Genomic DNA, 144,179 nt, shown 5'->3' with positions numbered 1-144,179 from the left:
TAGTAACTGGAGAGAATTAGTGACATACCTTTAATTGGTCACTGTTCGTTGCTTCAACCCATAGTTTACAGCAATATGGAAGTTTATGTTAAAGATATATTTAAAAAATTTGTACACATGGGATAAAAGAAAGGTATTGTCACAGTAGATTTGAGGAACAATAGACATTTTGCAAATATTATGGACTGTGGCAATTTATAAGAAAGTTCAATGCCACTATTGTATATATCACTTGGAACAGACAACTAGCAGCTGGTTTAATCATTTTCAAATATTTTTCTAAACACAGAATGCTGCCTTCCTTGGAAATTCTAAAGTTTGCTAATGGTAAAAAATGGAAGATGTGATAAAGTTACTACATTCATCAGTCATCCACCCCAAAACATTTGCAACTGATTATATTTTTCAGAGTTGGCACAGAGTCACGAGGCTCCCTATAAGCAACTTTATGTTCTGTGCCAAGTAGAAGAAAACTAAGAGGCAATTCGGAAGAATGTGCTCAGAAAAATACACTTCCATGTAATGAAAAAGAATGGAGGGCAGTAGAGTGTTGGGTTTTTGACTAGTAATAAGGTTTCCAAAGGAGACCGCAAGATTACAGCATTAAGACTGCAATAAAATGGCTTATGTGTGCACGAGTTAGTGTTTTACTGTCTGCTGGGTACCATTAAGACACATTTATCTTGTGCCCTGTCCTGTTCTGAATGGTGTGTTTATAAGGAAAATAAGGAGCCAGAACCCTATCCAATGAGAAATCGGCATTTAATGCCAAGGTTGCCCACAGAGTAGCTGTTATGTTCCAGATTCCTTCTCATTTCTACGGTGATTTTCATGGGAAAGTCTGATCTTCAAGAAGTCCAATACCCTGCACTTTGGGAGCCATCCCTCCCTTGTTACTACTATTCCAGAACCAGAATTCAAAGCATAGGCTCTACCTATCATCCTTTCATAGCACAAAGTATCCTTTATAAGCCATTGGGCACAATCCTAACCAACTTTCCAGCACTGGCATAGCTGTGTCAGTGGGGCATGTGCTGCACCCTGCAGTCAGGGGGCAGTCATGAAGGCCTTCTCAAGGTAAGGCAATGTTTTCCCTTATCTCGAAGTTGCATGGCTCTTATGTCAGTGCTGGAAAGTTGGTTAGGATCGCAGCCTTTAGCATATATGTTGCATTGATAACTCATTTCCCTGCTAAAAAGGCTGCATTAAACATTGATTTTTCAGTCAAACCTGTAGAACACTGTATATATGCACAATGATATGTAGTATGTGACTACGATAAGTACCTATTTGCAAATATATGTATGATATAGGTCAGGGAAGTGGAATGGGCTGTAACTCCCCAATAAGAATTTATAATTCTCTACTGTTCTTCCACTCTTGTCATTTTAGCAAAGGATGGTTTCCTGACACTCCAACTTCACCATAGGGCGTCAGCACAACACGGGAAGCAGCAGTTACCGGTTATAAGTCTTCGCTCGATTGGCGTAGAGCGTGACGCCAGGGGCTGCTTCCGACAGTGGGAGAGATCATTGCATCTCATTGGGCAGCTACCGCCTGCCTTAAGCTGGGCAGTCCCCAGCCAGTAAGGTGTTGCCTCGCCACGGTCCGTTAACCTCACGGGGTGCGTGGGGTTTAGGGTGAAAACCGACAAGTGGATCGACAACTCTGCACCATGCAATAAAAAACTGAAAACTCCTGCCCTAAAGCTGGGCACCTGGAATGACACCTGGCTTCTCTGATGACCTGCAAGAAATAGACGACGCACGCAAAACAGCTGTCATCGACATGGAGCTGAGCAGACTGCAGATGGACATCGTTGCCCTTCAAGAGTCTAGGCTGCCAGATTCCGAATCTGTCAAGGAGAGAAATTTCTCATTTTTCTGGCAGGGAAAACCACCAAACGAAACCAGGGAACATGGTGTTGGCTTTGCGGTCAGAAATACCCTGCTGAAATCCATCATCCCACCTACTGTGGGAAGTGAAAGAATTTTGTCCCTGCAGCTCCAGTCATCAGCAGGACCTGTCACTCTCATCAGTGCTTATGCACCGACTCTGTCGTCTCCAGCAGAAGCCAAAGACAAATTCTATGATGACCTGGCCACCACTATCAAGAAGATCCCTGTAAAAGAGCCATTGTTCATCCTTGCCGATTTCAATGCTAGAGTTGGTGCTGATAACAGTTCGTGGCCCACTTGCTTAAGTCAGTTCGGCACTGGGAAGATGAACGAAAATGGCCAACACCTGCTAGAGTTTTGCTGTCTTCATGGTCTCTGTGTCAGCAACACATTCTTCAACACAAAGCCCCAACATAGAGTCTCCTGGAGACACCCAAGATCAAAGCACTGGCACCAGCTTGACCTGATTCTCACCAGACGCTCCAGCCTTCCCAGCATCAAGATCACGCGCAGCTATCAGGGTGCTGCTTGCGACACCGACCATTCCCTGGTGTGCAGCAGAGTGAAACTGCAAACAAAGCGACTGTACAACACGAAAAAGGAAGGAAGACGTCGCATTGATACCAGCAAGACCCGGGATCAGAGTAAAGTGGAGGAGTTTGCACGAGCACTTGAGGAATCTCTTCCAGGCCCGGTCGATGCAAACGCATCCAACAGATGGGAACATTTCAAGAATGCCGTTTACAACAACGCCTTGTCCATATTTGGCAAGAAGACCAACAAGACGGCAGACTGGTTTGAAGCCCACTCTGAGGAGTTGACACCAGTCATTGAGGAAAAGAGGAGAGCTCAAGCAGCATACAAGGCCTGTCCCAGTGAGCGCAACCTGCAGGTCCTCCGAGCTGCTCGAAGCAAAGTCCAGCAGACTGCCAGGAGATGTGCTAACGACTACTGGCTCCAGCTCTGCTCCCAGATACAGATAACAGCTGACATGGGCAACATCAAGGGGATGTATGATGGTAACAAGCAGGCCCTAGGTCCAACACAGAAGAAAATTGCCCCTCTGAAGTCTGCCACAGGCGAGGTCATCCAGGATCGGACGCAGCAGATGGAACGCTGGGTGCAGCACTACTCTGAGCTATATTCCAGAGAAAATGTAGTCACTGAAGAAGCGCTGAACAACATTGAGTGCCTGCCTGTGCTGGAGGAGCTTGACAGTGAACTAACCCTAGAAGAACTTCACGTGGCCCTGGACTCCCTTGCCTTTGGCAAGGCACCTGGAAAAGACAGCATCTCTGCTGAAGTCCTAAAGTGCTGCAAAGAGATCATCGTCACTGAGCTGCATGAAATCCTCTGTCTCTGCTGGAGAGAAGGTGGAGTACCTCAAGACATGAGAGATGCAAACATCATCACGCTGTACAAGAACAAAGGCGACAGGGGTGATTGCAATGACTACCGTGGCATCTCTCTCCTTAGCGTTGTAGGAAAGTTATTTGCCCGAGTTGCACTAAAGAGGCTCCAGGTACTTGCAGAGAGCGTTTATCCAGAATCATAGTGCGGATTCCGAGCCAACAGGTCCACCACTGATATGGTATTCTCCCTTAGACAACTGCAGGAGAAATGCAGGGAACAGCGACAGCCACTCTTTATAGCCTTCATAGATCTCACGAAGGCCTTTGACCTGGTCAGCAGGGACGGCCTCTTCAAGATTCTCCCCAAGATTGGATGTCCACCCAGGCTCCTCAGCATCATCCGATCCTTCCACAAGGACATGAAGGGCACTGTTGTCTTTGATGGCTCCACATCAGACCCCTTTGACATCCGAAGCGGCGTGAAGCAGGGCTGTGTTCTTGCACCAACCTTGTTTGGGATTTTCTTCGCTGTTCTGCTGAAGCATGCCTTTGGAACCGCAACAGAAGGCATCTATCTCCGGACCAGATCAGACGGAAAGCTCTTCAACCTCTCCAGACTGACAGCAAAGTCCAGAGTTCAGCTGAAATGTCTGCGTGAATTCCTCTTTGCCGACGATGTAGCTGTCACTACCCACTCTGCCAAAGATCTCCAGCAGCTCATGGATCGTTTTAGCAAGGCCTGCCAAGATTTTGGACTGACGATCAGCCTGAAGAAAACACAGGTCATGGTTCAGGATGTGGACTCACCTCCCTGCATTACAATCTCTGCGCATGAACTGGAGGTTGTCCATGACTTTGTGTACCTTGACTCAACGATTTCTGACACTCTCTCGATACCGAACTAAACAAACGCATCGGTAAAGCAGCTACCACGTTTTCCAGACTCACAAAGAGAGTCTGGTCCAACAAGAAGCTGATGGAACATACCAAGATCCAGGTCTACAGAGCTTTCGTCCACAGTGTCTACAGTACACTTCTATACTGCAGCGAGTCATGGACTCTTCGCTCACAACAGGAGAGGAAACTGAACGCTTTCCACATGCGCTGCCTCCGACGCATTCTCGGCATCACCTGGCAGGACAAAGTTCCAAACAACACAGTCCTGGAACATGCTGGAATCCCTAGCATGTATGCACTGCTGAAACAGAGACGCCTGCGTTGGCTTGGTCATGTCGTGAGAATGGATGATGGCTGGATCCCAAAGGATCTCCTCTATGGAGAACTTGTGCAAGGAAAGCGCCCTACAGGTAGACCACAGCTGCGATACAAGGACATCTGCAAGAGGGATCTGAAGGCCTTAGGAGTGGACCTCAACAGGTGGGAAACCCTGGCCTCTGAGCGGCCCGCTTGGAGGCAGGCTGTGCAGCATGGCCTTTCCCAGTTTGAAGAGACACTTGGCCAACAGTCTGAGGCAAAGAAGGAAGGCCCATAGCCAGGGAGACAGACCAGGGACAGACTGCACTTGCTCCCGTTGTGGAAGGGATTGTCACTCCCGAATTGGCCTTTTCAGCCACACTAGACGATGTTCCAAAACCACCTTTCAGAGCGCGATACCATAGTCTCTCGAGACTGAAGGTTGCCAACAACAACTGTTCTTCTGACTTAGACACACAGCCCAATCCTATGCATGTCTACTCAGAAGCAAGTTCCATTAGAGTCACTGGGGCTTACTCCCAGGAACGTGTGGATAGGATTGGGCTGTAAGTTAGGCTCACTGGCAACAGAACTTCTGCTCAAAATTCTGCGAAAACACTGACACAATTGTAGGCTTGATTGACTCAGTATAAATTCTATAGCAAAGGAGATATACTATTTTTTTTAAGCATTTGTGCACCACTTTCTTATAAAATGAAGATGAAAACAAAGTAGCAAGGAACAATCATACAAATAGTAAAGAAAGGAAACAAAAAGACAACTACATGGAGATAAATACACAGTGGTACATAAATTGTAAGTTGACTTCTGTTGACTAGAGTTTAGCCATTTTTTAAAATACAGCTATAGGCAAAGGTCAAGCTGCCTTGCCTTCCAGATCTGGCAATTGTTTTTGCATTCTATCTATTCTACATCATCCAATTCTGCTGTAAGGCAATTATCCCCAGTCATATGCAGATCTGTGGTTAACATCAGTTTGCCATATTTTATCTGCTACCTTCAAAACAGACCTGTTGCTGACATGACCTTAGATTCACATAACCTGCATTTGACTGTAGCTCAGGGAAAACCACCTGAACCTCATAATGTAGGAGTCATTTTTTCTGCTAGGAATTGTTGCAAGTTTGCCTGAATGAATTTGTATTGCTTTTGAACCAAGAAGTTGAATAACTTGAAAAAATGGATCTGTGTGATCCTAAGAATATACAAACCTATGTGATGTGTATAGCAGGGGTGCCCAAACCCCAGCCCTGGGACCACTTGCAGCCCTCGAGGCCTCTCAATGCGACCCTCGGGGAGCCCCTAGTCTCCAATGAGCCTCTGGCTCTCCAGAGATTTGTTGGAGCCCACACTGGCCCAACAGCAACTGAGGGCATGAGGGCAACCGTGGTCTGCTGCTTGGTGGTCTCACGGACCGCCCAGCTGCTGCACGGTAAGTGGGGGCAGGGAAGAGGTGCACTGGGGAGGGGGAGGCAGGCGGAGGGTGGAGAGAGGGCGGGGAGGAGGCGTGACGGGGAGGCAGGAGGAAGGGAAAGGGCAGGTGGGAGGCAGTGGGGAGGCAGAGAGGCGGGTTCGTTAGAGCTCCGCTACACCAGATCCTGTCCATTTGTGTAGGACTCAGCGCCCTACATGAACTCCTTTACCTTACTGGCCTTTTGGCCAGCGGTAAAGTGAGTAGCCCCATTGCAGGGCTACTTTACCCCTACCCACTGCAGGTAAGGGCTACTTCCCTTACCTGGGAGAAGGGAACAAAAGTCCCCTTCTCCCAAGGTGCTGCCTGCAGTAGCTTGAGGCACGCAGGATCTGGCGGCAGCCATTTTCGGTGACACTGAAGCTGCACGCCTGGGGCAGCTCAGGATTGGGCTGCCCCAGATTTGAAACAGGAAGCAGCAGAGAGAGCCCTTGGCCTGCAGCTCATGTGAGAGTTCAAACAATCAGCCCCCATGCTGACAGCAGTTGTGTTGGAACAGCACAGACTCCAGCAAGTCTCTCGTTTGCCAGAGGCTCACTGGGGACTGGGGGCTCCACACTGGCTGGATTGGGGGTCCCTGAGGACCGCAAATGGCCCCTGGGCTGTGGTTTGGACACCCCTGGGCTAGAGTATTGGAGAAGCTCTAACCTACTGTTTTGCCAGATTCCCAGTTCAAGCTCTGCCTGGAGAATTAATGCCACTTTTAGCTAATTAGCTCCCCTTTTTTTTTAACCAACAATGACTCAATGCCTTGCAGTCCTGCTGGACCCCACAACCAGGATAGCTTGCCTGTTCAATCTGCAGAGGTCCTCTCTCCTGCCAGCAGCCTCCTGCTACTACAGCAGCCCCTTGGTCCTCCACAGGTCTAAGGCGTGGCAGCCAAACACCAATCTTAGTGTCTCCAACAGTTTCTGCTCCAGCAGTCTCCAAAGTCCAGTCACACATCAGTCCACCAGCAATTCCATTAGTTCCTCAGTCCATGTCTCCCCTTCCTCAAGCTTTTCTTCTTCTGCTACCCACACCCAACTTGCCTTTCAACAGGTGCTTTTATGCCTGAGGGCCCTATTGCCTTCAAGTGGCTGCAGCTGTGCAGCACACTCCCTGTTGAATGCCCAGGCCTTCACCCTGTAAGGGGCCACTGCTGACACCACATCCTCTTGCCAGATCTTTCGTGATTCCAATATACTTACACCCTCCTTTCCTTTACACTTCATTCTGTTTGAATTCAGGGAGGAGAATGGGAACAATGGAGGCAGCAGATGGTGTACTGCTAGATAAGGAGGGGAGCTGACATTCGTTGGCAACCTTCAGTCTCGAAAGACTATGGTATCGCGCTCTGAAAGGTGGTTCTGGAACAGCCTCTGTTGTTGGCATCCTTCAGTCTCGGAGACTATGGTATCGCGCTCTGAATGGTGGTTCTGGAACAGTGTCCTCTCCAGTGCGCGAAGCCTGGTTAAAGTAGGTCTGGAGGATAGGCTGTTACCCATGGAGCAAATCCCCCCTCTCCACGTCGCTGAAATGGTCCAATGGAAAGGCAGAGGCCAATACGGTTGGTTCCAGCGACGTCACAGGAGTTGCCAGAACGTGACTGTGTTCAGCCATGAACTGCCTCAGGGACTCCGGCTCCGGATTTTGCCTCGAGGTTGACTCCTGAAGCCTTTTCCATAACTGGATGTAGCAACGAGGCAGTGGAGGTTTGGGATCAGAGTTTTCCTGATCAGCCTCTAGTGTGGAACTGTAGAAGAACTGTAGAGGAACAGCCTCTAGTGTAGGCTGTAGAGGAACAGCCTCTAGTGTGGCTGAAAAGGCCAATTCGGGAGTGACAATCCCTTCCACACTGGGAGCAAGTGTAGTCTGTCCCTGGTTTGTCTCCCTGGCTATGGGCCTTCCTTCTTTGCCTCTTTGCCTCAGACTGTTGGCCAAGTGTCTCTTCAAACTGTGAAAGGCCATGCTGCACAGCCTGCCTCCAAGCGGGCTGCTCAGAGGCCAGGTTTTCCACTTGTTGAGGTCCACTCCTAAGGCCTTCAGATCCCTCTTGCAGATGTCCTTGTATCACAGCTGTGGTCTACCTGTAGTGCGCTTTCCTTGCACGAGTTCTCCATAGAGGAGATCCTTTGGGATCCGGCCATCATCCATTCTCACGACATGACCAAGCCAACGCAGGCGTCTCTGTTTCAGCAGTGCATACATGCTAGGGATTCCAGCATGTTCCAGGACTGTGTTGTTTGGAACTTTGTCCTGCCAGGTGATGCTGAGAATGCGTCGGAGGCAGCGCATGTGGAAAGCGTTCAGTTTCCTCTCCTGTTGTGAGCGAAGAGTCCATGACTCGCTGCAGTACAGAAGTGTACTCAGGACGCAAGCTCTGTAGACCTGGATCTTGGTATGTTCCGTCAGTTTCTTGTTGGACCAGACTCTCTTTGTGAGTCTGGAAAACGTGGTAGCTGCTTTACCGATGCGTTTGTTTAGCTCAGTATCGAGAGAAAGAGTGTTGGAGATTGTTGAGCCAAGGTATACAAAGTCATGGACAACCTCCAGTTCATGCGCAGAGATTGTAATGCAGGGAGGTGAGTCCACATCCTGAACCATGACCTGTGTTTTCTTCAGGCTGATCGTCAGTCCAAAATCTTGGCAGGCCTTGCTAAAACGATCCATGAGCTGCTGGAGATCTTTGGCAGAGTGGGTAGTGACAGCTGCATCGTCGGCAAAGAGGAATTCACGCAGACATTTCAGCTGAACTCTGGACTTTGCTGTCAGTCTGGAGAGGTTGAAGAGCTTTCCGTCTGATCTGGTCCGGAGATAGATGCCTTCTGTTGCGGTTCCAAAGGCATGCTTCAGCAGAACAGCGAAGAAAATCCCAAACAAGGTTGGTGCAAGAACACAGCCCTGCTTCACGCCGCTTCGGATGTCAAAGGGGTCTGATGTGGAGCCATCAAAGACAACAGTGCCCTTCATGTCCTTGTGGAAGGATCTGATGATGCTCAGGAGCCTGGGTGGACATCCGATCTTGGGGAGAATCTTGATGAGGCCGTCCCTGCTGACCAGGTCAAAGGCCTTCGTGAGATCTATGAAGGCTATAAAGAGTGGCTGTCGCTGTTCCCTGCATTTCTCCTGCAGTTGTCTAAGGGAGAATACCATATCAGTGGTGGACCTGTTGGCTCGGAATCCGCACTGTGATTCTGGATAAATGCTCTCTGCAAGTACCTGGAGCCTCTTTAGTGCAACTCGGGCAAATAACTTTCGGGAGCTGACATAAGGTGTGTCATTCCAGGCACTGGGAAGTCTTGTTCTGGCCCTGCCTGGGAGGTTGAAGTTTGGGCAGCCCCCCCCCCCCCATTATGTATAATACTGATTTCCTGTATAGATGCTGCCTGATAGATATTACTTCTCCTCCTGGACTTTTTACTGAAAGGTACTCATCTGAATGCCTTTGTGTAATTTGAAATGCATCTGAAACATTTTTAATTGGTTCAAACCCAACTTAAGGCCTCCCTTGTACAGCCTTCTACAAAGGAAACTAATCAGTGACTAGTGTGACTGCGCTTTGACTGTTTCCATGGAAGTCAAGAAACTGATGAGTGTTTGTGTCAAACTACTTTTAGCACAGGTTTTGGCAGCTTCTTTTTCTTCTTAAAACAGAGCATTGGGTGCAGTGAAACCACAGCCAGGGAGCTCCATTCAAAACTTTGACCCTGTTATAGTTCTGATTGAGATCATGCTCCCCCCATGCACTATTTCCAGAAGAAAGGAAGCCTCCGCTGAAGGCAATTGAAGCATTTTTCCCTGCAGAATCAGCATGTTGGAAGAGCATTACATCCCCATGCACTCTTTTTACTTAAATAGAACCTTCCATTGAAAGCCAGCAGAAGGTTTTATAAAGCTAAAAATAATGTGAGTGTATGGGGGGGCAAGCACAGTTGTGGGGCAGTACAAAGCTTCCCTACCCTACTAAAGCTTCAAGATGGTTTCACTAGCTCCCCTCCATCCCCAATGAGACATCATTATTCATTTAGGCATCTGCCTATTAAGGCTCTTAATAATGTTGAACCTGTGCTGATCCTATAATTTGCTATATATATTTTAAATCTATGGTCAAAGCATATCCAACAGACACCAAAGTCAGAGAGATATTAACCTGAAACATGAAATTACAGCTGCAGTGGTATACACTTGTTCATGAGTAAGTCCCACTAGACTAGATAGGACTACTAAGTAAACCTGCACAAGACTGGACTACACATCAAGTACAGGGGTCAAGTACTATGGATCCCTAGCTCTTTAATAATCTATAATAAAAATAACACATGGAATAGTGAAGAAAGAAGCTATTAACCTTCTCTGAATCATGTGTGAGTGAACTGGTTGTTTATGTTGTTTAAAGAAACCTTACATTTCTGTTGATAGTGTGGAGGCTGAGCTTTCCTTATCACACATACTTCAACACCATATACATCTTTCTCTTTTCACAACACTTTAAACCCATTTTGCCAAGTTATTACCACTTAACATGCCACTTAAATTTCTGTATTGAGTAACTGTTCAATGCTAACAGTTACTCAATACAGAAATTTAAGTGGCATGTTTTTTAAAATATCTGCTCTCCATATCAACTGGTACAGTAAATACATTCTGAATTTGGTGAAAGAGAGAGAGATTGAACTCCTTAGGTCTTACTAATTTTCCTTTGGGCTATTGTGTTTGGCTGTGTGGTATAAGCATTCTGCAGCAGTGCAACTTCTATGTAGCTACATGAGTGAACAGCAGTGATAATCTGCACAAGGTAATTTACACCCTTGGAGAGGGGCTGCTGATCCGAGGCAGAAGCATGTGTTGCATGCAGAAGCTCTCAGCTTCAATCCCCAGCAGCCCCAGGTAGGACTTGGAAAGACCCCTGTCTGAAATCCTAGAGAACCACTGCCAGTCAGAGTGGGTAATACTGACTTAGATGGGAGACTGGAGTTGTGAAGGGGCAAGGCGATGTCATAGACTATGAGCCCAATTCTAACATTCCCAGCGCTGATGCAGACACACCAATGGGGAGCAACCTACATTTTGCAGTGGGGGGGGGGGAAGAAGTCACTGAGGCTCCTCAAAGCTAAGGGAACTTTTGTAATCTTGCCTCAAGGTAAGTCTCTGCTTCCCCAATGGGTCTCTTTGGATTGATACCCACTTGGTATAAGCCCAAGGAGAATGAGGGAAGGGGGATAGGATCCTGCTGTGTGCTGGTGCTGCTGGGATCCACCCCACTCACACCCAAACTACTCCAGTTTCTTCCTGAAACTGCCCTGATCCACCCCTGTGCTGCCCATGACCTGCCCCCTGCTACCACCTTACGTATTCCAGTTTGGCCTGGGTGGGCCACTGGCAGGCACAATGAGCCCCTGGCTGTTTACACTGGCAGCTCCAGAGGGCTTGATGGCGGCATACTTTTAGCGCAGCCATAACAGGATTTATGGTAGTGGATTGCAAGGCCCAGGGTAAGATTAGGCCATAAGAGTCATAATAAAGCAACAAATGGTAGCTAGTTCTCAAATGGGCCCAAACATAATGCACCCAGAAATACTGTTTCTGTCTGCTACCCAAAAGCAAAAAGAGAGGAAATCAGATGAGTGCGTCTTCTTTCTTAGGGCATGTGCTGCTGCTTTTATTGGCTCATATGAAACCACAGTTTTCCAAGGATTGTGAGGCATGAAGGAATAATGCTCTTGTCCCAATCAAATGCAAGCTAAATGAACACAATTGGGCCAAATATGTTGAGCCTAATGGGTGGCCCTCTGAGTCCTTGATAACTAATGCTAATAAAAAGCTGTTTAACAGCATGTAGACATACATGCCTCTACCAGGTGTCCCACTGGACTCAGTAGCACCTCTAATGTTACACAGATACCAAAGTACATATGTAACACTTGCTCCCAGGCCAGCATCAGAGACCTTGACCAGACCTCTAAGTGGAGGAGCCTTCACAACCTGACCTACTGGGCTTTTATAGAGGTATTTGAATGGGGTTGAGGAGGCTCTGTGTGAAGCACCATATCCAGGATCATGGCATATAAAGCTCTTAATCTTACATGAATTACATAAACCTTTTAAAAACTACTCAAGACGTTTGAGAAAGAAAATAAATATATAGATGATGTTATTTTTAAAAGCCTCCTTTGATAAGTAGGACCGTGTTGAATTTTTTGGATTTATTAAAACAATTTACGAAATAAAATGTATTCCTGCCCATATGATTAATGTGACTTGCCAGCTCTTTCCTGCTTAAGTTATTTATATTCCATGAAAGGGAGTAGAGGAAAGTGGTCCCCCCCCCCAAACAACCCCTTTATGAATGCCATGAACAAGTGGAAAAAATGCTTTGCTTTTCAGCCAGAAGAAGCCATGACATCAATATAATGTGCTGTGACTTGGGCTACAACTATTTTTTTTACTTTCTCTCTCTCTTGCTTTCTTAATCATGCTCTTATTAGGGTTTAAGTTCTGTTTAAGCAACAGTATGCACTCACTTCTGCCTGTTCAAACAAACTCATATCCCTTAATATTTTTTCACACTTTGTTCAGATCTATGGATGTACACACCCCATGAGAACACCTGAGTTATATCCCATCAGGCCATGAGCACATGCGACATCTACATTTTTGACATCTGTTTGCATAGAGACCGTTCATGACTGTAAATACCTTGCAAGGGTAAAATCCAACACGCATGCATTGGGTAGTCTAAGACAACGGTCAGCTGTCACACTCGTGAATCTCCCTGTTCTTGTAAGTTCATGTATAAAAAACTAAGGGCCTAGATAGGATTGGGCCCAAATGCTTATTTCCAAGGAAGCTTTTTGTGGACTACAATCCTCTTTATCAGGTATATGAACTGACATCCTCAACAGCCAGCGTTAGAATGTGAACTGTGTCATAATCAGTGATGTCACGAACATGCTCTAATTCAGGAATGTCAAATTTGTTTCATACAGTGAGCCAAAGTTAGCATTCATGGTGCCTGCTGAGGGCTGGAAGTGACATCATTAAGCAGAAAGTGACATCATTAAGCAGATGAAGGCCAAAAATAAGCATGGTGTTCTCACATAGAAACTCATTAGCTGCAAATGAGAGAAGAAAAAATTGTGCATATTTCCAAGATATGTAAGAGCCCAATTATAACTGGGCTTGATAACAGGGCCAGATAAATTGCTTCTGGGGGCCGCATTTGGCTCACAAGTCTTATGTTTGCCACTCATGCTCTAATTTGTTCCAGTGACCATTATCTCCCTTCTCCCTGGAACATTTAAAAAAACTCACCATGTGAAATGTATCAGCAAGTTGTGAGTTTCCCCATCAGTATCAGTCACTGAAATGTAACTGGAAATAATAAAATAAAAATAACAAAAAAAAAAAATCTCATACCTGTGTGGCACATGCAACAAGAGAAGACTGCAAAGATAACTGGGTGTGTATCAATGATGCATTTTCAGAAGTAGGCGTGCTCCTATGTCTCAGAAAATCACTCATTGGCAGACTCCCAGAACTCCCCCAAGTTTCTGGTTTGGTGCCATAACACATAGCTGAAGATTCAGAAAATCTCTCAGGAAAAACTAAGGATCTTTTCACCTGTCTCTCCTGTGGAGCCTCCTCCAATGAAATGGAGTAAATAAGTCTCTGCTCCTCTGCCTGAGGGGCATGATCCAGACTTACCTTCTCCCTTCCTTTCACTCATAAGTCCCCTTTCCTTCCACCTCCTTCCTTTGCCCCCTCCACATCCATCTGCGTCTGGGGACAGGGAAGACTGATGCTTATGCTCAGAAGCAAATTTGTCTCCTGCTAAGTCTGATGCTTCTTCTCAAATCATTTTCTTTGAAAAACACTCCCCCCCCCCATTCTTTTGGACTACATCCCTGTATTATTTCTAATGCAAATTTTATGCTTGTGTGAAACCCGCTGTACAATACCCTGGACAGCTGATGCCAGTCCATGCAGCCCATCCACATCTTGATGAACCAGTGGTCCAACTCAGTAGAAAGCAGCTTCATTTGTTCATTATTAATTGGCTTAAGGAAATGCTGATGAAAGACTCAGGCTGCAATCCTAACCACACTTTCCTGAGAATAAGCTCCATTGAACAAAATGGAACTTGCTTCTGAGCAGACCTGGTTAGGATTGTGCCCTCAGATGTGAAAAAATAACCACTGTTGGTATTTTGTGAACTGAAGCACTTGTGCCCAGTTTTGGGAGCCTTTCCATGTAGTCAGTGTAAGCAAGAAAACTTCAGCCATTTTTGATTGTCTGAGGCCCAATCATATTCAATTTTACAGCAGCAATGCAGCCCCAAGGTAAGAGAACAAACATTCCCTTATCTTGACAAGGCTTGCATGACTGCCCCCCCCCCCCACTGCACACATCCCTTTGGCATGGCTGCCTCTGTGCAAGAAAATGGATTGGATTGGGCCCCAAAGATGCTATTGTTTGCTCCTGCATTAAAATGTATTAAGGCATGTGTTGATTTAGGTTAAAGGATCAACAACTTGCTACAGCAGCAGCAAAATGTGTTGAATCACAAAATAGCATAAGCATAATTCGCACCCTATTCTTTAATTTTGGTCAGGGAACAACCCAGTAGAAAATTACTTAGAGGAGCAATTGCAAATCAAATTATTTTTCCATTGGTGAGTAATAGACGGGAAATGTGAAATGTCATTACAAGGTCGATGACCCATCTAGTAAAAGCTCCTGTATGAATGGTGCAGATGAACAACACTGAAATACTAAAGAAAATTATCTAAAGCTATTGAGGCCCTCTGGAGACCTATCATGGTGGGAAGTTAATAATAATGTCCAATTATTCTGGCAACAACCAAACAAGTTCCTTGAAAATTATCTCATTTGCTGTGAATCCAAACCTGTGTTTTTTTTGTTGTTTTTTCTTTAAAATATCCATCATTCATTCCAGGTAACAAAATAAACTAAACTAATCAATCTCTGAGGAACAAGCCATAAATCAAAAGACCATGGTGAGAAGTTGGCAATTTTTCATGTATTCCAAAAGTAATATTTTAAAGCTGACATGCTGACAGGGTGGTCCAGGCCAAGGAAGTTATCGCATTTGTGATAGATGAACAACTTTTTCTCTGTACGTTGCATTTTGCTCATCATTTATTTCCAATAATGTCCCTGGTTGTTTCATTTTGATTACCAGCACTGATTTTATTTAGTAAGTAGTAGGTGAAATGACCTGATTTTATTTAGTGAGTAGTAGCTGACTGGTTGTCAACCTCATTAAAAAGGTACTGTTTCATTCACTATTACAGGAGGAGCATGGGCTGCCAACCAATTACTTCATGTTGACCCATTCCAACCCTTCATAATATCTAACAGTTACATTTCCTGAGAGAATTGGCTAGTAGGTATCTTTGGGATTTCAGGTGGAATCTGAAGCAAATGAGTCAGGGTTTTATAAACATATATGCATAGTGGGGTGAGTTAAACAGTACAGCAACTGACTAGTAGTTTAAAACCTCATCTATCTATCCCAATAAAGAAGTCACCAAGGTTTGCGAGCCCATTTCAAACAATTTAACAACACAACCAAATGAAAACCAAATAAAAACCAAGAGACACAGAGAGCAGAAGCCAGCAAACAATAGAGTAACTAAGGGTGCAATCCTAACAGTGGTTTAGGCCATAAAGCACATTTGCGCCTCCTCGGGAGTTGGCTGGGCTGGTGCAGGGATGTGCACCAGCCTGCGAAGGCTGCATCCAGCCTCTGCACCGACTTGGGGAGGAAGGGTTGTGTTGGCCAAGCCTGGCCGACAAAGGGGTTGGGATGGGTGGGAAGGAGGCATTCTGGGGTAGAGGGAGGGTGGTCCCAGGGACAGGTGGGAGGCAGGACTGGGCCCTGGCAGTTATGTCAGATCCCAACCCAGTTCCCTGAACACCGTGGAGTGACTTGAAGCCACTCTGTTCTCCTCAGTCTTATGCCACCTCCAGAGGTGGTGCAAATCCAAGGAGACCTATTGGGGCTGTGGTGGCTTACCCAGGGGTAAGGGGAAGAATTTTTGCTTGCCTCCAGCTGAGCCACTTCTGGCCCCAATCTTGAGCTGGATACAGAGCAGGCTTCCTGACTTGCCTGTTCCAGCACAATACACAGTCAAAGGAAAGTCAGATAACTTAAAAGTGGACCATGTAGGGGCCAGCCAAGTTTCAAGGGAGGGGGAATTCCATAGCCAGGGAACCACCACTGAAAAAGCACTGTCCATGTCGGTAGACACAGATAATGAATGCAGTGTGTGAACAGGCTCATGCATTTTTTTTTGCAAACTGACTTTAGCCATCTGGTTAGTCACTGCACTGGTGTTGGGGGGGGGGGTTGGCATTCAGCCAAAGAGATTTGCCAAAGAGATTTAGCCAGATCTTTGGTTCATTTACTCAAACAGATTTCAGCAGGAGTTTGAGAATATTTTGTTTCTTTTTCTTGGGAATCACATCCATGACTCAAGATTGTGAAAGTATATTGTCTGGAGCAGTGTTTCTCAAACTGTGGGCTGGGACCCACTAGGTGGGTCACGAGCCAATTTCAGATAGATTCCCATTTCAATATTTATTTTTAATATATTAGACGATGCTACCATGGTATGTGACTGCATTCACAGGCTTCCTTTTTCCTTGTAGCAGCCAAGCTGCATCTCCACTCCTGCCGATCCCTATCTATTACTCCATGGAGACCTGTAGCATTCCTCTATCCCAGTATTTCTTAAACTGTAGGTTGGGACCCACTAGGTGGGTTGCGAGCCAATTTCAGGTGGGTCCCCACTCATTTCAATATTTTATTTTTAATATATTAGACTTGATGCTACCATAGTATGTGACTGCGTTTGGGGCAATGTTACAGACCTGAACTTTTAATAAGTTATGAGGTATATTCTTTTAATATTAATAGTAAATGGGACTTAATCCTGGGTAGGATTGCAGCCTAGGATGATTAAAAATGTCCTGCTTGATGATGTCACTTCTGGTGTGTCCTGACAGATTCTAATTCTAAAAAGTGGGTCCCAATGCAAAATGTGCGAGAACCACTGGTCTGGAGGGTAATGCAAGGATCGGAATAGGAAGAGTTCTGCCGGCTCAGTTCAAAGGTCCCTTGAACCCAGCACCCTGCTTCCCATAATGACTCACTGGCATTCCTGGGCAGGGGAGAGAGATGCTGAGTGTTGCAGCCTTCTAAACGCCAGTGTAGAGGGGCCACTTTACACCAGCATTCTGGAGGCTGCAACACTTAGTGTTTGGGCTCACCTCCAGGAACACCAGTGCAGTGGCTAACCAGATGCCTTTCAGAAACCCAGAATCAGGACATGTTGGCTAATAGTCCTCTCCTGCTGTTGCTTCACAGCAACTGGTGCTCAGAGGCATAGTGACACAGAAGTAGAATACAGGTTGAAATTAATTTGCCTGGGTTCTGTTCCAAGCACTCACATGGATGGCAAAAAAACACACTATAGCAAATCAATTTGAAAAACAAAGTTTCTTTGCTCTGGTGATTTAAAAACACCCTTGCTGATCTTTGTGATGTAAGATAAGAGTCATTAAGAAGACAATCCATCAGTACTCCTCCAAGAGCTTCACTCCTCAAATGCACTCCTCAAATGCACTCCACAGCCCTTCAAATGCAAAGTAATCACCTTTCTATCACTGCTCAGGGGGAAGAGAGGGGTCCACTGGAGAGAGAAGGACTGAAGGATTGTCAGCCAGCTGCCCCCCTCTCATTAAGGAGGCTATTGTTAAAGGTTGGCATTCTTTGGTTGGCATCCTTCAGTCTTGGAAGACTATGGTGTCGCGCTCTGAATGGTGGTTCTGGAACAGAGTGTCCTCTCCAGTGTGCGAACCCTGGGTAAAGTAGATATGGAGGATAGACTGTTACCCATGCAGCAAATCCCCCCTCTCCACATCGCTGAAATTGTCCAATGGAAAGGCAGAGGCCAATACGGTTGGTTCCAGCGGCGTCGCAGGAGTTGCCAGAACGTGACTATGTTCAGCCATGAACTGCCTCAGGGACTCTGGCTCCTGATTTTGCCTCGAGGTTGACTCCTGAAGCCTTTTCCATAACTGGATGTAGCCACAAGGCAGTGGAGGTTTGGGATCAGAGTTTTCCTTCTCTCAGATGAGCTGCCTTCCCAGGCTAACAAGTCCCATCTACCCGGTGGCTGTTTAGTTGCCTCTTACGACAAGTACAGCCAAACTGAGGGCCTATTCTTATCCCCAGCCCCCAGGGGAACTGGGGACTGTTAAAGGACTGTCCAGTTTTTTAAACTGATTTTAAAGGGGTACATTTTCCCCTTCTCCAGGGATCAGCTCATTCCTTTTCATTTGCAGGGCCATTCTTGTTGAGTCAAATCCCTGTATAAATAGGCTGGACCTGTATAGCCATCATGACTACTAGAAACTGTGGAAATTATCTCATTGAGAGAGAAAATGCAGATATATTAAGCTCATGGAAGTTTACACCTTTGGAAATACTTATCAAAACCCTTCTGCTATTACACTTTCTTGTCTTGTTTCCTGGACCTCCTGGGACCACAGATACTCCATGTGAGCCTGCGTACCTCCCCAAGGAGCCCACATATTCAGGAAAGAAGATCTTCAAGGAGAAGCAGCAAACCATTTACATTTAATTCTCTTACCGTGGACTTTGACAGTACATTAGACTGACAGTGCGTTAGCGCATTAGGCTAACAGCACGTCCCTTGCGCCAGCCTTGGAGGGTTGCAAACATACCATTAAGCATGTTTGTGCCTCCTCACGAGCAAGCCGTGCCAGTGCACAGGGGTGCGCTGGCACACAGAGGCTGAATCCAGCTTCCATGGCAGCTTGTGAGGTGAGCCTTGCATCAGCCCAGCTGGGCCGATGCAAGGCTCTGGGGTGGGCAGGGAGGAGGTGGGAGGGAGGTGTTCCTGGGTGGGGGGCTGGTAGTGGGGGCAGGCAGGTGGGAAGCAGGAGGAGGGCTGGGACCCAGCAGTTATGCTGGATCCCAACCCCTATTCCTGGGGAACTTGGAGCAACTTCAAGCTGCTCCACTCTCCTCGAACGTGTGCCACTTCAGGAGGTAGCACAAGTCCGAGGAGACCCATAGAGACCAGGGTGGTTTACCCAGAGGTAAGGGGAAATGTTTCCCCTTACCTCTGGCTGACACACTTTGGGCACCTGTTCTGCGCTGGATACAGCACAAGCCGCCTGGCTTGCCTGTTCCAGCACAAGATAGGATTGCGCCCTGAGTTACATTAAGGAATAACAGCCTGTACCCGAGACTTGCGTCTGTTGCCTGGTCTTGGCAAGGACAGATGTTTTTACCACGGTTCAAGGATGTGGACCTACCCGCTTGGGATGAGGGGTTGGCAGGAAACTCACATAAATGAATATATTAGAGATGGAACTTATTTATTTATTATTTATTGGATTTATATTCCGCCTTTCTCCCCAAAGGGCACCCAAGGTGGCTAACTTATATGAATGCATGATGGTCTTACAATAGCTCAAGACCTTGCATAAAGCAAGGCCAGCCTTTCCTTTACTGCTGCTGCTTCTTCATAGACATGAAACAGCAAGCAGTGGAGGGAGCCCTTGGCCTTGGCCTGCAGCTTGCACAAGAGGTTGAACAGTTGGCCCTCACACTGAGGGCAGTTGCACTGGATCAGCGCGGGCTCCAGCAAGCCTCCGGCAGGCCAGAAGCTCATTGGAGACTGGGGGCTCCCCATGGGCTGGACTGGGGGTCCAAGAGGCCCGCAAATGGCCCCCGGGGTGGGGTTTAGGCTGGTCCATACGGTCTAAGCATCTCTGAAATAAACAGAACATGTTGCTCAATACTACAGTAACAAACATCATAAGGATTTCTGTTTGTTTAAATGAATGGAGGTATTTCTGGCTTCTACTTGCAGCAAATTAAGCACAGACAGACTGCCCAATCTGAAGCCCAGCTCAGCTGCAGTATTTGAATTTTAGCCAATTTGATGCGGTGGAAATCAACCAAATCAGTTTAAATCCAAGTGCGCAGTACATAGCTGAGATGTGAAACTGACTGTAAGTGTTCAAGCACATAAGGAGAGACTGGTTACGCTATTCCTTTGAGATCAGAACTACACCATTTCCCACCTCTTCCAGCTTTCACTATTGGTGGTCTTCTGAATATTCTACAGATGTTTCTCCTGTTCTCCTTATTCTTGCATGGGTATTTTTTTTCCAAGTGATTATTAAGAGCAGCTGTGTCCATGTGTATAGCTCCTGCCTCACTGCCCTCTAGTGATAGACACTACATTGTGTGTTATAGATGGAATCTTGATGCAGAAAAACGTCACACTCTCAATGCTAACTTATATTTTCAATCCATTTTATTGTACATATTAAGGATGTGAGAACCAATACAGAAATGTATTCAGGATATACAAATTAGTTCCAATTCTACTGTTTTCTGCCCCGAGAATTACAGATTTAATAATCTGATTTTATTTGGTATTTTGTCTGAAGTTCTAGTTACCACTACAATCAAGACCAAAAAAAGAAGATATTTTTCAGATAGCAATACCTAGCTCAAAATGATTATTCATTTTAAATTTTCTTGTCTTTTACTTAACAAGCGCTCAAACACGTTGAGCAATTCAGAATATTAGTTCACTATAGCATCTAACATTAAAACAATAGCATGTTACACTGGTCTCAAAATGCTTGCTGAAATAATATTTTCAATGCCTTCTAACTGCACAATCCTAGGTATGTCTACTCAGATATGATTTCAATCATACTAATACTAATGATGAATACTAATGATTTTGATTGTACTTACTCCCAGGTAAGTGCACATAGGATTGCTACCTAAATGTATATAATGATGATGTGAGGTTGGAGTATGTTATGTAACTGTAGTGTCATAAAAACACTCTGTATGCATTTATGTTATTTGCACGTTTGAAGTTTTGAGGAAGACGATCTGGAGCAAGTATTTGCCTATTGATCTAAACAGGCAGAAGGCATGTGAAGACCTTCCAAAAAACTGATAGTGAATTTATTTTAACTAACCAACCATTTTAGCCATACCTTTAAGCAAGGGCTTATTGAACATGCATATAACCACAAATGGAAGAGGAAAACAGTGATAAGGTAGGTGAAAGGCAGAGTAAATAGTCTCTGATTTGGGGAGAATAATCCAGCACACCCATTTAATTCCTGGTTATCCCCTTGCTTCCTCTTTCACATAAGGAATTCAGCCAGGATGCTCCACAGCGACCATTTGATAATGGTAAAATGCAGGGCCCGTTTGGGATGGGTTAAACTTATTTTGTGAGTTTATGCAGGCATTGTTTTAAGCATTTTGCATGGGCAATTTTGTCTGTCCTTATATTATGATTGAGGTAAAATGTTGTTACCCCCTGATTGCACCTTTTAAGCTCCACTAACTTTGGAGTCAGCTTGTGAAGCCTTGCCAGTACTGAGATGTAAACACAGCAGTTACATGCAACTGTGAAGGATATAACATTATGAGACTGTCAAAGCCCAATCCTATCCCCTGCCATGCTATAGAATGTAGATGCAAGAGAAAAGGGGCAGGGTGGTTTTAAAAAGAGGGGATAAGATCTGGCATGCACAACTGCTACCAGATCAGACCCCTCCCTCCCCCTCCCTGCCCTGGTTCCTCCCCCTCCCTGCCCACAGCCTGCCCCACCACTGACTTACTGGCACCAGGTGATCCAGGAGGGCTGCTGTTGCTTGGCCAGCCCTACTACCCACTGTTGCACAGGTAGTGTGGAACAATGTGTTGCATTTTGTAATGCTGCAAGTCAGGCTGCTGGAACACAAGCTCTGGCGGTGCAGCCCACTGATAGGATTGGGCCATCAAATGCAGTTTGATTTTGTTTGCCAGTATTAGTTTGCTTGAGAAAACCAACCAAACGTCAGACTTTTGGAATCCTATCCAAGTCTGGTGTAAGTGCATTCATCGTTCCAACATTGTGAAAAGATTCTCCCAGAGACAGTTGATAAAGTGTGAAATATTATATTACCTTTAAGTTAAAATGCGGGATGTCAAATTTTTCTTCCACCCTGCGTTTTTGTCAAAAGCTAGAGCAGCTTTCACAGTGGGAAAGCTATCAGTTTGCTGTCAAAATGACAGATTTTGACCAAAGGTCAGTGTTGACATGTCAGTTGTGCTTGGGGGTGGGATATAGTAATTTTCACCATGTTAAGTCTGTATCTGTAAAGGTCAGAACAGATGAAAATTTGTCCTGGCTCAGTGAAACAGCCATTCTCATGTCATGGATAGCCCTGTTCAGCTCTATGCAGAGTCTTATATTTGCTCTTATTGACAGTACTATAACTATATTGGACATGATGACCTACCAACAAGTAAAAAAAAAAGATGCATGTAACTAAGGGTGGCATCCAGTGCCAATACCAGAAGTCTTAATTGTTGAAGATCCATGTTTGATTACAAGCACCAATAGATTGTGAAAGGGGCTCTGTTAACAGATTTGCAGACCAATCTTAAGCATGCCAACTCAGAAATAAGTCTGAAACTGGGTTCAATGGGACTTCCTCCCAGGTAAGCAAGTATAAGATTAAAGCTTTATGGCCCAATCCTATACTATTGTATATACTATACTATACTAGTGGAAGTTGCCTTCCACTGCCATAAATGCAGTGGCACTGCTACAAATTGTGTGCTGCTGCCAAGCATGTGCGGATCCAGGGGGAGGGCCATGGGGGCGGGCCCCCCAAAGCTGTCCTGCCAGTGGGGAAGGGCAGAGGCAGAGGGTAAGTGTGTATCCAGGTTTGCTTTTTTTAAATTAAATTGGCAGCCCAGCGCTTCTTCCAGGCTTTTTCTATGAGCCACCTACTGTTTGAGAGGAAGGGCGGAGTGGCTCTCACTCCACCCTTAGCTACAACCCCCTGCTCTGTTGTGGCTGCTCCCCCTTTGCACTCCTGTACGTACTTACCTCTGAGTAAGACCCATTGAACACAATGGGACTTACTTCTGAGTAGACCTGCTCAGTGACCTAGGCTCTTTGTCATCCCCTTGTTTTCAAGATCCTTGGCAGGAGTTACCCCCCATCAACCAATACTTACTTTGGTAAACCTTTATTGGCATATTGGAAGTCCACAAACAATAATAAATATAACATAACAAATAGATACACTTGACCAGGTATTAGCGTCTGACCTTTGCCATCAACCAATATATCCCCCCATCAGCCAATATTTTTTTTAAAGCAGCAGAGTTGATTTGCAACTCTGGTGCTTTAAACGTCCTGGTGCAGAGAGAGAGAGGTCCCTGCACTGAGCCCCATTGTGTTCAATGTTACTTCTAAGCCCCATTGTGTTCAATGGCTCTTACTCCCAGGTAAATACAGGAGTGCAGCCTAAAAGTCAACTCCCTCCTCTAAGGGCATTGTCCTCCCTCCCACAGGCTGCAAAGGGGGGGGGGCACAGCGCATTAGCTGGCTGGAAAGGAGCCTGCCCCAGCAAAGCCTTGACCAGGCTTCTGAAAGGGAGAAAGGTCCCTGGTACAGTGGAAATGAACGACTACAGCCTTTCTATGGCCAAAACTGAGTCCTGCTGCTCTTTAGGATGGAGACACGGGCTTCCATCCTCTCCACACTTTCCTGGGGGTAAGCCCCATAGACTATAATGGGACTTACTTCTGAGTATGCCTGCAGATGATTGGCCTTTCTTAGGCTGCAGTCATGTCCACATTTACCTGGGAGTAAGCCCCATTGACTGTAATGAACTTACTTCTGAGTAGACATGCATAGGGTTGGGTGTCTCTCAGATAGCAGTCTGTCCTGTGTCTCCCCCCCCCCCCCATTGGCAAGAACTGCAATTAGCCAGCTGGAGCTATTAGGGGACACACAGAAACATAGCAGAACCAACTAAAAAGTCAGAGAATGGGCAAACATTCCTTTTCAGTTGACTCTCACATTGGATGTTAAGCATCCTCCAAAAGGGGATGGATGGGGAAAAAATAAAGGATGTTTCATGGTGAAACTTCAGGGAGTGGGGTAGACATGCCAAGGTTTGGGTTCTCTTAGACTGCAAGGCTATCCACATGTTGAAAAAGCAGAAATCTGGCTATTTGGAAGTGTTTGTTACTGATTAGCTAAATCTTTGTTTTGAGTCTGATTTAAATATGAAATGAGGGCAGGGTCATTTTCTGGGCATAGTCACATAGGAGAAATCTGAGTTGATGTCAAATGCAAAACTAGAGATATAGGGAACTGCATCCCAGAAGAGAAGGTGATGTTTTATGACTGGCTTGCAGGATTGGATGCAGTGAACATAGTACCTGAAAAAATCCTATGCAAGTGTGCCATTCTGAGCATTCAAAATTTCATATTATAATGACGCTAAATAATATGTCCAACTCTATGACCCAAACACCTTTAACTTGTATGTAAATTTAAGGGCACCTGCTGGAATGGGGAGCAAAGTCAGGAGAAAAGGGAGTGCCCACTGGGTGGGGCATCCAACATAGCAGTCAGACTGGGAGCCCAGGTCTATCCACACAGCATATCTTGGCCATGGAGGCCACACTTTAGTTGGTACAAATCAAAGGAGGCATGGCAAATCACTCTGGAGGGGATAGCATCTGCTCCGGGTTCTACTCTCATCTCCAACATGACCCCGGCCCTTCCCCTTTCTGCCCTGCCCCCCTCCCTGTCTTGCCCAATCTGCTGACTTACCAAAGTCAAGGGGCCTTCTCCTTCTGCTGTCATGCACAGGGTTCTCCCTGCCATCTGTGGCAGCTGCAAGAAGTGACTTCATGCACTTCTGGAAGGCATTTTGTTATGCCATGAAGTGTCTACTACCAGAATGCTAGTTCCAGCTGCAATACTGGCCAATAGGATTGGGCTGTGCAAGCCCAATTCTATCCCCCACCACACTATAGCATGCAAGCATGTTAATGGAGATCATGCTCCAGGTTATGGTGGGGGGAGGCCCTACAGAAGGCCAACAAGTAGAAATATTTTTACTAACCCCTCAGGATGCTTTTGGTGGCCTATGGGTCTCCTCAGACCTATACCAGCTGGTGTAAGTCCAAAGAGAAAAGGAGGCAGGGTGTATGTTGGAGGTGGAAGGGAGAAGCAGCTGATGAAGATGCTATGGTGACTCACTCTGCACCCTTTTCTATTTAAAGAATACTGGACTCTTTTCTGGGACTATAAAATACTTTTTAAAAATCTCAGTTGGAGAATTGCTTTAAAAGATAGTATATTGTCATAGAAATTCTGAGGAAGTTTCACTTTTTGCAGCTAGGGGCTATAAAGAGGTTCCCAAACTTATGCTGTTCACAGTGCCCTCTGTGTCAAAGTAATTTTTTTTTCACAGAGCCCCTACAGTTCCATTGCCAAAGGGCCTACAGTCTTACAGCTCAATCCTACACTCCCCATCCCACTGATGCAGCTGCAAAAAAAGGCTACCACTGCATCCTATGGTGAGGGGCAATTGCAGAGGTCTCCTCCCAGTAAGGGAACAATTCCTCACCAGGAATAAATCTCTGTGGTATGAGTGTGGGGAGGTCTACTTGACCTGTGCTAGCTAAACAGCTGGCACAGGTTTGTGTGGACCAGCACAGTAGAATTGGGTCCAGGAAGGGAGTTAGGATTCCACAGCTGCTGCAGCCACCAAACCCTCCCCTCCCCGCTCATTACAGCAAGGGAATCTTGTGTATTGTAGGATTGTGCCAAAAATTTATAACGAATCATGGATGACAGATCCATAATTTGGATCTGATTTGGGCACCGCTAAAGAGAATAGCCCCATTGCAGGGCTGCCTCCCTTACCCGGGGGAAGGGGACAAACGTCCCCTACTCCCGAAGTGCCTCCTGCGGTAGCGCGGGAGGCACTGGATTCGGCGGCAGCCCTTGTGGTGCCACCGAGCGGGGGCTCCCCGGGCAGCTCAGGATTGGGCTGCCCCTTAGGACTGGGCAGTAAGTTCTTTCAAACCGATAAGAAAGAGATTTTTGCAAGGTCCCTTGTTACTGAATACATATTTGAACAATACAGCCAAAACATTTAAACATGGCAGATTTTTCTTTCCCCCCCAATCTGATGAGAAGTCTCTATCCTCATGAATGCCGGAGGCATGACCCTTTTATCACAATCTGAAAACGAACTGTGATATCCGTAAGTTCTCTTCTCTTTGTTCTTAGGATAGCTTAAAATTAACCATGAGAAAACAAAATGGTTTTTGCATGCTGATATGCTATGCACAAAAGGGTCACTGGACAGTATTTCAATCAAGCTTTTTAAAATGTCTGCAATTTTATGTTTCATTCACAGGAAGTTGGAACTGTCAAATTGAATATGTCCAATGCTCAGTGTAAGTTCTTCAGGCTATTATTATGAAATTCCAATGGAGGCAACCTGTTTTCGCCTTCTCTTAAGGTTTTCTTAACCAAAGCAATCTTTCAACTTCTTAAAATTACTCAGGGTTTGGGGAACTAGCTCCAACAGAGAGTATTCAGAACAAACTTTTAAGATCACTTTTGTTGGTTCTGCCTTTCTTTCAGACCCATTTTTGAGGCTAGAAACAAGTTTTAGCTTCACTGGAATGTAAAATCTATCAGCTGCTGATTAATTAATAGCTAAGGATTTGAAGGTTTCTAACTTGGCATATTTATGTTTTAAGGAAATGGCTAATGTGCACCCAAAGTATAAAACTGGAAATCCATGATGGGGGAAGGATTTTTTTCTGACTCCTTTCTTGTACAATTGGGTATGTCCTTAGGTAGAGCTCAGGTGAGACTGAAATAAAGGGTCACAATGATTAGTCCTGTGTTCAACGAGCCAACAGCTGGAAACTGGTGCAAAAGAATCAGAGCACTGGAACTTGGTCTGCATGAGGCGCAGTAACATTCGCCTATAGGGCAAGAAATTTTTGCCAATAAATCAAGCTTAGATCACCACCTTGCCTTATCTCTGAGGTTGATTTTTGTCAGGGCTTTCAAGCAATTTCTACAAGCAAAGCTGCAGAAGTAATGCAGAGATCGTTAGTGAGCTGTTAATCTCCAAGGCAACTCCTCCAGGGCAAAGCTCCAGCCACAGTTAACCTTTTATTCTCCTGCTAAAGGCTTCCTTCTATATCAAGCAAGCCTTGTTCCCTTTTGCAAATGTTGCTGTAGCCTCTGCAAATACTTTGCAGAAGTCTGTTTTTTTAAACACCAGGATGTAATCCTCGTTTCCATTTGAAACAAAGTCCCAGGCTACAATTCAATGCACCATTACTTAAGAATAACACCCATGGAAAGCAATGGGTCTACTTCTGAGTAAATAGGGTTGTAACTATGGGCAGCTGCTCTTGCTCACAGTCATTACTTCATGTATTCATCACTGTATTTTCTCTTTTTATCTGTTTGAGGAATAGAAGACTATGCCTTTTCACTGTTTGGCATCAGAAGTGTTCTGAGAAATTCTGGGTGATTGATCACTTTCTACATTATGTTTCAGTTTTTTTACTGTGCTGGTTTTCAATCACTGATTCATAGATGAATTGATGACCAAAAACTAGCTATTGGTGGGGCTTTCACAGCCAACTAGCTACCTCCCTTCCTGCCTTGCTGGTCCTTGCAAGGCATTCTGGAGCATGACCTTGGTATTCTTCTACCATTATTCCATTCTTTTTCAAGTACCCCTAAAGGTCCTGTTGAGTACCCCCTGGGAGTACATGAATCCCAGGTTGGGAACCACTGTTCTACTGGTATGTTGTTTATAGTGCACATACTCTGATAGTGTTTACAAAAAGGTGGTGAAGACCAGAATTTAAAAAGAATAAAAATGTATCTTATGATCTTTTACTATGTTTTTAGTAAATCAGAGACTGTACAGTTCTTAGGCAACAATTCGTGGTAGGTTATTTTTCAGGATCTTGCCTTGGGTAAAATCAGTCAAAACTATAGTCAGACACCCCCTAAGTTTAACCCCCAACTTATCTGAGGGTCATATAAAATTCCATGAGTTTTTGCTCAAAACCTGCCCTCGACTTATCTGTGCGGTCGGCTAATAAGTGAGTGTCTGCGGTAAGAATACTTTTTACTTACCTGCCCTTAGGCTGCCTGGCCATCAATGGGTCTCCTTTGACTTACATCAACTATTTTGCTGGCATAAGTCTGAAGAGAGGCAGGAGGCATGTTACACGAGGGTTGCCAAATGCTGCCTCCCCCTTCCTTGGTAGTACACCAGCCTCTGCTCTTCTTGGACCTTGGATTGGAAAATCAAGAGGGGAATGGAGTGGAAGTGTGGAGGATAGGAGAGTAGTGAGTTAGTGCTCTATCCACCACTGTAAACTTCTCCTATAAACTTCTGTTCCATTCCCCTCTTCCTTTTCCAACACAAGGAGCAGGAAAAGGTGGAGCAGGAGAGGCTAGTGGATGTGCAGAGGACAGTGGGCATCTCTGCTGACCTGTCACCTGAAGTGACTATTGTTGTTGGGCTTTTGGACTCTGCTCTAGGAATATGAAGGGTGCACTTCCTTGGCATTTTCTGGTAATACGTTAGCGTCTCATGTCTGGGATTTGGAGACTTCCTATTCAGAGAGTGTGGCTTCAAGTAGGTTTAAATTCTGACACCTCTCATGTTAGAAATCAAGCCCTAGAGAAGCCCAAGAATGTGGCAGTTTCTGTACTTCCTTTCTTGATTGTTTTAAAAGGAGAGCATCCAATTAAGGTAGTTTTAAGACAATGAAGAAGTTAGCTAACCCAACAATTCCCAGTTCTTCACATCTCTAAAGCATTTTCTGATACTCAGAAAACTGAATCACAAGCATTCAGTAATGAGGAACATCATGGCAAGAATATAACCTTACTTTTTTTTTTTTTTTTAAACAAAAGAGTTATGATGCACCAGGGTAATCCAGTTAAGATCATAGTGGCATCTAGTGGACACATAAAGAATTACTCAATCTTGGGAAAATATTGAATATGAATTTTTTGTAATATAACTAGAAACACTACTTTGCTCTCTCATTTCATACTTTGACAACCCCATAATGTATAAGGAGATGTAATGTGCTTTTACATCTGTGTGTGGGGGGGAGGGGGGCTTAATTAGGCTAAACAAAATGAAAGCCAGAGTTGTAGAAACGTCAAATTATATAGGTTCTCAGATTGTCCAAAGACAACAGCACTCATAGTTAAAATCTCTGGATATATAAAATTCATAAACAAGTAATGTTGTTTGATGAATTAAAAAACAATTTTTCATCCAACAATCGCTGTAGATATCATCAGGCATCCAAAGGCAAAACTCCACCATTCCAAGGCATGTCAACTTCCTGTTCTCTGTATAGCAGCAAAGGTCTTCCCAAACCCAATTGAATTAATTAGAGGAATACAATTTGCATGGAACTCCATCCTAGTGTAATTGTAAAAGACACTTAAAGTGACAATTTCCTTAAAGTTAGTTCATACTATCAAGATTACTAAACACTTTCATTTAAACATCCAATCATTTTAAAAGATGGTAGAATTATCAATTTCTTTGATAACATAAGACTTTGTCTTCTGGGTGGTAGACCTGATCCTGATCACTCTAAATTTGGCATCCAAATGCAGTTCAGAGATAAGATTTCCTCCTTTTTTTCATGTTATCTGTATGCTTAAATATCTGAGGACCCAATCCTATCCAAATTTCCAGCACCAGTGCAACTGCAATGCAGCCCTGAGATAAGGGAACAAATGTTCCCATACCTTGAGGAGGCCTCTGTGAACAGCCTCCCCACCACAGGATGCAGTGCACGTCTCACTGGCATGGCTGCACCAGCACTGGAATATTGGATAGGACTGGGCCCTCAAATGCTTTTAGTTGCATTCTCTGGGAATAACAAGACACATTTCTGAATAAAACTTTAATTCATCAAGCAACTTTAGTTGTTTTTGAATTTTATGGCCAGTATACTCAGAGATTTTAACTATCAGCAATGTCAACTTATGTTATAAAAACAATATATTGTGACATGTACTTGATGCAGAAGACAAAATATGAGATATAAAGATACTGCTGACTGCAGAAACAAATGTAAACCATGAATTGTTGGCGATCTTATGTTCCATATGGAACAAAAAAGGGTATATTTTGCATTCACTCTTAAAATGTGACAAATGAAATCAATATGAATTTAAAAACAGACTGACTATCTTACAAGACCAAGATCATTTTGTCTGGCTCACAGCAGCAAATTCCATTGGTCAAACACAGAGTAGCAGCAAGCCTGATTTGGTTCCGTTTTGAAAGGAAAAGAAGAAGGGTTTAAGCACAGAGATCCTAAAATTATTTCAAAGAAGTTACTGACATGCCTGAAATTTGCACCCTGACAAGAGTTGGGAATAATGAGAAGCATCCTAAGGTTAGGAAGAAAGAATCTGAATTTGATCAATGCAGTACTACTGGATTCTGTATCAACTTAGTATCTGCTATGAGAAAGTTTGTGTTTCTTTATTTGTTATGAGTTCCTTGGGATGTGTTTATACAGGTAAGTGTTCCAATACATCTTTCTTTTTAGATCATAGGAAAGGTTTCCTGTCAAAACCCCACAAATATTTCCTGTCTTTGAGAAATTCCTTGGTGTCCATTTATACATTCTGCTTGGTACCTGGCAACTATTATTATATAACTCTCACAGTCCACCAGGTGCTTGAACTGACATTTTTAAGATTCTCATTAGTTCAATTATAGCTAAGAATTTAGAAACTGGTGAGGTATCATCATGATATGTGGCATATTCCCAGTAGTATGGTTTTCTGTGGCCGCCTGGTTGTTATCCTATCTATACTAGCATCACCCAGGCCAGACATTTCTTCAGTGCCCTTGGAGTTGCACCTAGTTCTTTAGGGCCTGATCCTGTACTTCGTGCACCAGTTTACTGCCGGCATGAACTGTTGTAAACATGCTGTTGAGGGGGTTAGTGCTGGCTGAGTGCTGGATCTGGCCCAGTGCAAGCCTGCACTGGGACAGTTTTGATGGGAAGCTGGTGATCTGACACCAGGTACTCCTAGCGAAGCACCTGGCAGCAGAGAGGTAAGATGGGGTAGGGGAAAGGCAGAGAGGAAGCATTCCGGGATGGGTGGAGGATGGGGGAAGGTGTGGCGGGGAAGGGGTGGGACCTGCAGATCTCAGCTCCATGATTCTGCACTGACTAAAGAGTTATCGCAGAATTGAGTAGCCCATTGTGGGGCTACTTCCCTTTCCCAAGGAGCTGCTGGCTGCTGCCTGGTGTGCAAAGGATACTGCACAAGATATCACGGCAGCCAGTTTTGGCGCCATGGCAGCCCCACTTGCCTGGCAGCTCAGGATTGGGTTGCCTATCACTACTGGGATTGCTATCACTTTCTTTCCCCAGAAACTCTAAAATTCAGCTCTAAATCAAAAAATTTCACTTGTTTTGTCAATCACAGATATCTCTGGCATATTATGCACTATCTTCTTATCTATCATCATCATCATCATGATTTAACTTCTTTTCTATTATTTTATCTTCTTATCAATAATAATCAATCAATCAATAATAATCTTATCAATAATAATACATTATTAAATAAGTATTAAATAATAGTATTAAAATCAACAACAACAAGCTATTTTATAAGCTGTTTATAAGCTACCTGCAGCCAGAAACTGGTGGGACCACAAATTGAAAAAACAGTTGAAAATGAAGATACCAAAATATTATGGGATCTCCAACTACAGACAATCATCTAGGACACAATTTACCAGACATAATTGTAGTAGAGAAGAAAGAAATACGTCATAACAATATAGCAATACTAGGGGATAGCAGAGGGGAAGACAAAGAGCTGGGGGGGGGAACACAAAGATTTACAAATAGAAATTGAGAGGCTGTGGCAGAAGAAAACCAAAGTGATCCCAGTGGTGATTGGCACCTTCAGTGTTATTCCAAAACACCTTGAAGAGCACCTGAACAGCATAGGGGGTCACAGAAATTACCATCAATCAACTGCAAAAAGCAGAGTTACTGAGCAGCTTACATTTTGTGACAGTATTTATAGGATAAAAACCAGGCATCCCAGGTCTTTGGAAAGGACTCGATGTCTGGATAAAACAAACCAGCTAAAATACCCGACTGTGTGAAAATCTTAACAACAACTAACTACTACTACTACTACTACTACTACTACTACTACTATTCAGGGGCCAGACCAAGCGCCCCCACCCCACCATCTTACGATGAATACTGTTTTTACTACACTACATATTGTTTTAGCTTACACCAAATTGTTTAGAAAGGGGGAAAAAGTTTTATGTGCAGTGAGTGAAACTGGAATGGTGGAGCAGGGAAAGAAGGTAAAGGGGAAAATAATCCAGAAATGTGAGTTACAGGAAGCTGGACTAGATGGGCCTTTGGCCTGATCCAGTGGGGCTCTTCTTAAGTTTTTTTGCTTTCCATTGGCCTCGTGGATGGGCTAGCCCTGAATGTGGAATATAAAATTTTTAGTTAGGTGTATGTTTAGTCTTCCAGATGAACAGAAATCTATATTTATAAGAAAGGCAAAAGTAAACAGAGTATTACCTTCAGCGTATCTGGGCACACTTGATAACAAACAGGCATGCTAAGTCAAAGATTTCTTCACTAAGTAGTGATGGCACAAACTGCGTAAATAATATCTTGTACTTCTGAATGGCTGTGGAGCAGAGCAGTCCTGCATTTCAGCACAAAAAGGGAGGCTTACAGTTATTGCTGGAACCTAGTATTGGCATAAAACTATACCCAAAAGCAGCCCTTCCACAAGGCAAGGCAATTGCCTCAGGTAGCAGATTTTCATTGCCATTATGGGTGATAGTCAGTGACTCATAGGAAGTTCTTCAGGGCAAGACATATTGAAACAAATGTTGTACAGGCGCTGGACATGAGCATAATATTGGGCTCTTGCCCAGCTCCTGTTCATTTTAGTAAGTCTTGTTTGAAAGAACTTCCTGGTGGATGGTGCCCATTTTAAATAGTGCATATGGATTTTCCATCTGTGTTTTAGGTCAGCCCTGAATATACCCAGTTCTCACAGTATGTTATGAAAGAAACCAGGTGCTATTACTGACAGAAAAACTGCGAGCCTTGCCCAGAGCAACAACAGCTCAGTGGCAATGCTTCAACAAAAACATCCAACTCCTATGTTGCCTATGGGCCTTTCCAGATAATCACTTTTTAGTGCCATAAATGTGTCATTGTTATTGGGGGGGGGGGGGAATCTAGGCATCTTCCCTCAAGAGGTAGTGCTCCTATTGCAGATGTTGCATTTTTCCAGCAACAACATTTCATCAATGGGAAAGCAAAGGCTTACTGACATGAAATATTGGATCCATTACTTGTGAGATGGCAAATAATGCAAAAGGAATTAATGGTGCGGCAACCTTCGCTGGCCCCTATTGGGTTCAGAACCAAATCAGATAATCAGTAATTTCTTCCAAAATTTGGGAAATATTTATTCAAAGTCCAGTTCCAAATCAGACGGGGGCTTCATCACCGCACCTCATTCTCCTCCCTTCCTCCCATTCATCCAACTACCCAACTGACTTGCTTCTCTAGTGGTGATAGAACTCCGGAAAGGAGGTCTCTTCCCAGTCTGGCACCCAGTACACTGCAATGGCTTGGTAGGGTTTTCATACACATTCTAGGAATTCTAGGGTTTTCATACACATTCTAGGAAATACACATTCTTTCTTCCAGTAGTGTTGGGAAAACTACTTGTCACAGGGTTTGTGGCACCTGGCTTGCAGCCATGGCAGCATGCCAGGCACCAGAGAACAGAAGGGGGGAAAGGTCCAGCTTCCTGTAACTCACATTGCTGGATTATTTTCCCCTTTACCTCCTTTCCCTGCTCCACCATTCCAGTTTCCTTCACTGCACATAAAGCTTTCCCCCCCTTTCTAAACAATTTGGTGTAAGCTAAAACAATATGCAGTGTAGTAAAAACAGCATTGGCATGTTACACAGATGTGCCTCGTCAGGTTTCAGGGTTATTAATTTCATAGAAGCAGGGTAGTTCTGCAAGTCTGAATTTGTAATTTGGTGTGGTTTGGAACATGTCGTTACGTTACGTAATTTCCGAAGCAAATTATTTCAACTCAAAGTTCTGCACTCATTTTATCTATGAATTACTTTAGCAGTTCCCTGAGAATGAAAAATATTTCATATTCATATTTTTCCCCAATTCCTAACTGTAGATGAGCTATGTCAATAGTTCCCAAACTTTTAAGCACCGGGATCCACTTTTTAAAATGACATCTGTAAGAACCCACCTGGCTTTACCAAACTGGAAAAAAAAAAAAGTTTCATCTTCCCAGCTGCTCAAGCCTCTGTTTCTATCTTTTTCACTATGGTGGGGGCTGCATTCTGGAGCTTTTGTTGAGTTCCATGTTCTTTGGATTGGAACAATTGGCGTGGCCATGTGTTTCCCTTCACCTGGCTTTCAATAGGAGCCAGGGCCCATTTGCCTACTCATGAGTAAATGCACACTTAAGAACACACTCTGGATCAGGCTAAAAGCTCATCTAGTCCAGTTTCCTGTATCTCACAGTGGCCCACCAGAGAGAATAAGGTGGGTTGTTATTTAAGTCAGCTGGTTGTCCTTGCTGATACTCTCATACCTGTCACATAAGTAAGGGAATGAATACCAGGAACCAAGCGGCATTTTGTGCAAGTTGCCATCACTACCCAGAATGGCTCTGACTGTGAGTGGGAGGGACTGCTTACACAGCGCATTGCGGTGCCTGCAGTACTTACAGTTTTGCCCATCTCTAGATACGCTAATGCTGCTTTCATCTACTGCAGTAGTTCCCAAACTGTGAGCCGTGGTTCCCTGGGGAGCAGTGGAAACCAGCCAGGAGAACTGCAGAATTCTCACAAAAAATGTGCTGCCCTATGCAATGTATAGGATTGTAACACTAATGGGGAGCCACAGCCAATGGCCCAGTAGGTCAAGGGAGCCATGTCAAAAAAGTATAGGAACCACTGACATATTGCACTGAAGTTAGTGTCATAGCAGCTAGCACATAAAAATCAAATACTTAAAAACCCTAATCTCCATTCATAAATAAATGGAAAATTTGACCAGGTTGTGCAACTTTAAGGTGAATTTACATTACAACTGTAGTGCACAATGATATAGTAAAGCGGCTTGAACTTTATATCAGAGGCTATGCTTTGTGAATGTGTTAGCACACTCACATGACTGGCCTTCAGCATGTTCTGTGTACTCTCTTTAAAGCTTGATACATGCTTGCAGAAAGAGTGGATATGAGAATCTCCTATTTTATCTCAGAGTGCTTCATACTTGAATAGCCACAGAACAGCAAATTTGCAAAAATAGTAAGACCAAAGGACTAATTCCTCCAAAGTTCTCCTCTTGGAAGGGTGTCTCCACCCAACTGACAGCAATTCTCCCCTCCTTCTGCAGCCCTGTACTCCGTCCTACCTCAGAGAGTTCCCAGGCCCTCAAGAGAGACTTGGGGGGGGGGGGATTTGCTGTAGGGTGAGGGGCAGGGAAATTTCATTCATGTGACTTGGGAAATGGCTCTTGATTCACCTGAGGGAGAGAACAAGTCATTTCTGCTGAACACTGCTGTGTTCTTCTGCAGACACACTTGTTTATATTTTCAAAAAATACCATATATTTCATAGATCCCAGTCCTATCCTTTCGCCCAACCAGTGCAGCCGCACCATACAGGAGTGTTCTGCAATCAGTTGGGGGGGCTGATTGGGAGGCTTTAGAGGGAAAAAGAGATTTACCCAGTTCTGTAATTGGCACAAGTCTGAGGAGAGAAAGAGGGAGGGGAGGCTGCAAATGGAGGGTATAGGATCTGGTGCACACCATTACAGCTGGATCCATCCCCTCCCACAGTCTCCCTGCCCCAGTTCCACCCCCATCCCACCCAGTTTCACTCTTCCCACCCCACCCTACCATTGCTTTACCTACTGCAGAAGCCATGGCAGGGTCCAGTGACAGATATGGAGTGCTGTTGCCTCTTGTGGCAGCGCACCCAAAATGGCCACCAATGGAACACTGCGTGCTCCGTTGGCTGCCATTTTATGACAGTGGGCCGCTCCTCCCAATAGCCCAGTTTGGAATAGGATTGTGGGGATAGAGCCTTGACACCTGATGATCTTTTAAAAGCTGTTAAATTTGTTAAATGGAGCTTTGGAAATTATTCATGAATTTGACACACCTATTTAATTTCGGAATACTCATGTAGTTTAAACTGATAAAGCTGTATCTGCTGCACAGCCACTGAAATGAGGGCATGAACCACAGTGGTTTTCCTATGATAAAATTGTGGATTGAATAACATACTATGCAATCAAAATGTAAACTTGATTGCATAAAAAAATCAATAGCATAAAAGAGGTGGAGATACAACACAAAACAACACTGTGCTTTGAACTTAGGCTTCAGGATTCATATTCTGAATGCAACATAATAAATGGAGACTAATGAAATCTTAAAGTGTAAATTATAGATGAACATCCCAAACTTTTAATTGTACCAGGGGACACAATCATAATAATATTCTTAGATTTTTGTGTCTCCTATTTGTATTACTTTCCTTAAAATTATTTGGCACACGTTTATCAATATGCATGGCACTCATTTACCAAATAGCATTAATTTCTAAGTGGGCAATTCCAGAAGATGAATATTCCATATTGCCACTATTAAGCCCCAACAAAGGAAGATCATTTTGTGGAACTGGATTGGCTTTTGTTAGGGAAAGGACTAGTCCTGGAGAAACAAAGCATTCTCAAGGAGAAACTGATACATAACGTACAGAAAACTTGATCTTTTTATTGTACCATGAATCCCAGGATTGAACAGCTGTTGTGATCTTCACAGGATGTGATAGACTTGAGGATACATAAAACTAAAAGGATATGATAGGATATATAAAACTGAAAGGGTAAGGGATTAGATCGTTTAGGCCCAAAAAGTATTAAACGATCCTTGGTAACTCCAGGGAAACATTTATTGATTCTTTAGTATCTTTCAAGTTCCCTTTCAGTGTTTTCATCTCCTTATTTCACTTGATCATATCAGTTGGTCAGAGAGGACTTTGGCTTTCCAAAACCTGTTGGCTCACAGATAGGTTGAGTTTCTCATGTGGTTGTAGGTGAAACGTTGATTCAGGAATTGTAAGTCTTTGGAGCCGGCTAGTCTAGAGCTTTCCGCATCCATTGAGTATTGTGCCAGGGTACCTCCAACGGGCTAATTGGTGTGGCAACCTAAGCTTTAGTCCAGTTTCATAAAAATGGGATATGTATGACATGGGGCTTTTCCAACTAATTTAATGAGCAGCAGAAAGGTTCTTGGAAGATCCATTTACTGTGTAAAAGTGATCATTCTTAATTATAATACCAGGAGACAACTGGAGTAATTCATAAAGCACTCATGCTGGGCATCTTCTGTACTTTTCAATGGGGCCTGTACAGGGCTCCCACATAATCTGTGTTTATAGATGCTGTGTGGTAAGAACATAAGAACAGCCCCGCTGGATCAGGCCATAGGCCTATCTAGTCCAGCTTCCTGTATCTCACAGTGGCCCACCAAATACTCCAGGGAGCACACCAGATAACAAGAAACCTCATTCTGGTGCCCTCCCTTGCATCTGGCATTCTGACATAACCCATTTCTAAAATTAGCAGGTTGCACATACACATCATGGCTTGTAACCCATAATGGATTTTTCCTCCAGAAACTTGTCCAATCACCTTTTAAAGGTGTCCAGGCCAGATGCCATCACCACATCCTGTGGCAAGGAGGTCCACAGACCAACCACACGCTGAGTAAAGAAATATTTTCTTTTGTCTGTTCTAACTCTCCCAACACTCAATTTTAGTGGATGTCCCCTGGTTCTGATGTTATGTGAGAGTGTAAAGAGCATCTCTCTATCCAATCTGTCCATCCCCCGCATAATTTTGTATGTCTCAATCATGTCCCCTCTCAGGCGCCTCTTTTCTAGGCTGAAGAGGCCCAAACGCCGTAGCCTTTCCTCATAAGGAAGGTGCCCCAGCCCCATAATCATCTTAGTCGCTCTCTTTTGCACCTTTTCCATTTCCACTATGTCTTTTTTGAGATGTGGCGACCAGAACTGGACACAATACTCCAGGTGTGGCCTTACCATTGATTTGTACAACGGCATTATAATAGTAGCCGTTTTGTTCTCAATACCTTTCCTAATGATTCCAAGCATAGAATTGGCCTTCTTTACTGCCGCCGCACACTGGGTCGACACTTTCATTGACCTGTCCACCACCACCCCAAGATCTCTCTCCTGATCTGTCACAGACAGCTTAGAACCCATTAGCCTATATGTGAAGTTTTGATTTTTTGCCCCAATGTGCATGACCTTACACTTACTGACATTGACACGCATCTGCCATTTTGCTGCCCATTCTGCCAGTCTGGAGAAAACCTTCTAGAGTTCCTCACAATAACTTCTGGTCTTCACCACTCAGAAAAGTTTGGTGTTGTCTGCAAACTTAGCCACCTCACTGCTCACCCCTGTCTCCAGGTCAGTTATTGAAGAGGATGAAAAGCACCGGTCCCAGGACAGATCCTTGGGGCACATCGCTTTTCACTTCTCTCCATTGTGAAAATTGCCCATTGACACCCACTCTCTGTTTCTTGGTCTTCAACCAGTTCTCAATCCAGGAGAGGACCTGTCCTCTAATTCCCTGACTGTGGAGTTTTTTCAGTAGCCTTTGGTACGGGACTGTGTTGAATGCCTTCTGAAAGTCTAGATATATAATGTCCATGGGTTCTCCCGCATCCACATGCCTGTTGACCTTTTCAAAGAATTCTAAAAGGTTCATGAGGCAAGACTTACCCTTACAGAAGCCATGCTGATTCTCCCTCAGCAAGGCTTGTTCATCTATGTGTTTTGGTATAAGTGGTAGGTGGACTTAACACCCAACATGAAGCTGAAATCCAGACTACACACATGTGTGAGTTTACAATAGGACTAGAGATTAATTCACTCATGCAGCCTAACCTTGTTTGCTTTTATGTAAACCACATGTTTCTTCCTTTCATAAATATTTAAACACACACACACCCCTTTAAATTCAGAAGGCACAAAATACCTCTATTTTTGCCACTTTGGCAAATGGAAGCAAAATATTCTTCCTGTTAGCTGACCTTCAGAGCCCATTTTACATGGGACCAAGTCCCTCCTTTCAGGAATTGCCAACGCCATGGCCTTCTAAGTCAGCCAACAGCAACTGGAAGGTGGAAAATTTTCTATAGCTGGAGGGGTTTGTTTTGATTGTTCTTCTTGCACTTGGGAAAAAAACAAAAAGCCAGTTGAGTTACTGCATCTAGCTGTTCCATGGGGCAGATTTGGAGGAAAGGGCAATAAAGAGACCTGCTTTCCCTTCATACTTCATGAGGATAGGAAGTGACTTTGAATCTTGGATTTCCTTTCAGAAAATAAGACAGCTTTAAGGCAGGGTCCTGTCTGAGCGTAAACTCACTGTAAAAGTGAAACACGCTCCTGGTATTGGCACTTTCTTACATCTAGCCTTTAATAAATTCTACTGCATCACTGGAACAAGAAAGAAAGGAAAACAGAGATACAGAACACCAGGTCTGTTGCTATTGGCTTCGATTGCTGGGCATGGTATATCAGTAGTTTCCCGAAATGTTCCTCCTTTGCAGATATTTACAGAAGCATCCATGGCAGTCAACCAGACTGCACTTAAATGAATGAAAAATAAACTTATGAAACCATATTTTTCCCATTCTGTGGAACACAGTAAAAGTGTCTCCTGTTCCTTTCAGCACCTAAACTAGATACATTCATCAGCTCATGAAAAGGCATTGGCATATGGCTTGAGGAGACACACATTCAAAGGAAATGGGCCTATGTTACCCAATACTTTCCAAATTAAATAAATGCCCCTGTCACTATATATATTTTTGAAGGCCGAGGTAGAAACAGTATGAATAATTTTTCTCATGTACTGTACTAAGCCCTTTGGAAGACCCCTGCTTCCATGAGGGCCAAGTCTTTTTATAGCACCAAACACTTCCTTTTATTTAATACAAAATCCTTTGAAATGTTATTGGCTTCCCATAGCAACTGTCTCCATTTGTGTCTGCACAGGTGATTTAATAGAGTTAACAAATTTGTTGAGAGGAAGGATTGTGTGTCATTTAACTTTAACAAATGATTACAGGATATGCAGGTTTAGCGCTTGATAGGTTTCTTCAGCTGCAGTTGTATAGAAGGGATGGGAAAATTTTTCTGCACTAAGGGCTGCTTTGTCAGACAGGGTTGTTCTACTTTGCATGTGTCTATTAGCATAATTGTGAAGCATGAGCATTAACATTTTGGAAACTGCTCCGGCTAGTTAAGTCTTCCAGCCAGTTGCAGTGATCAAACGTCTGGCAGCTCATATATACATTATACAATGTGCATTTACTAGAAATAATTATTTAATACACATTATTTATTGAACTTTTAATAAATCAGTATTTTAAACATTCTTCCACAAATATGAGGACTAGAAACTTGTGTTTAGAAAAGTGAAGGCAATGAGTTCAGAAATAAAAGGTGTCTGAGAAATGTCCTTGATCCACTAACTGTTTGCACCAAGAAGGTGGATGAAACCCAAAAAGAATACCACAATGATTACAACAGAGTTTGGTGACATTCTAAAGACTGCAATGCATTACAAAACTTTTCATTCTACAATAAGTTTGTAGTATCTGAGGAGATACAAGACTCTGCTGTTTTAGTTGCAACATTAATGAAAGTTAAGTCCCACATATCAATGATATCCATTAGAAGTGCCTGTCTGGCTTAAAAGGGGGTATAAAAAGATACATACTGGTATTTCAGGCAATACCACAACAAATGAATGAAGTCTACTCAAGATTAGGTAAAAATAGTTTCCCTCTGTTTGTGGGTCCTAACTTAACCCAAACTGGCCAACTGGGGTTAACTTTTAACAGGGGCCAACACAGTTCCCCTTTACAAACATCCGAGCAAGTTCTCTGTTTTCCCATGGCCAGGCACAGCTCCTTTCTCTCTCACTCTCTTATTTTCCTGTCAGGCTGCCTTTATAGTCAGTGAGATTTTTTACTCTTGTTCAGGCCCTGAGGATTAAAACACTGACTGTGATTAGGTTTAATTAGACACCTGTTTAAATCCCACATGTACTAGTGGTAGAATAAATTGAGTTCCTTTTCAGGCTCAGATATCTGTGAAGGAACTCAGGGGTGGGATGGAGGAACCTAGCTTAGGCCCCAATCCAGGAAAGCAGTTAATTTAATGTGCTCCACTTTAAGCATATGAGTAGTTCAAGTGACATCATTGTGAAAGTGAAGCACATAGTTAAGTGCTTTCCTGGATCAGGGCCATAATACATAACTAAGTCACTGAACTTTAGAGTAAGTACTCTGTGGATACAAAAGCCATGACACCATTATTCCTGGTATTAATATATTTGTGTGGGACCTTTTTTTCTTGTATATATGATTCACCATTTTTTTGACAGACAAAGCAAACCTCAGTATTAAGCAGAAAGCATGAGCATGTACTGAAAGTAACGTCATGGTTGTAGAGCAGCAAATCCTCATAAAAGTCAGGAAATTTAGAAAGGTAAAGTTTCTCCCTCAGTGTTAGTTCAGCAGGGCTGAGAGGGCCCAAGCTCACCAGCTGCACTATTGAACTCAGAGCCTGCCTACATGTTACCTTATCCTTGTGGGTTAAGACTGGAAACTCTGCATGCAATTAGGAGCACCCATGTGGCTAGCTGTGCTAGTCATCACAATCGGCACAGAAGGTCCCTGTGCAATTGCCACTTCTCATTGGGCTCAAGTAACATGGAGAGCAGCTCTTAAACTTGATCCCGGGTATGTTTACTGGGAAGGTTAACTGGAAAAATTGTTTGCTGGCAACCAAGGTAGTTCAGTGGTCCTATAGTACATACAGAAGGTCCTAGGCTTAATCCCTGGTATCTCCAGGTAGAGCAGAGGAAAAAATATCATGTCTAAAACCTTGAATAGACACTGCCAGTTAGGGTCAGCAATTCTGAGCTAGGTGGACCAATGATCTGACTCAATGCAAGACAGTTTTCTATGTTCCTAATGGGGGAGTCTTACATCCAAGTATGTCAGTAGATATATAGAGAGAGGACTGATAGAGCTAATACCCTCCCTGTCCCAGTCTCAATCTGTCCCACTCCCCACCCCTCTCTTCCCTATTCCTCCCTACCCTGTTCTGCCAACCCCTGCCTCCCTCCTGCCCTCCCCCCCACAGTGATTCACCAGTAAGGGGTGTGCGGATGAACTACTAGTGTGCTGGTATGGCTGCTTGCAGCAGTGGTACAGCTGCGCAGAACAGTATGCTGCTTTTTGTGACAGCCATAAAGGATCTTACATTACCAGAACACTAGTTTCAGCATCATAGGGCCCTCATAGGATTGGGCGATAAGTCTTTGCCATACAAGGGATGGTGAAGTTGTGGGATTATGAACCATATTTTCTTCTTCATTATCCATTTCAGGCGTGGGCTAGCTTTCAAAACTTTAGGAATCTCTCCTACACAACTGTTAAAGGTCCAGGATCCCTAAGTTTGAAAGTTTGCCCACCTCTGATCTATTTGATAAACAATGTCATTTAACTAAAATAGAAAAAGCCCCTAAGAATAACAATTTCCAGATTCATTATGTAAGTTCCATTATAGTGGATATATCCAAATTGGCATTTATATATGCATTCTTTACCATTGACAATATCTGAACTCACTGTTGAGTTTTTCTTTCTATTAATGGCATAGCTAAAGGGGGTGCAAAGCACTGATTTTTGCAGCGAGCCATTCCAGGTGGTGCTGAAGGAGAGAGGAAGGGGCCACATGCATGCTACAGTGAGGCTCCCTGCAAAAATTAGTGCTTTGCATCCCCTCTAGCTAGGTCACTGCTTTCTATTCTGGAAGACTATAAATAATTGCCATTTCCCCATAAATGTTTGAATAGACTTTTCTCCCCTAGGTATATATACCCAATTGCTGTAAAGTTGCACATAAAGATCCTATGCTGTCCTGTCCACATATTCCAACTCCCTTCTAATGCCCACTTTTGGCTAATTAACACCCTCCTTTTCCAAGAACAACAGCTGTGGTGTGCAAAGAAATGCAGAACTCCTTATCAGTTGAATAATTAACAAGAATTTATTGCTAAAAACACACACACTCCCTGCAAGTCCTCTTGTCCAGAGGCTTTCCCCTCCCCAGAACTCCACTTAACTTAGTGGGTAAAGGTCCAAAGCCTCCAGTCCAAGTCCATGGTCTAATCTCCAAAGCACAGTCCAGTCTTCCCAATTCAGTCTTCTGCAGCAGAGTCCCTTCTCTATGTCCTCTCCAGCAGAGTGTCTCCTCCAGCAGGGTCCTGGCAGTCCTCTCTTCTGTGTCCTCCAGCAGGGTCCTGGCAGTCCCCTTCTCCTGTGTGCCTATCCTGTAGGTCTGGGGTCAGGTAGCCTCTTGGTCAGGTTCCCTCTGGGTCAGGTAGCTTTGCTCCTTCTAAAGCTGCCTTTTATCCTTGTATGTCCCATTAAGTCCAAATTAGGCTCAGGTGAGCCTTCTCTTCAGTCCATGTCCATTCAAAGTCCCGTCAAGGTCAAATGAAGCTTAGGTGTCCAACCAGGTCTCCATTGGCCTTGATTGATTACAGCTGTGGAGCCAGCCCTGCCCTTCCCAGAGCTGTCAACCAGCTGTCAAAACATGGAATTGCTGTCAACACCACATCATCCACCTGAAGATTTTCTGATCTTCCATTACATATGTCAAACTTTCCAAAGCTATTTTTCAAGAGATGGTTTATTACTGTTTTCCACCTCCTGCTATAAGCATTTTAGCTGATGTTAAGGTATCTTGTTGGTTCTATTTTTCCTTGTTATAGATCATCTCATATAGTTTGCAAGAAAATTGCATACAGTGTAAATGACAACTTATTGTTAGTTATGTTCTGCATGTACTTCCTTCCAGTATTTTCTCATAATTGGGCAGGAGGTCTGGTCTAGAGGGTTGAGCCTCCATCAGCCTCCATCTGCCTAAAGATAACATCTGAAGGTCGCCAGTTCGAGGCCACCGGCACCATACGACCTTGAAGCAGCTGACAAGCTGAGCCAAGCTATTCCATCCATTCTATCACAATCATTTAAGATTGTGAGCCCTTTTGGGACAGGGAGCCATTTAGTTATTTGATTTTTTTCTGTAAACCACTTTGTGAACTTTTAGTTGAAAAGCGGTATATAAATACTGTTAATATAATAATATCTGCTCTGAGTGTGGGAGGATGGAGGCCAGAATGTGCGACCAGATCAAGAAAGAAACATCTGAATGTTGTGGTTTCTTGAAAGATAGAAACCTTCTTTCAAACTGTAAAAATCCCTACTGGGATTTAAATTGCCTGCCTATGTAAACCGCCTTGAAAGAAAGTCTAAGGAGAAATCTGAGGACCAAGAAAGGTGGTATAGAAATACCTGTATTATTATTATTATTATTATTATTATTATTATTATTATTATTATTATTATTATATACATAGAACATTGACTTCTTCAGCCAGATTCAGCCACATTCTATTGCTAGCCTTTCTTTAACTGCAACATTTAATGTTTTTGTTAAACTAGTCGAACAATATGAGCCATATTTTCTTTGGCACTTCAAGGAACCAGATATGGCGGTGAGGGACAGGCAAATCTGCCGCAGTAGGTTTGCAGCTGTTGGGTTGCAATCCATGGTCCAGTGAAGGATTATCCTCTGTATCAGGCCCTGCACCACTGGGGGTAACAGCCTACGTTCAGCATCTGGGCTGTGCACATGGTGATGATCCATGCATACAGTGCTAGTGAAAGACATGAGAGTGATTTTTGCTGGGGGGGGGGGGAGGCTGTGATGGCCATTGCTAAACATTGGCACTTGAACAGATGGGGAGTGCTGTGCATAGAGAGATAAGTCTAAATATATATTTGAAATTGCTCTAGAGTCCAATCCAATTCTCCCCTCCCCCACCAATGCAGCAGCACCAAAATGGCTACCACTGCATCTTTGGACCTCTGCTAGTGAAATTGTTGGTGCTTGTTTGCATGGACCCATGCCAAGGGATCCAGTCCAGGAAGGGTCCAAGAAGCTGCTGCTGCTGCTGCTACCAAATCCACCTACTTCCCAGACCCAATCTGCTCTTCGCCATTCCTGTCACTGCCGTGTTTCACTCTCTCCCACCCCTCTTCCACCCTCCCACCACCCCTCCCACCTTCCCCATTATCTTACCTGGATAGACGGGTGGCTCCTGATCTGTTGGTGCCAGTGGGAAAGCTCTGACCTTCTTGCCAGCACCCCAGGCAACACTGAGTAGTGTGCTGCTGGAGTGCATTTCACAATTGTGCTGACTGCTTTACGGCAGTCAGCACCAGCAGAAGAGGTGCTAGAACGTCATCCAGCCCCAATAGGATTGGGCTGTTAGTCTCTTATGGCAGCTGCCTTTAATTCTGGAAAAGAAAAATAATATTCCAACTTCTGTGGGTCAGTCAGATGATCGGTAACAGGGGGTCATGATCTAAGGCACTCACAGGATTTTGAAAATAATACAGATCTCCACACTTGCAGAGGCTTTTATATAAACAGGAAAATAGGTACAAGTCTGGCCCAAGACTGAGGAAGCATACCAAGTCTTGCTCCCCTTTCCTTGTGAGCTGCCATTCCCTAGATTGGAAAAGGAAGAAAGGATTAAGCAGAACAAGTGTGGAGAGTAGAGTGATGGGCTAGAGTGTTTCCTCACTTCCTCTACTCTACTCTTCACTCCTCTCTTCTTTTCTCAGTCCACAGCAATGGAGGTCAATGAATGGCGTCCGCTGCCAACTTGTTGCCTGAGGCAACCATCACAGTTGGTTCTAAGGAATGGACCGGCCCTGACTTTGCCAGTTATAAGTAATCAGTTTCTGTGTCTAACATTTGTAGCTGCCTTCAGGATTTCATTTGCAGAATGAATCTGTACAAAACAGAGCATTCAAAAATGGTCTAGTTTGTTCCAGTGGGAGTAGGCTGTAATCAATGGCTGAATGTTGGTATCTATCATCTGTTGCCCTTAGCTGTTTTTGAAAACCATATTGATCACTTGCATTCATCACTGATATTTGAAGAAAGCATGATTTCAAAAACTTAACATCACAATAAAAAGGGTTTGAGGGAAAGAATGGCTGTAGATCAATTTTGCTTTGCATGGCATTCAAGCACAAAGACTTGAATCTGTCCTCTGAAAATAGGTGAATAATTGAATTTAAAACCACAACACTCAAATCAAATCAGTACATGGTGTTTGTCAGTGTATCTGATGTGTTTGGTTAGTGAATGTTCACTTATTTTTTTAGTTTAAAGAAATAGAAACCTTTGTGGTGAAGAACCCCCTAGTGCTTTCCTTTCTGCCAAACCAACTACCATTAAAAAGAAAGAAAACATTCTCTACTTGAATTAAGAAAACAGAGCTGATTCATAAAATGTTTAACATACAGAGGGATGCTTCTAAGCCAGATATGTGTCTTTCTCAAATCAACATGCTGTGGTTTCATTTACCATGAAAAACTTAAATAGGCAGTGTTTAGATAAGGCAGATGTAAGAAGCAGTGTTTTCTCGGTATTGTAAGAATGCCCCTCCTTATAAATGAGCTGTGTTGCTCAGTGGGATTTTTCCTGGCTGGCTTTTAGAAAACCTAAACTAGATTGAATCATCACAGCTGGGTCTGAAATATCAAGAATTAAATAACAATTTTATGAGAGTTAGAAGAGTGCGAAAGTTTTAAGTAGTTAAATAATGGCAGAGCTCTGCAAGCATTATGAGAAAGATGAATGAATTTGTGATGGGTGGTATTAAAGTATATTCTGTCTCTGCAGAGAAATGAAAATGGCAAAGAATACAGGGCAAAATTAAATTAAAAAAAACTGATTCTAAAATACCTTTTCCTCTGTGGGCGGAAGCAGAGTCATAGAACAACTGAAAGCATATGGAAATTAGACAATCCCATTACCAGTACTGAATGAATTAAGGCTGGCAATCAGAAATACATGCAGAATGCCACCAGTGAATTGTACATGCCTTGATGGGCATGGAAGGTAGTAGCAATGGGAGGATATGGCCCAAGAGGTGAAGGAGACTTCAACCCCTAGTCATTTAAATTGCCTTTAGCCCATGCCTTAAATACGCATTAAGATGTAGATTTTATCACAGCAACAGTACTGTGACACATACATATATTGTACAGACTGTAGTTAAAACATAAGCAGGTAAACTAATGCATGTTTACTTAGAAGTAAATCCCACTATGTTCTATGGGACTTACTCTCTAGGACAGGGGTCTCCAAACTTTACAGCCTGAGGGCCACATTGGATATCTGACACGATGTGAAGAGTCAAAATAAATAATAAATACACGGAGAAACGATGTGCTGAGAGTTTGATTGAATATTCAGATCAAGGAGGAGGGCAGCAGAGGGCAAAATTGACTTGGACAGGAAGAGGGCAGAATTGATTTTGGAAAAGCATCAAGCAACCGACAATGCAAATCACAAACTCCTTTTGTCTCAGTTTCTGCTCCGTATAAATTTAACAAAGACATTAACTTGAAGTTACTGTAGATTCTCACCTACGAGGCAAGAAATTTCAACCATCAATCAAGTTTAGATCATCTCCTCGCCTTATCTGCTAGGTCACTCAGGGTTCAGGCAAGTTCTGAACATGCGCTCAGATGTAGCACTTCCCTGTGCCTGCGCCATCATACCTTGTTGTGTGACGCCTCCAGAGGGAACGCTGCCTCTTTCTGGCTCCCAAGCTGCGGTCTTGGGCTTCAAGGGTCCACTGAGGTTGAGTGTGTGTGCTGCAAGGAGGACACGCTGGTGTCGGGCCTCTCGGCTAGTGCGTCTGTGCAGTGCCTCATTCCCTCTCTCCCTTGGGAAGACGGAGGCTTGCATGGGAAGAAAAACTGCAGGGCCTGCGCCTTGCTGGAGATCAGCAGAGGGGGCAATGGAGCCTGTCCTGGATGCAACGGCATTCCCAAGGGGAGACACTCATTTGTGTGGCTCCTCATCTCCTTTGCTTCTGTTGCTGCTGCTGGTCTTCCTAGCCTGAAAAAGGCTGAAGAGGAGATTCCCTGCTGGCATGTGGAGGCACTGGAGGCTGCTGACCATGAGGTCAGGGGCTACCCTCAGCAGTACTGGAAGGCCCCTATAAGAAAATACCATATTCTGAGCGATTCTGCCCATGTGCTAAGCAAATAGAGACTATTGAACATGTCTTATTGAGATGCTCTTTTTATAAAGACATCCATGCTGAGCTTATCTCCCCATTATTGAACAGATTACCAGGCCATACAAATCAACATTATATCTCTTTGCTTCTGTTGGATGCCAATCCAACCACTACATACATGCTTGCGAAATTCTTTGCAGTGGCAATAAAAATCTGTAGGAAAATGGTTAAGGATGATGCCTCCCTTATTTAGCCCAGGAATTATTGGCACGTAAGGCTCCTTTTTCTACCTGATTTGATAAACTGGATAAATGTCTTTATTATGTTTATAGATTTTAGTTTGTTTTAGAAATTAATTTAGTATGGCGGGTTTTGCAGATTTATTGGCCGATAGTAAATTTTGGTTTAATTTAAAAGAATTACTCCATTGAATTATATAATCAATTTTTTTCTTTTCAAGTTGCCCTTGAGATTGGTTATGACTGTTGTGATACGATGCATTCATTGAGTTGTACTGTTGCTTTTATGCTGGTCTGAAACTGTTAAATAAACTACTACTACTATTACATGAGATTACGTTGAACACCAAAAACCAGCACTGCCCCCAAGGTGGGCCTGTTCCCTACCTCTGGCAGGGAAAAGGGTAGGGAAGGCACTGGGAGAACCAAGAGAACATAAGAACATAAGAACAGCCCCACTGGATCAGGCCACAGGCCCATCTAGTCCAGCTTCCTGTATCTCACAGCGGCCCACCAAATGCCCCAGGGAGCAAACCAGATAACAAGAGACCTCATCCTGGTGCCCTCCCTTGCATCTGGCATTCTGACATAGCCCATTTCTAAAATCAGGAGGTTGCGCATACACATCATGGCTTGTAACCCATAATAGATTTTTCCTACAGAAACTTGTCCAATCCCCTTTTAAAGGCATCCAGGCCAGATGCCGTCACCACATCCTGTGGCAAGGAGTTCCACAGACCAACCACACGCTGAGTAAAGAAACATTTTCTCTTGTCTGTTCTAACTCTCCCAACACTCAATTTGAGTGGATGTCCCCTGGTTCTGGTGTTATGTGAGAGTGTAAAGAGCATATCCCTATCCACTCTGTCCATCCCCTGCATAAGAGGACAGAGATAATTAGAGGGCTGTTCATCTCCATGGCAACCCCTCCAACCAGTTAAACCATCCTGAGAAAAAAAGTAAGCCAGGGCTCAAGGCTTCCATTAAATCAAGCAAGCCTCTTTCTTTTTGGCAGACCCTTCTGTACCCTCATTCCATTTTACAAATGCTTGGCAGAGGTCTGGTTTTTAAAGCACCAGGTTATAATCCTCATTTCCATTTGAAACAAGTCTCAGGCTACATTTCAGTGCACCATTGCTTAAGAATAACACCCATGGAAAGCAATGGGTCTACTTCTGTGTAAACTGGATTGCAACTATGTGTAGCTGCTCTTGCTCATGCATTCCTTGTTGCTTGCCTGTCCACTGTGAATACTCCCAGTTATGTGTTATATGTTGAGCCTCTGGCTTAACACACCAGGCACCTTAAAGAAGGATTTGATAAATGGTTCTACTGGTATGTTGTTTACAGTGCACTTAGTGTTTACAAAAACATTGTGAAGATCAGAATTTTAAAAGTTAATGAATAAAAATGTATCTTTTTACTATATTTTTAAAATAAATTAGAGACTGTACAGTTCTTAGGTAACAATTACTGGTAGATGATTTTTCAAGATCTGGCCTCAGGTAAAATCAGATAAAATTATATTCAGACACCCCTCTAAGTTTAACCCCACTGACTTATCTGAGGGGCATAGACAATTCCATGATTTTTGGCTCAAAACCTGCCCTTGACTTATCTGTGAGATTGACTTATGGATGAGTCTCTGCGGTATATGTATATTCCTGGTCTCCCAGCATCTGTATATATCTCATTCGGCCACTAGAGGTGCTGAATGTAATGCAATGGAATGGAATAATTTCTTTTCATTACATTGCATTACATTCAGCACTTCCAGTGGCTGAAGGCAGTATATACCCAGAAGTGCATCTTTATCTTTTTGTAGCCCCAAGAGGTTGGGGAACCACGCAGGCCATTTAAAATCATTCGGAGAGCCAGATGTGGCCTGTGGGCCAGGGTTTTGAGACCCCTGGGCTCGAGGGAAGTGGTGGCAAACTCAGGGTGAAGAGCACCCTGAATCTGCCTCTCGCCCAGCCCCTGCCACTGATGCAGGCCACGCTGTTCTCTTCATGGCTGGGCAGGCCCTTACCTCTGCCAGAACTTAGGGCAAGCTTGAAGTAGAAACAATGCAGCTCCTCAAATGAAACTAGGGCTGCAATCCTATGCACACTTTCCTAGGCATAAGCCCCAATGAACACAATGGGACTTTTGTCTTAATAGACATGCTGCCGCATAGGATTGGGCTATGCCAGGGGTGCCCATACCCCAGCCCAGGGGTCATTTGTGGTCCTCAGAGACCCCCAATCTGGACCGCGGGGAGCTCCCAGTCTCCAATGAGCCTCTGGCCCTCCAGATACTTGCTGGAGCCTGTGCTGGTCTGACACAACTGCTCTCAGCATGAGGGCAACTGATCGATCTCTTGCATGAGCTGTGGGACTAGGGCTTCCTCCACTGCTTGCTGTTTCATGTCTGTGAAGCAGCAGTGGCAGCAAAGGAAAGGCTGGCTTTGCTTTGTGCAAGGCCTTTTATAGGCCTCAAGCTATTGCGAGACCTTCATTCATTCGTATGTTCCATCTCTAATATATTCATTTATGTAAATTTATTCAAATTTGAAATGTAGATTAATTCTTTTTTCCTTGCCCCCAACACAGTGTCAGAGAGATGATGTGGCCCTCCTGCCAAAAAGTTTGGACACCCCTGTATGCCATGGGTTTATTTACGAAAGTCACTGCAATCTTTTGCTCACATAGTTCAGTAATGCAGCTCAGTATTTCAGTTCCAACCCGTACGCTGAATGGCTAGGAGCTTGGCCTTATACGCACTTTGGGACTCTGCATAGTTACTCCCCTTTTCAGTTGGACATTTGGAAAGGAAATTCAAGCTGCCCTCCTTGCACTTTTTAAAACTGAAAGGGTCTTGGAGGGAAACCTGTAGTTTGAATTCTAACTGACATTACACAATCAGAAATAGAAACTCGTTTTGAACCTCTGCTCATGGCAACCAGCCAAAGAGGGGCTCAGATAGATCACCCTGGAAAGGCATTCCATAAAGAAGGAACTTGAGTTTCAGAAGCTGTCAATAAAATAAAACAGTGGGGTGCCTAAAAGTAATAAAGGGCCTGATTCCCTTGGTACTCTGTAATTCAAGCATTGGTATCTATGTACAGTATAGTGGTTTAGGGACCCCATATCAACTGCTGTGGAAGAAAATCGGTTTCACACACTGGGATGGATAACCCAGAGGGAAAAGGTGCAAAACCAATATGCATTTGAATACCAGTTGCAGGGGATCAATGGCAGGATAGCAAATGCCCTCGCTTCCTGCTTGTAGGTTTTCCAGAAACGGTTGACCACTGTAGGAAACAGGTTGCTGTACTGGATGGGTCTTTGGGCTGATTTAGCACGATTCTTTTCATTACATTTCTCTCAAAAACCAATGCTGCAGGAGTGACCAGCTACGAGCCACTCTTCCTAATAGAGAAAGAGGATGAATCATGGAAGATCCCTGAGGGAATGACAGTGATTCAGAAGGCAGAGTTCTACCAGGAACACTAATGAATGCTGCCCCTGTCCTCCAATGAGAGTGTGTCTAGGAAAGTTTTCAAAATGCAACAATACAGCATCTGGTCACAAGCACATGACCTTGTTTCTTATAGGAGAAGCAGCAGCAGCTTCCAACTTATAGTAGCTCAGCTTGTGAAGAAGAAAAAAAGACTCCCTGATATCATGTGATTTTCTGCAGGTGCAGAAATGACACCTAGTAGTTTCTGTAATGTAAGAATACATTTATCTTGTTAACTAGGCAAAGATGTAACTGTTAGAGTGGTGGTCCTCTTATATTTAATGGGGGGAGAGCAACTGTCCCTATTAACCCCAGCACATCTTTCCTAGTGGATGGTTGATGGTGATTCTTCTGCAACTTCTGAGACAGGAAATTCATTCATTCATTCATTCATTCGGCTACATAAACCAATGTACAAACTTTTGTTCAAAAGCAATTTATAAATGTTCTCATCATCATCATCATCATCATCATCATCATCAACAACAACAAACTGAGAAAAATTCACAACCACATTTTCCTGGGCTGAAGCACCAGTTAGTCCATGTGATTTACACATGATCACACACACACACAGCTGCTGAAATCTGCCCTGTCCAAATCAGAATATCTGTTTTCTTTCCAAAATAATCTGAAAATGCATGGTCCACTTGAAAGGCAGAACACCACCTACAGACATACAAAAGCCACATTTTTCACTTGGGGCTAATTTTTAAATCCTCCACATCATTCAGTTTTCATCATTTAAAACAAGCCAACACAGAATTATACCAGATCAGGTTTTGACAACAGCCCTAATCCCTCTCCAGGTCAGTTAAGCAATCCTCTTATTTGCCTATCACTAACACAATCTGTTAATTGATGGAACAAGAGCCCAACCTCCTTCCAGATGGTGGTTTTCTGATTAGTAAGCTGTAGGCAATAAGCTCCCAACTGCCTGAAACAAAATTTCAAAAGCAAGACGACAGTAGCCTTTTTTTATTCTGACTAATGTTGACTCCATATGTCATTGGAGTCTCTGCTTATTTTTCCAAAAATTAAATAGTTATAATGGTAAGCACTGTTTCTAACACCTGCAGGTCAAATGAAGGCATAGGAATGGGGCTGGTGAAGAGTGGCAACCCTGGGTACAACAACACAATGAATTTCTTTAATAAGATGTAGTCTATCTGAAAATAGACTGAAAATAGACTGAAAATCTGAAAATTTGGATTCTGTAATATAATATACTATGTAATATACTTTCATCTGTCACAACTCTTAATAAAAAGATTAGCTGTAGAATTCTGTTATATTTAACTCATAATCCCATATTCTGGAATATTCTCATTCAATTCAGTACAATGGTGTAGAGGCAAAAGGGTGTGGAATAGTCTTCATCTGTATTTGATAGTCCTCAGTTCATGAACCTTCCTAGAATTTTATCGGCCATATGTCCGATCTTAAGCAGAGGCATAATGATATCTTGTGCAAAGCAACCTGCTCTGAGCTGCTCACAGCCCTATAAAATGTTTACCAAAACCTTGTGAAAAGTGGACAAACTAAAGACATACTGAAAGTCTCTATTTGGTGCAGGGAGGGAGAGAGGAGTTTGCTTAATCCCAGTGGCTCTGAAAGGACCAAATGGGCTTCTTCCCAGCTGCAAATGAAAACCTGTGATGTCCATAAGCCCTTATGAAAACAATGGCTCTGGTGGCCATTCTCAATACTTGGGTCTCCAATAGCCTTTAATGGTTTAAAATGTGACTCAAAAGGTTTTGTTCTGCACTCCAGCCCTTAAAAAAATCTTAACATAGGTGAAGTGTTATCCATCACTTACCACACTCAGCTGAAACCGCAGAGCTTTATTTAAAGTAAGGAAAACTGTAAACTTTCAGATGACTTTCAAAGCAGCTAACTTCAAATATTTGCATGATGGTGAAAAAGAAATGGAACTAATCCAAGAATTTTTCTGAGCAGAGTAGTAACCTTTTCCCATCACAGTATCTCTATGTCGAGAAAAAGTTTCACTTGCTTAATTTCTGCTTTACAAGCTGTTGTCAATACCAGCATCAGGGGGAAAAAATCAAAATTAGGATTTTTTAAAATTATTTGTCTTCAATTGAATTTAAGAATGAACATTTATACTGAACATACAATATCACTATATGAATCAATGGTTTTGTTGTATCGCTAACATTTAAACATATGTACAAAATACCTTCATCCTGAAACCCAACTCTTGACATATGCAATTATTTTAAAAAATGCATAAATCTGACATTATGACAAATGATATAGAACACAAACAAAATGCTAAGGGAGCAAAAATTCAAATCTACCTCTAAAGAGTAGAACACTATGAAAATAATGGCAATGTTGTCTCATAGCATTTGATCTCTCTTTGTATAGCATCCTTTCCATTAGAAATTAGTTCAAATGGCACTGTCAGTTATGGATCAGATAGAAACCTTGACTTCTGTGTTTGTCATACATACAACATGTTATCCATACATGTTATCCATGATAACATGGAACTGAACAAATTCACAATCTAAAAATAGGGTAATGCCTTTACTAGGACCAATTAAAAGGTAACAAGGTGCAAAAGAGTACAGTTTTGAGTCCAATAAGATTATTTACTGTGTTAGATGGTAACAAAAAGAAGAGGAAGGGGTCATGTTATAAGTTACCCAACATTCTGCAATAATGTAAAATCAAAAGATGGAGATCAGGAAGTTTTGATGCAGACTTGAATCAGCCTTTGAATGGTGTGATGCTTTAAATACACATACAGAGGGCTGCTTAGAAAAAGGAAATCAGTCACAAGAACAGTCACAACCCTACTGTCCCATGTTCTCAGAAATAAAGTCTGTAAGGTAATTTACAGTGCAATCCTCTGAATGTCCACTCAGAAGTTACAGCCCAATTCCAGCCTTCGCTTCTGCCAATACTGCAATGCTTCCACTGCATCCCATGTGGGAGCAGTCACAGAGGTCTTTTCTGGGTCAGATGTGAATTGGTTCGGGGAAAGGGGTTTGGATTCAGCCACCACTACCAATCCTGCCCCCTTCCCAGACCTGATTCACTCTGTTCTGCTGTCGTTCCATCCTGCTCCCACCCTGGCCCAACTCCCCTGCCATCTTATCTGTGTTGGTGGCTCTTTGGGAACTACCAGCATGTAGGGGAAGGCTCCGGCCTCCCTGGCAGCAATCCAGCAGCACGTGACTCGTTCTGCCAGGTTCTGGCAAACCCAGCAGAATTAGGCTGCAAGTCTCATTGTGTTCAGTGGGACTTACTCCCAGCAAAGTCTGTATAGGACTGCAGCCTCTGTCCAGACACCAGTACAAACTCTAATGGACCAGCACAGCCACCTACAATTTTGTGATTAATGGAAAGGTTTTCAGTTACCACTGCTTTATAGTAAGATTTTAGTCAGATCAGCTGAGTTCCAACAGAATAAATACATACATACATAAATACATAATTGGAAAAGATGACTTTATAAGCCTGTGCAGTAGACAATTCACATTAGGGAGAGATTTGTTTTGGATTTCTTATGTATCTGTTACATTGTTTTCATAATCAATGACTGCTTAGATTTTGACACACTAGATTGTGAGGTTTTTTCTTATGATCTCTGGGCTAAACAAATAACTTGTTTGTGTATTAATTCCACACCACCTGTGCACCTACTGGATTTTACTCCGATAACCTGCTTTTACAGTAGCATTACAATGCCATTACATAGCTGTTACATAGCAGCAGAAACTGACAATTTGGAACATGGGTGGCTGGAACTCATGTTCAGAATACATGACTTTTATAAGGAACTGTTGTTCTTTGAGATACATGTGTTAATGTACTGTTATTTTGACACTATTAAGAAGCAGGTAAAAACTGTCCCTCAGTAGTTAAAGCCAATTTTTAATGTCAGTAGCAGCAGGCAGGTTACAAGGAAGGGACTGTGGAAAACATGACGTCAAACAAGTGTGGCTAATTAACACCAGTTTCCCAAATTAGAACGACCTCAATAGCTAGAATGTAAAAATAACATCTTAATGATTTCTAAAAATAGATGCTGCCAAGCTGTTGAGAATCATGACCTCCATTAAACTTGGAGACTGCTTCCTGTGACTAATGGTGTAAGTCGCATTTAGCTTTTATACTCTATTCTTTTTGGGATTAGCAGCAAAGCCTAAGGCCTGACCTTGAACCTTCTCATAAAGTCCTAAAATGAGCTCTCAGATGTGTGCGCACCACACATGGTGCAAACTGGTATGATATTGTGTTAGATTAATTAGGAAACATTATAAGCAGAAGTGTACCAAGGTCCATGACCAAAATGCATCAATAAAAGTCAAGAAAGAAACTGGAGCATCAACTAGCATTGAAAAGCAAGGATGGTTTGGTGGTTAAGACCCTGGACTAGAGCACAGAAAATTACCTCCTGGTCTTCCTTTGGTGTCCTTTGCAAATTTAGGTAAGTCTGCTGATTCCTCAAAGGTTACTTTCCAATCATCAAAATGGAAAATATTCATTCTGAAGGGGTGGTTCTCAAATATAATTAATTACATTTATTCATTTGTGTTTATTTACTGTTAGTCATGTCTGTACTAGTCATGTTTTTACTATCTAAAAAGTCCAGTAGTATTGATTAAAAAATTGGATTCCTTTCTTGTGGGCTCATATTCTAAATCACAGGACACATGGCTGGAAGTGAGATAAAGAATGTGAACCAAAAATAAATACAATATCTGAAAATAAAAAAATAGTAAATATAAAGGCCACAATTCAACAACATTATGCACACTTAAAACTCACTGATTGTTCTATAGAGCTTAAGTGTCCACTGGTTTGTGGACGTCATGCACAGGTAGAGATGTGAGCAAATTTTTCTGTTATAGGAGATAATTTTTCTGTTATAGGAAGCCCCTGAGAGGTTAAGGGTGCAATCTTAACCCCTTATGTCAGTGCTTTCCAGCACTGGCATAGCAATGCCAATGGGCCATGTGCTGCATCCTGCAGTTGGGTGTCACTCACGGAGGCCTCCTCAAAGTAAGGGAATGTTTGTTCCCTTACCTCAGAGCTGCATTGCCCTTATGTCAGTGCTGGAAAGCACTGACATAAGGGGTTAGGATTGCGCCCTAAGACAGTGGAACCAAAAGCAGAGGAGCCAGAACTAAAATGTTCACCTGCAATTTATAGAAAGCAAAATGTTTCATGAAACATGATTCTGTGTGATGTACTGTAGCAATATTCCATGATCCAGGTAAAAAGGGTTTTTGACTTGGTCATGGGAGATCTGGATTCAAATTCCATCTGAATCATGAATTTACTGGGGCAAAATATTGTCATTAAGCTCAGTTAATTATCTGTGAAGTGAAAATAGAGTTGCTGTGATGATCAATGAATGCTGAATCTTAGAAACTATAAGTTAAATCTAAATTTGCAACAAGAGCAATAGTAACATGAGGACTAAAATATTGAAATTTTCTATCCTCAGCATGAGGATATTCAGTATTCCATTCATATTCAGTAACTATAACATCAGGGGAATGTATGAAGTAGGTCTAAGTTGGTGCCAGAATGACTAGATTTTGTTGGGAGGGGGGGTTCTCATCAATACAGCAATTTTAAAATATTGCTCAACAAAACTGTATGCGCTTTCCCCATCATGGGTAGAAACTCCTGAACGTGTTGCACCTGGTCCATTGTGGTTTTCAAACATTATTATCATTAAGGAAAAACTAGAGAGTGTTGTCGAGTGGAATGAAATGATTGCTCTGTAGATTAAGAATGAAATAACCAACATTACAGTGAGTTGCAACCGAAGTTGCACATATTGTATCCACAGGGACTGACAGCCCTAACTGGACTACCTATGCCATGTTACAGAGGTGTTGAAATGGCTGCTGCTATATCCCTCATGCTCAGAGAAACAGTTATAGATCACCTCTGTGGCTGGCCTTGGGGGGTGGACAGGGGGCAAAAGCCCCTGGTGCCACACTTGTGGGTCTTGCAGAGGCAGCACCACCATGCCTGCTGTGCTGCCACCACCGCCTCTGTACACCACACTACCTCCACCTGCCCTCCAGAACCATTCTGCAGGTAGGCGAAGCCCAATGCAGCATTCAGGACCACTCCGAAAGTCTCCTAAGGCTCCCGGAGTGCTCTTAAGCAGTACTTCCAGGAAACCATGTAAGACCCAGGCAGCCCCAATGCAACTTACGACGTAACTTTGTCTTACTCCATGTAAGACCAGGCAGCCCACTATTGAGCGGGCATAGATTTGAGGAGACCTGTGTTGGTCTCCTGGACCCGGATGGAGTATGGCAGCAAGAACTACTGCTCGCCCAGAGCTCTGGGCAGTGATCGGCGAGCTCACACTGAGCCAGTGCTAGCCCAGCAGTAAGTATTGCAGGCATGCCTTGCAATGCCTTCAGGCCCTTACTTAACTAAAAGCTCTGCATTGGGTTAAATATCATACACCAGTGGTTCTCACACTTTTAGCACAGGGACCCACTTTTTAGAATGAGAATCTATCAGGACCCACCAGAAATGATGTCATGACCGGAAGTGACATCATCAAGCAGGGAAATTTTTAACAATCCTAGGCTAGAATCTTCCCCACACTTACCCAAGAGTAAGTTCTACTAACTATCATTGTTAAAAGCATATACATAGTAACCTGTTCAAAGTACAGATCTGTAACATTTCCCGGAATGCAGTCACATACCAAGGCAGCATCAAGTCAAATATATTAAAAATAAAATACGGAAATGAATGGGAACCCACCTGAAAATGGCTTGTGACCCATCTAATGGGTTCGACCTACAGTTTGAGAAACACTGCCATGCACGATACAATATACTTTACAGATCTTCCATTTCATCTGGTAAAGAATTGTCCACTGAAGCTTTTGCTGTAGCTACCTTGGCAAGAAATGTTACATAAGAACATAAGAACAGCCCCACTGGATCAGGCCATAGGCCCATCTAGTCCAGCTTCCTGTATCTCACAGCAGCCCACCAAATGGCCCAGGGAGCACACCAGATAACAAGAGACCTCATCCTGGTGCCCTCCCTTGCATTGGCATTCTGACATAACCCATTTCTAAAATCAGGAGGTTGCGCATACACATCATGGCTTGTACCCCGTAATGGATTTCAATGGATTTCAATGTTTCCCTTCGAAGAATAGTAAACAGTGAAGCACAAGCTTGTGAAGCATGCCATAAGAACATAAGAACATAAGAACAGCCCCACTGGATCAGGCCATAGGCCCATCTCGTCCAGCTTCCTGTATCTCACAGCGGCCCACCAAATGCCCCAGGGAGCACACCAGATAACAAGAGACCTCATCCTGGTGCCCTCCCTTGCATCTGGCATTCTGACATAGCCCATTTCTAAAATCAGGAGGTTGCACATACACATCATAGCTTGTACCCCATAATGGATTTTTCCTCCAGAAACTTGTCCAATCCCCTTTTAAAGGCGTCTAGGCTAGACGCCAGCACCACATCCTGTGGCAAGGAGTTCCACAGACTGACCACACGCTGATGCCTTAGGGCTATTTCTCACTTTACACTTTGTGTTCAAGTTCCGAAACCCATCTACATGCCTTTTGTTAGCTGAGGGTGGTGCACACTGCCCTCCCACACTCACTTATTTGCTTTCTCACATAGAAGCAGAGGCCCAGAAATTTCTGTTTATTACTATTATATACTTCACTAAGAAAAGTGCTGATGAACTAATATAATCTTAAGTAATGCAAGGAGTGTAAACTTTGTATTCAGATGTCGGTGCCTCAGTATGATGTGGGGTAGCCCAATCCTAAGCTTCCCAGCGCCCATTGGAGCTGTGGCACCACCATGGCTACGAATGTATTTAGCAGGTGCCGGGAAGCTGCCAGGAGTCTCCTTAGGGAAGAAAGTTCCAAGTACTGCAATGGGGCTTCTCATGTCTGCGCCGGCTATTTGCTCCCTTGGAGCAGCTTCCAGAGGTGGGTCATAACCCCAGCACCAGAGGACATGCTGGGTTGCAGCTCCAGTAAGGTTGAGAACAGCTGTTCTAGATTCTATACATCTTGAAGTGAGGGTTTCACCTGAAATCTAGTTGCCATACAATACTGTTTATCCTGAGACAGTTACCTACAGAAGTAACTTGAAGAGACCATGACTACCCCTTTCTAATTCCGCTATGGTCTTGGATTTACTTCTTGAGTTTTAAACAGCTGTGTTTGTGAGCTCTAAAGGGATTGTAACTGATAGTGAAACAAGACCTTAAGATGAGTCAATTTGCTTCCATATCCCCCACCCTGTTTTTCATATAACTTTGCCACACAAAAGCACTGCTCTGCATACAAAAGCATGTACTGCCCAGAGCCTAATTTTACTTCTTTCCTCTTGGATCTGATTTGGAACTTAGCAGTTACTTCATGATTTAAGTTTGAAGAGCCTTGACCACATGCACCCACAAAGGCTCACGCACAAAATGCGCTATTGTAGGCACCTTGCAAGGCAACCATTAGCAGAGCTCCCTGAGGCTAAAATTTACACAGGTGGGAGGACCTCCATTTTTTTCATGGTGTTTCAGCTTGAATTTATTATAGGATGTTTTCTATAACTGCAAAGGTTCCACCCCTCAGAAGCTTGCAAGATACACATCTGGTTTCACATGCTGTCATCTAGATTAAAGCCATAACCCGAGTCTCCACAGGGCCTAGTGAAAATTATTCCCCTTCAAGTTCCTTTATTAAAACAACACCACGTCAGGAAATACTGGCAAGTGGGAAAGGCAACTTTAATCCACTACTTGTTACCCTCTTCTGGAGGGTTTTTTTTTTTCCTTTTTTAAAATCACTCTAGTTGCTTTTCAGTTTGAGCAAACACAGCCTCATTGTTTTTGTAATCCCATCCTGACCTTTTTGGAAATGTTTTCATCATGCAAAGTAGCTTTCGGGCACCTACTTCATAAATCTTTTCTATTTCATGAGTTAACTCTTGTGAGTATCCTAGTCTTGTGTTGCTGTTGTTCTTCACAGGAAATCAGTATTTTATAAAGCTTGCTAAGAATACACACATTTGATTTTTTTAAAAAAGCTTTTCTGTGTCATAATTTCTTTATGTTCTATATGTTTCTATAATTTCTTGTTCTTCCTCATGGAGTTGAGAAGGCTGATGTAAATAACAAGAAGCAATTATTTTCCCACCGTTTCCACAGAGTGCATTAAAGTGGGTTAAATATGCTAATAATCATACTAACTGCCACTGGAATGCACCTTAGTGGTCCCTGGAGTAATGCACTTAGATAATGTTTAACTTCTTGTTCCGCAATTACTTCTTTATTAGGCATCCAGAAGGTGTCAAAGCAAAGCTGCTGTATATCTCCCCGGAGAGGCTGTGTTTTCAGAGGGAGCCCCGGCAAAGATCCGATATTAAACCAGGACAATAACCAGGACAAACATTAACATGGCTAGCATGGCTGTTCAGTTACCGGGCTTCCTCCTGAGTCTTCTCGGTTTAGCTGGAACAATAACCGCTACTGTCCTGCCTCACTGGTGGAAAACGGCACACGTGGGAACCAATATCATCACAGCCGTAGCATACATGAAAGGTCTCTGGATGGAATGCGTTTGGCACAGCACTGGGATCTACCAGTGTCAGCTCCACCGCTCTCCACTGGCTTTGCCTCGTGATCTTCAAGCAGCCCGTGCCATGATGGTGATCTCCTGTGTCCTTTCAACTCTGGCATGTGTGGTTGCTGTTATTGGTATGAAATGCACCCACTGTGTCAAAGGGTCCTCTACCAAAACTGCCATTGCTGTCTTGGGTGGAATCCTTTTCATGCTTGCTGGGTTCCTTTGCCTGATTCCTGTTTCTTGGTCAACCAATGATGTGGTAACAGATTTCTACAACCCAATGTTGCCCAATGGGATGAAGTATGAAATTGGACAAGCCCTTTACCTTGGCTTTGTCTCTGCTACATTGAGTATAATAGGTGGAGCTCTCCTGAGTGCTTCATGCCAAAATTCACGGAGCGACACAACTGACCAACCACAAGCAAGGAGTACAAGGGCAGCTCCAGCCTACAGACTACCAACAGCCTACAAGGCAAACCATACTTCATCATTGACGTCTGCTTCACACAGTGGTTACAGGTTAAATGACTACGTGTGAATGGTCTGGGATTCACTTGTATGTTGCTGCTGTTTTTTGTAATGTTATGTATATACAATGTATAACAAAGGTGGCTTGATTAGCATGCAGTAATTTTTGTACAACGTTTACCATGGTTCTAATTCGTATGTAAAGAATGTATGTAATTCTGAAAAAGGTTGCTTTGAACCTTGAGTTTAAAAAAAAAATAATTTACAGTATTCCAGAAAAGCAATCTTCTCTGCATGTAGCATTAAGGTCATTTTACAAACACAACTTCTGTTGTACATTGCTCTGGTACATTTAAAAAAAAAAATTATGTAAACATTTTCCATAAATGTTTATTAGAAGAAAGAATTTCTTAGAAGAAAGAAAAGAAAAAGACATACTTTGTATGTATGACTAAACTTCATTGAAATTAATCACAACTAAATTTGTCTCCTTGATTTCAGTGGGGCTTAGTCATGACTAATTTTCTTTGGCTACCACCCACAGTCTTGATAAAGCACTTTGCATGGCAAGAATCAATACCATCATAGCTAACTACCTGTAGCTGCATTTTGCTGAAACCTATTCCAAAAGTTTAGAGACACATTTCAGTACCCTCCCTTCTTCAACCCCTATTAAATTAGTAAGTTTTATCATCAGCAACTTTGTTTGCATTTCTAGTAGTAAATTAAAAAAAAAGAAAAAAAAGAAATATGGTCAGAAAAATCAGCATCTGCTTTATGAACTTCAATGCTTTTCCTGTGAATTTATTCTATAAGTATGGGCTGCCAATTCCCAAATCAGCCTTTTCAGCCACACTAGACGCTGTTCCAGAACCACCATTCAGAGCGTGATACCATAGTCTTTCGAGACTGAAGGTTGCCAACAATGGGCTGCCAAGGCACCACACTACTGAGAATAAGGACATAGTACTAGTATGAAGATACAGCTCGGTGATAGATAGTAACGTGATGCCAATGTAGCTACCTTCCCTTTCCCTTGCTGTAGAAGTGCTGCATATCTATCTCTTGCAAAATCTCTAACAAGCGTTTTGATTTTTTTTTTAAGATGAAATAGCTTTACAAGGGTTGTGCTTGTGGATCATTGTATAGATTACAGAATGTTTTGATACAGCCTTCTGCCTCCAGAATATTTAGGTGGTGGGAATAGAATTGTGTGGTACCATTCTTTGTGCTTAGATTTCCAGCTAGCTGTAAAGTGCATCAATATAATATCTAAGAAGAAAATGTTGTGATGATTAAAATCAGGTGAGGCTGAGTATTCTGCATTATAGTGTCAGCCTACTGACCCCAATTCCTTGTGAATGGAGATGTTTATCCTATATTGCACATATATAAAAACATACTACAATTTTACATTTATATTTGATTACTCAGGGTGAGGAGTAATACATTTGAGCGTATAGTGCAACGTAAGATTTTTTTTGGCTAATCTGTAATGAAGGGAAACATCTCCTGTTTCTTTAATTTTAACTCAGATGTCCACACAGGGTGCAATCCTAACCTCATATGTCAGTGCTTTCCAGCACTGACATAAGGGCAATGCAGCTCTGAGGTAAGGGAACAAACATTCCCTTACTTTGAGGAGGCCTCTGTGAGTGACACCCAACTGCAGGATGCAGCACATGTCCCATTGGCACCGCTATGCCAGTGCTGGAAAGCACTGACATAAGGGGTTAGGATTGTGCCCACATGCACACATTATGTCCAGCGAGGTTGACAACCCAGTCCTAACGAAATTCTCCTGCACCAATGCAGCAGTGCCAGCACAGCTCTTGTACTGCATCCTGTGGGAGACTTTTGCAAGCCTCCCTGAGGTAAAAGGACATTTGTCCTCTTGCTCCAGGGAAAGTCCAGCTACAGCAACAGATCTACTTGGACCTGAGCCTGCTAAATCATTGGTGCAAGTCTGAGTGGATCCCTGTTGGCAGATCTTGCCTGGAAAGGGGGATAGGAGATGGCACGTAGCAGCCCAACTTATCCTGCCCTTTCCTGGGCCTGATCCACCCACACCATCTCCGTCCTCCCCTACCCTGTTATACCCCCTGCTTGCCTCCCTCACCCCTCTGCTGCCTGGTGCAGAGCTTAACCGCTCTGGCACATGTTGAAGCCTGTACTGGCACAGGTGGGATAGCACTGGCCTGGCACAACCATCTTCTGTGTGCTTTACAGCATGTTTGTCTAAGGTGAGTATAGGACTGTGCTGTGAGATGTCATCAGGTACAAATACAGAATGAAGTAGGAAAATTCATGACTAAGAAAACCATTGTGGAGGAAAATGAAGGCAATACGAATGTTCATATTTGTGAGATTCAAGATAGTTTATTTTGTAAATTGAAAGTCTCCTTTCATTGGATACCAGTTTGCCTCCCAACATTACAAGGTTCTTTGATGAAACCTATAAAGCTTAGCCCTCAACTGGTGAAGAATCTTGTGCAAACTAAGGGAAAAATAATATGGTCCCCTATAGAAATTCATATATTTAAATGGCGCACCATGCTTTGCATCTTGTTTCTCATAAGAAGGATGCATCAAGCAAGATGAACAAGTGATTTCTTTATTCTCAGAGTATGCCTATCCCCCTTTTCCTCCTACCCCCTTCTTCTCTACAGTGGCCCTCCAGGGACAACTTCTGAGTCACAAACTAAAAAGGAACTTCAGCATGGCAGCTAGAAGGAAAAGCATTAAACCTACTAATTATACTCAATGTTCATGTATCCATTCCAACTTATCTACCACCCTTTTCTAATTTTCTGTGAAGAACTCTAAGACCAAGTTTCTTTCTATAGCTTTACCCTACATGTTCAGCTATTAGTGACATGAGAAACAAATTTTAATTACTCCTGTTTTCTTTCTCAAGGATATTCAATTCCTTTTTTTAAAATGCTGTATTTGTTGATATTGATCAACTGTCCTTAATGGCTGCACCTTGGAATGTATAACTGTCAGGGACACAACTATTACTTGCCAACCCATTATGCTGAATTAAACAGGCTTGCCAATTCCTGTCAGTTTTATTTGTTCTTTCCTAAGCGTTTATTTAGTGTTCGGAAGGGCAAGTGGATGGAAGAATTCTGCTCTTTACGTATGCATTTCAAGAGCTGCTCATTTTCACTGATCAGTTCCAGTTTTCCAAAGGAAACACTTCATTTTGTGAATAATGGACCAGGGCAATACTCAAAGTGATTTAATAAACCTTGAAAAGTGGAGGCTATTACCGCTGTTGGGAAAAAACTTGCACACATAATCTTTACTATGGATTCTTTTAAAAAGCAAAGACACAGTTATGGATTTAGAGCAAAATCGTCCCTGGCCTACGACAAAGTTAGGTGTGTGCCTGCATTTGTGAGAGTCAATGTCAAGTGAGTGTCAATGTTATTCAGGAGGGTGTTTTGAATAACAGCTTGCTCATGCTGTACGCACATTTCCCCCAATTTGCTCCACAAGGAGGATTGTGTTCAGAAGGGTCACATAATATGGATTTCTCCAGAGTTCCCATCTGTGCTGCTTTTGAGACAGGAAGTGGTTCTTCTCTCTAGGGTGAACAGAACCACTCTGAGAAAGTGTGGCATGAGCTGCACTCTGGTAATAGTCACATGAACAAAGGGTTAAGGTGTAACGGGAGGCAGGGCCCCAAGTTCACAGGCAAGGTCTGTAGAATCTTAGAGATACAAATAACATTTAATTATAGACTTTATATCTCTATGGTAGAATGGGAAAGCAATCAAAATGTGTTCTTAAAAAGTGTATGTTAATGAATGGACCAAATGGGTCTAAGCACATTTTAATATAAAATTGCATACTTGTAAGCCTGTAAGTAAACAAAATGTGTAGATTACCTTTGAAAAGTAAAATTACAAAATTACAAAATACAAAAACACAATAAAAATACAAAAACACATGAAGTCTTAGGTGTCCATTTCAATGTGTTGTTGTGTGTATTTGACAAGACTAGAGTAGATTACCCTAGCATGGGGCCCCTTAGGCACAGGGCCCAATTGGTGCAACTGGCTTAAAGCTGACCCTGATGGGAAGTTTCTCCTTCTGCACAGTAAAATCACAGAGGGATCGCTACTTCTCTTGTCCTTTGTTTTAATTTTGGTTTTTTGGTGGGTTGCAGCTTTAAAAGATACATTGCATAGCTAAGGCACTACATTTTTTAAAAAGCAAAAATAAAATTCATAATTTAAGGAACGTGATTGCCAGTACCTATGAGCCATATGCTGGAAACACTGTAGCTAATACTATATATTTCAAATGTAGCTGTAACGGGTTATTAGCATAATAAATACACACATGGATGTAGCTGATGAAATCCTAGGGGTGGAGGAATGCTCTGGTAAATGCGGCCCACTTGTAAAAACATTTGCTCACCCAGTGAGTATCAGCATTGTGAAAGGAGGAAAAGTATCAGGTAATCCACTCAACTGAACCAAAAAAGTCAAGACAGCCTCGATCAACGAGGTGGCAAAGATCCTTCTGTGTTGTGAGCCAACACATGTGACTAAGTCCTTAGAAGAAGATTTACACAAAATGTTTTAAGTAAGGAGACCATATTTTGGTTTAACTGCTCTAATAATTTACAGCAGATCTGTGTTAAGGTAAAGCATACACACCTGGAGCATACACACTGAAACAGATGAGAATCAGCGTAGGTATTGTAGGAACAGGGTCAACTTAGGCCAGGGCTCTGCTCCAGCACTGCTTGTCAATGCCATAAGAACATGAATTGCCCTGCTGGATGAGACCAAAGGCCCATCTGTTCCAGCATCCTGGTTCCCATAGTTGCCAAAGAGTTGGGACAGTTGTGGACCTGCCATTAGGTTCGATGAGGCAAAAGCCCTGGGTGCGAGCCACTAGGAGGAAGCCTCTCTGAGGCTCCTGATGGGGTTGGGAACTGTGCTTCTGGTTTTCCGGAAGCACAGTTTAAAGTGTTGGGAAACCGCAGAGAGGTTTCCCTGACGCACATGGAGATTGCATGAGTTCCATGAGCCTCAGGTCACTGGGGGGGGGGGCGGCTTTTTGTGCAGGGGCAGCAACAGCCTGAGGAGGAGGTGACATCACAGACCGTTGCCCTGGGCATGGGGCTGGGGAGGTCCGCTGCTGATCTGGGAAGCCCAGAAGCAGGAGATCCCACCGCATACATGTAACCCTTGAAGCCTGGTGGTAGAATACAGCCATTGAAGGACTCGTCCTCCATTAACATGTCCATTTTCCTTCTAAAGTCACTCAAGTTAGTGGCTATCACAACACTATCTAGCAGTAGATGAGTTAATTAAAAAAAAATGGTTGGCAACCTTCAGTCTCCAAAGACTATGGTATAAGCCTACAGCTCCAGGTATTCCCAGGCGGTCTCCCATCCAAGTACTAACCAGGTCTGACCCTGCTTAGCTTCCCAGATCAGATGAGATCGGGCATATGCAGGGTAACAGTTGCTATAATTTGTAATTTAAAAAACCCAAAAATTAATAAAAACGTAGAACCTCTAAGCGCATAGAGGGCTTTCTCATATCTGTTGAATAACCAGCCCCAACACATTGCAGATCAGAAGGAAGAGCTCCTAGAGGCAAAGCTGAGCGCTTTTTCAGTTAGAAATAAAATATCTCTGTAGTGGCATAGTTCAGATTGCATTTCTTCAAGAACAGGACACATTTCTCTATGACAGCTTAGGGCCACTACACATTATGCAGTGGCAAGTGTCTTTAAGGAAGGCTGCCTCAAGAAGTATGTCAGAGTGAGACAACAGATGCTAGGAGAGGGTGTGGAAGTTCATGCCAATTCCAGAAACAGTTGGCTGACACAGACCCCGAGTGCCTAAGGGGTGCCCCCCCTCTCTTCCACATCCCTTAAGCTCATGCAGGTCTTTGCTCTCTGCATTGCAGATGGCAGCAACGGCCACAAGCCAAGATGCAATGATATTTATGAAGTATTGGTTTATGAAGTATCTGAAGAAGTATTTATGAAGTATCTGAAGAAACTGTTAATAATATTTGCCTGAGCCACTCAGACTCTTTTGGGGCAGTGGGGTGAGGGGAGGGACTAGTGCTGTACAGAAAGCTGGAGAACCTCCCATACAGATGCATTTTGACTCAGAAGTCTACCAACATAGTTCCTGTGAAAGTTTGTTCATTGCAAATACTTGGCTTCAATGGGAGTAGTACTCCTATCTTTGAGGTTGGTTTAGTACCAATATACTGTATACGGGACAAGAGAATCAGAAAAGCCTACAGAAGTATCAAGGACTATAGAATAATAGTCAAGTAAAACTACACAGCTATTTTAGGGAACTCTGTCGTGTTTGTGCATCTTAATTGTTTTCTTTCCTTATTAGCAGGTCAAAAGCGGGAGGGCAGTGTTTTTCACAAGAGTGGTTTTCTTTTTCATTCAGTTATTGCCTTTGAGTTCTCTCTTCCTCTGAAGACCTCAGAGGGGCATGATTTTGTCTGCCTCTTTTGTGAATTCCAGTGCTGCCAACAGATGTTGCAGTACAATCCTGGGCATGTCTACTCAGAAGTAAGTGCCACTCAGTTCAATGGGGCTTGCTCCCTAGTCAATGTGTTTATGATTACAGCCTTACATATGACCGAGATCAGATCCACAAATGCACTGTCTGGAAAAGTTGACTGATAAGCCCCAACAACACTCATAAAAGGTGCCTGCTGTGTGTTATGGGGCTCCTTTCCCCACAAAAAAGTCATTAGTCTTGACAAACATGTTAAAAAAGAAATGTAATAGTCCATATATGATAATGTGTAGGCTTGACAAGATCTGAAAATATGTACATGTGAAAGAAAACAAACATTCCACTTGAGAACGTTAACACATGGGAAATTGTATGTTTGAGTAATGATCAGTTGAGTGGTTATTATGTAATGTAGACAGTGATGCTAATACATGTTCTTGCTTATCTGTATAGGCTATTGCTCTTATATATACACAACACAGAGTGAAAAGTGGATTGTCAATTAGGAAGCCAAAAGCTGTCTTTTCGGACAAACTTTAGGCACTCACCTATTAAAACGGTCAGAAAATACAGCCTTGCAATGACAGGTCTGCTGGCCAAGTTCCTGACATGGGGAATCCACAAGCTACTTAAGAACATGAAGCATGACATCTCACACAGAGACCGTCTACTGTGTGGACCTCTTGTTTTCACATTATGGGAAGAAAGTGAGAAATGCCTATAAAATTAAAAAGAAGGGATCTTTATTCCTCAAGGAATTGCTCATTCAGCCCTTTTAATCAGGTGAAACCATTCCCAGGCTATGCTGGTAAATTTCTAATAAAACTTGATAGGAATGGAATAGATGTAAAATAAGCCATGATGAAAGGAGCAGATATTCAGACTGCCTCTGGGTTAACAGTAGTATTTGTTTCTTATTGTGCTGGCGTGATACTCGGATATCAAAGAGTCAAATGTGGAAAATCGTCCCTGCAGAAGTTAGAAGCAATGCTAATTTTGAGGGTTTCAGTGCCTGAAGGCATACGGTATTTGATATTAGTGTCCTACTTGAAGCACTATGAAGACAATGCACCATTGGAAAGAACTGTTCATATTCCAGCTCTCTCTATCCCCACATTCTAAATACATATATTCATGAGAGGAAATATGGGCAAGATAACAACCCACCTCACCAGACTGTTGCGGGGGTGACAGCCCAACCTAACCAACTTTCCAGCACCAACATAGCTGGAAAACAGACCCTTGAGGAGAACTGTGTGACTGCCTCCCCCACTGCAAGATGCAGCATGTGCCCCATTGACACAGCTGCATCGGCACTGGAAAATTAGTTACAAGATATAAATTACGTATTTTTCAAAAAAGAAAAAGTTCTACAGGTCAGACCACAGTGTCCACAGGAGTGCCATCCCACAACCCCCACTGATACTGAAATCTGTGGATACTGGGGTCCTTGTTTAAATGCTTCTGAAACAAACAAACAAAAAAAAGTAAAATCAGAGTTCAACCATTTTGTGCCCAAACTGCAGCTTGGTTAAGGTTTCATAAGGAATACTTTACACAGGGTTCATAGTTGTATACATGCATCTTCTGAAGTGATCAGAGATTACTTAGGTTTGATCACTTCACTTTGATCAGAGGTTTCTATTACTTTGGAACAGATAACCTTTGTGACAAAGTGTGGGGAAAGGGGGATGTAGTCTGCCATTGTGGCAACAGTGCACATATCTCGCACATCCTTCTTCTGCAGTGGTCTGGAAAGAAGAGTGGGGTGAGAGAAAGGAAATAGTGTTAAAGAACCACATATTCTGCAAGAACCATAGTGGGACAGGTGAAGATGTCTCAGGTGACTGGACTTTACACTGCCTTTTAGAGTCCTGCAGGCAGCATTGCATCCAAATTCCAAAACAGCTCACCTTCCAGCTTCTCTGATAATGTGCTGAGAAAATCACCTAGCCCTCAGTTTCAACCAGATTCTATATTTTAAAGTTGAAGAGGATTGAAAGGAAAGGAAAAGACCCCTTGGGCATCCAGAACTTCTAGCCTCATTTTTTGTTACATCTCACAATAAATGACTTTAACAGAAAAACAAACAAAAAGCATCAGAACCATTGGATCAGTTACATGATACGTAGAAAACCCTGAAAAATTTACCTTATCATATAAGAAACTCATATAACTTCCTTTGATAGTTTTTCTGTGTTTCTCCTTGGGAAATCCGCTTTGAATTTTACTTTTTCAAATTTTGGAACCAGCCCTACGAATGGGGCTCTTTCTGCAGAATGTGAGCTACAAGATTGGGATTTCTTTCTAATCATCTAAATATAGTCCAAATAGTAGTTAACAATTTAGCAGTGGGCTAATCACAGAATCTCAAAATATGTAGCCAATCACTCCTTCCTACTTCAACACAGCAGTCAGTCAGTCTGAATGGAGTCCTAACTACCTGCTGTGCTTGGCTAGCCTCTCGGTCTTAAAATAAATAACTGTATGAAAAGTCATTAACAGAATATTTGGGCTTGCTGTGAAAAGAAAATTAAAAAGTATCAAAGTAATGTCAGAATTTTAACAGCCTTCCCTACTGCATAAGAACAGGCATCCACAGCTGTTCATATTGTCTGGTAAACTTTAGCCAACTGTAATTGCAGCTCAACATTTCCTCTTTAAAGTATTACTTGCTCAGGAGCCAAGCCAAGTAAATGCTGGACGAGACTAGGGTGTTAAAAATATGAATGTGCTCTTATTGGAGCAAAGTTGCACGTTTTATATTAAATGTACTCATTGAAGAAAATAATCCTGCAGAAAGTTAGTCAAGACGATAATTATTTTGGCAACAGAGAATACCACCTTGCCTGGCCTTCATCAAAATGGACTCCATTTAACAAACTTTAATGGAGCGCCTTACTTGAAATGGACTGTGATGCTTCAGTGTTGCTGGTTCCTATTTTTAATGTTTATGATTCAACTGCCTGGCAACTGCCTTCTGGTTCTTTCAAGGGCTCCCTTTTCCACAGGCTATAAAGGAATAATGATTGCACTTTTCTGTACCTAAGAGGGCTGAAAGATCACCAAGTCCAGTTATTCTAAATAGAGGACACACCTCTATACCCAGCATCTAATTGGAGTCACGGCACAAAAAAGGTTGAGGACCACTGCTTTGCCTTATGTGCTTGTGAACTTACGCTGTACAAATGCCCTCATTCAGTTTTAGGTATGAAGATGTGTTCTCTATTCAAAATAGTTGGACTTGATGATCTTTCAGCCCTCTGAGGCGCGCACGCACACACACACACCTCTCTTTTGAATGAATGAATGACTGGGGACCCCACTGTCAATCCCACCCCCACATTCCAGGACCATATTCACTTACCCTATCCCTGTTGCTGCTCACTCCCCACCCCTGTAATGCCTTCCCAGCACTGTTCACTGTAAACAAATATTCTTATTAAAGAGAGCAGAAAAAGTTACCAGGAAGCTTGGCACTAGTGAAAGCTATTTTAACACAATTGCCAAGAACCTGAGTGGGTCTGAGACACCTGGCACCTGAAGGGGTTCACTAGAAGACTCCCCCTTTACCAGGTAGTGCTCTAGTCCAGTGATCATCAACCTTTTTCCTTCCCGTGAGTTGCCATGACCCCACAATTGAGGCTTTGCAACCTCATTGGGGTCCCAACTCCAAGGCTGAAGAACACTGAGGTAAAGAATTGCTTACCACAGTTTTCAAATAAAAGCCATATCTACACCCTGGTACACTTCCGTCTATCACCTTGAGATCTGCACCCTTGTGTGGGTCCATCTTCAATGCATGGCACCCAATGCTTCTTGCCAGACCAGTGCTCTCTTTTCTCCCCTCACCCATTGTACGATCCTCAAAGATTCCCCCAGAAGTGTAACTAGGGTGGAGCCTAAGGAGTACCTACCCTAGGCACTTGCACTACCTATGGTTCTCCTGGAGAAGGAGGCGCTCGCTGTGGTTGTTTCATACCTCCCATTTCTTGAAGGGGGCACTTCCACTAGAGAAGGAAAGGTTGTTTCGAAGCTGCAAGTGCCTTCCCCTCTGGGAAGAACCCAGAAGTAACATCACCATGTCATGTGACATGGTGATGTCACATCCCTGTGTGCCAGGGCTGCTAGTTATGTCTCTGGATCCCCCTCACAAACTAAGCATCCCTCCACTTGTTGCAGTGTTAATAAATTTCCTCCTGGACTCCAAATCCTTTACATTTTATGCTCCTTTGACTGTGTAGGTATGAGTAGAAGAGGAGTTTCGAAAGAACAAACATTTATTGGCTATCAAGAACATTAGGTATTAATTTTAACTACCTGGACATGAACCCAGAGTTACAGGTTGCCCAACCTTAATTCAGAGACCCAGATGCTTCAATGGCCAGAGGTGCTCATGCAATAACACATTAAGGGCACAATCCTAACCAGGTCTACTCAGAAGTAAGTCCTATTTTGTTCAGTGGGACTTACTCTCAGGAAAGTGTGGTTAGGATTGCAGCCTAAGACTAACACAACCCACCCAAACAGTGCAAGGATTTGAATCATGGCAACCATACAGGGGAGATTCATTCAGCCCATCAGACTGGAGGCATTGGCTCTAAAATACAAATAGCTCACTTATTTTTAGACAATTAAAAACCCCAAACTTTACCTAGTTAATAATACTACCACCTGTAGGTTCAAGCACCCCCTATTTATGCACAGTGAATTTAAATCTCTCTCCGTTTAAGAGCGGTGGCTTTCAGAGATGATATACAGCCACATACTTTTGCAGGCTGTGATGGCACCTCATCAACAGAAAAGTATTTCGCTCACGGAAGGAGTCCTTGCACAAGTGGAGTGCTCCTGCTGTTCGCAGTTGAAGTTTTCATCTGCTAAGGGGGTTCTTGATGGCAGAATCGCTAGTCAGGATGCCATCTATAGAAGTTGCTCCTATGTCTTCATAACTGGAAAAATATGGCATGTGAGTTAGAGCTCCATCTGAGCAACCAAATAGAATGCAAAACATTCAGGCTGGTCTTCAGGTATCAGCCAGGGGACCACAGACTATATGAGCGCACAATTCTATACATCTTTGGTCTGTCAGAAGTATGTTCCACTATGTTCTTATTACTCTCAGATAATCGTGCACAGGATTGCAGCCTGAATGACTACATGGCAATCTATAAAAAGGATTCCTCTGAGTGACGGGAGGAAATGATTGTAAATGGCTGGTTTGAACAATAATAATATTGTGAATAGGCAAGTCTTACTCAGGAGGCCACCAGTAAAACCGTGCAAAGAGAAAGGACTGAGGGACCAATCCTATCCTACTTTCTAGCATCAATGCAGCTGTGCCAATGGGGTGTGTGCTTCATCCTGCAGTGGGAAGGTAGTCACAGAGGTCTCCTCAAAGTAACGGAACCTTGGGGTGGCATTGCAGCTGCACTGGCACTGGGATGTTGGATAGGATTGAACCCAGAGATGCTATGCGTTCCCTGTGCTACTTTTCCACTGGAAAAAAGTACTGCAGCTGCAAGGAAGAAAGATTGTTCCCCAACCGCCCCCCTGCCAAAATAATATGGTAATAATATGGTAGCAATATTATGCTGGCATAGCTTTCTTGCTTGGTATGCCTGGGATGCAATTTAGAATAAACCAGTGGCAACTTTCTATTCCTGGTGTCTTTAAGTTGTATTCCTGTAGAGTAGCGACATCCAGAGGCCAAAGTGCTACTTACTGTCCTGCGTGAGATGGTTTTCTGCTTCTCCTTACTTTCAACAACTTTCACTCTTAGCTAATGCTGCAGTAAATTCAACAAGATTAAAGTTGTAGATAACTCTGTTGGTCCATAAGAAAAAATTCAGAAGTCCCAGTCTGGGAATACCTTTATTAGGACCAACCAAAGGTCAGCAAGTTTTCAAATACCCTGTACTCCAGAACTTTTCACCAGCCTGGATGTTAAGCAAAGCAGAAGTAGATGAGGGAGGGAAGATGAAAAAGCTTTTATTTATTTATTTATTTATTTTTATTTGAACAATTTATATTCTGCCTTTCCCATGCTGAAGCAGTTGCTCAAGGAGGCTTACAAAGCTCCATGTATAACAATAAGATAACTAAAATCAGTTAAAAACAGAACAAAAAAGAAACTCCTCCCCCCAAAAGGGGGGAGTTAGAGCTTCAACATAACTAAAGAACACATTATTTATTGAGGGAATGTTTCCAGCAACAGGAAGAGTGGGAGGAAAGCATGCAAAAACATTAACTAAAATTAATTAGTAAACGGATGCCAATCTGCAAGATAGGAGCCCAGGGTCCTGGGTAGGCCATCCACAAAGCCAACTGAAGCAGTTGCCTCAGGCAGGAGATGGTGTGTATGTGTGTGTGACCATCCCTAACAGTCTACTTGCTTCCAGTGATCCTGCTCCTTTCACTACCTGGGTTGATAAAAAAAAATAGGGGACAGAAAGAGGAGATATGCAGGAGGGCTGAGCTAGAACATTGGCGAATAGGAGGTGCAGAGGCTGGCACATCATCAAGCAAGGGAGAGCAGCAAGCAGCATGCTTTTTCAGGCACCAGGTCTTCGGCTCACCCTGACAATGTCTGTGTGAGAATTAATGAGGGGATGAGGTCTTGATGGCCCTCTATGTAAGCAGAGTGCTGAATCCCCTGGGATTCTAGAGTTTTGGAATATAACAGACTCTGGTAGGAGCAGGATAGAGCAGTGGTTCTCACATATTTTGCAGTGGGACCCACTTTTTAGAATGAGAACCTGTCAGGACCTACTGGAAGTGATGTCATGACCAGAAGTGATGTCATCAAGCAGGGAAATTTTTAACAACCCTAGGCTGTAGTACTACCCACACTAACCCAGGAGTAAGTCCCATTTACTAACATTGTTAAAAGCATATACATAGTAGCTTGTTAAAAGTACAGGTCTGTAGCATTTCCCCAAATGCAGTCACATATCATGGTAGCATCAAGTCTAATATACTAAAGATAAAATATTGAAATGAGTGGGGACCTACCTGAAATTGGCTCGCAACCCACCTAGTGGGTCCCAACCTACAGTTTGAGAAATATTGGGATAGAGGAATGCTACAGGTCTCCATGGAGCAATAGATAGGGATCGGCAGGAATGGAGATGCAGTTTGGCTGCTACAAGGGAAAAGGAAGCAAAGAAGGGACACATCACTTGTCTAGAGAACAGTCCACAGTCATAGACAAGAGGGGACTCCCAAGAGAATGCAGGCTGACCTAGGAAGTGGGGCCTAATATTAAGTGTACTCACTCCTTTCCTCCTCCTCATTTTCCTTTGTTGGACAACCAGCTGAATGGGGAAAAGCACTGATAGAATTTCCCCACTACCACAAGCCTAGGCTATAAGACCAGACAGAGGGAGGCCATCTGGGCCAAACCCCCCTCCCTGAGAACTCTAAACCCCAGGGGTTCGTACTAGAATCCCTTGCAGTACCTGCAGAGCAAGAAGTGACAACCCACTGACCTTCCTGCTAACCAGGGACCATGCAGACAAGATAAAACAGAACAGTTCTATTTTAAGTTTGAACAACAAAAGAAGGAAGGTGGGTCAAAAAGGACCTTGCAAAATAAGAGAGGGCTTTGCAAAATGGACAGAAAAATACATGATGCATGCTATTTAGACATTTGCCCTAGCTGTGGAACCTGTCCTAAATGAAATTCCAGCTCTTTTCACTCACAGATCAAGTTCTCAGGCTGCTGGAATGGAATTGCCCCAGCTTCCTCTGTGCTGGGAGATATTACATTTGCTGGAGTGGTTCATGGCACTCCCTGGCTGGTGGAGTGGAACAAAGCAGAAAGGTATGTGAGCCAATTGGCAAGTATATTTCAGCTTCCGGTGGGGATTCATCATACCTCCTAACCAAGATGAAGATGCAGTTGGGGAGATGATTATTCCTGGCTCCTCCGTACCAATACATTGAGCTTGCAAGGGGTAAGATACCAGGCTAAAAGATGCTTATAGGCCTGTTCTGGAGACCTTGCTGGATTGGTCAAGACAATCAAAGCTAAATGAGTTTCATATGAAAACTCATTCTATACTAGCAGTAAACAAAAAAGTGAAGGTTACTTGAAATTAAATGTTTTGTGGCTGCTACATGCATGAGCTATTTGGGTACTGTGGTTTGCCCTACATAGGTTACTGTCATGTGGTTTTTCTCCATGTCTCTGGAAAACACCCCTTGTGGATTGTCTTGGGGAAAACTGTGGTGATCCATGGCATCCAAAGAATTGCTTCCATGCCACTTACTATTCATGAAGTGGGACGTTGGACTATATTCATAGGCACATTCACATGAGAGGAAATCCCTTGGGCTGTGTGTGATTTATTAAAAAAAAAATCCCTGTGTCCCTCAAAAACACTGTGTCCCTCAAGTGTTATGGAACTCTGTCTTTTGGCTGTGGTTACCTTTGCTATGCTTTGAGGAATTGCCCAGATACGTTGATCCAAATTATCTGCTGTGATCTTTCAACTTTAATTCTTTGTTAGTCTGGCTGCCTATTTCTAAATAAAACAGAATTTGCATCTATTGTATAATTGCCCACTAGACAGGTATTCTGTTGAGTTTATGTTCTCATACTTTGACATCATTTTAATTTTAATTTTCTCTATTTCACAGACACCTTAAAAATACTGCTTAAAAAAATGTGTAAAACCAGAATTAGAGAAACATGGGCAGAAAGGTTAAAATGAATGTTAGGCTTTTTATTCTACACACTGCACCTACATTATACTATAATTATGAGTGACATACACTCTCACAAATGATGCACTTAAACATTACTATTACCTCTTTTTGAAAGCCTGAAACACACATATACAGAAAGGCAATGTGACAATTTATACTATTTGCACCATACAAAAACCTTTGACTTTTCAATGTACTATGGCTACATTTAATATAGTGAAGTATAGAAGTGTAAACTTTTGAAGTTTATTTCAAATCAACTGCTGTAAAATTCACCATACTTTTCCCAATTGTCCGCTGATAAAAGCCCTGGATTTTCAGATATTTGCATTTCGGAATGCTTTTTTTAAATAAAGCTCTGTGCAAATAACCTTGTGAAGCTAAAATTATGAAGCACATACAATCCAGTCTTTGAAGAGCAACTTTTAATTTGCCAGATGAGGACTTCCAGCAAAACCTACCACTTTAAGGCATCATCAACATAAGACTTGAAATTGTGCTCATTTTCATACTTCTATAACTTGCAAAATCTGTGGTCCATCATGCAGAAAACACTCTTTTATCTAGAATGTTAGATGCAGAGGATAATATAGCCCCACAAACCAGAGTGTTGGATGCAATTTTGATTCCTGATTTTTTTGCAGCAATTTGCATTTCAGATGACTTAGTTGTAGCAACTATACTATGCGGACAACCTCAAGTCTGGGTGTATTGCAAAAAAAAAATCCATTGCAGTTCAGCACTTTAACGGCTTTCATTCTCGGGTAGTTCAACTATCGGAGCTTCATCAGTTCTAAGACGCTTAGATGCTGGTGGGTGTTCAGGTGGTGAGGGTGTCTCTGAAATATTGAAGAAAATCCATGTTAAATATTGCTTGGGTTTTTGTTCTGGGATGATAGCTAGATTCTTCCATAGTCATAATGCATTTTCCCACCAAACCTATGAAAATTACATGGGACCCATTCATTACAGTGTCCACATACAGCCTGGCATCCCAAAATGCAATCATGGTTTCATGGGTGGGAGGTATCAGAACGTTTTAGGCCACACCAGTTAAGACAACATTTGTGTGACACCTACATTTTTAAACCATTTTTTCATTTTATCTTTAAACCATTTTATGACCTTTTTTTGTTGAAAATATATAAATATTCTTCATAACAACAACCAGGCATCCCAGGTACTTGAGAAGGTCTCAATGTCTGAATAAAACAAACCAGTCAATAAAATCTACCTGACTGTGTGAAAATATCATCATCATCATCATCAACAACAATATTTATAAAAGCAAAATAGGACAAAAACCAGGCATCCCAAGTCATTGGGAAGAACTTGATCTCTGGATAAAGCAAAACAGTCAATAACATCTACCTGACTGTACAAAAATCTCAAAATAATAAATAAATTGTACCGTGTTGAATTGTTTCTGTGGAAGAACCTGTAGAGACTAGATTTGTAGATGCCAAACCTGGAGTATCTGCCTTTAGAGGAATCAAGGCAACTCTCCTAAACAAGACAGATAAGAACTTTTGAAATCAGAGCCTCACTCACAACCATCACAACTTTTCCCTATTCTTGCTTTTCTCAGAGTCACATCTTCTCTACCCTTCTTTGCTTTTTTCTGCACTTCTGGGGCTCAGGCCCCTCAGAGATTCTGGACTGAAGGAAGGGCTCTCACAACTAAATTTGCCAGAAAACAGCTTTACCCCTGTAGAAGGCCTTGTCAAAGTTATGAGAAGGGCAGATTATTTCCTCCCTGGAAACTATATTATTGCTTTTACCTTGGCGTTTTACTCCATGCTTGTAAGGTATTTAGTGTAATCCTCCTGGGTTGGTTTCCTTTTGAACTGTGGCTTGATGACTGCATGGATTTCCTCTCTTCTGAGAAAGATGGTGGAATATTTCTAACACCAATAGGTGTTGAAGGTAGATCTTTGCTGCCAACTGGGGTCTTGCACTGCACAGTAGGGCTACTTGAATCCATGGTCCTATGAGGAGGAGTGCCATCCAATGGTTTGGGAACTGGTGAAACAAGACTGGGAGTCTGTCCCTTTTTCATTTTCTTCTCAGCTGTATTAGGGGTTCTGGTGATTAAAACTGGCTTCTCTTTCAGTGGTATTCCAAGTTCATCGTCTTCAAAAGTCACAAAAGAACAATATCCATCCGTAGAAGAAATAGCAAGGAAAGACCCATCACTAGACCTTGTGTTTATAGAATCAAGAAAAAAACAACAACCAGTGTTTAGATAACCCTAATTACTCTCCAGTAATACAAAATATGCACATACCATTTACTTGGAAGTCTTTCTGAACTCAGTGTAAACAGAATGGGGTTCCTGGTTCATATTCCAATTATGCTGAAAAACCTCAAACTTCTCGTTACTAAAAATGACCAAAATCAGCTTTGACTTAAAGGTTCTCGAGACAATATTTGTAGCTGCTTCTCAAATAGTCCAATCCTATCCTTTGGGCCCTGCTGGCAGAACAATCCTGCCAGGTGTTGTGTGCTCTGGAGAGTCCAATGAGGCTGCTACAGCAGTCACTGGTGGCTGCATGGGTGAGGCCTCCATCTCTTGGCACAAGGTAGGCTGGCAGTGGAGAGAGAGGAAGGATCTGGGGTGTTTCTGGGCAGGGAGGAGAAGGTGCTGGAGGAGGCAGCAATGGCACATGCTGGATCCTATCATCTTTTTTTCAAACCTCCCTGCCTCTTTCTTCCTTGGACATATGCTACCAAAATAGGTGGTGTATGTCTGAAGAGGCCAATTGCCACTTGCTACCTATGAGAAGGTAGGTAGAAAATATTTTTATTTATCTCTTGCAGGTTGCCCAAGTGCTCCTTGCCACTATAGGATGCAGTGAACACCTTTTTGTTTCCCGTGCACTGGCGCTTTTGGCGGCAGATAGGATTGGGGCCAAAAATAAGCAGGATTCCACCCACTATTAAGTATGCTGACATGGATACAGTGTGTGAGCTATATCTACCATGAGAACTTCTGTTACTATGATGAGGCATTTTGGAGCTTCAGAGATCACAAATCATGCTAAACGATGTAGATATTAGAGAGACTTCCACAAGTTTAAGCAGCAGTCCAAAGGCTTAAGTTTGTATTTAGGTCAGCAATTTCTCATTGTTGGGATTAGATAGGTGTTAGAATTGCAGACAAAATTATGATTTTCAGAGCAGTACTAAAAATGGTTGAAACATTAAAAATGATGGCAAACAAAAAGTTTGCAGTAATATTGAAATTCAGGTTCATCACAGATTCATATCTACATTGTTTTTCCTGGCACTGGAATGTTTAGTGAAGTACAAAAGTAAATACAGTATACATTAGATACTGCCTTGCCAATATTGAATAAACACTTTAACAAACCATGAAATCGAACTCCATATTTCTCTCTCCTTGGGAAGGAGAAGCTCTACAAGATCCTTTAAGGCAGGGGTGCTCAATAGGTGGATCACAATCTACCGGTAGATCGCGAGGCAAAATGAGTAGATCGCGGAGCCCTGTCTCTCCAAACTGTTAATATGTCAGTTTCATCCCCAGTATGTGGGGTGGGGAGAGAGGAGAGGCCTCCCGTGTGCTTCCTGAAGCATCTGGTGGGCCACTGTGGGGCACAGAAAGCTGGACTTGGTGGGCCTCCTCTGACCTGGTCCAGCAGGGGCTCCATACATCAAAGGGGGTGTCTGTCAGACACTTCCTTCCCCCCTGGTAGATCTCCGGGCCTTGCTGGGTTTCAAAGTAGCTCTCGAGCCAAAAAAGTGTGAGCACCCCTGCTTTAAGGTGTAAGAATGCAACCTATGAAAATCTCTATTACAGGCTTGTGTAGGCTAGGGTCTAAGACTTCCCCAGTTTAACTCACTATATGACCTTAGGCAAGCAACACCCTCTCAGCCAGCTGTAATATGAGGATACTTAAGCCATTTCTACCCAACATTGCATATACATAACAGGGATCAAATGTGTACACCTGTGGGCAGGGCAGAAATGGGTTAAACAGGGTTGTAGTAAAGATTACAAAGATGATACATGTGAAATGCTTTGCACATTCAAAAATCATTATACAAATGCTAAGTTTTATTATTAGTGCCAGTATACAGAAGAACAAACCATTTCTGAATTACCAGAAACCAGGTAATCTGAATTACCTACCACGAAATGTCACTCAAAGTATGGTAATGTATATTAGATACATAACCAAAAGGAAAAGATTGCTGTGTGTCATAGAAAAGCACAGAATCTTCAGAAGCAACTGCAAACACCAACCGATAGGGCAGATTTATTAGACCAGTCTTCCGGGAAGCTTCTTCTAAAATATAAAGAGTTAACACATGAAAAACATCTCCCATTCAGACTAGAAAACTTTTACAACCATATTATTTTCTATTCTGCAGTTTAGAATCTGATCAAAGAGGCCTAAATTAAATGCAAGGAGTGTGTGTGTAAGCTTCACTATCACTTTGATCTTGAACCTGTGCTATATGAATTTTCAAGGTAGGTTGATGCAGACTAGAAGTAACATTTCAAGTAGTGCTTTAATACCAAGCTGGAGATTTTATATTTCTCCTGTTACCAACTTGTTAAAATATTCTGTAGCATTATCTACTAAAAAGAATATTTCTTCCCTGTATCATTGTATTACAGAATTTCAACACAAGCCTACTGGAAGTAAGTCCTACTATGTTCAAAAAAAGCTTATTCCCAGGAAAAGAGGCAAAAGGGTGCAGCCTCAGAGAATCAGGAAATTCTTTTTGTCATACTATGCGACATCTGCAAGAGGGATCTGAATGCCTTAGGGATGGACCTCAACAAGTGGGAAACCCTGGCCTCTGAGCGGCCCGCTTGGAGGCAGGCTGTGCAGCATGGCCTTTCCCAGTTTGAAGAGACACTTTGCCAACAGTCTGAGGCTAAGAGGCAAAGAAGGAAGGCCCATAGCCAGGGAGACAGACCAGGGACAGACTGCACTTGCTCCCGGTGTGGAAGGGATTGTCACTCCCGGATTGGCCTTTTCAGCCACACTAGACGCTGTGCCAGAACCACCTTTCAGAGCGCGATACCATAGTCTTTCGAGACTGAAGGTTGCCAATACAATAATACTATGCGACTTCAATGTATTGTTAGGAGGCAAAGATTTTTAAAAAGGGCCAGGACACAGATTTCTCTTTCAATATTTAATCTGAGATCTAATGCGTTCTCCAAAGGATTTTCCATACCTTCATTAAGCACCGGTCTCAGTTCAAAGTAGGCTGGGCAACAGCGAACAGCTAGGGTTGCCTTTCCAGGACAAGGTAGATGAGCTATGGGCCTAATAAGAAATTTCTGTTTAGAAAACAGAATTTGTAATATGCATTTTAAAATATGGACAAATGTATATCCCCAAATCCCTACCTTTTCAGATTTTTTCTGGAAAAAACATATGTAGTATTTGTTACATTTTCTCCTGATTCCACACAGCCTGCTGAGAAAGTTAAAGTAATGCCAAAATGTTAGTTTTTTCCACTTAGTTCTTCATTCAAGCTATTGCTAAACTAAAAAATCCCAAAACCTAATATGAACCAAACCTTTGCATTCTCCTGTATCACAATTACAGTGTTCCAAAAACTTACACTGAGACTTCAGTCCTCAGGAATGTAGTTAGGAGCGTGAAAATGAACAATGTCAAATATTACAGCAGCATTGCACATCACAAACATATCAGTTTGTGTTTTTGTCTTAATTACAAATATTCAAGTAGTTCAGGAATAGAGAGACCATGAAGGGCAGTGCACTTCTTGCACTTTTCATTTCCTGCACAGAGTCTGAAATACTAATGTGAAGGTGTTGACAGAACTGTATACATTTGTACACGGTAAACTAAATTAGTATTAAATGTGCCTGGCATGTTGGCCAAATCTAGCTCACCAACAAGGCTTATATGAGAGTTATTAATATTACGCTGTGTACTTAGTATTAGAAGGGGCAAAACTAACTTTGGACTCCAACTCCAAAAAACAGGCTCATCAAAAACTGCTAAAACTGGAAGAACTCCAGATATAACAAACAGCTACTAGAATAAGAAGCAATCTTCCAAGGAAGTTTGGGAACACGCTACCTATATTTTGCAAACAAAATTAGAAATGGAATGTACTGAGTGGAACAGTAAACCTGCTGTTAGTTTGGGAATGGAAGTGATTAAGCCCTACGCACCCTTACTTTGCAGTAAATCCTACCAAATTCAGTAGGATTTATTTCCAAATAAAATGTGTTGCAACTAATGCAAGTCAGTGAATGAGTAATGAACTGACTCCAAGATGTTGACTTTTCATGGATGCAAGTATAAATATAGGAACTTTAATAAGAAACAGTTCCCTGAATTTAGACTTTGTACCATCTCTTATGAGGATCTTTGCCTTACTTATATAAAACTGCCATCTTTAAAAAATTTAGTCTCCAACTGTTCTGCTTTCAACATATAAGAAGGAGAAAGACTCAAATGAGATGGTATCACTTATTCAAGTGATAAATAGGGATTTGGAAGTCTGACACTGGTTGGATACAGTACTGGCACATTCTTCTCTTGCAGACCATAAGCTACAAAGGAGTGAATAAGTAACTCTCTTCCTCCCCAATGTTTCAATTATTAATGTTAATGTGAGCCATCATTTTACTTCACATAAGAATTTGAAGTAAAAAAAAGTACATAAAAGGTACCAAAAGAAGCTCATAAAGAAGTACTGTTTAACTGATTTTACCCTCTCCATTCAATAGCTCTCTGGCCTGACCTTTCAATACCTTTCTTCCCCATTTATCCCCATGAATGTATGCATACCACTCCTTGAGGATTTCGTTTCATGAAGTAACTGTAGTCAGTGAAAGCTTATGGTGAAAAATCGGTTAGTCTTTAAGGTGCTACCAGCAACAATATTTCTATTGCAAGATGAACAAATTGAACAGTTTTCCCTATGCAAGTTACAAAAAGTGATCTGTCTAACCACATGGCTTGGTAAGTGTTCTTTTAAAGCAGTTACACATGAAGTCAAGGGGTTTACAGATCCATTTTTAAAAATTTTATACACACACACACGTTTTGATTTGTCTTAGGGTATTTCATTGAAAGAATTTTGTTCAAAATTCAAAGGAAAAATACACTAAAATATATACATATAGGTACAATCCTTTAAATGTTTAATCCTCAAAAGCAGACAACTGTGGAGGAACTCTGCTAACTGGACAAGGTGGTACTTTTAGAAAGTGGTGCTCCTATATTTAGCAGAGAAGAGCCTGTTTACCCTAGCACAACATCTTTTGAACCAGTTGTTTGCTGGCAGTTTTTCTGCATATTTTTTAAGACTGAGAGTCCTTTGGGGGTAAGGAATCATTTATTTAGCTACATAGACCATAATTTTTAAAATAAATAATAATTTTATAAATAGTAAAAATATCTGCACATACCAGGGGCAAGAAGCAGAGAACCATCAGGTGTAAAAGTCAGTCTCCGAAAGAATGACTTCATGCTGTCATCATGAAACATCCGGTAACTTTTCACCTGAAATATTTGACAAGTTACAACACTGCAGTTATTTCTAATTACAGTACAAGCAGCTAATGTGGATATCAATTTGAAAATCTGTTTATTAAGACCTGCCTGCCCTCTTAGTAATTTCTCCAACTTCCTACTGTTGCGCAGTGCTACTCAGTACCATTTTCTGCTTTTAAAGTCATTATATTTCCATGAATATCCCCATGTGTCTCAGAGTTGCACTAGTGAGTCAAACAGTTCACTTAAAACAGTCGTGAAAGACCAAACTTATTTGTTTTTTGCATTCCCTTTCCAGTTGTTTCAGCTAATTAAGCTTTATAACGTGGCATAAGTGTTTTTTCAAGCTAGGAGCTCACTGATTATGTTCTTGTAGGAAAGTTATGTGTGATGTAATCCTGAATGACAAACGTGCCTCACAGAGATTTTCCTTCTTATATCAATTCATACAAGGCCTGCCCTGTCCTTCTATTGTTAAGTAATGATTCCAGCCACAAAATGAGGAAAAATGGAAAGAGGGCTTAAAAAAAATCCTTGTGTGTTAGCTCCAAAAATTGAGATGCATGGAAATAGAAAGGGGTTGTGCTGAAAGGTTATTAGCACAATCCAAATCAGAAATAAAAAATGCACCATGCAAGAGGATGAGGCTCAGAATTTGAACAAATTCTCCCCCTTTACAGTCTTCCTATTCCTTTCTCCCATCTGCATCTGCAGACAGGAAGAGCAAAATGAAGTATTGGCAGACACTACCTGCTGAGGTTGAAGGAAGGGTAAAAATCAAACCCCAGTATGTAACATTTCCAATGAAGTAGAGGCATACTGAGGGCTTTTGGTGCCCAGGACAATGCGGTAACGTCATGACACTGCACAGCGTCATGACATCATTAGGGTGCATGCGCTTCAACGACTTCCCCAGTTGGGAAGCCGTTGGAGTGCAATCGCTTGCTCCACAGCTGGCCAGGTGATTTTGCCTGACTAGCTGCTGAGAGGATACAGGCGCTCCAACAACTTCCCCAGCCAGGAAGCCGTTGGAGCATGAGGGCACGCTCAGCAGTTGGCCAGGCCATTTCGCCCAACTGGCTGCTGAAAGGTGCATGCGCTTTAATTGCTTCTTGAGTTGGGAAGCAATTGGAGTGCATCTTCTTGCACCCACCCTTCAGTTTGCGCCCATGGCAAGAGCTACCTTGTGCCGCAGAACAGTATGACTCTGCAATGAAGAAAGCATGACAGTTACTAGAACTGAAGTGATAGCAATTCTGCTATGATTTTTTACTACCAGAATTTTGTTTTGAGACACCCATTAAAGAAACAAGTTAGTTACTGACCTCTCCTTCAGATCCTCCTCCTGAAGGCATTTTGGTAACATTAAATGCCACCCGTTTGGTCTGTGTGTTATATACTCTCAATATCCTACATGTTTAAGAAAAAAAAGTTGTTAATGTACATCTTCCTCTTCGTGTGTTGCAGTGTTTTCTAGCCTCTTCATTCTTAAGTCAATATTCTGGTTCTAGGCAGTATTTCTTTTTGAAAAAGACTGATTTTTTTTTAAGCTACAGGATAGCAAACAAGACAAACACTACAGCACCAGTGTGGGTGAAATTATTCATATCAGTTTTGTCTATAAAAAAGGTGAACATGAAGTAACATTTAAAGGAAATTTTAAAGGAAAAAGGTATGTAAAACAACTAAAATAGTCCATCACTGAAGGATAACATTTGAATATTTAAATAAGAATTTTAAACACTATAGAAAACAGCACTATCAAAAGATTCCATTGGCATATTTAACTTCCAAGTAATTGTAACTCACCTATCGCAACTAAGAGTTGCAATGTACTGTCCTATAGGGTCCCACGTTACTCCTTGCACATAACTTTTATGTTCATTAAAAATGGAAACCTTTTGCCCTAGAAGCAATACTAAGAATTAATTTCTTTTCAAAATGACAAAATCACCATCAAAATGATTTCTGAAGCTGCTCTAACATGATCAGGGCTTAATGGCCCAGTTCAGATATCACATGGAAATCATAGGTTAGTCCTGGTTCCATGAGAGATCCTTGAGCCTTAGGGATAAGTATTCCCCCCCCTTTTTGTGGAGGAATGTTTTCACTTTTGATTCTGTTTTAAAGCAAGCCACAATTTGCCATGAACCAAATCCCTGTTTCATATCTTGGCTTATTTTCAGGCTTTGGTTTGGACTGGGACTGTAGCAACCCTCTACAGTTCTGATCTGTAGGGCCTTATCTAGCTGCAACAGACTAAAGAAAACTAAGCCCAAGACTAGGGGTGTTCAAATATTTACTCAGAAGTAAGCCCATTTTGTTCAGTAAGGTTGTAATCCTATATTATAGGAAATACTCTACCCATGACAGCAGATAATGCTTTAAAGATCACATGGAATCTGGTGCTAAAGCCACAAAATGAGTAAAATAGCAGAAGTGGAACTTAGATTCAAGTTTCCAAGCTCCTAGTCCAGTGGTGGCAGAGATGCTTCCTCCACAGCCTGCCCCTACACCCTCACCTTTCTTCTTCTTTGTATTTAAAAATAACAGGACATGCATCCTGACTTCCTGCTTTATTTAAAGGAACTGCAATGAAGGAAAAAGTTAAGCGGAGATAGGAGCAGGCTCACTGCCTTCTACTTAAAATCAAATCAGAGCTGTTCTGAAGCAAATCAGAGCTGTTCTGTCTGTGGCAGGCTCCATGGAGGCAGGATCCGTAGATCAGTCTGAAAAGCACACTGAGTTTATTTTGGTGCTTGCTGCAGCTTGCTGCTCAATGTGAGCCACAAGGTTGCTTCACTCTTGGGCCACTCCAGTCCTAGTTCCATTCTCTATACACTGAATCACTCTGGTAATGAATTGGATCACTGCTTTCCACGCCAGGTCCACATGGTGCAAAAGTACTTTTAAAATGAAAGGTCACTGCATTTTCCTCCCCCACTGCAACTGCTTTTTGGATCTCCTTGAAACTAGATGACATGATATTCTAAGTCACGTTGAGCACATCTTATTGGGCAGAAAAGGGAGAATATGAATTGTCAGGGATGGGCAAACTTTCAACTTTAGGGATCCTGGACCTTCAACAATTGTGTAGGAGAGAGAATTTCAGCACATTCAGATTGTCAACTGTGAGATAAGCTGCACCTGCTGTAATTCCCTCTTCTATACAATTGTTAAAGATACAGGATTTCTAAAATTGAAAGTTTGCCCACCCCTGGTCTAGATGAATGTTCAGCAGCACACACCCCTTAAGAAAAAAATCATCAGGCACAGGATGTCCTAAGGCAGTGATGGCTAACCTATGGCACATGTGCCACAGAGGGCACGTGGACCGTTGTTGGTGGGCACTCGAAGTCATCCCCCAACTGCCAGGCGCAAGCCTCTGCTTGCCGCCCGGGGTAAAGGAGGGAGGGGTGAGGCCAACTGGGGGGGGAGGAACAGACAGCAGGGGGAAGAGCCAGGCCCCCGGTGAGGAGTCACTCCCAGCAGCCCAATGGGAGCACTTCCTCCCTCCCCTGTCTGGGGTAAGGCGGAAGGCTCACAGGAAGCCAGCCTGTCAGGCGGGCTCAGCAAAGCTGCTGCTGCTGCTTGGGGCTTGTTCCAAGGAAAGCGTGGCTGGGATTGCAGCCTCAGAGCCCAATCCCACTATCTACTCAGTAGGATTGCATGTCTACTCAGAAGTAAATTCACTGTAGTCAGTGGGGCTTACTCCCAGGAAAGTGAAGGTAGGATTGCAGCCCTAGTCAAAAGGGTGGGGGGGGGGTTGCTCCTACTTTAAGAGCCCAGTCCTATGCATGTCTACTCAGGAGTCAGTCTCATTAAAGTCATTGGGGCTTGCTCCCAGGAAAGCATGGCTGGGATTGCAGCCTGAGAGCCCACTCCTATGCATGTCTACTCAGAAGTAAGCCCCATTACAATGGATGAGGCTTACTCCCAGGAAAGGGTGCCTGGGATTGGAGTCTGCTCCTGTGCGTGTCTCCTGGGAGTAAGCCTCATCCACTCTAATGGGGCTTACTTCTGAGTAAAGAGTGGCTGGGATTGCAGCCTTGGAGCCCACTCCTGTGCATGTCTACTCAGAAGTAAGCCCCATTAAAGTCAATGAGGCTTACTCCTAGGAAAGAGTGGCTGGGATTGCAGCCTTAGAGCCTGCTCCTGTGCATGTCTACTCAGAAGTAAGCCCCATTAGAGTCAATGAGGCTTACTCCAAGGAAAGAGTGCCTGGGATTGGAGCCCGCTCCTGTGCATGTCTACTCAGAAGTAAGACCCATTAGAGTCAATGAGGCTTACTCCTAGGAAAGAGTGGCTGGGATTGCAGCCTTAGAGCCTGCTCCTGTGCATGTCTACTCAGAAGTAAGCCCCATTAGAGTCAATGAGGCTTACTCCTAGGAAAGAGTGGCTGGGATTGCAGCCTTAGAGCCCACTTCTGTGGGTGGGTCTTTTTTTTAAAATATATTTTCTTGTTTAAGAAAATGAACAGTGGCAAGGTCTTGCAGCCACCCCCTCCCTGACAATAGTTCTTTGCTCAGCATGTAATTAGTCTGTGGAACTCTTTGCCACAGGAAGCAGTGATGACAACTTGCCTAGATGCCTTTAAGAAGGGATTGGACAAATTTCTAGAGGAAAAGTTCATTAAGGGTTACGAATAATTGTGGGTAAAAGATGTTAATGTACGAGTTGTTTTTTCTAAACTAAAACCTCAATATTCAGGTTAAATTGCTGTGTTGGCACTTTGTGATAAATAAGTGGGTTTTGGGTTGCATTTTGGGCACTCAGTCTCTAAAAGGTTAGCCATCACTGTCCTAAGGTCTGAAACTAGAGAAGCTTAGCAAATGGAGAAAAGGATGCATGAACAATAGCTTAGTAATTACCTTTGCTGACATCCCACATTATAGCTGTATTGTCAACTGAAGCAGAAGCCATGTAATTTCCATCAGGGGTCCAGCAAATGTCATACACATCTTCTAAGTGACCTCTAGAATCAAGCATAGCAGAGAGTGACTCTCTAGTTAGTAGAAGGCAGTTATGAATAAATATAAAGGCACAACACTGGTGATGCTTCCCTAACCATCTGAGTTCTGCCCATTATTACAGTATAAAGCCATCCAGCAAGCAGATAAGACTTTAAACTATCATTGTGGTTGCTTAGTGACTTTGCAGTGAGTAGAATTGCTCCAAGTGAAGTACTCCAGCCCCACTGCACACTTATCTCTAGAGCTCCCATACCAAAGTACTTTACCCATTGGAGAAACCTAGTACTGTTGTAGCAGGGGAGACGTTCAGCAGCTACCATAGCCTTTTTCCTCAGCTAGTAGAGGTTGTGGAAAAATCACTTGTGTAAGGAGAGTTAGCAATTACCCCTTAAAAACACATAGGGAATGCTGCTAAGAGAAACGTTTACTGCCATTATAAAATTTAAGACAATGTCTTCTTTTTAAAGAAGTGTGTCAACAGCTACAATTAAAGTTTAACAGATTAATCACTTGTGTATTTAACACTAGAACCAAGGCATCTTCCTTCCCTGGCTTCCCCACCTGTCTACCTGGGCTGGGGTGATATGAAAATAGTTGCAAAGTGTCACTGGACTTTCTGAATATGCAAGAAACTTGGCATTTTTCAACAGCTGTCTGCTTCCTGTCCCCAGCCCAGTGGAGATGGCTGGGAGTGGTGTGGGAAGGGCCATGTGGTTAGTTAGAAACAGAAAGGGAAAGAGAGCACACACAGTCATCTTCATAGCTAACAAAGAATTCAGCCAGAGGAAACAGTCATGGAGATGAACTTTGAGGCTGCCACTACTGTCCACAAGCCCTTGAGCTATGATGTCAACTTCTCCAGAGTTGTCCAATCATGTGGTTCCTTTAGCTGACTGAGTAGGAAGTGAACTGCACTCGCATTCCATTCAGCTAATATAAACTATACATCTTCCTCAAGTCCACTATTAGCAACTGCACATTGTCATCTGCTGCTGAAATGCATATGCGTAACTCATAGCTGGTCTCACTTTTCAGAGGAGTGCATGTGGTTCATTTTGTTCCTCTGCTATTTTTCAAAAGGGAAGAAGGTCTCTATTAACTGTAGACATTCTCCACCAGCTGGGCCCCTGGAATATACATGCAGAGACTCCACTTTATATAGTGGAAATATAGGGAATGATTAGCAAACTTGATAAGGTGGGAACCTGTATTAGCCTGCAGAATGCCCTTCTGCCCTAGCAGCTTCCTGATTTAAATAGTTTGTGATACAACAAGATTCATAGTCTACAACAGTATAAATGGCTGTGTGATGTCAAAACACTATAGAATAATAGCATAAGAACTGACAGCAAGAAAAAGAAATCTGGAAGAGGGGAGTGCTCTCACAACCCAAACACTGGACAAGCAACTGATTCTGGCCAGAGGAATAATTAAAATTAACCAAAAGTTAAGATGATTTACCTTAAGGTTTTAATTACTATCCAGTTTTCCTTGTTCAGCTGGTCGTTATCATCATCCTGAAAAGCAACTGGCTCTAGTTCTTTGTTGTCATTCAACTTCCACAACAAAATCACAGCATCTACAAACATTAAATTCAAAGAAAATATTTGTTTTGCAACTTAAAGAGTCTGTCCCAGTGGTTCTCCAACATTTAACACTGGGACCCATTTTTTAGAATGAGAATCTGTCTCGAACCACCAGAAGTGATATCATGATCAGAAATGACATCATCAAGCAGGAAAAATGTTAACAATCCTAGGCTGCAATCCTAACCCACACTTACCCAGGAGTAAGTCCCATTTACTATTGTTGTTAAAGGCATATCCACAGTAGCCTGCTTAAAGTACAGAGCTGTAACATTTCCTCAAATGCAGTCACATACCAAGGTAGCATCAAGTCTAATATACTAAAAATAAAATATTGAATGGGGACCCACCTGAAATTGGCTTGCGACCCACCTAATGGGTCCCAACCCACAGTTTGAGAAACACTGGTCTATCCATTATTTTATCATGATAGCATTACACAGCACACAATAGCCCCACAGAATATTTAACTTTAAAATACAAGAATAATCCTAGATTGTATTGTATTTTAACTATAACAGCAGAACTAAGCAATTAGGCTTGTACCTGTAGCTTTTCTTCTGCAAACAGGAAGCACCTCTATTTACATATGGGAGAAGAATGATTTCCATGAAGAATGATGATAGCCCCTTGATACTGCCACTCAATGAACTACCATCAAGTCCTGCTCGGCAAGGGAGGGGGGAATGACACAAGACCAATCCCCCCCAGCACATTTTCAGCAGGTGTAGAGAGCAGCTGTGACAAGGGGTTAGCAGACATGTTTGCTTCTGCCTGCACTCTTTAGGATACAACTCCTAGACTGCAAATCTCTACACAGACCTTTTCTTTTTTTCCTCTTTACAATTTTAGTTCTTGGTTGACCTGTGGTCATCAAACTTTTACACTGAAGAGATTATACTACAATTGAATAATTTAAGCTAAGTCTTGAGGGATTGCAATGGAATTATGTCTTTCACCTTAAGGGGGCAGAGGCCAGGGCCCACAGGCTGTGGCATCACAACACCCCAGTTTGAAAAGTCCTGGAAAAAAGGAAGGAAGTGCAGAGACTTGTCTCCACCTCTGCCGCTCATCCCCCAGCTGGGCTTTTGCTTTGGAGGAAAAGCCTCTCTCCTGGTGCTGAATGGGGAACTGCTAACAAGAAAGTTGGTCTGCAAAGGCTCTTTGTTGTTTTTTTCCAGAGACCATCGCAGACCACCTAGCAAGGTCTAGCAAACCCGACCATGGGTTGGGAACCCATAATATAGAGGAAATATGCACGGTCAGTTCAAGAATTCAGATTTAATACATAATTACCATCTCCTCCAGATGCTAGAATCTCACCACTGGGAGCAAAACGGACAACATTTACAGCTTTGGTATGACGAGCTAGATTGGACAAGAATTCCACAATTGCTTTCCCATCTGGTCCTTTTTCTACTTTCCATATCTAGTTATAAAAGATTGCAATGGTAGAAAATACATAAGCATTCTTGGAAATTTTGAGAAACTGCAGGCAGTTGACCTTCACTATTCCAATGATACTTAAAAACCCATAATTGTGTACATGATTCACTGCATATAGCTATTAACTTCAGAAAACCAATTTTACAACACTACGCACATCAATTCTTTCTTAAACAGAACCCCATTTGTAATAACTTAGGGCCCAGTCCTATCCAATTTTCCAGTGCCAGTGTAGCCATGATAATGGAGCATGCACTGCAACCTGTGGTAAGGAGGCAGTCACACAGGCCTCCTCAAGATATGGAAACATTTGTTCCCTTACCTCAGGGCTGCATTGTGGCTGCACCAGTGCTAGAAAGTTGGATAGGATTGGGTCCTTAGACGTTCACTTTCAAGTGCAGTGATCTCATCTACAATGATTTTTATATCTATAGCTGACAAAGTTACACAGACAAAAGAATACAGTAGTTTCATAATCAAAATTTACTGGATTTGCCTATAAAAATAAGTCAGACCAATCTGTCTGTGCCATAGACAAACTTTTACAGAAATCCATTGTATAGAAAATAACTTGCAGCCTCAGCCATATCATCATAGATTAATGTCTGTAACTCACACGAACAGCAGTGTCCACTCCTGCAGAGGCCAATCGATTAATTTTTCCATCAGTTCCATGTTGGAAGTCTAAGCTGTACACGGGCTCTTTATTGTGCCATGCAATTTCACAAGTGATTACCTTCATTCTTTCTAAAATAAACAGAATTTTGAGGAATTTGCCTTTTATTATGATGAAATTCAAAGTTAATACATCACTGTCAATAATAAAGTAATTTTCATAAAACTACTATGAATCTGTACTGTATTACTGAACTGTTTATCTGTATACAGTTTATTTTCCCTGGTCCTCAGAGCGCCTCCAGGAGGGAGGCACCAGGTACAGGGGCAGCAAATGCCACCCCTAGGTATCTGCCATCTGGGGGGGGAAGCAGCAGGTGTGGGAGGGACAGTACCTTGGGGGGGGGAGCAGCACAGTGGCGAGGAATGCTGCTGTACCTGGTAGTACAGTAAACAATTCCTCAATTTATATTCTGTTAAGCCCTGAGGAACTGTTTTACAACTGAATATAATATCTTAAGAGATATCATATTGATATAATACTACCTGTATAATTGTATATAGATATAAATTGATATAGTTACAATACTTCAGTGACATTAAATTATAGCATGGTAGAACTATATGCTTTTTGTATATTTTTCTAAAGGCCAGTCAGTCCTGTCCTTTCCTCTCCATGCATGCATATACTACGACGCAGCTCCTGACGAACAAACAGAAGAAAATGATAGAGGGATTATTTTCTTTGTTTTAATTATTACTACTCAGGGAGGTATTCTGAACACTCATAAAACATCTATTTTTGTTTCCAAAGGCATAAAAAACTTAATTAACAAAATACGTGGTTTACATGTCAAAGTTCTCACTGATAGTTGAAATCATCCCTCAAAATAAAGGCAAGGGGCCTTTAGCACAAAGTTTCAACAATATATGAACAGCGTGCTCCTATTCATAACTACTTAGAAGTCAGTCAGCTGTGTTCCTCAGGGCCTATGCTTGGGTAAGCATGCCCATGGTTGCAACCTAACTACATAAAGAATGCAAAAACAACAACGGAAATAAACAACTGAGAAAGTTTCTTTGGAACTAGAGGAAACACATACCAAAGACAATACTGAATTGTCTTTGTACAATACAGTACATAGCTGAATTTGGAATTACAATCATACTAAGTGGCACTTTCATTAGTACATCACATACTTTGTCAGTTACGCTACATTGGCAGGCCCCTTACCTGTCACTCAACCCCATCCATCTCTTCACCATTACAGCTCAGCTCAACACTCCTATTACAACCTATCACCTCTCTGCACACACTTACATAAGAACCTAAGAAAAGCCCTGCTGGATCAGGCCAAAGGCCCACCTAGACCAGCTTCCTGTATCTCACAGTGGCCCACCAGATGCCTTAGGGAGCACACAAGACCACAAGAGACCTGCATCCTGTTGCCCTCCCTCGCATCTGGCATGTCATAAGAATATAAGACGAGCCCACTAGGTCAGGCCATAGATCCAACTAGTTCAGCTTCCTGTATCTCACAGTAGCCCACCAGATGCATCAGGGAGTACACAAGACCACACTGCATCCTGGTGCCCTCTCTTGCATCTGGCATTCTGGGGTGGCCTACTTCCAAAATCGGGAGGTTGCACATACACACCCTGCCTTGTAACCCATGATGGACTTATTCCTCCAGGAATCTCCCCTTTTAAAAGCATCTAGGCCAGGTGCCACCCCCACATCCTGTGGCAAGGAGTTCCACAGAGTATACATGCTGGGTACAGAAATATTTTTTCTCTCATTATGTGCAGTGGGAAACTGGAAGAGACCGTTTAGAGATGAGTTGCCATTCACAGGGGCTGCCATCAAGCACACTTAAGTATACTGCACCCACACAGCTGCACTCCAGGACACGCGTTTCCCATGCAATGAGAAAACAAACTCCATACACGTGTATGCGGTGAGCCTCCCTCTGCTCCCTGCAAAGCAGTGTGGAAGGGAAGCAGAGGAGGGCCACCTCTGCATGCAGCACTACAGGGAGGGAGGAAAGGAGGAGCCCCACAGGGGTCCCCCCACCCCAGCCTAGCCCCATATGAAGCCTGCCTTCCCTCCCTCCTACCTGGACTTTCTCCTTTGCGTGCCCCCCTCCCTGGGCTCTGCCTGAGCGCGCGCGCCCTGCCAGCCTCCCCTCTTACTTGCAAGAAGAACCGAGACCTGGACAAGTTGGCAGCTCAAACCCAATTCCCGGTTCCCGCGCGCGCGTCTGCGCGCTTGGCCTCCGCCAGGAGCCTATCACTGGCGGGCTTGCTTGGTCAGCAGAGCGCCAAGGGCGCCACCTAGTGGACGAATCCCGTCTCTGCCTCTATTCTCCTGCTGCTTTCCGAGCGTGGCTGTCGTTTGCTGGCCTCTTTGTTCTTCCTCCTGGTTCAGTCCCGGTGGCGTAGCTGGAGGGGGGCGGAGCGCTCAGGCTGGCAGGGAGCCTCAGCAGGGTGGGCAAGCGGCCCCTCCCTTCGGAGCCATTCCCGGCGGGGGGAGCAAAACTCCGGGAATGGCTCCGAAGTGAGGGGCCGCTTGCCCACCCTGCTGAGGCTCCCTACATAAGAACATAAGAACAGCTCCACTGGATCAGGCCACAGGCCCATCTAGTCCAGCTTCCTGTATCTCACAGCGGCCCACCAAACGCCCCAGGGAGCACACCTGATAACAAGAGACCTGCATCCTGGTGCCCTCCCTTGCATCTGGCATTCTGACATAACCCATTTCTACAATCAGGAGGTTGCGCATACACATCATGGCTTGTACCCCATAATGGATTTTTCCTCCAGAAACTTGTCCAATCCCCTTTTAAAGGCGTCTAGGCTAGACTCCAGCACCACATCCTGTGGCAAGGAGTTCCACAGACCAACCACACGCTGAGTAAAGAAATATTTTCTTTTGTCTGTCCTAACCCGCCCAACCCTCAATTTTAGTGGATGTCCCCTGGTTCTGGTATTATGTGAGAGTGTAAAGAGCATCTCCCTATCCATTCTGTCCACCCCCTGCATAATTTTGTATGTCTCAATCATGTTCCCCCTCAGGCGTCTCTTTTCTAGGCTGAAGAGGCCCAAACGCCGTAGCCTTTCCTCATAAGGAAGGTTTCCCAGCCCCGTAATCATCTTAGTCGCTCTCTTTTGCACCTTTTCCATTTCCACTATGTCTTTTTTGAGATGTGGCGACCAGAACTGGACACAATACTCCAGGTGTGGCCTTACCATAGATTTGTACAATGGCATTATAATACTAGCCGTTTTGTTCTCAATACCCTTCCTAATGATCCCAAGCATAGAATTGGCCTTCTTTACTGCCGCCGCACGTTGGGTCGACACTTTCATCGACCTGTCCACCACCACCCCAAGGTCTCTCTCCTGATCTGTCACAGACAGCTCAGAACCCATCAGCCTATATCTAAAGTTTTGATTTTTTGCCCCTATGTGCATGACTTTACACTTACTGACATTGAAGCGCATCTGCCATTTTGCTGCCCATTCTGCCAGTCTGGAGAGATCCTTCTGGAGCTCCTCACAATCACTTCTGGTCTTTACCAGCTTGAGCGCTCTGCCCCCCTCCAGCTACGCCACCAATCTTGCAGCAAAGGGACGAGGGGCTTTCTCCAATAAATACCATCTCCAGAGCTACCCTTTTGAGTCAGGGTTCCAAGAGGAATTTTAGCAGGGGGTACCAAGTTTCTTTGGGGTCCCTACCCAAAAGGGGAGGGGATGGAACAGAGTGGGGGAGGGTGGGACAAGGGTGGCCAGAACAGGGGTGGAGAGGGGGCAAAACAGGGTGGCAGGGGGAGGGTGGCAAGCCGCTAAAGTCTTTGGAGCCCAGGTCTACCCACCCGTGCGGCAAAGGCTGAAACAGAAAATTAAACACACTCCTGTAAATACAGAAAATCATTGCAGGAAATTAGTATCATGTCTACGCTCACAGCAGAATAGAAAGTATCCAGTGTGCACCAAAACATACTTCTGCAGCAGCTGTAGTCCTGCATCCCTGAGCTCCAATACACTCCTTCATCGTAAGCAGATCCACAAGCCAAAGAGCTACTTTAGCAGGCCACTTTCCTTCCAGATTTGACACTGTTAAGCCATTTCTGTCCCAATGTTACATATATGCAACAGGGACCAAATGTGTACACCTGCGGGCCTGGCAAAATGGGTTTAAGGACTATCATGTATGCATTCCTTTGCCCAGTACATATGGCTTGTGGTGGCAGCAGCCGTCACAATGCACCCACAGGAGCACCCCCAGCATCCCACATGGGTAGCAAGTCTGGGTGAAATCAGAATATGTAAGATCCCAGGAAATTTCTGGGCCCCTCCTTTGTCTCCTGGGCCCACTTTTTGATCCTAGACCTAGGGTACAAATTACACCCTTCCCCCCCCCCCAATGGGCCCTGCTTTGAGTTAATGAGTTCCTTCCGAATTGCCTTAGAGCAGTGGTGAGGCAAGGTGACCTCTGACCCTAGACCTGGATAGTCTGATTGAGTATATACAGAATATTAAGAATTAGTTTAATATTATAGCATATGCACAATAGAAGAGAGAGCTGCTTGATTTTTAGAAACAAATGCTTAAACAGCTTGAAAAACCACATTGCTAACGGGATGGAAAAAACCAGTATTTTTAGTTTCATAGACACTACACAGAGATTAGAAAAGAAACCAAGGCCGCAAAAGATAGCAGGCTGCTTCTGGCAGGCATAGAGGTCTCCATGCCAGGTGCCAAAAGTCATTTGTTTATTCTTCTAAGCTTCCAAAGGAAGGAAAAACAACTATAAATATTTGTTCTTTTGCTTTTTTAAAGTGTAACCGACATAAATGGAATATATATATATATATATAGAGAGAGAGAGAGAGAGAGAGAGAGAGAGAGAGAGAGAGAGAGGATAGTAATTAAATTAAGTCTTAAAAAGCCAAAATGTTTAATTTTAGGAAACTTTTAGTTTAGCAAACATTCTTATCAGTTGGCCTGTTCTTGGCAGACACCTGCAGAAACAAGTTTGAAACATTAGTTAGAAAAAGCAGAATCATCCTTAAGAAAGAGTCTTTGTATGAATAAACAACTGAAGGTAAGCGAAGGGGGGTTAGTGAGGAATTGCCTCAAAGGCAGTTTTTGCTGACATGAAATGTAATTGAAGGTAAATAAACAAGGATTTGTTAAACAGAAATCAGTACTATTTAACTTGTTAAAATATAGAAAAGGTCACTTATATACACCACTATATCACGTAATAGATAATTAGTCATAAAAGTCATATAGAATATAGTAAAATTGTTAAAAGGGAGTTTACACTAAAAGATTCTAGTTTACACAGGTTAGCAAGAAGGCCCACAAGAAATATTCTAAAACCAGGAGAAGATGCAGATGAGTAGCATAAGTAATTAGGAAGGGTTTAAAAGAATAAAAGTCAATAAATGGGTTAGAAGTTCTGCCAAATTAAGATCTTCACACCCATGTTTAAGTATTTGTGTGTTCTCTTTAATAGGGATAGTATGAAAACTTATTTTCTCAAAGAGGTCCCTGATTAGGCTAATAAATGTGAGTGAGGGTCAGTGTCGGATAAAATGATGTTACATGAACCCTACTGGTTTTGGAAACTTTTGGAAATGGTGTAATTTTGGCAAAGTTTTGAGATGAAACCCCACCTGTATGTAAATAAGAGCCAATCAATGGTTTTGCTTACTTGTTGCCCATCTATTCTCCATCTTGTATGTAAATAGCATGTTATCTATGTCCTATTAAAATTGAAGTTCCATTTATGATGTCAAACCTTGAGCAAATGAGAAGTCTGGATTTTCAGACAAAAGGATTGTGTAGTATAAAGGTTAAAACCCACCGGTCAGATGATGTCCATGCTCTGGACATGAGTCCCGTGGACCAACTGTATACAATTCAATAAAAGTCTGTGAACTTTCATCCTTGTGTATCGAGTCATTCTGAGCTGCTTATTTGAGTGGCTGTTTGGCCTTGCAACATCGGTTCTCACATATTTAGCATCAGGGCCCACTTTTTAGAATGAGAATCTGTTGCACTACACAGCTGACACTGCAGCTCCAGAGACTCAAGGTCAGGCAGATACTCCAGGTAAATAACGAGGCACAGACATGGCAGTGCTCCACCACCAAATGTCCTTTACTTGAAGATATATACAATATGTACAGTGCAAAGGCAGCTCAGCAAGCAAACAGCAAAGATAGCACTTTTCTCAATTCTCCGATCACCAACGTAGCTTTCCGCAGAAACTCCACATAACATCTCCCACACAGCAGTTTGCACTCACTGCAGTATATATTGGCACTGGCCAATAAGAGGCGGGCTAGGATCTGGTGATTGCATGACGCATTGTCTGGTGACATGGTATTGCAGGGTATTGCATCATCCCTGCTGTGCCCTGTTGCATCAGCCACTCCCATGATGCACCTGGACTATGTATGAAGGCCAAGACATCAGGGCCTTGCCCTATCCAGCCTGTAAATTGACTATAGGCCTAGGGCATATATCATAACAGAATCTGTCAGGACCCACCGGAAGTGATGTCATGACCGGAAGTGACATCAACAAGCAGGAAAATTTTTTGCAATTCTAGGCTGCAGTCCTACCCACACTTACCCAGGAGGAAGTCCCATTGACTATAATTGTTAAAAGAATATACATAGTAGCTTGTTAAAAGTACAGGTCTGTCACATTTCCCCAAATGCAGTCACATGCCATGGTAGCATCAAGTCTAATATATTAAAAATAAAATACTGAAATGAATGGGGACCCACCTGAAATGGGCCCGCGATTCACCTAGTGGGTCCTGACCCACAGTTTGAGGAACACTGCATTAGAGGTATTCTCTGAGCAGCAGCAGCTCCTTAAAATTTGAGGCAATTTCCTGAAATGCTGCTGGGTACCTTCTTATTATATACACACTTTATCGGGTGCTATGCTTGATTGGTGGAAGAACTGACAGGTTGCAGGAGCAACCTGCCCTGGGTTGGGGGAGATAAGAATCTCTTTGGTGATTCAAGACTGCAATTAATGCTGCCTAGCCTAGTTTATCCCCACTTCAAGGCAGACAGCTTACAATTTAAGAAAAAAAAATTCTTAATATATTTAAGCTTAATATATCCCAAACCCATTCAAACCCTATGCTGGGATAGAAAAATAAGAAGATCTTACAGTGCTTTCCCCCTGACAAAGCCTAATACATGTAACAGAATTGAAGGCCTATTCTTCCTGTTTACCATTATTTATTTATGGCATTTATACCCTGTCTTTCTTCCCAAGGAGAACCAAGGTGGCTTACAAAAGTGCAGGTACAGAAAAAGATCACAGTTTAAACAATTGTACTCTGCCCTAAAATCCATAAAACATTAAAACAACCATAAAACATACCATTCACTCTATCTACCCCCATCTGTTCCCCTATAAGGGGAACATGCTTCTCAGAGCCCAAATCTTTTAACTCTAAAGTGCAATGCATACTAATATATGCACAATATAACAATGAACCACTTCCATAACATTTGTAAGCAAGCCCCAGTGATTTGTTTACAAGGCAGCATGCTGAGGTATACATTTCAGAGCTGCTGCAAATCTCCAGATGAAAGAAACTGCAGAGAAGCCAAAGAAAGTTTGACACTTGCACTCAGTACAGTGGCTGTTCTTGGTACAGTGATATTTTCAGATCTTATGGGGAAATAAAACAAGGCCTCAACCCCAATAAACAACTTCATTGCTGTATTCCCCTCTCACCTCCCCCTACTTTGAGACAGGAATGATACTGTATAGTAAATTATGCCAAACACAAGAGCACACAGGAATCCAGCTTTAGGAAGAATAATATATACAGTTTGCTATCTCCCTGAAAAGTGGACAGCTGGCTGATATCAGCATTTCTTTCAACTTAGCACATTACATCACAGCTTCAGATTCAAGTTTTGTTGTCTTGAAACTTCCTAAGCTTATTTCTTAAGTTTCATCTACCTTGGGGATAAATTATTACAATTTGACCACCCAAGTGAGCTGTTAATCCAAAGAGTATACAGGCACCTCTCAATTTACAGTTCTTGGAAATCAGTGTAATTAAAACGTGCAAATTAAAACTATTTTCCCCATAGGAACCAATGTAAATGGCCTAGATTAGGGGAAAAGTCCTCACTCATGCTGTTAACTGGTGACTTCTGCTTGCCCAAGGTGGTCTAGACAACACCACGGAGAGAGCTGCAGAAACTCATTATCTAGCCACTGTGCTGGCCATTGTTATTGTTATCCCTTGTTTTTAATGCCAATAAAGGTTTATGGATGGAACTCATTATCTAATGCCCCTCCACTATGTTCATTGCAAGCAGTGTAGAATTCATGGGAGAAAATGTCACAGAGCAATATTAGAGAGGAAGAAACACAAAGCATGGTGGACACACAGGTGAACCAGATAGAGGCTCCTTATGAGAGGAGGTAGATTTTGTTGCCTGATTGGTGAATGGGAATTGCCAGAATGGGTTGAGGATGAATGGGTTGAGGCACTGGGAGTGGCTACCGATATAAATAGCTGAAAAAGCAGCAATGAAAACAAAGAAATCTGTAAGGAACCTAAACAGCAGCTTGGCAAACACATTTTCTCTCTTTTATCTTCTGACTTTGGAGACTCCTCTCCCTGCCAACACCTAAGAGAGTATCCTTTAGCAGCTATTTCAAAAACTGCCAGTATAAATTACTTATGGTATTAATTTGCAAATTGTGCTTCTTCAAAAATGAGAACTACCTGTATTTCTGAGATTTTGCTTTTGCTTGTTACTGAGGACTTCATCTTTCACCAAAACCGTCAGTTTTAGTGTTATAACTGTTGGCAGTATGAATCTGGCAAGACTTAAGTTTGCCTCTCACAGTACTATCACCCAGATACTGTTTTATAGGACATGATTTTGTTTATTAAAAAAAAATCACATCTACACTAGCCTGAACATATAAGCAGTGACAGACCAGCGTCTGACAACTGAGGGCTCAATCCTATCCAACTTTTCAGTACCGGTGCAGCTGCAATGCAGACCCAGGGTAAGGAAACAAATGTTCCCATGCCTTGAAGAGGCCTCTGTGACCGCCTCCCCACCACAGGATGCAGTGCATGCCCCATTGACATAGCTGCAAGGCACTGGAAAATTGGATAGGATTGGGCCCTGACTTGTTTCCACACAGCTCGAAGCAGCTAAAACTCTTCCTCCACCCTCCATTTAAACTCTTACAAGCCACTCCCTTCAAAATTCAGTTTTAACTCCTGTATCCTCCTCTTCTTTTGCCCCCCCCCCACCTCAGAGCTTCAAATAAAACTCTAATTGTCTACTCTTGAGCACTGTATATTCCATCTCTGGGTAGAAGGTGATTTCAGGCATGTGGGACAATACCCTAACCTTCACAGGTCTGACAGTATGGAATGGGAATTTAATATCACTAGCCTAAATCTCTAGGTTTTCACTTTCAGTTGTTATAGAAAGCTAGAATGCAAATGGAACAATTAATGTCACATTCCAGTGAGGTACTTTAGGTGAGCTCAAGTGTTTCTGACCAGGGTTCTTAACTTTTTCATGAAACACCAGGCCCTCATTACAAAACTGATTTTGAAATTCACTCAAGTTTTAAAATTGCATCTTCAACACTGCAATTTGAAATATGCATGCTTCTTAGGTACACAGAAATAGAGGCGAAGTTCTCTGTATATACTTAAGGGCTAACTGGTCATAATTAGACAAAAAAAAGGAAAATTAAGCAAGTGGGTTTTGCTTTGTTTTTTATTATGAAAGTTTTGCATTTACCCAGTTTTACTTCATCACTCAGAACACTAGAATGTTCTTTTTATTTAGTACAAAATATACATCTTCCAAATCATTTCATGTAAATAAAAACTTATCTCCATGTATTCATGGAACTTATTTCCACATATTCAAGAGTAATGTACAGTATAAATTTAAATAATATTCTCCATACAGACAAGATTTATTTTACTCAGACTATACAGTACATTCATCATCTATTGAACAATAAGGTGAGTAATGAAACACAATTTTAAAAATAGAAGTAGGAACACACTTGGAAAAATAACTTCTTGAAATCATAAGAACATTTTATTTGATAAGACATACATATGAAACATAACCCAATATTAAAACAATTGGTTTTCAATACTCTTAAACAGTATATAATGACCAGGTACCTAAGCTCAGACATACAGGCTGTTAAAAATAATTGTAAGCCGAGGAATGTTACTGGTTGAAATTGCTAGTGTCCCTTTTTAAAACAAGGACAAAAAGGTACACGACAGTCTTTATCGCATCTGCGGTAAAAATTAAAAGCATCTCTTAATTAACCAAAACATACAGCCCAATCCTACTTAAGTTCCACTGCACTGATGCAATGGCACTGGAGTGGCTTCCGCTGCATTACATGGGGGAATTTTGGCTGCTGGAGGTCTTCTCGAGGTAAGGGGACATTTGTCCCCTTGCCCCGGGGAAAGGCCCATCAGCTGGAATGGGTCAACCTGGATCTGAACCTGCTATATCTATTGTTGGCATACTGTTGAAAACTGCTTTATGGCAGTTTTGCATCAGTTTGCGCCAGCAAAGCACATACTCTGCTGGTGTAAGTAACAGGATTAGGCCAACTGTCTGATAAAAAACCAACTATTTTACAATACTCTTAATTAGTATACAATACATGATCAGGTATTAAGGTTGGGAGTACTCACAGGCCCCTTTAAGGACTGGTAAATTGGGAAATGCTACTTGCCAACACTGCCAGTGTTCTTCTTAAAAAGAAACTTAGGATATACAACAGAATTATAGCATCTGTAGTAAGATTTGAATGCATTATAAAAATTAAAACCATCTGTAATTAGCATTTCAATTTCCAAACTGGTAATTCAGTGCATCTGTAATGATACCTGAAGCACACACTGTGCTTTAAATGAAATAAGCAACACAGTCTTTACAGGTTGGAAACTTTTCCACAAAATAGAAGATGTAAAATACTTGCTCAGATTTCAGGGAAAAATTAAGCACTATTGACTTCATGCATATGCTCTACAATTTGTCCTAGAAGTACATCAACTACATCAACGTCGTAATTCACTTGTTGCAAATCAAGATCAGGCATTAATGTTGCAAGTAGTTGTCCCACATTAATTCGCAGGGATCGCAGCTTCACGCTACAAGAAGGTAATGTTGAGCACATTAGTTAGAAGTCCATGCAAGGTAAATTATCTTAGTTTAAACCACTATTTTTACAAAACAGAGATACTACACTGGAGGCCGTCTGAATTATTTTGTTTGCTGAAACACGTAGGGGGTTGAAAATGAAGAGTTTTCCTAGGACACCACTCTGAGTTTCTTGAAAGACAAAATATAATGTGCAAAATAATATAGAGAACCACCAAAGCAGTTTGGTTAGCTGTAAATTTCAATTACTTACGTAGCCATATTTTGATAGTTTTAAATGTAAGAATGCTCTTGCTGGATCAGACCAGCACTTGATCTGTTCAAACATTCAGTTTCTACAAATATTCAGCCAAATGCTGTTTTGGGAAGCCCCAAAACAGGTGACAAAGATGAAAGCCTTCCACTACCTAAGCAAGTGGTGCAAACATTACAATATTAAGGATGATTTAAAATAAAATTGAATTTGTTCCCCTAATAGTTAAAAATAAAATTGGCTTGCTTACACCACACACCATAAAACCAAAGTAGATACCAGCTGTGTCATCTCAATTCATCTACAGATGCTGCAAGAAAATTAGCATGTTCTAGTTCACAATTTAATAGACTTCCAGCATGTTTTCTTTTATAACCGGATCCTATACCTGCTTACTTCAGGCCCAATCCTGAATATGGTGCACTGGCTCAGCGCCAGCACACAGTATTACAAATGTGCCATAAGGCATGCCTGAGACACATACTGCCCGGCCAGCACAGGTGCCGATTCAGCACAAGCCTGCACTGAGCCAGTGCTGCTTGGAGGATGCGTGACTGCCGTCCAGAGCTCCAGGTGAGCACTGGGTGGCAGAGAGCACTGGGGGTGTGGGGGAAGCATTCCGGGACAGGGGGCAGGCAGGGAGAAAGCATGGTGGGGAAGGGAATGGTGGAGCCGAGTACCGCCGAACCCGAAGCCCCACATTGGGCCTCCTGGTCTGACACAGGACTCACTCTGCGCTGGCTGTTTAGCTGGCACAGAGTTGAGTAGCCCCATTGTGGGGTGACTTTCCTTCCCCGGAGGAGCCGCTGATGGCTGCCCATCATGCTCAGGATGCTGTGGCAGCCATTTTGGCACCATGGCAGCCCTGTGCACCGAGCAACTCAGAATTGGGCTGCTAGAACATAAGAAAAACCCTGCTGGAGAAGGCCAAAGACCCACCTAGTCCAGCATCTTATTTCCCACAGTGGCCCACCAGCTGCCTCAGGGAAGCTTACAAGCAGGAGTGAAAAGATATACTTGTCTCCTACCCTTGGTATTTAGTGTTAGAGGCACACTGCTGCCAAAGTTGGAGGCAGCATGTATCCATTATGACTAGCAGGCACTGATAAAACTGTCCTCCATGAATTTATCCAATCTCCTTTTAAAAACATCCAAGCTAATGGCAATCACCACATCTTCTGGCAACTAATTTCACAGACTAAAGAAAACTTACAAGTTCCACTGAGTTCAAGCAGATATACAAGTGTCCCTTGGTATCTGTGGGGGATCAGTTCCAGGCCCCTGCTTCCATTAATGTCATTTAGATGCTTACCACTCGGGAAATTTTTCCTTGTAAGACTGCATGCTTACTGCATCCTGGAAAAGAAATATTTCCCAAGTGGTAAGCATCCAAACAACATTAATGGACATGGGGGGGGGAAAGAGGAGATCCGCGGATAAAGGGGGAAATGCCTATTCTCTCAAGTAAACGTCCCTATTATTTATTTCTTTTTAATCAGCCATTTTCTGATCTACTGAAGTACCTCACCAGCAAATGCAGTTTTACTTAGTCCCACATCAAAGTCTGAAGATACTAGATTTCTAACAGCCCAATCTTATTCAGAGCTGGTGCAGCTCGGCCTCAGGGACCACACTGTATTCCGCACTGAAATCGAGCAGGCTGGAATTCTCCTTGGGGTAAGGGAACATTGCTCCCTTACCCCATGTCAAGCCCCAGCCCGTTCAATACAGCTATTCAGATCTGTGCTGGCTAAATCACTGGTGGAAACCTGAGAAGCTCCGCATCAGGGACTTTAGGCCTAGGACAGGGGTTAAGGAGGCCTCTGCCATCCCCGCCCTCTTCCTGGGCCTTAAGTGCCCCCTTCCCTGAAGCTCCCCCCCACCCCTGCACTACATGGAGCAGCTTTCACTTGCTTTATCAGCTGTAGGTCTGAATTTGGCGCTGGTAGGTCAACAGTGCTGCCTATTCACAAGTCACAGCAAATGCACATTTGCACCGGCATAGCACTACAATAGAATCGGGCCATAAATGTGTCTAAGACACACAGTATCAAGCGTATCACCCCCTCCTCCACATCATTGCTAAGAGAAGCTGCAAACAACAATAAAAAACTCCTAAGACTATACCAATACCTAAGCGTTTAGAATAAACTAAATTAGGATAATGGAATAGCATGCACTGTTATGCTTGCGTTACACTGCATTTGTTTAGGTCAATGTTTTTCAAACTCTGTTGTGGGGATTCCACAGAAAGTCATCTTGGGTTTTTTTGATAGGAAAACAAACAGCAGCAGACAAGTTTCTTGAAAAGAGAGCTTCCTTGAAAAGAGACCTATTTTCCCCTGCAGCACAGCCATGGGGAAATGTTTAGTGAGTTTCAGACTGCAGTCACCATTCATACAGGGTAAAGGTACAGCTCAAGAGACCCAGAAAGTACCCTGCATGAATAGAACGTGTGCCCAACAATATGTCCCATGATCCTCTGTAATATGCTTATTTTTCCTTGATAGGGGAGTTGATGTGGAAAGAGTTCCCTGAAGGCAAGGAATTTACATGTTAGGTACAAATAATAATGGAGCGAATAGGAGCTGGAGGCAGGTATTAATGCTTAATGTACAACAAGCTCCTTCATGCACATATCTAATAGTAAGGAAAGGTATACCTTTCCCCATGAGAATAATTTACAGAGTCCTCAGCCACAGCACTGTTCTCATTTGTCACCATTTGTGGAATGGAAGCCTTTAACTGCGCAACTTCCGTTTTAAGCTCTTCACACTGAAAACCCAGCTGAGTCTTTTCCATTTCCAGTAGTTCAATCTGAAAGAGGTAAATCAAACTATTACACTTTTGAAAAGCGACAGAAAAGATGAAGAGTGCAGACGTGCCATCAAGTGCTCCCCACTGCAGTGGGCTGGTGATTCCAGCTTCTGGTTTGGGACCTGTGCTTTGAGATACTCAGGCTGAGGTTTCAACATGTTTTTCTCTAGATCAGGGGTGCCCAAACCCCAGCCCAGGGACCACCTGCAACCCTCGGGAGCTCCCAATCAGGCCCTCAGGGAGCCCCCAGTCTCCAAGGAGCCTCTGGTCCTCCAGAGACTTGCTGGAGCCCATGCTGGCCTGATACAACTGCTCTCAGCATGAGGACGACTGTTCGACCTCTCACCTGAGCTGTGGGACAAGGGCTCCCTCCACTACTTGCTGTTTCACATCTGTGATGCAGCAGTGGCAGAGAAGGAAAGGTTGGCCTTGCTTTGTGCAAGGCCTTTTATAGGCCTTTGAGTTACTGCAAGACCTTCGTTCATTCATACAAGTGCCATCTCTAATAAATTCATTTATGTAAATTTATTCAAATTTTAAATGTAAATTAATTCTTTTTCCCCCCAGCCCCCAACACAGTGCCAGAGAGATGATGTGGCCCTCCTGCCAAAATGTTTGGACACTCCTGATCTAGATCAGTGTTTCCCAAACTAGTGGGTAGCATCCTGATTGTTGGTGCATTATGAAACTGACAAGCTGATAACTGCTGATGCATGGAGTCCTCTGGAAAGTGAAACTGAGCTGCACTGCACATTTACTCATGAGTGGGTGACTGTGTCTCAGTTCACTTCAAAGGACAGGCCGAGAGGAATACAACACTGATCCAATGAACAAAGGGCCCAAAAAATATTTGAGAAGGAAGTTGCCCTCCTCCAAGCTGGGAAATGTATTGAGCCCCATGGAAAAGTGAAACTGAGCCACACATACATATTTAATCATGAGTAAGCAAATGTGCCTTGGTTTCTATGAAAGGCCAGGTGAAGGGGAATGCAAGGCAACCAGAATGGCCAAATTCGATGAATGTGGAGCTCAACAAATGCTCCAGAAGGTGCTCCCCTTCTCCCAAGTAAAAATCTCAAGAATCTATTTGTGTACTATGATTCCAAATACACTTGGAAAGACTGCAAAAAAACAGATTTATGGCATATTGAAATTCTGAACAATATGAGTCTCATATAACTAGTGTATAGTTTCAAAAAGTGGGTCCCAGTGCTAAATAGTTTGGGAACCACTGATCTAAATGCAACCTGCATGAATTTCACAGAAACTTAATCTCAAGGAACTATTTGTGTACCATGATTTCAAATACACTTGGAAAGACTTGCAAATAAACAGATTTATGGCATATTGAAATCCTGAACAAACAAATTATGTCCACAACTAAATACCACTACAATGAACAGGAAAAACTGGTGCATGAATAAATATTTGTGTCTAAGGATTTAATCCATTCTACTGCTATTACAACTTTAACAACAGAGAGAAACAATTCTTCACTTACATAGATCAAACTTTTCTACATACTGAATAATCACACTTACCTCGCTTTTATACTGATCTCTTTCAATAGTGCATCTGTCCAGCTTCCTGAAAACATCATCCAGTTGCACAGCCATGTCATCTACTTCATTTTTACTCTCAAAGTTATTACATTTACAACATTCAAACTTTAAAATCTCCAGTCTATTACATTTTTCTTGTAGCTGCCTCATCTCTTTTAATGCTTGTTCATAGAGAATAACTACCTCTTCTGGTCTTCTCTCTCTTACTTTTTCTAGTTCTTCTACTGCTATAATATCTGTTTCTGTTGACTTATGGCACATTTCCTTTTTCACATATTTGTCATCCATTTCTCTAATCTTTTGTTTTAGCATATTTATCTCCTGGAACAACTTATCACACCGACTTTGGTATTTTTCTCTTTCTTCATTGGCTGACTGTAGTTGAATTTTTAGTTCATTTACTCCTATACCCACATCCACAGAAACAGCCTCTGAATCAGGAACTAGTTCTGATAAGGTCATTTCCGATTCAGGTTCTAATCTGGGTAGCGAATCATCCACATTGTCTTGTACTTCTTCCTTTTTCACCACAAGTTGCTCTACTTCAGTCTGTGTTGCTGCAGTTCCTTTTGAACATTTTGCTTCTGAATTTTGCTTTGCGTCTTTGTTCTTGGGACTCTCTCTCTCCTCAGCACTCTGATCAACACTGCCCTCAACTTTTACTATTGTGATGTCACATTCTGTTGCTGGAGGTTTTGGAGTACTGCTGTCTTCCAAGATTATAACATCATCATCATCATCTTTCTTATTCTCAAATGCTTGGCTAGTAACCCGTGTGATCTTAAAAGGCAGTGGTGACTCAGGACGGGAAAGTCTTCGTTTCAAGCTACAGAATCAAGAAGGGACAGAAATCATAAATAACTTTTTATTTAAAAAGGCAAAGGGTGCAAACCTAACCAACTTTCCAGCACTGACCTAGCCACATTACAGACTCAAGGTAAGGTAACAAACATACCCTTACCTTGAGGAGGCCTCCTTGACTGCCTCCCCACTCCAGGATGCAGTGCAAGCCACATTGGCACAGCCATGTCAGTGCTGGAAAGTCGGTTAGGATTGCACTCAAAGTCCTATAAACTTTAATGCTAGTAGAAAATGGTAGGGAAAGGGAAAATGTAAATATCCTTTCAGTTTACTAACCTGTTTTCAGGGGCAGGAAGAGGTGAAGATACAGATGTATTATTTGTTGTGTTTAGACATTTTGAATGAAAAGTATTTGAAACATCTGTATGCAATCTTGAAACACTTTCACTTATTGTTGGGGGTGTACTGGTGAAGGCAGAACATGCCTGTAAATACATTTCATTATACTTCTGTGAAAAGAATCATAATGTCATTAAAATTAGCAAAAGAAAAACACTTCACTTTCATCGCTATGACTAGGTGGGCTGCAGGAAGTCTTGGCTGGTTCGTTATTCAAAATTAGACCATTGCATAAATGCAATTTAAACCAGGGCATCATTACATTAAATACTTCAACATAAACAAGCCATATAAACTACTTTTGAACAGCCTCAATTTCCCCATCATCTTTTGGGTCAATACACAGTTCAACTTATGTTGCAATTCAACGTATGCTTACCTGGAAGCCAGTCTCATTAAACTCAATGGGGATTACATCTGAGTAGGCTGCCATAGTTTATTTGACTATTTTTAGAGGTACCAGCCCAAAGTAACAGCCCTTTGTTCAGAGGTAACAGCCGGAATACAATAAAAAAATAACCCTTGAAGCTATTATTCACAGATTACAGAATACAATTCTCACAGCTCTGCCGAACTCAACCCCTTTGTTTCCTATGTCTTCGTATGATTCCCGTCTATGAGTGGGTGACCTCTGGCATCTGCAACACATCTGTTCTCTTCCAACCTCATAATAATTTGCTGCCACCGCTTGCTCTCCTCTTCTCCTGTCTCTTCTAGAATTTCTGCTCTCTCGCCAAAAACACTCACCCTTCATAATCTTTGTCTTTCTTGATCCTTTCAGCTACTTGCCCTCACAAAAACCTGCCTCTCTCCATTCCAACATCAGCATCATTACGCTCTCTTTTAAGGCTTCTCCTCCCACCCTCTTTACCCAAAGGCTGTAAAGGTGTCTTTTCTAATTGTGCCAGTTCTAGCCTCAGCTCATTTTCATCCCTGTCATGATCAGAAGCTAAAAACTCTTTCCTTTTCTGTTTGTATGACGTTGGTCAGAATTCAAACTACAGGTCTCCCTCCAAAACCATTAAAGTTTTTTGTGGTTTTTTTTTTAAGTGCAGGAAGGGCAGTTTGGTTTCAACCTCTCTCCCAAAGGGCCAAATGAAACAGGGAGAAGCTAAGCAGCCCCAACATGTATGTAAGAGTAAGCTCCTAGCCATTCAGAATAGGGAGCTCAAGCTTGAAGTCACTGAGCTGAATCACTACGGAACTGCATTGCTGAACTATTTGAGAGAAAGAGTTCTCCTGAGGTGTCCTTTGTAAATAAACCTAGTTCCCTTGGAACAGCTGCATTGTCTCTTCCTCATCCTGCCCGAAGTTCTGGCAGAAGAAGGATTACTAAAGGGTAAACTGGACTTGGGCTGAGAACCTGGGAGTGTCCCTAATGCCTCAAGGCCTGATGAAGAGCGAGGCCCTGGCAAGCAGCGGACTGGCAACAATGGAAAAGCAACTGGAGAGGTCAGCATTGGGCATTTCAGGGTCCTGGGTCAGGAACCACAAGGGCTTTTCTGTTTCCATTTGTGTTGCTATGCTATATTTCCACCTGCCCTTCAGCTTTTTATTACAGACTAAGATTGCTTTGCTCACCTTGTTCCTCCCATCTGGTTTCCTCATCCTTCTCCTTTGATCTTTGCCTTTGGATGGGACTATCCTATGCACTGCCTAATTTCTCTCTCTCAACTACCTCAGTATAACTGACCCTCAGTAAACAAAGCTGCATAAGTTTTAGGGAGAGATAATAAGTTAATTTAGGAAACACAACAAACTGTTACCCCATTTGATAGGAAAAATCGTCCCAACTGTGAAACTGACTAGCTTTGATAACACAGAAATGCACAAAGCAAGTCTATTTGAGAAAGACTGTGTTCTCTTTTTGTCCAAGAGACACCTCTTGGTGTGGTTTCTGCTTTGTTTTTTAGAAACTTAGATCTCATCGTTCTAGTAGGCCGACTGCTAGCTTCCTGACTTTTGAAAAATGGATTTGACCTATCAAAAGTTCCGAGCATACATGCAGATGGTCTATCATGGTTAATCACTGAGTACAATATCTTTCAGGATTACTTCACAAAACTGCAGCACTGAAAAATGTGGGGGTGGCCCTTCACTGCAAGTGCAGAATGTCGGTTTCACTGCAGTAAACATTCTAGCCCAAATAAGTTTTTATTCACAGGAAATAAATGGTACATGATATCTTTATTATTATTATTATTATTATTATTATTATTATTATTATTATTATTATTATCTTGCTAAAATTTGGATACATTGACCAATGTGTTGAAGACAACATCCTAAAAGGACAAAGTTGCAGCACTTACCACCTGTTTTTATAAGATACAAAGAAATACAGGGTGTCTCAAGAAAATGTAGACACACAAACTTATTATACTATAATTCACACATATACTGCACAAGGTATGAGCAGAAGCAGCTACTTAATCCAGTTAGTTAATGAATTAGACCAAGTGCTTGAAATGTTCCACAGTGGTGTCTATGTACCACTGACTAAGGGCTCTGCAGACATCCATCAATGTGTGTGTTGGGATGGTTCCACACATAGCTTCAACTGTGTCCCTTAGATGTTTGAGTGTTGCAGGTTTTCTGCAATGAAGTATTATGGCTTATTAAAATGTATGTACATTTTTTGAGACACCCTATACTGGTGTATGGATAAATACAATCCATAAACACATCCCAGAGTCAGGTGAAAGTTAATGGCACTATGTAAGTAAAAAAAAATTCCAGGATGAAATGGGTCACTTACCTGTTGACTCAACTCCAGTCTTTTCTTTAAATTCTCCCTGTCTCTGTACGAAAAAGGAAAAAAAAGATCAGTGTATACTCAGGATATATCTGATTTCTAACTTATTAGATAATGAAAATCCCTTTCATTAACTGCAGAAGCTACTGCTGCAAAACTTCTTTGTCCCTCTTCATCTGTTAGAATGATCTAAACTGCAGTTTGGATAAATGTATTTGTCCAAGTATGGTGAAATGTGCTTTAACTGGTCTACAACAAAAATACTGGGAGAATGGAGAGACTTGGCAAGATTTTAGCACAATGTTTAAAGCAGTTAAACCAAAATTCTTTGTTTAAAGATGAGGAAAATACAATGTGTTTATCCTAGTGGAACGCACAACTTTTTAAATTTTAGATTATATAGTTAGGGTAAGGAACTCCTGGAAAAGAATTTGGAAATATTTTTCCCATTTTGATCTTTCTGCCTTAAACTCTATGCCTCATCATCTTCTTGCTGCACCACTGTCCGTGGAAGTAATTAAAGGTGCTATTGTTAAAATGAAAATAGCAAATTCACAGAACCTGATGAATTTCCTGAGAAATATAAAACTTTTCTGAATTATTTAGTTACCAAACTGTACTGTATAATGAGATTTTTGAAAAAGGTTATTTGCCCTATTTACTATATTTAACATATATAACATTTGATCCAACCTTTTTCATCTCATGGCACACTGACAAGGTACTAAAATTGTCAAGGCACACCACAATTGATAAGGCACACCATGCTGTTGGTGGGAGCTCACATCCCCCAATGGCATTACTAATAAATGACTCTCCCCCAAACTCCTGCAGCACACCTGCAGACCATTTGCAGCACACCAGTGTGCCATGACACAGAGGTTGAAAATGGCTGCTTAAACCTAAAGACAACCCATGCAGCCCAATCCAGTGCAAATGCTGTTGCAGCAATGCCAGTGTGGCTTGCACTATATCCTGTGCGGGAATTTTACATGCTGGAGGTTTCTGAGGTAAGGGGGCATTTGTCCACTTGCCCCAGAGAAAGCCCCAGCAGCCACAATGGGTCTACTTGAAAATGAGCAGCCATTGCCATTCTCCTCCCACCCTGTTCCTCTTCCTTCCCAGCCTTGTCCTGCCCCCAGGCTGCCCGGGACAGAACTTACCATACCCTCAGCATGCTTCTCCCTGTGCTGGCACCAGTGGGATGATGCAGGCGTTCCCACCAGTGCCACTAACTGCCACAATGTGCTTTTCATCACACTGGTGACAGCCTGTGCTGGCAGAGTGCATAGGGGGATAGGTCTGGGTTGTAAGTGTGCAAATTAGAGACCTATTTCTTTAATGAATGTTGATACTATGACATTGACTATTGCCATTTTCTTTGGATAAGAGAACTAGACAGGAATATCCTCTTTTGCCTCTTATTTTTTATTTGTGACTGGAACCTTCGGCCTGCACTATCAGATAAAAATGTATATGGCTTCATATATAACTCCAATAAATTCAAAATTACAAGCGTGCATTGCTTGATGACGGGGATGAACTCCTGCACCCCCGTTGTCAAGTGACGCTGACATTGCTTGATGTCACCTGTTCAAAGGTGTGCTCTCCTCACCTCCGGAGGCTTTTCTGAGCCCCACAGGGGCTGTGCACAGATGTGGCCTCTATGAGGCTCAGAATCACGAAAAAAACCCAGAAGTGAATTTTTTGCCCTTATAAGATATTCTGAGGCCCAGGGAAAGAGCACAACCTCTCTGGGGCTAAGAAAAGCCCCTGGAGGCGAGGGGAAACAGTGATAAGTGACAAACTGATGCATGTGTGGCTTGTCACTGGGCAGAACGTCGCTCAGCAATTTATGTTTAATGCTGAGGATATTGTTTAATTTGTGGATATTTTATTTCTGAACCTCAGTTTTCTATTCCAGAACTGACGAAGGTGATAAATGTCGTTGAAGATTTATCTGAATGTTCAATTAACTGAATATTATACCTCACACTATATGCTCTATGTGCAATTCCATTACATATATAAATTTTACATGTTGTTTTGGAAATTTCTGTGGTGTTCTTCCTCACTGAGGATTTTTTAAAAAGAAGATGCAACTCCCATTTAATGAAGGAGGATTCTGATTTCCCAAATTGAGTTTCTCACACCTAGTTTATCCTTTAATCTTTACTAACCATTGCAATTCTTCCTCACTCTTAAAAAATCCATCTTGGGCCACTTTGGAGGCTTCCTGTGTGGCTCCTCTTCTAAATCAATGATATTAGGATTCACGTTTGTTAAAACGAAGGATATTCCACCTATAGTTTCTTCAGGCACCTACTCATGAACCACTATGTCACAAAAATATACATTTCATTCATTCACACATGCTAACTTTATGGGTTAATCAAAAATTGGGAATACATTTTGTGGAAGACATGGAAACTCTACAAACTAAAAATGCAGTCCTATACATGTTTACTCAGAAGTAAACCCCATTGTGTTCAACTGCAGCTTAAAAATACTTTGTTCCAATGTTGTCTTCTAACCTCAAAACTATACACCAAGATACACAACACTTTAAATTCCTCTTCTTATTTAATACTTACTTTTTCTTATAGGTTTTCTCATATGGTATTAAATCATCATCTTCAGGTTCTTCAGGAACATTGCAATTCCTAATTGAGAGAGACAGAGGTTTGATTTTGATCCACTTAACACAGGTACACGCTGAGATATCTGAGCAGCTTAATTTCTACTTCTAGGTACCTGAACTGAGGGTCAGGGTTGAATGAACAGTACCACTTGTCTGGCAACTGAGTGATTCCATCTGGAAGCTTCCTCCATTTTAGACATGAGTCGCACTGAACCCAGGTCTGATCAGGTCGCTTCCTGTAATAAAACATCGAAGCAGCAGAATGACACTTAGGATGATTTGTTGGGCACTGGTTTCTAGCGAAACAAATTGAAAAATTTGTTTCCAAACTTACTGGGTTTCTTCTGTTAGTACTTCTAGAGGATATTCTTTTTTCTTGGCTTGCATCTCATTCCAGTAATCATTAAGTTTCTCACCAAGTGCGTGTATGGTAAGCCTGGCAAAAACAAGAAAAAAAGCAACACACATTTTGTACTTTAATATGAAAACAAATATTTTACAGTCAGAGAGAGCAAGGATATTAAAGGGACAAAGAATCTCTGCTTTGTTCTTGCTTCTGGGTTGGGAACTGGGAGGGCCAGGTGACATCCTTAAGGATGGTGGATTTGTGTGAAGTCTGACTCGCATCATACACCATATGCTTTTTTATGTGAATCTTGTTACAAAAAAATGCTTTATCTTGGGCAAATATTTGTTTTTACCCATGTTATTCAGAAAAAAATGCTTTGTCAGATAAACTGCCTGAAAATATTTTTATGTGTTCAGATGAAGTAAGCATTTACCTGTACTCCTTAGTATAATCAAAATCCTGTTTATTATGAGTTGGCTTTAAAAAGTTGCATTCAATAATTCCAATTACACCAAGACCCATATCATTTGCCTGAAAAAGAAAAAAAAAACACAAACAAAAGATCACATAAATATATGTACAACACTGTTGTAAAGAAAGCAAATAACCAATTCTTTTTTATAAGACAAATATGGAGTTAACAGAATCTGTCTCAAAAGGTGCCAGAAAAGGTATTATTGAGGGATAAATTCTTGCTCAATTTCCTAAACACATTTCACCTCAAGTGAGCACCCACTTCTCTGGTGGGAAATAAGCATCAAAACAGACGGTCTGGTCTAGATGACAGAGCCATCATTAAGCCTGAAGACATCTGAAGGTCATCCGTTCAAGAACATCGGAAACTTCCGTGCGCTGCAAGACTTCAAAGCTGATGAGCTGAGCTGCTATCTTGTGTGGGAGACAAGAAGTCGGCTGCAGCTGTTTCTCAGTGTGGGAGGCAACATGGCCAGAATGAAGACTAGACAGAAAAAGATCCACCTGGAAAGTAGTGTGTGTTCTTGAAAGACAGAACTTCTTTGTTTATTGCAAAAATAAACAAAGGCTCAGGCTTAGAGAAAGCCTGCCGTGAATAAAGTCAAAGGAGCAATCCAATGGCCAGAAAGGCAGTAGATAAATGTGATGATGATGATGATTAAAACCTGATAAATAAAGGAGGAAGTCAAGCAAACCATTAGGTTTTGCAAATAAGGTGGGAAAAATTATAAGCTATTTTAAGAAGTCTCAGACTTGTTATTGAAACCTGGGGCATTTATTTTAACAATCCATGTGAAATGGTCACATAGACTCCAACTGGCATGACTATAAGTCATTTTAAACATCACAGAACTCAAGGAGACAGCATCCAGGGAAAAAAATAGCTGAAAAGGAAAGAATATAATAACATTTTTGATAACATGAAGGCATGCTCAAACCTGTATAGATGGTGTATTATTATTTGCTGACATCAAAAATTCACAAACTCCTCCTTGGAGATAAAATAGCAACAGAATTTTCAAAAATTCTCAGTACAAATACTTCATGTCATCACAAGCACCAGAATCCAGCTCCTGGTGAAGCCAGCTTGTTTATTAATAGACAGTGCACACAACTGAGTTATGGTGTATACTTCTAATTAACTCCTTGAGATCTGCACTTGTCTAGATTCTCAAAATTATTACTGAATATATGTTGTTATACTGTAAGTGTTCATGAACATTCACAAAGATGAAATCATGACTTCATATGTATAGTTGTTTTCACCTTTAGCTGAAAGCCAACTCTTTCGTAAGCTTTGATTAGTCTATTTTTATGGTACATCATCATTCCATAGTGATCTTTATTTCGGCAGTTGAACCCGAAGGTAATTTTTACAGTTTTGGGCTTATTTGAGAAGGTTAGGGAAAATATTTGAATACAATTCTCTCTTCACAATGAAAGTTCATTCTAAACTGAACTTGCTAAGCAACAAATTCCATTAGTCTAAACATCATAAAGAGTCTCATCATTTACTTTAAAAAATTTAAATGACAAGTTGCAAAGTAATCATAACTATACCACCTCAATCCTAAAGACAGTAACTTGAGTTCTACTTAGTTCATTTATAATGGCAGCTCACAATCCAAATACAGGGGGCCCCCATATCTGTCGTTTCACTTAGCCATGGATGGGGGGGGCCCACATCCCCCTATGTGCATAAATAGTGTTTAATTATTAACCAGGGGAAGTGTGCGTATCTTCCTTTAACAGAGTGTTGTAAGCAATTAAGCTTACAGCAGGATGCAATCCAGCTCTGAGCAGTATGAATCCCTTGATTAAATTAGCTCTGAAGCTAGATGGGAAGGGGTCAACTGCTGCTTCCTGTTTATGTTGAAGCTTGTTTAAACAAGGATTCATACTACTCAGAGGTGGATTGTTCAGAGGTGGATTGTATCAAACTGTAAGCTTAACTGCTTACAGCCCTGTTAAAGAAGATATACAAATTATAAATTTTGTTTTAAAATGCATTTTGTGATCCAATGGCCAGTGCCCTGTTGTGTTATGTAACCTATGAACATAAGAACATAAAAACAGCCCCACTAGACCAGGCCATAGGCCCATCTAGTCCAGCTTCCTGTATCTCACAGCGGCCCACCAAATGCCCCAGGGAGCACACCAGATAACAAGAGACCTCATCCTGGTGCCCTCCCTTGCATCTGGCATTCTGACATAGCTCATTTCTAAAATCAGGAGGTTGCATATACACATCATGGCTTGTAACCCATAATGGATTTTTCCTCCAGAAACTTGTCCAATCCCCTTTTAAAGGCATCCAGGCCAGATGCCATCACCACATCCAGCAGCAGCGAGTTCCACAGACCAACCACACGCTGAGTAAAGAAATATTTTCTTTTGTCTGTCCTCACCCTCCCAACACTCAATTTTAGAGGATGTCCCCTGGTTCTGGTGTTATGTGAGAGTGTAAAGAGCATCTCTCTATCCACTTTATCCTTCTCATGCATAATTTTGTATGTCTCAATCATGTCCCCACTCAGGCGTCTCTTTTTCTAGGCTGAAGAGGCCCAAACGCTGTGGCCCTTCCTCATAAGGAATGTGCCCCAGCCCAGTAATCATCTTAGTTGCTTTCTTTTGCACTTTTTCCATTTCCACTATGTCCTTTTTGAGGTGTGGGGACCAGAACTAGACACAATACTCCAGGTGTGGCCTTACCATCAATTTGTACAACAGCATTATAATATTAGCTATTTTTTTCTCAATACCTTTCCTAATGATCCCAAGCATAGAATTGGCCTTCTTTACTGCCGCCGCACATTGGGCTGACACTTTCATCGACCTGTCCACCACCACCCCAAGATCTCTCTCCTGATCTGTCACAGACAGCTCAGAACCCATTAGCCTATATGTGAAGTTTTGATTTTTTTGCCCCAATGTGCATGACTTTACACTTACTTACTTACTGTGTAACCCTATACCTAAGTTTATCCTATACTCCTACCCCATATCTGCAATAAATAAATAAAAATAAATAAATAATAAAGAAGATACACAAAATTCCCCTGGTAAGTTCTTAAATGGTGGGTGGAGGGGCCATTATCAATGCAGGTGTCTCCCATATTCGCGATTTCCATCTCTGTGGGTGGTCCATGAAACAGATCTCCTGTGGATACGGGGGAATGCCTCTAATTTTAATTGTGTTCAGGATTGCCAATGCTCTGTTACTACCTCCAAATTCTAAACTAGTGTCTAACACCTATTTTCAAAGAGCTGCTATTTCCGTTACCTGCAACCTGCTCCTTCTCTGCGAGTATTAGCATACTATTCTTTTAATTCAAATTCAGTCAGTCCTATTACTCTTCTTGCCACCTTCTGCAGCCTTTCCAGCTTACTGATGATGGCTTGTACAGGCATGCCATGGTATCTGCGGGGGTTCCGCTCCAGACCCCTTGCAGATTCAGGAAATCAGAGGTGCCCCCACCCCCTCCACAATTTAAACTTACCCCAGCAGTGATTCTTGCTTCAAGCAGGTTGCATTGAGCTTAGGAGCTCATAGAGACCTTCAGGCTGCCTCCTGGCAGCCTGGTTGCTTCTACATAACAAGATACAGGTTAACAGGAAGCGGAACTTAACCTCTGTCTAGTGTGTTGTTTTTTTTAAACTGTTGGGAAACAGACTTCTCCTTTATGTTTTAGCTGTAGTAAGTTCTTATGCAAGTTAGTGGACTTGTGGGGGTGGGGTGCCCCTGCCCCCCAGCCCATTAGCTTGCTTAAGAACTTACTCCAGCCAAAAAGCTTTCCTTAAAGCATAAGATCTTACCGATCTTCGGGATTAAGGAAAACTTTTAGGCTGGGGAATTTTCCAGAAGATTGCTAGAATCTTCTGCATTAAGGAAAATTTTTTGGCTGGGTTAAGTTCTTAAGCAAGATAATGGGCTCACAGGAGGGCTGCTGCAGGGGCTCCATACTCCCTTCTCTAGGAACCCATTAACTTGCTTAAGAACTTACCAAGCTAAAAAGTTCCTCAAAGAGAAGGCTGCCACCCAGCAGCCTGCACGTTTTTTAAAAAAACAACAGAGGTTAACAGGGAGTGGTTAAGTTCTGCTTCCTGTTAACATCTATCTAGTTATTTAGAAGTGACCAGGGTCATTATGAGCTCCTAAGTGACCTAGTTTAAGCAAGGATCATTGCCAGGGTAAGTTTAAATCGTGCAGGGAAGCCACGGTGGGGGGGCTTCTGCATCCACGGATAAATGAAACTGGATACAGGATCCATGGATATCCATGGATCCAAAATCCATGGATATCCAAAATGCCCTGGATTTCCAAAGTTCCTCACATTTTCAGAGCTATGATTGATTGTGCTTTTTATTCTAACTCTGAGTAGTAATCCTTGTGTTTTTGTACATAAAAATCACTTTTGGGCTGCATACTGGGACCACTATTGAAGATTCAAGCGCAATATGATGCTGTGCTGGTACTGGGCCTGCTACAAACGAAAGATTTGAATGCACAATGCACCATTACACATTAATTTTTATTGCCTCTGAACTAGTAAGAAGCATCTAATCAATATCCACCAGTAACACAACAAAGAATAGCAAAGGATGACCTGCTATAAGAAATAATGCTGAAGTCCCGAACTAGTGGGGCTATAGCTCAAGGGAGAAGACAAAACTGTCCAGAGCTTCACTACACTGGACATTTGTTTTTATTCAACCCACAACAACAGAAAAGGATACAGCCAAAAATTTTGGCCTGTAAACATCGCTTACTATATGGGCAAGGCTTTTGGAAACCAATTGTGTTTGAACTTTTTGTCCTCTTATGATGATCTGCATTCTTGGTTTCAAGTACAAAATACTGCAGTATGCCTGAAAAATCAAATTAAAAATAAAAGTTCATAGTCACTTTCACAGATTGCAAGTTAAAGGAAATTTGAATCATTTTCAATACAACATTCCAGTTAAATATGCAATGATTTTTCTAACATTTTGAAATTTAATATGTCTTAAACAGAAAATCAGAAATCTGTTCTAAGGGATCTTCTGTCTCTTTTGAAGTAGCAGCAAACAAAATCAATTTAGCGTCGAAATAATTGGTACTTAACTTCTGCTCTGTTAACTAAGATGGGGGAAGTATGGCTTGGTTGATTTGCAACAATTCTAGAGTAAGCTTTAACATCTTTGTCAAGAAGTAATTAAATCCTGGAGTCAACAGTTGCTAGCGTAACAAAGTGAATTTACTCTTAGATCCAATTTCTATATAGTTGGTGACTGTTGCTACACTGTTAATAACTCAAAGACAGAAACATCAATCTATTAGCTACTTCAACAACAGATGAATGGAAAATGAATATATAATACAGAATGATCAAGTAGAAAATTACTTATTACAAAACACTTTTGGAAATAGTGTTAAAAAAGACTTTCTGGAACAGGGGAAACCCTTTCTGTTACACTGAGATAATAATCCTTATGAAAATGTAAGAAGTGAGGTCTTCAATGTTACTAAGCTTAACTGTGATCGGCTATTTATTATCCACAAACTCATTTGCTGAAATTGGTCAATATCAATTTTTGGTTTCTGGTTTTGATACTTTGGGCGTGACCTTTTGGTTTTCCTTTTACCTTGTATATTGCTATTTCATAAATAAAAAAATTTATTTTAAAGATAAAGCTTGTAAAAAATGTAACTAGACTTCAGTACATTTTGAAATGACTCTTGAATTGGAAATCAGAACTTGCATGGCATTTTTAGTGTGCATCCAGATTGTGTATCAAGTTACCTGTAAAACAGAGAGCCAGGAGTCAAAAAAGTGCATCTTAGGCTGCAATCCTAACCACACTTTCCTGAGAGTAAGTTCCACTGAACAAAATAGGACTTACGTGTGAGTAAGTGGGCCCTTAGAAAAGGATGAAATACAGGTGGAGCCTGTTTAACTGTGGATGAAAAATCTGCAGATCTGGCTCTACATGGGCCCCTGGACTTGCATTCAGCCATACTCAGTTCCACCTGAGCCCTCCAAAGGGGACAGAAGCTGCACTCTCCAGAGGGCTTTCTGAAGCCTGCAGAGGTAGTGTACGTCTGCCCACTGCCTCTACGGGCTTCAGAATGGCCCTCCAGGGGCTTCCCCGAGCCTCAGAATGCCTTATACAGAAAAAGTCACTTCCGGAAGTTGCGTTTTTCACTTGTCTCAGCCATTCTGAAGCCTGCAGAGGCAGTGGGCTGATGCACGCTGCCTCTAATACTTAGGCCCCACCTGTAGTTAGAATTTGACTGCATTCATTACTTTTAGACAAAGGAGACCCAGATTTAAAGCTCTGCTCATCCATAAAGCTGAACGGCATGATCTCTGGCAAGTTACTATTTCTCAGTCTAACCTACATCACAATTATAGAGAAGACAAATAAAAAAGGTAAAGTACTTGGTGCACTAAGAAATACTATAAAACATACTTACACAGTGCTTTCTGAGTGTACAAAGTACTTCACGTGTACACAATTGGAGTCATCCTTACAAAAATCATGCAACAGGTTTCAGATGGGATTGTATAATAGTTTGGGAAGGGATATACAGGTTGAGTCTCATTATTCTTGAGGGTTCTGTTCCAAGACATGGATGGCAAAAAACACACTACAGCAAATCAATTTTAAAAACAAAGTTTCTTTGCTCTGGTGATTTAAAAACAGCCTTGATGACCTTTTGTAATGCTAATTGGGTAAGAGGCACTTTTTCAAGTGGGTGCTCCTCTTTTTAGCAGGGGGAGAGTAACTGGCCCACCTCACCCCAGCACTGTCTGTTCTAGTGGCTGTCTGCTGGTATTCATTTGCATCTTTTTAGATTGTGAGCCCTTTTGGGACAGGGAGCCATTTAGTTATTTGATTTTTCTCTGTAAACCGCTTTGTGAACTTTTAGTTGAAAAGCGGTATATAAATACTGTTGATTGATTGATTGATTGTAATGCACACAGAGGCAGTCTCTCTCCAGGCGCTTAGGCTTCACTAGGAGGCAGCAATCCCTACCTTCACTAGGAGCCCCAGCAAGGGAGAAAGAATGGAGAAGGTGATATCGCTGCCATTTAGCCTTCTTTCACATGCTCAAGGGGAAGGGAGGAGTGAAGCCTGCAGAGAGAGTGATTGATGGATTGTCAGGTGACTGCCCTCTCTTTTCCTTTAATTGAAATGGCTCTTCTCATCAGCTTTGAGATAGAAAAATCTGTGGATACTTAGGTTATACCTGTAATCACTTGCATGACTGTCTCTCTGCAACAGTAAAAAACAGTTTTTTAAACTGTGATTTTAAAGGGGTGCATTTTTTCCTTCTCCAGGGATCACCACATTCCTTCTCATTTGCAGGGGCCATTCATGTTGAGTCAAATTTGTGTATTAAAAATCCATGTATAACAAGGCTGGACCTGTATTCAGATTGGGTGGTTACAGTTTCTTACCATTGTGTTACTACTACCTTTTTTATCAGTGCCTATTTGTTTTTTTTACTCCTGCTGTATTGCTGCTCATTTTCTGCTATTTTACTATGTATTGTTATGCTGTTTTATGTTTCGACGTTAGCTGTCTGATGCTTTTATTATGATCTTGGCTGCTGCTTATGCACTGCTTGTTTTCATCACTCTGTGATGGTTTTTATGGAAGTTAGAGGATTTTAAGTTATATGCTGTTTTCATGTTTAACTTATTATGTAGTTTTAAGATGATTTTGCACTTTATATATTTGTTAGCCTTTTTGGGCACCCATGCTGTGGAGTATAAATGTATTAATGAACTCTGTAATATGGACAAGTACTACCATATCCACACTGCAGCTAGGAAGTTGAGGCTGATAGGGAATTGTTTGCCAGAGGCCACCCTAGGTAATTCATTGCAGAAGGAAAATTTGAACTAGGAAAGTCCTGAGTGACTAAGAGACCGAGCTGCTGCTATGTTAAACAAGAGTAATATACACAAACAGGATCTGTGCTAGTACTATAGTTCAGGTGCTTATTCTGATTGAAGAGTGAACAAATCAGTCAGTTCCTTCTCCAAACCACCAGCAAGACTGGAGATACGAATATGGGATAATGGTGAATTACCAGAGAGTATTGCTATTTTTACAATGGTATTATTTTAAGTGTACTACAGTCAAAAAGGATGACATGGAACAGTGTAATCCTATGCATATCCACTCTGAAGTCGGTCCTATTGTTTTCGATAGAACTTACTCCCAGGAAACAATAGGATTGCAGATAGGAGCACAATCCTAACCCCTTATGTCAGTGCTGACATAAGGGTAATGCAGCGCTGAGATAAGGGAACAAACATTTCCTTACTTTGAGGAGGCCTCGGTGAGTACCACCCAACTGCAGGATGCAGCACACATCCCACTGGCACTGCTATGCCAGTACTGGAAAGCAATGGCATAAGAGGTTAGGATTGCGCCCTAAGTCTTTAAAAACAGGAATATTGTCATTTCTTAAAGGATAGATCTGGGGTGTCAAACATATGGTATATGGAAGCACTTTATCTGGTCTACATGATAATTAGGCTCTCCCAGTGTCACTGGTTCTGCTGAGGCTCTGGGAAGGAGAGATGGAACAAGGCCTCAAAGGGCAAGGAAGGCCACAACGGAAGGGGCAGATCAAGAGGGGTGAGAGAGGGAGACTCTGCCAAGGCACTGCCCTTTTAGCAGCTTGGTTTTTGCTGAGGCATCACTTCACAAACCACCTCTTGGCTGCTGAGCTGCAAAGTGATACCTCAGCAGAAGTGACGCGGCTGAAAGGGCAGCCTGCATGATAATTGGGCTCTCATATCGTGAAAATATTATCAAGATTTGCATATTTTCTTTTCTGTTATTTGTAGCTGAGTTTCTATGTGAGAACAAAGTGCTTATTTCTAGGCAGCATCTGCTTAACAATGTCATTTCCTGCTTAATAATGTCACTTCTGGTCCTTAGCAGACACCATGAATGCTATTTGGCCTGTGGATAAAACAAATTCGACACTCCTGGGTTAGGTAGTGAACAAATAGCAGCTATTATGTGCAGAGCTAATTACGAGACTTACAACTACGTAATGAAAAACATTTCCGTTGATAATCAGAAAAAGTATTAATAGATACCTACCCGTAATGAATAGTCACTTTCAGGAACAACCTGGTCTTGTCTTTCTTGCTTTTTATACCCTGCTTTTCCTGTTGCTTGATCTAATTCTGCAGGAATCCTAATATCATATTTATCTGTATCAAAATCAAATTCTGTTTGTTCATTTTTCTCTCTGTGGGAGACATTAAACAATTTAAACAAGAGTCACTTCCTCAGAAATATACTGATACTGGCCCTCACTTTCGTTGCTATTAGGGAAAAGTAACATCTAAAGTAGTGGTTCCCAAACTGTGGGTCACAAGACGATTTTTGGTGGCTCATGAAAAAGTTGTGGGACAATGCCGGCTGGGGCGCCATAAGGCATTCTGGGGTGCTAACCAGAGACTGCAGGGCATTCTGGTATGCTACTTGGTGGCTGCAAGTCAACGAAGTGGGTTGCAGTGCAAAAAGATTGGGAGGCACTGATCCAAAGTATTATTTCAGTAAGCACTACTGTAAAAAACATACAGAATGCCACAAGCCTACCCCCTCTCTCTCTACCAGTCATCCAGTCTCTCTGCAAGGTCTTGCAGGTTTTCGTTTCCCCACTGGGTGGTGCCCATTGTTTGCTTAGGCCAGCAGTTTTCAAACTCTCAGGGAGAATTTGAACCGCAGTAAGTCTTGGTGGGGGAAGGGGGGAGGAAGTGACGTGATCCCCAGGATCGTATCACTAATGGGGCTGCAGGGACTGGGATGCACTCACCAGTCCCTGCAGTAGCTGTCCTGGGGTGTGCTCGTGCTCCACTTCCGCAAAACCGTTCCACTTTCACTTTTAGATGCCCGGGGAGCCCTGCAGATGCTCGCACAGGGCTCCCCATACCCCAGGACAGCTACTGCAGGGACTGGTGAGTGCATCCCAGTCCCTGCAGCCCCATTAGCAATGTGATCCTTGGGATTGTGTCGTTGCCTCCTCCCTGCCTCTTCGCTGCCCCCGCCCCTTAAGGGGGCAGAGGCGAGGACCTTCAGGCTGGGGTGTCGCGACATCCCAGTTTGAAAACCACTGGCTTAGGCAGTATCTAAAGACAACATGTTCCCAGAGCTTGTTCCTTTGTAGCTATGGCCATAGAGTCCAGCAGGTCCCCCACTGCATGTGCCTCATAAACAATACTATGTATTTTTTTCTTTCCTTTCTTTTCTTTCCAACCTGGGCAGGTTGGCTACAACCTGTAGCCACCGGTTGGCTATAGTTGGCTACAACTACTTTTACGGCTTGTTAACAATTATCAGGGGCCACTTCAGCAGCTGAGTGCATAGCGTCTTCCTACCTTGGAGGTTGTCAAATGAAGGAAGTGACTCATTTCTGTTTTGATTAATTTGTGCAGTAACCCTGCTTTGTAGACCTTCTGGCACCAAGAGGTAGGGTACGTGTCCTACTAATCTGGCTTATGTCTTTGGCCATGAATGCAAATGGGTGACAACCGTTAGGACACCATGGGTGGTTATAGTGTTGTCCATGTTGGGGTCTGACTGGATATGGACTGTCGTGTCACAGCCACGACATTAATAGGGTTGCAGCATTCCAAGTTCTGAAATTTGGACTCCTGATCCAGGGAAAAAAAATCAAATCCATCATAGTCATCCCCAATACAAGCCAACTGTAAAGCCTGTTCATTAAATATTTCCAATCTGCACTTTACAATAGGAGCATAACCCTCCCAGTAACATTTAAAATCAGCTTTTTAAGCAGTCCTTCGAGTTCAGGTATCTTGTCAAACCTCCATGCTCAACTGAATGTTTTTGCAGGTTAAACTCTTTAATGATTTGTTTTTGCAACTGTGACTGGTATTGTTCCAGAGAAATTGTCTGGGTCTACAGCTGCCCTTTCAACACCTCTAACTGTCTTGGTGTTTTGCTAATTCTTCTGAATTGTTACTACTATTTTATAGCAGATGCTGCCTCCTTCTCTCCCACTCCTTGGCACATGCCAGCTATAGGAATGAGACTGCTGTGACTGCTCTGTTTATCCAAGGATTTGTGCTGGTCACACTACAGTGAGAATACAGTTCAATTAATGTCCATCATCACAATCTCTCCTGCATTTCATGGTGTGGTAAGCAAGCACAGGTTGCCAAGGGCTAAGAAGTGCTGCTAGTAGTTATTGAGAAATTCCCAACAACTAATTTGTAAGAGAGAATGATCAGGACTCTGTTGATTAAACCCAACACAAGCAACGTTGCAGGGAGACTGTCCAAAAGAGGAAGTCTGCCCTCCAGCACAGAAAGGCACAATATATAGCTTCTTAGTATATAACAGTATACAAACACTGTAAGCTTCAATAAAAGAGAAAGTAGAAAGAAATAAGGACAAGTTATATTTTCTTCTATTTGCTCTTTTGGAGTTACATGTTTTCATTTAGATGGCATAAAATCAAGAATGGCATACAATGAGTTCAGAGCTAAAAGTTTTCTTAGAGCAAAGGAGACCACTCAACCTACAAAATTTTCTACTTCAAAGCACATAGTTTCAAAGCATAAAGCTCCTTGCTCGGTTTCTACTTCAAAGTATGTGGCTCTTTACCATATTTCCAGATTCCTCTGTTCTTTGTGGGCAAAATTTCCTTACTATTTCTTCTTTGTTTTTTCCTAATTCCTGAAGCTTACAAAAATGAAATGTATACCATATATAGGCTGGAGTGGGTGGCTTTCAATGGAACTTTATAAATATCTGGACTCAAAATTAAGAAAAGTAAAAAGTGATGCGCCCCAAGGCTCTATCTTGGGGCTGGTGCTTTTCAACTTGTTCGTAAGTGACCTGGATTTGGGGATAAGCAATGAAGTGGTCAAGTTTGCAGATGACACTAAACTTTTTCAGGTGGTGAAGACAAGAAGGAATCATGATGAGTTCCAGAAGGATCTTTCCAAACTGGGAGAAAGGGGAGCAAAATGGCAGATGTGTTTCAATGTAAGTGTAAAGTATGTGCACATTGAGACAAGAAATAAAAACTTCACATATACTCTAGTGTAGTGGTTCTCAAACTTTTAGAACCAGGACCCACTTTTTAGAATGACAATCTGGGACCACAGGAAGTGATGTCATGGCCAGAAGTGACATCCTCAAGTAAATTAAAATTAATTATAAATAATTAAATTAAAATAAAACAAATAATTAAATAAGGGGAAGCCAGCCCTAGTCCACCAAGTGAATTTTCTCTGTAGCCTGCCTGGAATAGCACCTCCACACACAAAAAATCAGTAAGATTTTCAGCCCTACCCAGTGTCCAGTTCAATTTAACATACTGACATATCACTATCAGGACCTACCTAGTTTTATAAGTTTAAAAAAGAAAAAAAAATCACCTTACCAGCTCAAGCCACTGCTTTATTCTTTTTAATAGGGGGGCCCTACATTTTGGAGCATTTCTTGAGCTCCACTTTCATCAGATTGGGACCATTCTGGTGGCCTTGCATTTCTTTTTGCCTGACCTGACCACAAGCCAAGGCACATTTGCTTACTCATGAGTAAATGCGAATGTGTAGCTTAATTTTGCTTTCCATAGGACTCAAAGCATTCATCAGCTGGAAGGGAGGGATTTCCTTCTTGGGGGCTGTGTTCATCGAATTAGACCATTCTGATGTCGTTGGATTCCTGTCAGCCTGCCCCTTCCAATGGACTAAGGCAAGTTCACCTACTCATGAGTAAACACATGATATGGCTCCGTTTCACTTTCCACAGGGCTCCATGCATTTGCCTTCTCAGTTATCAGTTTATCAACTAAAGCTTCATGACCCACCAACAATCAGGTTGTGACTCACCAAGTGGGATATGACCCACAGATTGAGAAACCCTGTGCTAGTGGGTTCTGACCTATCTATGACGGAACAGGAGAGAGATCTTGGGGTGCTGGTGGACAGCTCAATGAAAGTGTCGACTCAGTGAGCAGCGGTGGGGAAGAAGATCAATTCCATGTTCTGGATCATTTAAAAAGGGACTGAGAATAAAACAAGCCAATATTATGCTACTGTACAAACCAATGATAAGGGCACACCTGGAGAACTGCATACAGTTCTGGTCACCACATCTCAAAAATGATATATTGGAACTAGGAAAGGTGCAAAAGAGTGACCAAAATGATTAGTGGGTCATCCAAGGGGTGAGGAGAAAGGCCATCCAAAGGGGAAAATTACAAAACTGCCTGCCTGCCTATAAGATGGCAGCTTTTGGGGGAAGAAGCTAATGGGAGGGCTGCTCAGTTGGGTCCTACCACACCCTCCCTAGGAGGAGACCCAAACCTCTTGAGGTGGAAAAGGAGACTGGGTGTGTCAACCCCCTTCCCAAACAATTCTGTGGTGATGCTAAAGGGCTCTGTTCCTTCCAGTGGCTTATTACCACCACTTGCTAAAAACAGGCGCTCTCCACTGTCAGCATGGACCTCTTGCTGAGGTATATTGGGGCCGTGAAACACCTCGCAAGCAGATAAGCGGCAGCGATCCCCACACTGAATTACCTATGATTACCCAAAATATGATCCAGAACACATGGGAAAGGGAAAAGGAAATATAAACTTAAAATACACTTTTAGAACATCCCAGGTCTTATATATATATTTTTGCATCCATATCAAACTGAAACATAATAAATATGCATTACATTAAAATTCACAATGTAATTTCACTCACCTTCGAAGGTTCCAAATGATTATCCTTGTCCCTTTTCCCCCTATAATAGCATCAAGTTCTGCAAGCAGTTCGGCCTCTGAATGAAACAAAGAGTGTTCCAGAATAGCTTCCAAGCTGGCTGCTGATTTATCTGCATCCATTATTTGACGTGGGCCCCATTAAGGATTTAACATGTTGCAAGATTAAAAAAAAATTCTGCCAGCCAATTATGGCCTCTTTTTTTTTTTTTTTAATCCTTTTTGAATGAGCACACACACTGATGACCAACTTTCTGCATGGTCAATTTCTCCCTTACAGTATTAATCAGACTAGCAAATAATCATCTTAAAAGGCTATGGTCACTTTAGCACCATGTACCTGAAGCTATCTGGAAATCTAAGGAAGCAATAGTGCCACAATCTATGGACCAAAAACCCATATCATATGGTTAATCTCTTCGTGGGGGGACTATGAATGGCAATCTTTAGACATACAGTTGATTTGTTACATTTGATTGTAAGTTTTACTACAATATTGCAATCACAACATTTCAGCCTGCTTTTCAAACTGTACGGTTCCATTAATTACCTTCAATGGAAAAATTGGAATACCTTTCTGGTTCAATCTGAAAGAAACTCAAATTTCTGGTGCTGTCTTTCACTTCTTAGCTGCTCAACAACAAAAGAAAAAGACAAAATGAGAATAGCAGCCCATGTGTGCATTTAAATTTTTGTTCTTTTGGGTGTACCTAAATAAGAACCTAGAGATATGTGCATTGCAACATCAAAATGTTCAAGACCCTCAAATCTCTATTGAGACACCTGTAAACAACAATTACTCAACATTACTTCTTGTGGTGTTCAGCAAGGGGTCATTTTAAGAAATTAATATCCCATACTGAACTATATTGACTTTTCATTTTGCTTGATAAAAAAATCACTAAAAGGATATGATGCTTATTGAATGATATTATCGGAACAATTAAATTTTCTGCTTTTATATCTCTCAAGTAGGTCTGTGACAACAGACCCACACTCATGGTCTCTCCATTCCGTGTGAACACAATTGCATCTTCTCCCAGGCGCATAGATCCCGATTTAAATCCATTTCCATACATTCCAACTGGAATACGACCATTCAGTGGAACTTTTTCACTGAAACCAAAGCTGAAACATATATTTGAGAAGGTGAGTATGAAGAAAAAACTGCTTCCTTTAGTCCTATATTACTCTAAATCAGTTGATTTAAACAGTATTTTAAAAAATCATAACCCTAACATCAGAGCACAGCTGAGTTAAAATATGCCAGATACTCCTCTGAGATATCATTCTAACCCAAATTACAGTGCAATTGTACAGCAAGTTAATCAGTACATTGAGAAATACCATACTTTGTAAGCAGCATTAATAAAGTTCATGGGGATATGACTTATACCAATCTCTCTGGCTAAGGCTTATGATGGGCCGCTGTGAGATACAGGAAGCTGGACTAGATGGGCCTATGGCCTGATCCAGTGGGGCTGTTCTTATGTTCTTATAATGAATCCTTTACTCCCTCAATTTATGTTCTCTTCACACTCTCATCTTCATTTGCAGAGCCCCCTGGATTCTATCAAGGAAGACCATGAGAAGTGGAAAGGACTTAAAAATGTAGCTATAAGAAATTTAAAGGTTGTAAAACTGTGAAACTAGGTTCACTCTGTGCTTGGAGTGCTGGCTAACAGCATGGCAAGGGAAAAAGTTGAAAAACTGGGTTCACAGTGCATATCCACCCACACACCTTCGGAACTTTAGTGCAAAGACTACGCATGTATTTTTGGAGCAAGCAGGCCCCACAAACATGATCCACCAACTACCTTTTCCTATCAAATTCCCTCTTCTGCACAATTGTTAAAAGTCCAAGAGCCAAAAAGTTGAAAGGTTGGCCACCCAAACACTAACAGGTTTAGGGCTGACCCTACACGTAGGACTCAAGTTGATACTAAACAATCTAGGCATAGTTTGGAATTGGGACTTGAATCTTAAAGGTTTGCTCTACTCACCACACATAGAACCTTTGCTCTGGAACAACATCATGAAACATCACATAGTAATTCTATGGGTTTGGACCTAGACAAGTGTGCACAGAGTTCCACTTACAAAACAATGCTTTCCTTCCTGCTGCAGCCCTTTATGCATCCTGGAAAGCTACTCTTTTTGGGATCCTCTGGAACAGCATGCAACATGGAGCTGCACAAAAGCTGCAATTATGTCTGTGAGCAACCATCTCCTTAGCAAGAGCAGAAGGCACAGAAGGCCTTTTAGCTACAAGTCACTCTGGTAGTTATCATGATAATTGTTTAAAGACTACATGGGGTGGCGGTATTAGCTGCTCTTGCCTCAGTTCCCAGGCTCAATTGCAAACTTATCTACGTACATTACAAATACCGTTAATTATGAACAATCGGCTCTCTCTAAATTGAAGCACAATCAATATCTGCTCAACATCTCTAGGTCTAATTTCCTTCATCCCATTTTTCACATTCTCTTTATGAACATGCAGTCAGAAATTAGAGACAATCAAGATAACATTAAAATCTTACCTCAACATATGATGCAACTTCTTTGCAGTCATACCATTTCCATTGTCCATGAATGTCAAACATATGCTGTCATTTATAGCTGTTTTGTCAATCCACATCCGTTTTGCATTCACATCTGGATCATAAGCATTATCTGACAATACAGATAGAGCAAAAATTATTATTATTGGAGTTAACTTGAAGCTCTGTAAAGTCTTATGTAACTATTCCACCTCTCTCTCGTTGTGCTCAGCTCCCAAAAGGTACACATTTATAGTTATGCTAAACAACTTCTTCTTGCATTTGTATCTAGGCACACCAATTCTTTTTTTAATTCTATCTGAAGCAAATGCCTGTCTTGTTCTAACGTACTGTACCCTGTCAACACAATAATCCCACAAAGTTATCTAGAACAATTTTGTGTCTACCGATATTTTTTCAGAGCACCCGGCAACCACTTATTATGAAAAAATAATTGACATGCTATCTCTTTCCCCTCCCTCACCAGGAGGCCATTGAAAACACTGGATTGCAAATAAGTAAGCAAATAATACCAATTAATCAATGTTAATTGATTGACACCATATGACTAATACCAGCAATAACTGGGTATGTGAGTTCTAGGAAAGTAGCCCAAATTTCCAAAACTAATTTAATCCTTGCTTTTGACCTTCAGGGTTGTCATGAAGGTGGATTCCCCAGCCCTACATCCCCTTAGACAAGTGAGTGGGGAATTTGGGAAGAAGAATGCTGCAGATGCTGTGCTTTGAAGACAGATGCCCTTTCTGTAAGATCCAGGTTGTATTGAAATGGAAATGTCCTCCCTGTAAGATCCAGATTAGAAGAAAGTGTGAAATAGTTTGAAGGAGATGGAGAAGTCAGAGGACTGCCCAGCCAGAGGAATAAAACTGACAATTTAGACGCCATTGTGTAGAATTACAGCCCTGGGAACCAAAAGGGAGTAACCCACCAGATGGCTTGTTATCTGAGCAGCACAAGGGTTGCAAGGAGAGAGACCAAGTGCTGTCAATTTGGAGCACCTCTTTTCTGTATCATTTTTTAAGAGTACAGGAAACCTCTGAGAGGAAAGAGTGCAACCTGAATGAGGGTAACCTCAATATACTGCACCTTATCATACCATGGTTTTGGATACACTGAATAAGAGGTCCATGCCTTAGTGACAACTTCCTTGAACTACTGTAACATGCAATTATAACATGTGAGGGCTTCCCTTTAATTGTAGGTTCAGAAAGCAACTGCCTTCGTGATTACTGAGGCTCAGGCTGCAATCCTAACCACACTTTCCTTAGAGTAAGCCCCATTAAACAAAATAGGACTTACTTCTGAGTAGACATGGTTAGGATTATGCCCTCAGTGGTTCAACTTCATTGGGCTGCAGCTCCAGTGGCTAAACTGGCTACAGATTTGTTTCTGGGCCCAATTCAAGGTGCTGGAGTTGACCCTTATGGTTTAGGATTCAGGAACGGTCTCCTTTTGTATATTCCATCCCTCCTCAGGGGGCAAGGTGGGGGCAAGATATGGGGCCTACTTTGTGGCAGCACCACAGTTGTAGGACTCCCTCCTCTGCAATTTGAGAACTGCCCTTTCCCCTGAGACATTCCAGCAAAAATTAAAAATATTTTGGTTTATATTAGCATTTTCTTTGTAGTGGGTTGCCATTATTGTTACAGTCACTTTAATTGCCACCTTTTTACTGTTGCTCGATTTGCTGCTTTGTTTCCATTTTGCAGCAGTTTTTCTGTCCTTTATTGCTGCTTCATTATGTGCATTGCTACTTTTATGTGCTTCATTGTGTTTTTATGTTTTTAATCAGCTTTTGTTGTTTTCCGTGAACTGGGGATCTTTTTTATTGTGTGAGCAATGCTGAATTTTTCATATGGTGGCTTTACTGTATTTATATTTTTCTTTTGTAAGCTGTCCTAGATGCCCACAATTGAGGGGTAAAAGCAGAATATAAGTGTCAAATAAATGAAATATACAACAGGTATGATAATGTCTCCCAAGACTGATATGAATATTACTTCCAGTTTCACTTAACACAGGTAGTGTGGGCATTAAAGTTGTTCTTCAACACCTATATTTCCTCAAGATTATACCATACAACAAAAAGGGCAAATACAGAAGACAACAGTTTTAATCTACCACCCTAAAGCAAACCCCCGGGAAGGTTGTCAGGGGATTTGAAATGAGTATAGGTGGGTTTTTTCAGAGATAATGAAATAAACAAATCACTACTTTCAGCACTTCTCATTTTTGTTAAAAAATACACACACACACACACACACACACACACACACACACACACACACACACACACACACACACACACACCCCAAATCTGCAAAAAAATAAAACCATTCTCTAACAACTCTATATGCATGTGACTGCATCTGCTGACACTATACCACCTATATGGTACACTTTTTAAATGATTATAACTTATAAAAATACACCCTTGGAATGAAAACACATAACACTGCTTTCTGCACTTCTAACTTTGAAAAACACTGAAATTCGCAAAAAAATAAAACCATGTTCACCCACTTGAGGTATTACCACTATGCAAATGACAATTAGCTTTCTCTCAGATTTTCCACTGGAACCTAAGGTGACAGTAAAAACTCGCAACAAGTATCTGGAAACTCTTACAGGCTAGGTGTGAGCCAACAGGTCAAGATTTAATCCAAACAAGATGGAACTGATGTTGATGAGGAGGAGAATTAATTCAGGAATGGGTATTCAGCTTGCTCTCAGTAGGGCAGCACTCCCTCTAAAGGACCAGGTGTATGGTTTAAGAGTACTCTTTGATATATGCTTGTTCCTTGAAGGCCTGGCTAAGGCTATGAACAGGAGTGCACCAATGGCAGAACCTTCCTGTAGAACTGGCCACCGTCACACACGTCCTGGTTGGATTCACATTAGTCTTTTACCATGTGCTTTATGCAGGGTTGCTCTCAAAAAATGTTAAAAAATGGCAACTGATATAGATTACAGTTGACAGACAGATATTGAATGTTTGGTTTTTGGAGTCTATAACATGGACTTTGTCTGATTTGCATCAGCTCCCTATTTCTTTCTGGGTCCCATTCAAGGTGCTGATCATTACCTGAAAGGGTTGGGCCCAGGGACTTGAAGAACCACCTTACTCCATATGAGTTAACCCAGGGGTTCCCAAATCTTGCAGTGCCATAACCCACCTGGTCCCCCATGGTGGGTCGTAACGCTCCTGGTGGTGCTGGAGGCTTCTCTCAGCCAGGTTACCCACTCTGCAGGTTTCAGAATGACCCACTGAAGCCTTCATAAGCCATGTCCAGTTTTCTGAAGCAAAAAGGCTTACAGAGGCTTTGGAGGACCATTTTAAGGCCTGTGGAATGGGTCAGCAGACTGGGAGAAGCTGTGGAAAGTAATTGGCTTCCAGAATGGCTCCTATTTGGAAACAAGCCTGTGCAAGGACATGTGGGAGAGCCCAGAATGTGACCCAATCTGCCTGGGCTCGAAACTCACACTTTGGGAAGTGCTGCGTTAGCTTGTTCACTGATGTAATCTGGAGAGATTCTGTTTTAATTCCTGTCACCATTTGAACAATGATCCCTCTAATTGTTAAGGGAAGTGATCAGAATCCTAATGTTGCTGGATGGGACAAACTCTGAACTGCTCAGCGATACCATAATTGCTGAGCCCTGGAGCACTGAGTAGGAAGCTGTGTGGGGTTTCCATTCAAGGTGTTTAGCTGCACAGCTTACAGGGAATGCTGTATCTGAAGTGAAACTGACAACTACCTGGAAAAACTCCTTCTCAGAAGCCATATACAAATTACGGAACTCCCTATTCCATAAGGCCCAGCAGGCCCTTCTATCTTTATCTTCAAAATGATAGTTCAGACACATTTTCCCCAAGCTTAAAACTTACTAATGATTCTTATGAAGTTATCCTTTTAAGGGTTAGAAATTGGATTTTAGACCTGTTGATTGTTTTGTATTTTAATGTTTCTGTATTGCTCTGAGTGCCTTTTGACAGAAGAACAATACAATTTTTCTTTTTTAAACCCACCAACCAAAACTAAGAATATGTTCATTTAAAGAGATGAAGCGATACAACTACAACAAGAGTCAAACCATCTTATTTTTGGTTAAAACTGCAAGAACCCTTATTAAGAAAAAATGTAACTGTACCTTATGCACACACTGAACTCAAGCTCCTTTGTCTCAATAAATAAAATGCTGTTCACTTACCTATCAGTTCAGCCACAGCACTGAAAGGCCAAGTATGGCTGGTTGAATTTGTGTGCAAAAACTTCGGACACAGCTGAAACAAAAGGAAGTCCAAGTATTAAATAAGAACTATTTTATTTTCAACTCCAGCCACAATTTAAACTGATACACACAAGAGGGTGCAAGGTTCTACCTTCAGGTAGCTTTCACAAGTATTACTTATTAGCTGCAGATGTCAATCAAAACAAGAATGGAAGAAAAGAAAAGATACAGAAAGTCATAGTGCCTCCTTGGGAGCATACTGAGCTTTTGACACATACTGAGGTTTTATGCATATTGGTACATTTCTTCTGGTGAGAATTTACAAGTGTACAGGTTGAGACTAATTATTCACATGGGTTCCCTTCCAAGCACTCACGGATAAATATTTTTTATTTATTTTTGATGTTTATATTTATATAAATATAAATTTTATATTTATAAATATTATATATTTATAAATATATAAATAAAATAAATAATTAAATTTATTTATAAATAAATATAAAATAAAATAATATATAAATAAAAAATTTATATTTTATAAATATAAAAATATGATATTCTTTATCAGTGGATAAAAAAAGAACTATAGCAAATCAATTTAAAAAAACAAAGTTTCTTTGCTCCAGTGATTGAAAAACAGCCTTGCTGACCTTTTGACTCTAAGATAAGAGTCATTAAGAAGACAATCCATCAGCACTTCACTCAGCCCTTCCCTTCACCAATGCAAATTGATCATGTTTCTTTCACTGGGGGGGGAAGGGAAGGGTCTGCAGGAGAGAGAAGGATTGTTAGCCTGCTGCCCTCTCTCTCTCTCATTAAGGAGGCTGTTGTTAAAGGACTGTTCAGTTTTTTAAACTGATTTTAAAGGGATGCATTTTCCCCTTCTCCAGGGATCAGCACAATCTCTCTCATTTGCAGGGGGCCATTCGCGTTGAGTCAAATCCGTGTATAAATAGGCTGGGCCTGTACTGCAAAAAAAAGTACTCCAAAAAGTGGGGGTCTACCCAAATGTTTTCAAAAGCAAGGCAAAGAGGAGAAAACATTCCTACTTCCATTCCATGGTTCCAAGTTCTGCTATACTTTCTGTGCTTGACCCATAAAGGGAGTTTTCATAGGACTGACTTCAGGGGACAATTCCTTCTCCAACCAACCCCCCCCCAGGGCAGAATGCTAAAGGAATGTAAGAATTGGGCTTGGAGGACGTGTTCCCTCAGGGGGAATGAGGTTGGCAGCCAGCTCTGGGAGCAGAGAGCTTATGTGTGCATGGAGGATGGGCATTTGGTGGGCCACTGTGAGATACAGGAAGCTGAACTGCTGGAGAGCACCCAAGTCATTTATGCTAAGACTAATCATTTATGCAAATGTTAATGAACCAAATGTTTATGCTATGTTTATGGGTGTTTATAGCTAAATTGGTTATTGGTTTATATGTTTGGGGAATAAGGAAAATGTTATGTTCAGCATGCTTATATGTTTGGAACAAAGAAAGCAATTTTGGTCTCAGTCTGAAACAGAGACAGGTTGTAAATCAAGGAATGTCTTTTGACAAACTGTCAAGGACATCAGATAAGATGAACCACTTCATGAAAAAAGGGAGTAAGAAGCTGGAATTTCATCTGTCAGGCTAATTGGTAGTATGATAAATGAACACTAAACTGAACAGATGAAAACACATAGGAAAGGGCTTTTTGGATTTTTTAAAACCTGTTATTTTATTAGTTCCCTTTAAATCAAAATTACAGTCTGGATATACATGTTGAGCACTAGGAGAAGTATTTAAAGGGTACTAACCAGAGTTTCATGTCAAAGAGATCACAATGCTTGTTTACTTAATAATTATTGCTTAAAAGTGTAAGTTAGCAATGTATGGTAGTTTAAAGTGAATTTTAGCTGATAAAATAGTTAGATCAAAGCATAAAATACACAGAAAGGTAAAAGGTTATTAAGTTTTACTTAAAGCCACAAGTTTGAAAATGTAATTCCAATGCAACCTTGAAAAGGCAAATGTCTGGCAGAAGTTAATTACAAAGGGGTCACTATAACTCTTATCTTAAGAAAAGCATTCCAACTCTGTAGACTCAAAGTGACAGATTTACAACTCAGAGACTGATTTACAACATACAGGGAGTAGCCAAGCAGGATGAGCTTGGACCAACTAATTAGGAAGAGTTATATCTCTTGGCACCAAGAAGAGATAACTAAGGGTTATACAAAGGTTAGAAGCATTTTTAATGAGGAAATCTAAGCAGACAGTTTATCTTGTTTGACAGACAGAGATAGTTTTCTAAGATACAGACACCAGCTAGACAGGAACAGATAAGCAGAAATAACATTCCTGAGAAGGTCCCCTGATCAGCAAAACATAATGAGAGACAGAAGAAGCTGGATTTAGTTAAAATGAATAAGAAAAGAGTTCTAAAAGAGAATCCTTTTGTACAATAAGAGTTTAGTTTGTCCTGTATTAAATAAATGAAATTACACCACTATACAGATCACATATAGGGAATTACACATAGAATAAAGGAAAGATAAAAGGTTTAACAGAGGATGATAGAAAGCTCATAGTGATTAATGAGACCAGACAGAAAGAATGTTGACTAGATAAGCAGATGGCTGTTTGAAACATGTCAGGGTCAAAAGAAGTAAGGAGTGCCAAAAGATAAGAGCAAAAGACAAAGTTATCTGTGGCCAATCCTGAGAAGGCCTCCATTTCTGATGTCACACATCAGCCTATGAAATGTAAGACTCCTCAGACAAAGGAGCCAGAATCCAATATAAGGGAGAGGCACACACTGGAAAATGGCTCTCTCTGAGGGCTTTGAGAGTTCCCACACGGCTCTCATTGCTCTCTTCATTTTGGACAGGAGTCCCTGAGAAGCCCGTTGCTGGCAACAAAATAAAGCTTGCAGACAATCACCAGTCTTGCCTACTGAGTTTGCTTTTGACCTTTGCTGTGACCTTGCAACAGGACTAGATGGGCCTATGGCCTGATCCAGTGGGGCTGTTCTTATGCTAAAGCTGTAGCTAAGTGGTCGAATGCCTGCCTTTAACACCGAAGTTCCCAGGTTCAGTCTCCAGGTAGGGAAAGTCTCCTGTCTGGAACCTAGAGAGCTCTGGCCAGTCAGTGTAGCTGCTACTGAGCTATACAACCAGTGATCTGACTTAGTACAAGGCAACTTCCTATGTACCTGTGGTTTCGCTGCCTGGGAGACACTAGTAAACCACAACTAAAATGGCTTTTAAAAGGAGCATTGCAACTCAAATCAAGCAGTAGGATTGTACAGTATGGTTCAGCAACCCAGTCCCCAGCTCACATACATAACTGTCATCCTAAGGCAGTGGTTCCCAAACTGTGGCTCTCTGGGGAACCATGGAAGCCAGCCAAGGGAGTCATAAAATCCTCATGAAAAACAAGGTACTGTTGTTGCTTGCCGCAGTGGGAGAGTACTTTGGAATGCTGAGGATATTGGTGACAAGAAGGATAACAGCTGGAAAATCTGCCAGCATGATTTGTGTGACTTGCCTGCTGAAAGCTTGGAGTGTTCTTGCAGCTAAGTTGAAGGATAACAGCTGCAGTCTGAAGGGTTCTATATACAAAGAACAACATTGTAAAGACCCTTATTGGGTCTAGGAAGCCTGCCTTATGTAAACCACCTTGAGCAATATCCAAAGATTACTCTGAGGAGAAGGAAAGGCACTATATAAATACAGTAATAAATAGGATTGTAGCCCTAATGGGGAGCCATGGCCAATGGCCCAGTAGGTCAAGGGAGCCGCCAGTCAAAAATTTGGGAACCACTGGCCTAGGGAGAACAGAGGTGTGAAGAAAGCAGCTTCTGTGATAATAGAATTTGCTCACAGGTAGTTTCAGAAAATGGGGTTTGAGTGCTTGGCCCACTATTCCTCTCTGCACAATGAGGCCTTCAGGAAGCAATAGTTACTGACAAGAGGTGTACAACTTCCACATTTAATGACTCTGGACTGCAAATCACCAGTATGCGACACACTCCTAAGGCATTTGAGCTGACTCTTAGTTCACATGTGCGGTAGTATTTTAGTTCCCATTTTCTTTAAAACAACACTGACACAGTAATCCTCTGAAGTAACCTTTAAAATACAAGATCAGGTTAAAATTTACTAAAATACTACATCTTCATTAACATGAACACGCAAAGGGGCTGATGGAGATATTATTCCTCTGGAGTGAAAGCGCAAGCAAGATCTTCTTGTCCCAAATGCTACAGTATGTTTAAGTAAGTTGTTCCTATAATTATGTCTTGCTCAAACACAATTTTCTGTCAGCAATTCATTCTCATTAACTCCCAACATCTCTCAGTCCTGGTATACATGAATCAATTGTGTATCATTCAGCATCTTGTATTTGCACTTCCTTCTGCTGAACAAACAGGCCCAACACAACCACAGTGAAAAGTCCAGGTCCTACAGTCAGGACTCCTCATTTCATCTGAAGAACATTTGTATCTGAGGCACCAGCAAAAACACATAAAATAATGGCATGAGGATGCCTGATGCAGAGGGGAGTGAGAATGTATTGTTCAATAAGGACTTTTATCCCTTTAGAGATGGCTCAATAGTACAGGGCATATTTTGTATGCATAAAGTTCCAAGGTCCATTCATAGGATCTCTGGCTATAAGAATCTCAGGCAGAAGCCTTGAAAATCCTCTCTCAATCAGAACATCAGTACAGGGTAGATGTACTAGTATGTCAACAAACTCAGTATTTCTTAGCAAGTAGAGAGCGCACTCTAGTGCTATTTGACAGTCATTGTTTTCAAACTCACATTTCCGTTGATTTCTGTTACTGAAAAACGAAAGCAAAACATCTAGCAAGTTTCACCACCCAAACAATTTGCGATTGCGTGTGTGTGCTTTCTCTCTCTCTACCGTATTATAATCAGAAAGTCAAGAAAGAGCCCCTTTAATTTATAATCAAACTGGAGCATCACAAAGAGAGATAGAGTAGGGTTTGCAACTCAAAAGGTAATAAATCTTTTTAAGAGGCAAGAAGCCTTAAACCAGTATAAAATCTTGTTTTTTGGATCCAGCATGAGAAAGCATGCCTGGAAATGAGGATTTCTCCAAGCATGACCTCCCATGCCTGTATTACAAAGGGACAATCAGCACTGGGCAAAATTCCCCTTTTGATTGATATAAAAAAGTTCAGGAATCTTCTGAAGGCCCAGCAATCTTAAGTGCAAGGGGTACAGTACTTCCTAAAAACCAGCCCCCAAGCTTGCATTCCAGCTCTGCACAACTGTGCAGTACAAACATATGCATGTTTAAAAATATGTTCAACAGAATTTAACCCATTTTTGCCTGGCCCACAAGTGTACACATTTGGTTCCTGGGTTGCGTACATGCAATGTTGGGCAGAAATGGCTTAGAACCCAATCCTGTGTATGTGTACTCAGAAGTAAGTCCCATTATAGTCCATGGGGTTTACCCCCAGGAAAGTGTGGATATGATTACAGCCTTGGACCCTAATCTTATGCATATCTACTCATAAGTAAGTCCCAATATAGTCAGGGGCTAACTCCCCAGGAAAGTGTGAATAGGATTGCAGCCTTGAAGCCTAAGCTTATGCATATCTACTCATGAGTACGTCCCATTGTAGTCAATGGGGCTTACTCCCAGGAAAGTGCAAACAGGATTGCAGCCTTGGACCCCAAGCCTATGCATGTCTACTGGGAAGTAAGTCCCATTATCGTCCATGGAGCTTACTTCTAGGAAAGTATGGCTAGGATGGCAGCCTTAATTCGAGACCAACACGCATGGGGAAGAGAAGATGAGAGCAACCAGGAGAATTGGGGCCATTTCTGGCAGCTTCCTAGCAGGCAGCCATAAGAGGAAGAGGAGGGAGAGAGGCACTTGAGGGAGCAACAGCCCACCACTCCACCCCCGCATGCACATGGGGGGCATTGAGGCCAATATACCCCCACCCGCGCCCTCACCCCCGCTCACCGCACTGAGGAGGATCCCACTCTCCGTCGCCGCCGTCGCCGCCATTTTCCCCCTACTACAAAAGCTGCAGCTGGGAGCAGGGGAGGGAGGAAAAAGAGCCCAGCCTTCCCCTTCCCGACACTTCCGGGGCGGAGACGGCTCCTCGCTGGCCCTGGACTGTGGTCCTCTTCGGCCTGGCCAGGCGCCAGGGCGCGCCCAGGATGCTCCGGCGCTGCGTGCGCCGCTGCTGGAGCTGAGCGTCCAGTGCGGTCAGCCTGACCAGCAAGGGGCCCCTTCTGCTCCTGGCAGCCCCTGCGATGCCACGAGCGCTGCCACAGGGCCCTCCTGCCTGCAACGGGACTGAAGGCGCTGCTGGAACCTTGTCGCAAGCACTGGCGCAGGGCTCTCTCTCGCTCTCTGCCTGGGTTAAACCTGCAGCGAGCGGTGCGCCCAGAACTACCTGGCAGCACAGAATGTGCCACTCGCACAGGTGCAGCGCGTCACAGAGGGCCACCCATTCTGCAACACTTTCCTCTCCCCCTACAGGGAAGGCGAAAGCATCCTGGGCGTAGGCAGGGAGGTGAAGAGGACGATCACGCGAAAGCCTCCCTTCGTTTTTCCAGCCAGATCGCACAGGACTGTGAAGACCCTGAAGTTTCAGGAACAAAACGAGCAGCAGGCTTGCTGCTGTCCAAATCATCCCAAAGCCAGAAAAAGAAACCAGACACCGATGACGCAGACAAGGGAAAGGGAAACGAAAGTACACACGAGTTTGTGTACTTTCTTTTTCCTGGCTCTTGTTTAACGTCTGGCTCGAATTCTGCTTTGGGCTATTCGGGTGGCTCAGGCTGATTCACCTGCGGAAACAGCAACTATCCCCCCAACCCAATTCAGCTGCCCTTATCAATCATTGTGCACCATCACCAGTACACACAGCCCTCACTAGTACACACACACACACGCACACACACACCATC

The 144,179-nt window shown here is 42.3% G+C and overlaps 3 protein-coding genes and 1 pseudogene across 4 annotated transcripts; 1 reads left to right on the top strand and 3 right to left on the bottom strand.

The window, feature by feature from the left end:
- Positions 1-61,393: 61,393 nt before the first annotated feature.
- Positions 61,394-62,101, top strand: CLDN14 (claudin 14). Its single transcript, XM_066622141.1, has one exon. It carries the CDS (start codon positions 61,394-61,396, stop codon positions 62,099-62,101), a length of 708 nt encoding a protein of 235 aa, XP_066478238.1.
- A 5,310-nt stretch (positions 62,102-67,411) lies between these two features.
- LOC136646264 (5S ribosomal RNA) lies at positions 67,412-67,531 on the bottom strand (annotated as a pseudogene).
- Positions 67,532-77,299: 9,768 nt separating this feature from the next.
- On the bottom strand, positions 77,300-95,636 carry CHAF1B (chromatin assembly factor 1 subunit B). Its single transcript, XM_066621743.1, has 14 exons — positions 95,610-95,636; positions 93,399-93,529; positions 92,633-92,765; positions 91,212-91,329; positions 89,649-89,752; positions 86,587-86,683; positions 86,103-86,187; positions 84,693-84,786; positions 82,650-82,719; positions 82,475-82,566; positions 81,414-81,570; positions 79,042-79,461; positions 78,672-78,766; positions 77,300-78,099 (listed from the first exon to the last, which is right to left on the bottom strand). Exons 2-14 carry the CDS (start codon positions 93,522-93,524, stop codon positions 78,005-78,007), a joined length of 1,686 nt encoding a protein of 561 aa, XP_066477840.1. The 5' UTR covers positions 93,525-93,529; positions 95,610-95,636; the 3' UTR covers positions 77,300-78,004.
- A 7,561-nt stretch (positions 95,637-103,197) lies between these two features.
- MORC3 (MORC family CW-type zinc finger 3) lies at positions 103,198-143,681 on the bottom strand. 2 transcript variants are annotated; one of them, XM_066620400.1, is made up of 17 exons: positions 143,224-143,681; positions 137,217-137,289; positions 132,985-133,117; positions 131,355-131,569; positions 130,425-130,572; positions 125,791-125,941; positions 121,417-121,548; positions 117,946-118,065; positions 116,639-116,736; positions 116,191-116,292; positions 115,970-116,092; positions 115,810-115,878; positions 113,219-113,261; positions 110,398-110,570; positions 109,240-110,086; positions 107,544-107,698; positions 103,198-104,618 (listed from the first exon to the last, which is right to left on the bottom strand). In XM_066620400.1, the coding sequence occupies exons 1-17, from the start codon at positions 143,266-143,268 to the stop codon at positions 104,465-104,467; spliced, it is 2,781 nt and encodes a 926-aa protein (XP_066476497.1). In that variant the 5' UTR covers positions 143,269-143,681; the 3' UTR covers positions 103,198-104,464. The 2 variants fall into 2 exon arrangements, with proteins under 2 accessions (XP_066476497.1, XP_066476496.1); XM_066620399.1 differs by lacking the exons at positions 131,355-131,569; positions 132,985-133,117; positions 137,217-137,289; positions 143,224-143,681 and having other exon boundaries at positions 110,398-110,546; positions 130,425-131,065.
- Positions 143,682-144,179: the final 498 nt, after the last annotated feature.

Source organism: Tiliqua scincoides, chromosome 3 (assembly GCF_035046505.1).
Source record: "Tiliqua scincoides isolate rTilSci1 chromosome 3, rTilSci1.hap2, whole genome shotgun sequence".
Taxonomy (NCBI): domain Eukaryota; kingdom Metazoa; phylum Chordata; class Lepidosauria; order Squamata; family Scincidae; genus Tiliqua; species Tiliqua scincoides.
The sequence above is the reverse complement of the archived record's forward strand: the minus strand, read 5'-3'. Positions and strand labels throughout refer to the sequence as shown.

Excerpts from the sequence above, each read along its gene's own strand:
- CLDN14 (XM_066622141.1), top strand. The coding sequence starts at position 61,394 with ATGGCTAGCATGGCTGTTCAGTTACCGGGCTTCCTCCTGAGTCTTCTC.
- MORC3 (XM_066620400.1), bottom strand. The coding sequence starts at position 143,268 with ATGGCGGCGACGGCGGCGACGGAGAGTGGGATCCTCCTCAGTGCG. Across the intron at positions 116,737-117,945 it reads GAGTTGGCTTTCAGCTAAAG|GCAAATGATATGGGTCTTGG; the intron begins GTGAAAACAACT and ends TTTCTTTTTCAG. Across the intron at positions 115,879-115,969 it reads AACCCTGACCCTCAGTTCAG|GAATTGCAATGTTCCTGAAG; the intron begins GTACCTAGAAGT and ends TCTCTCAATTAG.
- CHAF1B (XM_066621743.1), bottom strand. The coding sequence starts at position 93,524 with ATGAAGGTAATCACTTGTGAAATTGCATGGCACAATAAAGAGCCCGTG. Across the intron at positions 86,684-89,648 it reads AATGTGGGATGTCAGCAAAG|GGCAAAAGGTTTCCATTTTT; the intron begins GTAATTACTAAG and ends TATTGCTTCTAG. Across the intron at positions 86,188-86,586 it reads GCAACTCTTAGTTGCGATAG|GATATTGAGAGTATATAACA; the intron begins GTGAGTTACAAT and ends TTAAACATGTAG.